Source organism: Mirounga angustirostris, unplaced genomic scaffold, assembly GCF_029215605.1.
Source record: "Mirounga angustirostris isolate CCGP_5_RB_7025 unplaced genomic scaffold, mMirAng1.0.hap1 SCAF_4, whole genome shotgun sequence".
Classification (NCBI taxonomy): domain Eukaryota; kingdom Metazoa; phylum Chordata; class Mammalia; order Carnivora; family Phocidae; genus Mirounga; species Mirounga angustirostris.
The window spans coordinates 116,641,145-116,785,323 of NW_026991712.1; the positions used below are offsets into that span (position 1 = coordinate 116,641,145).

Consider the following 144,179-nt stretch of genomic DNA (forward strand, 5'->3'; position numbering starts at 1 on the left):
AGTGAAGTGAGTGAATGCTTGGGCTCCTAATGCAGGGGTGGGAAGCCACAACACTGTGACTTTTTACTTCTAAATCCACAAAATCAAGGATATTCGGAGGGTATCATGTCACCTGCAACCCAAATTACAATAGAAACACTAATTACAAAGAGCATTTGGTCAGGTTGCCCTGTTTCTTATAGGCAATTGTTTCTAGTTTTGTTTAGGAGAAAATATAGGCATTTTTGTTTAGAAATTAAAAAACAGGGGCGCCTGGGTGGCTCAGTTGGTTAAGTGTCGACTCTTGGTTTCAGCTCAGGTCATGATCTCAGGGTTGTGAGATCGAGCCCCACGTGGAGCTCAGGGCTCAGCTCGGAGCCCTCCCTTTCCCTCCCCCTCTGCCCCCCTCCCTCCGCTCATGCTCTCTCTCTCACTCTTAAATAAATAAATAAATAAAATCTTAAAGAAATTAAAAAACATCATGAACTTAGTGGACAGAATATTCGGAATAAAGCTTAGCTTTCATTTGATGTCACAGGTTCAAAAGAACAAAGGGAAGTCAGGAGCTTTTTCTAATCAAATCCTGGTCCTGCCATTTAACAGCTGTGTACTTGGGGTAAGTCTATCTATCTCTCTGAGCCTTAGATTACACACAACCTCAGCTGTTTACTTTTCCAGGTTGTTGTGAATACATGAGAGAGGAAATCAAAGCATGGATTGTACACTATTAAATGGAGCAGTGCTGTTTTAAGTTGAATTCGGGATTCAAAAGAGAAAGAGAAGTAATATAATTTTTTGGAGTGGTGGTCTTAGGTCAAGTACTTCATCTGTTTCGTCTTCTTTAATATTCATAACTATCTTGTAAGGTGGTTATTATTATTCCCATTTTATACATGAGATATTAAAGCTCAGAGAAGTTAAGTAACTTGCTCTTCATAACCATGATGAGGAAATGAGATTTAAGTGGGCCGGGCATTTTCTTCATTTTAGGAGAGGTGAATCAAAGTCCAGAATTTGTCATGATCATCAACTGGGCAAAACGAAGATTTAAACATAATCTTTTTCACTGTCAGCTCATTGGTTTTTTTTTTTTTTTAACTTTTTTGGTTTTCTGGGTTTTGTTTTGTTTTGTTTTTTTTGCATCAATAGAGGAAGTGTATGACTAGATATTTCTTGATGTTACAGAATTACTATTAATTCAAAAGTATGAGAAAGATATTATGGTTATTATTATTTTTTAAAGAGTTGTTATGGACTGAATGTTTGTGTCTCTCAAGATTCATATGTTGAAACTCCCTACCCATGTGATGCTATTAGGAGATGGGGCCTGTAGGAGATAATCAGGGTCAGATGAGGACATGAGGATGGAGCCCTCCTGGATGGGATTGATGCCGTCAGAGCAGGAGAGAGCTTATTTCCTCTCTCTGCTCTCCGCCATGTGAGGACTCAGCTGGAAGTCAGCAGTCTACAGCTTGGAGGTGGGCTCCCACCAGAACCTGACCCTGCTGGCACCCTCATCTCAGACTTCCAGCCTCTGGAACGGTGAGAAAGAAATTTCTGTTGCTTATAAGCTCCTCATTTTGTGGTATTTTGTTATAGCAGCCAAGCTGATTTTAAAAGGCCCCTTCTTTCTTTTTTTTTTTTGCATTTTTAAAACGTTTTATTGTTATGTTAATCACCATACATTACATCATTAGTTTTTGATGTAGTGTTCCATGTTTCATTGTTTGCATATAACACCCAGTGCTTTCTTTTAGATTTTATTTATTTATTAGAGAGAGAGAGAGAGGACAAGCAGGGGGAGCTGCAGAGGGAGAGGGAGAAGCAGGTTCCCCACTGAGCAGGGAGTCTGATGCGGGACGCCATCCCAGGACCCCGGGATCATGACCTGAGCTGAAGGCAGACGCTTAGCCAACTGAGCCACCCAGGTGCCCCAAGTTCTTTCTTTTAGTCCTTTCCTCTACCTTCTAGAAAATTTACCAATTAATAGTTACAATTTCTGGAATTTGTTTTAAAAATTGCTCGGAGGTGAAGGGGATTGGTGTGGGTTGGGGGTATACATGAAACAAAGCTAGTATGAGTTAATAAATTATGAAACTGGGTGATGAGATCTGATTCTAAGTCCCCTTGATTCCAAAGTCCATACACTATTTTATCAGGTGTGATCTCCAAACACCATCTATTATAATACCATATTTCTTGGGTCTCCTCTAAATGAAGTGAAGCAGTGATTTTGAAAACCACCTATTATGATGCACTCTTCTTGTCTTCTGCATTTTTGTTAACCCACTCTAAAGGAGTCAGGTCTTGGGAAAGGAAATAGAAAGTGTATGTTTTCCCTTTGGGCAATATTCTGTGATAGCTCAGGCCACTCTTTCTACTGACTGACATGGTCCAGATTCATGCAATGCTTCCTTTAGTTTGTTTGCAGAGATTTATCACCCCAGAGGAAGCGTCTGAGTTGTTGCTGATGCTGTGTGGTTTAGTTGTCGAGACTGCAAGTGATTCCCCAAATCTTCAAATAACACTATGGGGAACTACCTCCTGATGCCACCACACACATATTTTCTACTGAGCTTTCTATGGCTCCTCAAATCCAAATTGGAAATTATCTGCTCACCCAGAAGTGGGATTATCATGAAGTTATTAAGGTTTAAGCTTCAGGGCTTACCACTTGTCGGGCTGCTTCCAAGGCCCCAGCAATAGGTTAGTGTCATGAATTCAAAGAGTACCTTATTATGTCCCTGCCAAGAAAACTTGAATTGCTCTGTCATCTTAACAGTTGGTTTATGATAAAAACTTGATGTTTTCCAAGTTTGACAACAGTCCTAGAAATGACATTGGGAATGGTGAGCAGTGAACATGAAAGAAACTTTTCTAATCTATCAGTAACGAGAAAAACTTTGATCAAGTTTGTTGATCAAAGTAAGTCTGGAGCCCAGCTCTTTGGGGGGACACCTCAGATCTGTCACGTGTAACCCTGGGCAAGTTACTCAGCTTTTCGGCTCTTCAGTTTTTTTTTTCTCCATGTGTGACCTGGTGGATAATAATAGCACCTAGCTCATGAGGTTGTCGTGAGGATTAAGTGAAATAAAACTGCTTAGAACAATGCCTGGGAAATAATGGGTGCTCGATAAGTTTTGTTAGTGTCATTCTCTTTCTCATTTGTTATCTCAGATCTGCTAAGGACTAAGAAACCAGATAATCAGGCTTTTTCAAACTCTAAATAAGATAAAATTAAATGGTCTTTGGGTGAATGGCTCCCCAACTAGCCCACGAGGAAAGTGTTTGAGCATTAGCGCAGCTGTTCTGTTCAGGCAGGAAAAGCTGTAATGAGGCATCATTCTGGCAAGAGGGCTGCGCACCTGACTTGCTTCTTCTAATCAACAGAATCTTGACTCCTGTTATTGGTCTAGACAGAGAATTTTAATGTTATACGAAAGTATTCTTTATTTTTTTATTTTTTAAACTAAAAGAAATTTAAGTTTTTATTTAAATTCCAGTTAGTTAACATACGGTGTTATATCAGTTTCAGGTGTACAATATAGTGATTCAACACTTCCATACAACACCCAGCGCTCATCTCAGCAAGTGCTCTCCTTAATCCCCATCACCTGTTTCACCCATCCCCCAACCCACCTCCCCTCTGGTAACCATCAGTTTGTTCTCTATAGTTAAGAGTCTGTTTCTTGGTTGTGTGTCTCTCTCTTTTTTCCCCCTTTCTCATTTGTTTTGTTTTTAAATTCCACATATGAGTGAGATCATACAGTTTTTGTCTTTCTCTGACTCACTTATTTCACTTAGCATTATACTCTCTAGCTCCATCCATGTCATTGCAAATGGCAAGATTTCATTCTTTTTATGGCTGAGTAGTATTCCATTATTTATATATACATACACAGTATATATAAATATATATACACCACATCTTCTTTATCCATTCATCAATCCATGGACATTTGGGCTCTGTCACTAGTTTGACTATTGTAAATAATACTGCTAATAACCATAGGGGTTCATATATCCCTTTGAATTAGTGTTTTTGTGTTCTTTGGGTAAATATCCAGTAGCGCAATTGCTGGATCATAGGGTAGTTCTATTTTTAACTTTTTTTTTTTTTTTTTTGAGAGCGAGAGAGAGCACATGAGCAGGGGTGGAAGGGGGGCAGAGGCAGAGGGAGAGAGAGAATCTTAAGCAGGCTCCACGCCCCCTGAGATCAAGAGTTGGACGCTTAACTGATTGAACCACCAGGTGCCCCAATTTTTAACTTTTTGAGGAAACTCCATACTGTTTTTTGCAGGGGCAAAAGTATTCTTTAATTCAAGTCTTTTTAATGACAAAAAAATCAGACTAAAATGGCTCAGCCTGAAACATGAACATATAACTAACAAGTAGCTGTATTAAACACAATGAGGTTCAGAACAAACCTTAATGTTCTGTGTGGGTCTGACGTGGATCTCTAGTATTCTATGTCTAGCATTGTTGACACCCATAGTCAGTTGTGGATAAAGGGAAAGTGTCTGTCCCCATTTGGTTTTTTTTTTTTTTTTTTTTTGGTTGTCAAATGATCCTTTATTGAAACATTTTCTTTTGTAGTTAACTAGCTGGGCATTCCACCGCACCACTGTTGATGTCATCTATGATGTCATGAGGGTGGCGGCCATCAACATTGCAGCCCACAGACTGGGCAGTCCCCAGGATTTCTTTAATGGTTCCAGAGAGTTCTCTGGCTAAAGATCGGTGTCGCATCTGTCGGGCAATATTGACAATCTCATCAAAAGTGATATTTCCACTGTGCTTAATGTTTTTCTTGGTGGTTCCTTGAGAGCTTTGATAATCAGGGCAGAGGCAGAAGGTACCACTTCAATCTGGGCCTGTCTGTTCTGAATGGTCGGTTTCACTCTAATCCGTAGACCCTTCCAATCACCGGTTGCCTTGGCGATGTCATCACCAACCTTTTTTGGAGACAGACTCAGTGGGCGGATCTTCAGGGCCAGGGCAGATGTGGCACTGACTTCGCCACCCATGCACCTCAGGTACACGACTTTGATCTCGTTGGGGCCGAACTTAGGCGGCATTGCAGGTGGCTGGTGTCAGATGAACCCGGATTTGGGACGACCGAAGAAAGTTGCACCTTTGCCTCCCCGAGCCGAAAGCCAAAAGCCCCATTTGGTTTTGATTTCCTTCCTCCATCACCCTGGTTATCACAGTCCTCAACACTTGTTTCACTCATTCTAGCTATCCTTCTTTCTTGTTTTTCCAGAACAGACCCATGTAATGCTGAAATTTCCAGTGCATGGTCAGTCTCAGCCTAATTCTGAGACAAAGTTCTGTCCCTGAGATGAAAGTGAGTGTAGATTTGATGCCCATAATATGGGCGTTGTGATAACCTTAATAATCTCTTAATATTTATTAAATGAATGGATGATCACTCTGGCTTTCACTGAAAGTGGGGTCTAGAAAAACTCTCCCCACCTGTGCAGAAATTGTTGACCCTAAACTGTTGTGTTTCCTATGCCACACCACCAAACATCATCCTGGCTCTTCCAGCCAGGCCTGCATTGTTTAATGCATACACAAAGCCATCTATACATGAGGACATCTATACACAAACAGTGTGACACTTGTTTGGGTGGGTCAGAGGTAATTTTTGCTTCGTTCAACGGGAGGGGTCACATTGTTCACTAGCAGATTGCAGATAGGAGAGCAGCTAATGTAGTTGTGAAGCAAATTAAAATCTGTGTAGGTTGAATTTCTAATTTATTTTACTTCAAACTCTGAATTTTTATTTGCCTATGGTCCATCTTTTCACACAGAGCTTTAAGTTTATGAACATGAAATGCACTAATAGCAACGATGTTTTTTATTAAATGTTCTCTGCCAGAGATTATAATACATGTCCAAATATCTGATGAAGAAAAACAAAGGGAGGAGATAAGAAATAAGTGACCTAAAATCAGGACTAAATTCAAAACAAGCTTAGTTTTGCCGTGAGTGAAAAATTTAAAATTTAGTTGCTCCATCTAGTGGTGAACCGTTATATGACTTTAGTGGAGAGCTTTTAGTTTTTCATGCTGGTTTTATTCAAAGTTTGTTCTGGTTAAGTAGAAAAAAATACTTAATAGACTCCCTGTCTTATTGTCCCACTTAAGTTAACAGAAAATTACCCCACATAAAAAGAAAACATCACTACTTAATGAATCTCATAGACTTAAAGACATATTTGCTAACCAACTCAAATTTCAAATCATTGTTTCTTCCTCAATTGGTCTACGAACTAGCATCATTGCTGATATATATACCTATAATTATATTTTTAACCCATATATCATCCTGAAATATGAGAAAATTTAGGCCTAACCTGGATTAATAGGCAAGAAAGGCTAATGAAGAGGTTAGCTCTTCAGCAGTTAAGAGCAAGAGTTTTTGACTCAGGCCTTCATAAGGCCTGAAAAGTGCTCCGAATTGTGTGAAAAATATCAGTCCAGTCAATAGGTGAAGGGGATTAAGAGGTACATACTTCCAGGTATAAAAGAAATGAGAAAAAATATAGATTACATGTGTACCTGAATGTAATAAATTGTTCCGCTTAGCAGGGGCTCTCCGTCAGGCTACTTGGGTTTGAATTCTGACAGTAGCCTTCCTTAGCTGTGTGGTCTTTGTGTCTCAGTCTCGTCATCTGTAAAATGAAAACCATACTACCCCTCACATAGAATTGGGAGGTTAAGTTAGATACTGCATGGAAAGCACTTGGAACTATATCTGACACAGAATAAGCACTCAGTAACATTTTCCTGGTATTATTCCTGACTTTGCTTTGTGTATTCAGGGATGTCTTGATGTGGTTTTGGTGTGTCATTGAATTGTGTCAAGTAGTCAGGTATCCATTTGGCATGCCATTGGGAACCTCTCGCTTCCCTGACTCAGTGAAGTTGTTCTCACTCTGGAAGGGTCTCTTCATTGTAATATCTTAAGTGTAAGAGCAACCATATCCCATTCTGCAACATTATTTGTACAGTCAGTCTTTCACTTCCCAAATTCAGCTTTGTCTTCCAGAATTCCAGCACTCACTTGGAAAGCAGAGATGGCTTGTCTTGCTCCTAGGCATGCCCAAGGGTTGTTAATTTTCTCCTCAGAACTTCAAAAACACGGTTTTGCTTTAGTCTTTCCTGATAGCAAAGTCTGATGAGAAAAAGAGGAAGGGCTGATTCCATGAAGCTACTTGGATACCTAGTCTAGGAAAATAGCACACTGAGCTGACCATATTAGAGTTATATTTTCTTTTACTCTTAGAAAGCTGTCTGCCATGAAATACCTCTCTTCTTCCGGAATCTAATTGCAGATGCCCCTAAGAGCCTGGACTATGGAGCCTGAGGTGCCTAGTTTTAAGTTGTACCTCCACCATTTAGTAGTTGAATAACTTTAGACAAATTATTGACCTCTGTGGGCCTTTGTTTATTCATTTATACAAGGGAAAGCATAGAAGCTATGTCAGAAGTTGTTCTGCAGATTAAGCGAACTAATATGTATAAAGGTCTTAGACTAGTGCCTGGTATGTAGTAAGTGATACATGAGTTAGTTGTTACAGAGTTATTATTTGTGGATACTCATTATTCTGTGGAGCATGAAATGTATCTTTCCAGAAATTTCAAATTCAGCATAATCTAAGACTTATTCTTTCACTTTCACCTTTTGTGACATTTTCCCATACATGCTCTTCTTGATTCCAGTCTTGAATTCTGTCTCTCCCTAGTCTTTGATTTACAGCTTTTCTTTTTAGATGGTATTGTCCACTTCTCCTGTTAATACATTTTACTCTAACCCTTCTACTTCTTACCAAGGAATTTCTCAAGGACATAAACTATGTTTATACTTTATATGTTTCTGATGCTTCCCAACAGAGCTAGTAGGTGCCCAGCAAACATGTGTGAATAAAAAATACAGAAACACTAGCTTGCATTTGCACCTCAAGTCTGTGATTGCGTCATAAAAGAATACCTACAACTATAATTATTGTCATTTACTTAGTAGCTATTCAATGCTAGGCACTATCCTAAGGGTTTTATATAGCATGGCCCATTAAATGGCATCAACAGTTTTGGGGGGTAAATCCTATTAGTTTCATTTTACAAACCAGGAAGCTGAGTTTCAGAAAATATAAATTGTTTGTCCAAGGTGTCACTGTTAATGGCTAAAGCCCCTTTCTCCTGAAAAAATCCTCTCTCGGTTAATGGACATGTCCTTCATTTTTCTATTCCTTGTAGTATGTTTATGGTATATGGTTTGTATATGGTTTAGGGTGGGGCCGCAGTTCTTTGGTCTTCCATCTCCTGCAGGCAAATGCCTTTGCTGATCTCCCCCAAAACTACACATTTGAGAGGTTGCAAATTCTAATGCTACAGGAACCATACAGAGAACTGTATTTGTTGTGCAAGGGTGTGGGTCATGTCTTGGAAATCCAGCGTTTTCCCCATCCTGTCACCAGGACCTGTGAATTTTCTGTGAATGATGTCAGTCAGCTATGGCCTCTTTGTCCTCCCCTCCCCCTCCACATCACTCTGGTTCAAGTCCTTGTTACCTCATGCTACCCGGGAAGATTGCAAGAGTTGCTTAACGCCTTCCTGCAGATCTTGTGTCTTCCCCTCCCTAATCTAGTCCGTTTATCACAGCAAAACAAATTTTTGGACTTTAGCTCCTTACCAAAAAGGCTTTGTGGTTTCCCATTGTTTATTACTGCATCGAAACCTAGCTTTTCATTGTAGACCAGCCACAACATGTTCATACCTAACACTCCGTTGTTATGCCTTTACCCACATCCTCTGCTTTGGTCAGAATGGTTCCGATGGCAGTTCCTGAAAATGCCAAGCACAGACTTTCTTTTTCTTTTCTGCCATGATCTTTTCTTAGCTTCTTCCAGTTAAATAAATCTTATCCCACTTTCCTGTTCTATACTAGTTTTTTGTTGTTGTTGTTTCTGGTGAGATGAATGCTTGCCCTTGTTTCTTTCTTTCTTCTCTCTTTCCCTCAATATGAATTTCCCTGACCCCCTACCACACTTATTAAATCATGAATATGGAATGCATTCTGTATACTGTTTCATAGAAAGGCAGTAGAATATAGTAATCCAACACATAGACTCTGGAGCTAGGCAACTGACTTCAAATCCTGGTGGTACCATTCACCTTCCTGGTGACCTCAGTCAAGTCACTAAACCTTTCTGTTCTGAAGTTACTTCTACTCTACACTGAAGATAAAGTAATGCCTGTCTGATGAGACTGCAGAGAGGATTAAATGAATCATTATGTGTAAAACAATGTCTGGCACGAGATAAGCACTAAATAATAGCAGTGATGATGATGATGATGCTATTATTTGCTCTTTTGTGTGTGACATTTTTCCATAATTGATTTGTAAACTCTTTCAAGTCAGAGATTTCTATAAATCCTTGCCTTGTAGGAAGAGAGTGTGATACAAAAGTTCATAGTGGTCAGGAGACCAGGCGTATGAGATTAGGCAGGTCTTCAACTTTCAGACTCCCTTTTGCTTAGGTGTAAAATGGAAATAATTTTTTCTTATATATGTATAGTGTATTAAAAGTCTTTTTTTCATAGACAAAGTTCATTTATTATCTACCTGCTCTCTTCACATATAGGATAATTTATGCAAAGCATGTTAGAAACTGAGGCATGTGGATGTCAACTGTATTAGCAAAGTGCTCAGTCGTGCTGTTTGAAGAATGGGATCAAATGCTTGTCTTTCCTTCTCTCCCCTCCCCTCTCATCTAATAACCTCCATATAAAAAGAATTAGAAGAATTTCTTTTTGATGTTTTTAGTCAATAGTGTCTCAGTACTTCCATGGAGCACTCTCCCACCCCCTCTTCCAGAAAAGCATTATTTTTTTAGAAGGGCAGGTTGTGAATGTGAATAGGGGCAGCTAGTTCTGTGGTATACCAGTGGATGGAGGAATAGTAGGATTTGAAGAAATCTCCTAAAATAATGTTCTAACTCTTGTTTCATAGAGTTTAGGGTTTTTTTTGTCTGTGGTTTATCAGGGTGATTACTATCTCTTTTCTAAGGTAAAAGGAGATACCAGACTTAGAGGAAGGGGAGTCGAGGGAGTGAGGAATAGAAAGCAAATAATCATCATGGGAGAAAAGATCAGAAACTGGAAACTGACACAGGGCAATAAAATTAAAATTGAATAAATTTTAATTAAAATTAAAAATGAATTTTTTTCATTTTTCATGTTAAAAATGAATAAAAGATGGAACCATAGAAAGTGAATATGATTTTTTTAAGGCAAGAAATGGTGACTTGTTTAGTCTTTGAGAAGCAGAATATTATCAAAAATATAGTAAAATAATGAGTACAGAAGGGTATATGATATGGCCAGCTGTGGGAATTTCTAGGCTGGCTTCTGTGTTACTCTTTAAGTATCCCAGCTCTCATTCCATATTCAAACTAAGCATCCATAAACTTCTCTATCTAGCAGGATGAAACCTAGGAAGATATTGAAATACCAAAGTAACTATGGAAATAGGAAGAACAAAGAAGAATTCTTGAAAGTCTCTGGGTAAAGATAAAAGGAAAACAGAATAAAGAAGATCTCACAGCAGGGGCGTGTGACAGATCTCCAAATCAAGAAGTCAGGGAAGATGAAGTGGAACAAAGCCAAATCTCCACAACCAGGGAGATGGTCCATAGATTTCAACTACCCAGTTAACTTTCAGATAACTCACTCAGGAGAACAGAACTGGAAACTTATAAAACATAAGTTTAATTCTCTCAGTAAATGATGCAAAAAGAGTAGCGAGAATTTTGAAAATGGTCTTACATCGGAAGAAGATTTTATAGACTGCCTGAATGTCTTAAAAAACCTGGAGAAGAACGATCCTGGATTAGCCAAATTCTAAGTATGAACATTATTTCAAAATGTTAGGAAATCAAGATTAATATGCTTATAAATTTGATGGGTTATAAAAATATGTATATAGGTGTGTGTGTGTATAAATAATAAAAATTTTTTGAAGGAAGATTATAGATTTATGCATACCAAATAAAAGGCAAGAGATACTTTGAAATATATGTTTTTGTAAATGCCTTATTGGATCCCTGTTCTTTTACTCTAGTCTGAAATTAGCTGTGTGTTTTGGTGATGTATAGATTATGTATTTCTATGCAGCAAACACCCCCAAACTTAGAAGTTCTCACATGGTTTCTTGTCCTCTTATGTGATCTCTTGAGGCCTATGCTTGGAATTCACACAATGTCACTTCTTCCTTATTCAGTCAAACCAAATCTCAAGGCCAACCGCTATTCAAGGGCTGGGAAAATGGACTCCTCTTCGTGGGAGGAGCTAGAAAGAATTTGTGGTTATTTTTCACGTACTGCAGGTGTTTAACTCAATTATAAAGTGAGATAAGAGATAAGAGACTTAAATTGAAAACTGCTAAATTATTGCCAAGTGTTATTAGTATATAGCTGACCCACTGTTCCTTCCCTCCTTCTCCAGGGTCTTTTTTTGGGGCAGATATCCTTATGAGGAAGCTCAAGATAGGCTGCTGAAACCTTGCTGAGCCAACTAGAAGGGTGTTTGGGGTCTTGGCCACTACCCATTTATTCCTGGCTATTCAGTATCTCACGTATGAGTCTGCTACCAATTCAGTGACATACAAAGTGCACTGAATTTCAGAAAGAAAGATTTTTCTTTGTGCTGTAAATCTTGTGATAATATTTGTCATTAGCTCAAGCACTGATCCATAGTTCAAAGGAAATTTACACTTCAACTGAGTAAGACAGGTTTTTATCTTCTTAAATCATGGTACCAGAGGCTGGAAGAAAAATAGGCAAAAAAAGTAAGGTTGAATTACCTTGTTTCTTCAGCTCTCTGACATCCTCATAAGAACTCAACAGAGACAGTGGGGCTGAAGGATCCGTATTTGTAGGAGGCACCTCCTGTGGTAGATCCACATTGCAGGGTTCCCCTTCTCTAAGGAGCTGCAACGTGCACAGATATGTGCTCTCCTTCTGCCCACCCTGAAGGCCATCTCAATGTTAGGAACGAGTCTCCTGGACCATGACTTACTGGCTTAGGCCTGTCATCTGCTCTAAGGTAAGCCAATCAGTTTGTCGCTCTCGCGAACTGGAAATCTTGCCAGAGGAGCAACAGTGTTATTGGAAGTTGCTCTGGAAGGGAGACCCACCACCTCCTGCCGAAGAAATACATGGAACTGTACTAGTTCCTACCTTTTCGGAGCCTTGGTTTAATTCTTCCTTAGATTCGGTAAGGTATTCTACTAGTCTTGCACTAAATTCCCTGTTTTTGCTCAAACTACTAGAGTTGGTTTCTGTTCCTTGTTGTCAACAGAAACTTAACTAACAGAAGACAGCCACAACTGTGATTGAATGGTTAGAAGAAAATGATTTATCTGGATGCCATTTCAGCAATTCATTGAGTCATTCAATAGTCATTTATTGAGGACCTATTATATGCCAATCACAGAGATAGGTACGCAAATAAGACAGAAGGAGGTGTGGGGAGACAGTCAGACAAACATATAATCACACTAAATTGTGATAATGTTCTGGTAGAGATACTTACAAAGTGATGTGGGAGTACAGATAAGAGTATGAATGAACTCTCTGGGTAGGTTGGGGAGCTGGGGTTAATCAGCTTGGAGAAGGATATAAGCTAAGGACTAAATCAAAGCTATACAGCAAATTCAATCTCATTACATTACAGTGGCAGCAAATGAGGAATTGCTACATGGAGGCCGAAGACCAGCTCTTCTCAATATGAACTCAGCTCTGCCGAGTGGGAACTGATTTGAACAGCAGCATGAGAGACTGAGATGATATATGGAAGAATTTCCTGACAGTGAGAGTAGTTAACGTTGGGCGATTGTAGCATCTTCTCCTCTGGAGGTTTAAAAAATAACATAGCTCATCATCTGCCTGGGATAGCATTGTTGTGATGCTGTCTAAAAGTAGGGAAATGGAAGATAATTGCTCAAGGTCTTTTCTAGCTTAGAGTTTTCAAAATTCTGTCATTTTTTAGAAAAACTTCATCGAACCAATGAAAAATAAAATTACAGGCAGAAAAGTAATGCAAAAGGATAGAAAAACAATTGAATTATTAGTTCCCTCTTGGTTCAGGAATGAGGAAGAAACGAAGGGACTAAAAAGATAGAATATGTGTTATTTTAGAAATTATTCTGAAATTACGTAGTCTGTTGGTTGTTTAAGAACTCCCAGGTTGGGGCTCAACTGGTTGCTAACTAATGGTCCTGTCTTTTCCTTCCCAACCCAGAGTACTTTAGTTTCCCCTAATTCACTTTATAACTAACTTCTTCAGCTTGTAGAACAGTTTGTATATGTTTATAAATTTCTTTTTATTGTGAACTTAAGCAAATTTATAGAATAAGACAGTCAAATGAACACTAGTTCTCTACATCACTCAAAATTTACATCTCTCCTTTTTAAGGTTAGCTACCTACATTCTGCTTATAGAATTTTTGAATTCTGCTTTCTTCCACATGATGGATGTCATTTATGTATGTTGATGTATTCCTCATACTTGCCACATTTGACAGCACTTGGGCACATCACCGTGAATCCATGTACTAAGTGGGGTAGCTAGAACTGAGTGGGAGGTCAGATGCCCTGGGACCATCTGTGATGGGATGAAATCATCACTGCCTCATACCTGTCACTGGAGCCTCCTCATCAGGAAGCTAAGTCTTCCTCCCTCCTCCCTGCCTTTCTGCCTTCCTCCTTTCTTCCCTTCCTCTTTCCCTTCCTCTCTTTCTTCCAATTAAAGAAACTAGCATGAGCTTAAAATTACAACATGGGTCCAGAGAATTGTGAGTCTGGTTGGGCTACAGATAAAGTATATGATTAGAAAATAAAATTAGAAAATTAAGTTAGGCAAAATTATGTAGAATTTGCTAAGACTGCAGAGTTTGGTTTGTTGGGCAGGCATTGGGAAATGCTGTGTTCACAGCATTTGGAAGACATTGGAAGATAAGCGTGGAAATGTTGCACAGTGGAAGGCTCTAGAGAATGGTAATCAGTTTAAAGCCTCAAAGTGGGGACACATTCAAAATGAGACACACATTCACATTCTATTTTATATTAAACTCCAACTGACATTTTGATATTGGGCTAATGCCTTGTTTTGTTTTTTAAATGTGAATCCACTCAGTGTTCTAAGTTGTTTTTATTTTTGCTTTAATCTTAATCATAATTCACTGTCTATGATTTTCAGTTTTAGTTTCTTGAAACCTGCACAAAACTTTAAAGACATTTGCAAAGCAATCTTAGTGCAGTATCCCTTGAGATTGTAAGTTTTTCACCAATCTTTTTATCTCACTTACACTTAATTTGACAGCAGATTTTTTTTTTTTTAGCAACTGCCTTTATCGAGTTTTTACCAAAGCATTCAGTTTAAGTTTCATAAAAAAAATCTACCTCTCTTTTCTTGCATATACTTCATCAGTTAATTTTTAACTCAATAAAGCAATTAGAATAATGAAAACACATCACAAACTGATTTTTGATGAGCATACAACTTGACTGGTGGGAAGAGAAGGTACAAGTGTGGTAGAATATAGTCTTAACTAGGAATGTTCAGTGTACTTGGACATAAGGCTTATATCTGGGAATGGGGAAAGAGAACATGGATTAATCTGCTGTGCCAGTTAAGAGAGTTTAAGGAAAGGTGGAAAAAACCCCTAGAATTTGGTTTTGAGTCTTTCACCAGAAAACAAATTTCAGTTTTTGGTGTCCCTACATAGATTTATTATACTACCTTTAACATACTAAACTTCTACCCATATCTTTGTGTCTTCCTCATATTAATTTTTTCCTTCAATTTCCCTGAGATTCTAGAGCATGAGGGCAGGAACTGGATGGAAATATTTCAGTAGACTAGACAGTACCCTCTTCTGGGATGAAGATATCCTTGAGGAAGGGAGAAGGTCTTCTTGTTACTGAGATTGTAGAGGATTAAAAGAGGGACTGTTTTGTGTCTTTGTTTGGAATCTCCTCAGTGGATTTTGACCTATAACCCTTTTTTCCAGGATATACTTTCCATTGGGAGTATGATGGGGTGCAATTCAAAGTTTTTGCCTTTTTTTTTATGGAGCTTCTGGGATTACCAGATCACCAACATCTCCATCTGGTAGAACTGAGAGAAGGAAGAGAAGGAGGAGGTGGGGGGAGGGGAGGAGGAGGACAGAAAGAGGAAGAGGAAGAAACCTTCCTTCTAGTTCTCCCTAAGGTACACAAAGAGTAAACATATCCCTTTTCCTACCTCCTCCTTTAGGTGACTTGCAAAGTTTGGACCCTGGAAACCTTCAGAAAGTGACTTTCCTAGCTCAATTCTGTACGTGGTGCTGATTCACATGGGACTGATTCACATGGGACTGGATATCAGAGCTACCTTGATAGTTGATCTTGTGGAAACAGTACAAACTTGTTTCTTGAAACAGAAAATATAAAATTACAAATGATTTTTCCTTTAAGAATAAAATCAAGTTTAACTAAAAACCTGGAAGGACTATATTGCATCCTGTAGCGTAGCATAAAATCCTTCAACCAATTACAATGTCAAATGACAATGGGGGTATCTTTTTTTCTGATAAGGATCAGAAATCTAGTATTGTCCAAACACTCCAGAGGTGCTATTTGTTTCAAGTGGAAAGGAAGTATTTATACCAATTATTGTGATGAATGAAATGAAATGAAGACTACTTGGGATGGTTAAATGTTTACTCACATGGTCAGGCGGGTACGGCAGCCCCAGGCTCTGTGGTGGGAGCAGATTCCTGGTACGTTCTAGCCCATGTATTGAAAATACTAGACAAAACCTAAATTTTAGAAGAAAAGCTCCTGTCTCACCAGCAGTGGTATTAGTGGTGCTTTCTTTTGACACTATGTATTGAGGGTATATATTTATATAGACTCAGTATCTAGGTCACTCAACATTGCTTGAAACTAATGAAGCTTAGCCTCAGGGCCCCTCACTTACATCGGCCTTTCAAAATGCTCATATGGTCATATGCTTTTGTGAAGTTTGGAAAAGTAGGATACTTTACTGCAATTTGTTAAAATCACTAGACCATTCTACTTTGACTTCTTAGTTTTATGTGTTAACTTGACTGGACCATCGAGTGCTCAGATATTTGGTCAAATGTCATGCTGGATATCTGTGGGAGTGTTTTTGGATGAGATTAACATTTGAGTTGGTAGACTGAGTAAAGCAGATTGCCCTCTCTAATGTAGGTGGCCCTCATCCAATTGGTTGAAGGCCAATTGCCTACCCTTCCACAAGTAAGAGGGAACTCCTTTTGCTTGAGTGTTGAGCTGAGACTTCACTCAAATCTGCTGCCTTCAGACTTGAACTGAAACATGGGCTCCTCTTGGATCTTCAACCTTGGTTTTTGGACTGGAACTACACCATTACTTCTCCTGGATCTCCAGTTTGCAGACTGTGGGTCTTGAGATCACCTTCACAGTGGTATGAACCAATTCCTTAAAACAAATCTCTTTCTATATAGATATATATCCTTTTGGTTTCTCTGGAGAACCCAGACTAATATCCTCTTTCATATTTACCCTTGAGGTGGGTGATATTGGAAGTGTTTTGGGGATCTAATTTAATTGGGGAATCATTTAGTTGAGTATATTTATATAGTTTGCAGTCACTTCTGTGTACAGTAAGCTAGCCTGGTGTGGAATGGCTTCCAGCTTTATCCCCGTGCCCACTGTACCAGCTCACTTGATAATGTGACTGAAGACCTCTGCCTGGAGTTCTATCCCCGTGAGTGTTGTTTAGCACCTGGCACTGAAAGTTTGTGGTTGGTGGAGGAAAAATGATGTCAAAGAGTCACCCCATAGAAGGTTAACTCCCTTTCACTTATGGCGTTTTCATATTTGGTACCATAGCATCTGTGCCTTGATATCAATCCAGAAACCCCAGGGCAACAAGTGAGAAGTGAGCAGCACAGGCATGAGATAAGGTATAATAAGGTGTGCCTGCCTGAAGTTAATCAGTGCAGCACTAGCTCAAACAAGAGATAAGTAGGACAGAGCGCTAAGACTGAGATGCACACCAACATCATTTAATACCATGCTCCGTACATGGATTTTTCTTCCATTCTAGAACATCTGCCATTATGTCTTCAAATATTATGTCTTTCAGATTCTTGATGTTTTGAAATCCCTATTAACTGTTGGAACTTCTTATTCTATCCATGATTTCTTTTAATTCTGCTTTCATGTATTCCATTTCTTTTTTTCTCTAAGCTGTATTTTGACTGATTTTCTGTCACCATTGCCATCACTGCACCTTTGCTGCAGTCTGAGTTGGAGCCTTGAACCTGCACGGCTCCCGTGGCCCACACACTGAGCTCTCTGTTCCAGGGTGCCTTGAATGTTTCATTCAGATTGGACTAATAACTACACTCAGGGCATGGAATTCGACTTCCTGGTGACTGCTAGGGAATTAAATGACATAGCCTGGAAGTGTGGAGGAGTAAGTTTCTTATAGGATGAATATTGGCCAATGAGATTTAAGAGTAGCAAGGGATAAAGTAAATTTCCAATGCTCCTGCCTACCCCATGGGGACTACTCTGGGGTGTGCTTCCTTTGTACAGCCCTCTGCAAAGGCCTGCAGACACACCTGCTGAGCACCCTATTGTGTGTCTTCATAGATCATTACGAAGTGACAATCAGTGCTTTGGTGCAGCTCATCACATTGGTTTGTGTCCCTCCTTGCTTTGTTCCTCCTTTCCTTACCCTCATTTCCCTGGGCTTGCATCTTACAAATGAAGAATAGTGTTTGTTTGTTTTAAGATTTATTTATTTATTTTAGAGAGAGAGCACAAGCAGGAAGGGCAGAGGGAGAGGGAGAGAAAATCTCAAGCAGACTCTGGGCTGAGTGCAGAGCCCAACGCAGGGCTCAATCCCACAACCCTGAGATCATGACCTGAGCTGAAACCAAGAATTGGCTGTTTGACTGTGCCACCCAGGTGTCCCATGAAGAACAGTGTTTTAATCCTCACTTCAGGCATGTTTCCTAGAAGACTTGGGCTAAGGTACCCATTATAAAAAACATTTTCCTTAACCTCACATCTCCCTTCATCTATTCCATTTATATTTTTCTTCCTTGGAAACTTTTTGAAACAGTCTTTCTTTCTTTCTTTTCTTTCTTTCTTTTTCTTTTCTTTTTCTTTTCCTTTCCTTTTCTTTTCTTTTCTTCTTTTCTTTCCCTTTCCTCTTTCCTCTTTCCTCTTTCTTTCTTTCTTTCTTTTTTTCTTTCTTCTTTTCTTTTCTTTTCTTTTCTTTTCTTTTTTCTTTCATCTCTGTTTTCTTATCTGCCATTCATTCTTCAGTCTAACTCCTCTCTCCCATTTCTCTTAAAACTGCTTTCAACGAGATCAATAATGACCATGTTGTTAAATCCAAAGGATAATTTTCAGCCTTTATCTTACCTGATCTGTGTGCAGCACTTGACATTGACCTCACATCCTTCCAGCATTGTCTTGCCCTGAATTCTAGACAATGTACTCTTAATTTTTATCTTGCCATTATAGCTGCTACATCTCAGTCACCTTTATATATCTTGTAAATATTGGTGTTTCCCAGGGTTCTATCCTCACTTCCCTTCCCTCTCGTTTCCTCTTCTCTGGTGTAAACCATCCCTGGGCAGTCTTATTTATTTACATAGCTTCAGGTGCCATCTATATGCCAATAACTTCCAAACTATATTTTAAATCTAATTTTCTCTCAGGGTGCCTGGGTGGCTCAGTCGTTAAGTGTCTGCCTTCGGCTCAGGTCATGATCCCAGGGTCCTGGGATCGAGCCCCGCATTGGGCTCCCTGCTCAGCGGGAAGCCTGCTTCTCCCTCCTCCACTCCTGCTGCTTGTGTTCCCTCTCTCGCTGTGTCTCTCTCTGTCAAATAAATAAAATCTTTAAAAAAAAAATCTAATTTTCTCTTTTTCTTTTTTCCTTTTATTCATTTAAGACAAGGGGAATACTTTATTCATGCCCATCAGAGAAATGGACAGCTTGGGTCTGTAACAAAGCATTGTGTTTTAAAGCATAGGTCAGTAATTGTATATGAGAGTATACACAGCTATCCACAAATTAACAGAGCACAACTTTTCAATATTCAAAACAGAACAAGCTTCCCTGTAAAAGCAGCACCTCTGTGACATTTTTAACTTTAGTGTTCTTCTCCTCCTTCTTCACCCTCTCCTTCAACAGAATCTATACCAGCTTCCTCATAATCCTTCTCAAGGGCAGCCATGTCCTCATGGGCCTCAAAAAACTCTCCTTCCTCCATGCCCTCACCCACATAACAGTGAACAAAGGCACGTTTGGCATACATCAGGTCAAACTTGTGGTCCAGGTGAGCCCAGGCCTCAGCGATGGCTGTGGTGTTGCTCAGCATGCACACAGATCGCTGTACTTTGACCAGGTCTCCATCAGGTACTACAATAGGAGGCTGGTAATTGATGCCAACTTTGAAGCCAGTGGGGCACTGGTCCACAAACTGGATGGTACACTTGGTTTTGATGTTGGCAATGGCAGCACTGACATCTTTGGGAACCACATTGTCATGGTACAACAGGCAGAAGACATGTATTTACCATGGCAAGGGTCACATTTCACCATCTGGTTCGCTGGCTCAACAGCATGCATTGGTGATCTCTGCTACAGAAAGCTGTTCGTGGTAGGCTTTCTCAGCAGAGATGATGGGGGCATAGGTGGCCAGAGGGAAGTGGCTATGAGGATAGGGCACCAGGTTGGTCTGGAATTCTGTCAGATCAACATTTACAGCTCCCTCAAATCTGAGAGAAGCAGTGATGGAGGACACCATCTGACCTATCAACCTATTTAGGTTAGTGTAGGTTGGCATTCAATACAAAGGTTTCTACGACAGATGTCATAGATGGCCTCATTGTCTACTGCGAAGGCACAATCAGAGTGCCCCAAGGTGGTATGCGTAGTGAGGGTGGAATTTTAGGGCTCGATTACAGCTGTGGAAACTTGGAGGCCTGGGTAAATGGAGAACTCCAGCTTAGACTTCTTGCCATAATTGACAGAGAGATGTTCCATCAGCAGGGAGGTGAACCCAGAACCAGTTCCTGCTCCAAAGCTGTGGAAAACCAAGAAGCCCTGAAGACCTATGCACTGGTCAGCCAGTTTCCAAATTCAGTTCAAGACAAGGTCAGTGATCCCCTTGCCAGGTGGTGTAGTGCTCTCTGGCATAGTTGTTGGCAGCATCTTCCTTCCCTGTGATGACCTGCTCAGGGTGGAAGAGCTGGGGGTAGGGGCCAGTGCGAACTTCATCAATGACCGTGGGTTCCAGGTCTACAAACCTGGCCCTGGGCACATGCTTCCCAGCACCTGTCTCACTGAAGAAGAGGTTGAAGGAGTCATCTCCTTCCCTAATGGTCTTGTCACTTGGCATCTGGCCATTGGGCTGAATGCTATGTTCCAGGCAATAGAGCTCCCAGCAGGCATTGCCAATCTGGACACCAGCCTGGTCAGCATGGATGGAAATGCATTCATACATGGTTGCTGCTTTGTGGCAGCCAAGCAGATGGCGGAGAGGAAGAGGAGAGTTCATTGCTTCTTACAGCATGACTCTTAGGGGATCATTGTAAGAGAAACTGTCAAGTACCAGATTCTTAAAAGGACCTAATTGTCTGCTAGACATTTCTTCTTTGGTATTCTATAAACCCCTGAAGCTGGACATGTCCAAAAATAAAACTCAACATTTTCTTCCCACCTGAATCTGTTTCTTTTCTTGCCTTGCCAATCTCAGTGACTGGAGATACCAGTGGCACCAAAAATTAGGTGCCACACTCACTCACCTACAGCTTCAACCCCATTAGGGTGACAAATTCATTCCCATTTTCCCAGGGCTTTCTTGGTGTTAGTATGAAAAATTCCATATCCATAGGACTCCCACAGGTCTGTAAAAACTGGAATGGCTTGCCTGGAACATTCTTAATTTTGAAACTCAAAGTCTCATGTCTTGGGAACCTCTTTAGTCCTGGGCAAACCATAAGGTTGATAATCCTTTTGCCTACATCCAATCAATCATCAAGACCTACTGATTCTAACTTTTTAATGTGTCTAGATTGTCCAGTTCTCCTCATCTTCACTGTTACTCTAACCATCATAGGTCATTAACATATCTTGCCTCGATTGCTGCAAGGCTTTGCAACTCTCCTTTGTCTCTACCATTGCTTCCTCCAACCCATTTTCTGAATTGCTGCTAGAGTCATCTTTTTTTTTCTTCTTCTTCTTTTTTTTATTCTTATGTTAATCCCCATACATTACATCATTAGTTTTAGATGTAGTGTTCCATGATTCATTGTTTGTGCATATCACCCAGTGCTCCATGCAGAATGTGCCCTCCTCAATACCCACCATCAGGCTAACCCATCCTCCCACTCCCCTCTAGAACCCTCAGTTTGTTTTTCAGAGTCCATCGTCTCTCATGGTTCATCTACCCCTCCGATTTCCCCCGCTTCATTCTTCCTCTCCCGCTACCTTCTTCTTCTTCTTCCTTTTTTTTTTCTTAACATATATTGCATTATTTGTTTCAGAGGTACAGATCTGAGATTCAACAGTCTTGCACAATTCACAGCGCTTACCAGAGCACATACCCTCCCCAGTGTCTATCACCCAGTCATCCCATCCCTCCCACCCCACCCCCCACTCCAGCAACCCTCAGTTTGTTTCCTGCGATTAAGAATTCCTCATATCAGTGAGATCATATGATACATGTCTTTTTCTGTTTGACTTATTTCGCTCAACATAATACCCTCCAGTTCCATCCACGTCGTTGCAAATGGCAAGATCTCATTCCTTTTGATGGCTGCATAATATTCCATTGTATATATATACCACATCATCTTTATCCATTCATCTGTCGATGGACATCTTGGCTCTTTCCACAGTTTGGCTATTGTGGACATTGCTGCTATAAACATCGGGGTGCACGTACCCTTTCGGATCCCTACTTTTCTATCTTTGGGGTAAATACCCAGTAGTGCAATTGCTGGGTCATAGGGTAGTTCTATTTTCAACTTTTTGAGGAACCCCCATACTGTTTTCCAGAGTGGCTGCACCAGCTTGCATTCCCACCGACAGTGTAGGAGGGTTCCCCTTTCTCCGCATCCCCGCCAACATCTGTTGTTTCCTGACTTGTTAATTTTAGCCATTCTGACTGGTGTGAGGTGCTATCTCATTGAGGTTTTGATTTGGATTTCCCTGATGCCGAGCGATATTGAGCACTCTTTCATGTGTCTGTTGGCCATTTGGATGTCTTCTTTGGAAAAATGTCTGTTCATGTCTTCTGCCCATTTCTTGATTGGATTCTTTGTTCTTGGGTGTTGAGTTTGATGAGTTCTTTATAGATTTTGGATACTAGCCCTTTATCTGATATGTCATTTGCAAATATCTTCTCCCATTCTGTTGGTTGTCTTTTGGTTTTGTTGACTGTTTCCTTTGCTTTGCAAAAGCTTTTATCTTGATGAAGTCCCAATAGTTCATTTTTGCCCTTGCTTCCCTTGCCTTTGGCGATGTTTCTAGGAAGAAGTTGCTTCAGCTGAGGTCAAAAAGGTTGCTGCCTGTGTTCTCCTTTAGGATGTTGATGGACTCCTGTCTCACATTGAGGTCTTTCAACCATTTGGAGTCTATTTTTGTGTGTGGTGTAAGGAAATGGTCCAGTTTCATTCTTCCGCATGTGGCTGTCCAATTTTCCCAACACCATTTGTTGAAGAGATTGTCTTTTTTCCATTGGACATTCTTTCCTGCTTTGTCAAAGATGAGTTGACCATAGAGTTGAGGGTCCATTTCTGGGCTCTCTATTCTGTTCCATTGATCTATGTGTCTGTTTTTGTGCCAGTACCATGCTGTCTTGATGATGACAGCTTTGTAATAGAGCTTGAAGTCCGGAATTGTGATGCCACCAGCTTTGCTTTTCTTTTTCAACATTCCTCTGGCTATGCGGCGTCTTTTCTGTTTCCATACAAATTTTAGGATTATTTGTTCCATTTCTTTGAAAAAAGTGGATGGTATTTTGATGGGGATTGCATTGAATGTGTAGATTGCTCTAGGTAGCATTGACATCTTCACAATATTTGTTCTTCCAATCCATGAGCATGGAACGTTTTTCCATTTCTTTGTGTCTTCCTCAATTTCTTTCATGAGTATTTTATAGTTTTCTGAGTACAGATCCTTTGTCTCTTTGGTTAGATTTATTCCTAGGTATCTTATGGTTTTGGATGCAATTGTAAATGGGATCGACTCCTTAATTTCTCTTTCTTCTGTCTTGTTGGTGTATAGGAATGCCATTGATTTCTGTGCATTGATTTTATATCCTGCCACTTTACTGAATTCCTGTATGAGTTCTAGCAGTTTTGGGGTGGAGTCTTTGGGGCTTTCCACATAAAGTATCATCTCATCTGCAAAGAGTGAGAGTTTGACTTCTTCTTTGCTGATTTGGATGCCTTTTATTTCTTTTTGTTGTCTGATTGCTGTGGCTAGGACTTCCAATACTTAGAGTCATCTTTTTAAACTATAACCCTGATTGTATCATTTTTCTTCTTAAATCTTTGTAACTGTTCTTTATTTGCCCTAAGATAAGGGGCATACTTTTTTTTTTTTTTTTAAGTAGTCTCCATGCCCAGCATGGAGCCAGCACAGGGCCTGAACTCACAACCCTGAGATCAAGACCTGAGCTGAGATCAAGAGTCGGATGCTTAACCGACTGAGCCACCCTGGTGCCCCAAGGGGCATACATTTTAAAATGGCACACATGACCTGTCATGAAATCATCCTGCTGCTTCTTCCAGGCTCATCCCTTCTCACGTTCCCCTTACACTGCATATAAGCCCAGATGCCAGCTGTCTCCTCTACGAAAGCAACCCTTGTTTTTATTTTACACCCGCATGGACATAGAGCTTTTGCATATCTTCACATTCTCCATCTTGAGCCCACTTCTACAAAAGTCTTGGTAAGAAATACAGAATTCACAGAGAAGACGAAAGGGCTTTTCTAGCATGTGTGGTATAGCAACAACCCCCCAACTCACTATTTGACATTTCTTCCCCAGAGTTCCTTCTCAGCTCTAACACTCCTAGGATTTTTTTTCCCTTTGTCTCTACTTTTCCTCCAAGGTATATAGCCTTCCTGGATCTATACGCCCTCTTCTTGTGTCCCTGCACCAAGCTCTTTACACTCATCTCTTTATTATCCTGAATGATTTGGCTTTGCCCCAGCTCCTGTTTATAAATATACATTCCCAGCTCCATCCAAGGGTTCAACAAAACAAAGTGTCCTTCTATTTTGAGATTTCATTCTTGCTTAGTGCCATCATTTTTAGCTTGAATATGTCCCTTGGGGTCTTACCTCTCATTCCAAGTAGCTTGTTAAAATATTTCTTGAAAATAATGGTGTTACCCTCCTGGAGAAATTGTTCTACCAGCTGCTAAGACAGTAAAAGTTTCTTCCTTTTGTCATCTGTGTTTCAGCTATTCTGGTTTCCCTACAATTTTCATAATTTTTTTTGTTCTCTCCTAGTATGTCTTTGTATAAGGGGCTAAATCACCTGGGATACTTTACCACGATTTACCTTAAAAAAAACAAAAAAAACCCCCAAAACCAAGAAAAGTTTGACTGACTAATAAATATACCTAAAGTTATAATATTTTTATGTCCCCTTGCCAAAATTCGTCTTCAGCATCATGAAGGATGGACTGCTTTTATAAATGGAACCAGTGTTAGATGTAGTTCATAGGGCTTGATTTGAACAAAGAAATTCCTAATTATATCATGACTCATTTTAGCATTTTTAATCATCGTGGCATGATGAAATTCACTGCATTGGTCTCTAGGGGATTAGGAAGAAAACTAATTTCAGTTTTTGAAAGTCATTTTCGAGACCTCCAAAGAAGGCTTATAGAAGACATGAAAGGGGCCTAAGAATTACATAGTTCTCAGTCTGAGTCTGAGAATTAGTACAATTAATCAAAACTGCAATCCACATTTCCTTAGAAAACAACAATATGCAAAACACATGGCCGTTGTGTGCCGTCCAAGCAACCATGTACGTTTACAGGTAGGTTATATTCAATTAACCTAGTTTATTTTCTTGATAACATCATTGAATATATCTTCATTTTTACTAATGCAAAGATTGCAGTAGAATAACTTTATGTTGTATATGGAGAGTCACACTACTTGGGTTTCTCAGTGGCTTTCCTTAGTGCTAGAGCCCCTGAGCTTCAAAGACTTGAGGGATGTGGATTAACAAAACAAATACAGAGTTGGAGTTCACAAACCCAGACTTCCAAATATACAGCTATATTTTCTTAAGTCATTTTGAACTCTCTGCATTCTCTTTTTAAACAATCTTTATACCCACATTTTATTTTATTTTATTATTTTATTTATTTTTTAGAAGACTTTTATTTTTAATAATCTCCACACCAAACAAGAGCCACATGCTCTTCCGACTGAGCCAGTCAGGTGTCCCTACACTCACTTATTATTATTATTATTTTTTTTTTTGGTGCAAAAAGATGGTTTTATTAAAGCCCGGGAACACGACCTGTGGGCAGAAAGAGCTACTGCACTGGGGTGTGAGGAAGGGCTGATTTAAACTATGGGGTTGAGGGAGATAAAGATAAAGGGAGGTGTCCAAAAGGACTTTCATAAACTAAAGAAGACCCTCAGGATACTGGAGGCCTTGCGATTATCAAGCTAAAGTTGTTTTTCCCTCTGGAAAAGCATTCACATTAAGATAGTTGGAAGTTTCCTGGAGGAATGTCACACGTATCCCACCCAGGAGTGGGGAGGGGGTTTGCCAGGTGTCAGCTTGTGCTTTGTCCTCAGTTTGCCTTCTGCTCCCTCAACATTTCTCCTCTGAACAATTTTGACTCTTAATTCTTTAAGGTTGGGGAATGCAGAGGGTCTTATCTTCCGTAACCTCTTCCTGCTGAATAGGGGCGAAGAGATGTCCCTACCTATGGGTCAATATTGGTCAGTTGGGGAATATATATGGGCCTTATGAAAGGCAGAGGCAGCTGAATCCAACACGGTCAACATATATGAACTTCCTTGAGTAGATAGGATCATCTGTCGTAGTGAAGTGATTGTATTGATGGTCTTGGCACCAAGCAGAGAGACACTTCATCATTGTTTGAAGAGGAGTTTGAGATCTACAGGTTCACAGGAGTAAGAAGACACATTAGTTTGCTCATTGGTTTCCTGAGACACTGGTGGGGAAATCTGAAGTGGGCAGTGTTAAGTCCAGGGGGTGCTTTTCTTCCTCCTTGACAGCAAGGGAAGAAGCCATGGTGCCTGAGGCACCAAGGATGGTATCCTACACTTACATTTTACAAGAGAGATCTTCCCTTGTTTTCTTTCTCACTGCTGGAGGAGAGGTGGGTGGGGGGATGGGGTAATTGGGGGATGGGCATTAAGGAGGGCACGTGATGTGATGAGCACTGGATGTTAATATGCAATTGATGAATTACTGGACTCTACATCTGAAACTAAGGATGTACATGGTGGCTAATTGAATTTAAATAAAAAAAAGAAAGGTAAGATAAAGTAACAGGTGTGAAAATACTTTGAACATGAAAAAAGCTTTCCAATAGTAGATGGGCCTGTCATCTTTTAAATTTGCAAAGGGCAAGAATGAGGAGATTCACTGTACTAATCTATTCATCCTTCCCACTATTCAACCATCCATCTGTCTTACCCTCCTTCTTTCAACAAGTATTTATCAAGTACTTAATGTTTGCATATAACAGTTATGATCCCTGTGCCTCATGAAACTTACACTCTTGTGTAAATAGTATGTAGACAAATTAATTTCAGTTTGATAAAGGCTATACTTGAGAAGGGAACTTTGGGATGGTTGGATCAAGAAGGGTTGTGGTTGGGGAAGGTTTTCCACAAAAATGATGACTAGATTGAGAGCTGATCTTTTAGCTCTCATGAGAAAGTAATATGGGAAATGTTGTTAAGCATCATGGGAGGTATGGGTAATAGCAGGACAAAGAGAGGTGATAGAATGTTCCAAGTAGAAAGAACACAATGTGCAAAGGCCCTGAGGCAAGAGTGAGTGTAGTTCAACAAAAATTTCAAGGTAGCTGCTCTGCCAGGTGAGAAATCTTCATTTGAATTATTTATGAACAGTGTAGTAGCTAGTTCTGTAGAATATCTGATGTGTGAAAGGTGTGTGCTTTATCCATTTGCAGCTGTTCTTTGGCCTCAAGTCTTAGATTGAATTGTACTACCCCTGGCAGCTCTCTTTGTCTTTTTTTTTTTTTTTCCTTTCCCCAACCTCTGGAATGTAGATTGCTAAGACTCTAAAGCTTCCGGCTTTTAAGACATGACACTTAGAATCGAAACCCTGCAATTGTCAGAGGACTCAATAAAAAAAAAAAATCTTCCCATCTCTTCTCATTCTGAAGAGGAGGAAACTGGGTTGCAGAGAGGCAAGTAACCTTTCCTTAGGTTCCCCAGCTATTATGTCGCAGCTGCTAAAGCAAATACAGGCTAGGCCTGGGGTAACAGTGGTCTCCACATATTAGAATCAGGAACAACATGACCACTGCTACACATGAAGATCAAGAACAACCACACGGGCTGACTACTACCTTTAACAATACAGGATAACAAGGCTACTCAAATTCTTATCATGGACAAAGAGCATATTCTTTGTCTCATTTGATGGATCAAGTCTTCTAGTCTGAAAACATTGCCAAGATTAACTGCCATGGCTCTTTCCTAAAATCATATCATTAGAGTAGTGAGTCTTCAAAGCATGAATTGTTTCCTAGCGTTCCCTTGAAGTTGACAGCTAGTGGAGCACAAAACAGGGTGCTAGGCAATGGCTGGAAACCTGGAACTGCGAAATAAGAAAAAGGCAAATGAAGTGGAAGTTTAAGAAACCCCAATACAAACTTCCGTTTACCTGGGGCTGACAGTTCATGATTCCTAGGGAAATTGAGTAAACATAATCAGAATAATTGCTAAACATCTCCAGTCTTGACCAACGATTAAGCACAAGGATGACAAAGCACAGGAAAACAGTCCCTCTGATTATTTGAATATGTGTGTGGTTAGGTATGGTGAAGAGAAGCTGGTCTGTCCCGTGTGAAGGTAGCAGCACTATTTCTTAAGTCTAAGAGAGGTATATCACACCAAGAAACATTAATGATTCCAATCTCTTCACACACACTTCCCCTAGAAAATATACATCAGGCAGCAGCAAAACGTCTGTTGTAATTGTTTTCCTGCCACAGGAAACTTTGCAGATGATGTCCTAACCCTTGAGTGAAATCAAAAGGGAACTCTCTCTCTCTTTTTTTTTTTTTTTTTTAAGATTTTATTTATTTATTTGACAGAGAGAGACACAGCGAGACAGGGAACACAAGCAGGGGGAGTGGGAGAGGGAGAAGCAGGCTTCCCGCGGAGCAGGGAGCCCGATGTGGGGCTCGATCCCAGGACCCTGGGATCATGACCTGAGCCGAAGGCAGATGCTTAATGACTGAGCCACACAGGCGCCCCAGGGAACCCTCTCTTATCAGAACTTTTTCTACCATAAACCTTTCTGTATCTTTTAGGAAACTTTCAGTTGCAAGGGAACAGAATACCTAACCCAAATTTGTGTAAACTTCACCTTGATTGGTTTATATATTTAAAGGGCCAGAGGTAGGACTTGTCATAGACACAGTTTGATCTGGGGTATCAAATGATGGTTTTCTTATCACCTCTCAACTTTTTATTCCTTTGTGTGCCAGCTTCATCTTTGGGCTGCTTCTTTACCAAGACGAGATGGTGGCAGCATTCCTGAGCTGCATATTTTCAGCTACAAAATCCAGTGAACAGTGAAAGCTTATCTTTCTCAGAGATAATCACCATGGCCAGGGAGCTGGGGTTGTGAGATTTCACTTAAGTTAATCAAAGTCCTCCATGCAGGTGACGAGTGGGATCATTCCCACCCGATGGAGCTGGCAGAGAATTGGGAATGGGAGGATTTCCCCAAAGAGAGTTCTGCTACAAGATGCTAAAGAACAAAGAAAAGATTTTTGCTCCCTGGGAGTTTTTTCTTCTTTTTTGGCATTCCACCTGAAAGGACTCTCAGTAAAATTTAGCTTCTGTATTTGTTAGAATATAGCCTTAGGTGTGTGAAATAGGGACTCAAAATAACAGTATATTAAAGAAGAATGAAGGTTACTTCCACTCTCATTTAAAGTCTGAGATGCTGTGGTGTCTCTGCACTGTAAAACTCTAAAGGACCAGGCTCCTGACTTGCTTTGTCATCTCCAGCATGTGGCTTCCATCCCTATGGTCCAACGTGGATCACTATTATTATGTCCCAGTGCCAACCTGACAGGGGTAAAGAAGGGGAGGATATGTCTCTTCCCTTTAATTCAGAGTTTCTCAACGTTGGCACTATTGACATTTTGGGCAAGATTATTCTTTGTTGGAAGGGAGGATGTCCTGTGCGTTGTAGGATGTTTAGCAACATCCCTGGCCTCTACCCACTAGATGCCAGTAGCATCTTCCCCCCCCACCCCCAGCTGTGACAACCAAAATAACTCTAGATTTGCCAAATATTCCCTGGGGGTGCATATTTTACTTCTGCTCACATTCTTTGGCTAGAATTGAGTTATATGGTCATTCATAACTGCAAGGGAGACAGGGAAGTGTGGTCCTTTTCTTTCTTCCTTGATGGCTATGTGCCATCAAAAATGGGACCACTGACATTTCCTGTCAGTGTTCAAGTGTAAATATGCCATTTTCTGTTAACATCAATCGAGGGGCACAATATGATAATGGAGAATAATTATTGAACTTTTGACTTTATCCACTTCTAGGAATCCACAAAAATTCCCTGAAATATTTCTGAAACTCCTTAGGATGCATTTCTTAATTGTGAACATTCTTTCAGACTGTGACAATGGGAACTTGAAATGCATGAAATTATATGCAGCTGTCTGCATATAATATTTTCACTGATGTCCATTTTGACGGCACTGAGGTCTGTGTCATATGCAATTTCTAGTAACTCTCAAAGCTTTCTCTGCAAAGCTATTGGTGCACCCTTATGCCTGCCATCACTGTTGAATCCATTGGCATCAACTAAAGAGAGCTACCAGCCATCCTACTGCATCACAAATCTCTTCCCACCTCCAGTCTTTGGTCTTGATGATGTACTGATGAGGGCTTCCAACGTGTTATAGACATTTCAGTAAATCTGACTTTTTGACTTGGCTTCTTCTCTTCTTAGGACTCACAGAAAGACTGTGAGCGTTGGAATGGAAGACGATTCTGAGTAACACAAATCTTGATGTTCTCAAAATCATTCTTCCATTCTGATGACTGAAACATTGTTATTAAATCAAGCTTATATGTTTAACACTTAGCAAAACTATTTCTCAGTTTCATATGTAAAGGGGTTTCATATATAATGTCCCCTAAGTTTTCCTGACCAGCCCAAACATGTGAAGATCCAGTTTGGGCTCAAACTGGAACCCTTTGCTATTTATTGATTCAGTCACACATTTCAATCATTCATTATTTTCATTTAGTTATTCAATCAATACATTTCTTGAATGTCTGCTACCTAAAGGTATGTTCTGGGTCTTAGAGTTACACTGTGAGCACCTCTGACATGTCCCTTACTTACATGATCTAACAGGTACTATGGTGACAACTCCCTCCTCCTCCACATTATCAATTTGTGAATTGTATACTTTGTGTGTTCTTTCGTCGGAAGTTCTTTTTTTTTTTTTTTAAAGATTTTATTTATTTATTTGAGACAGAATGAGAGAGAGCACATGAGAGGGAGGAGGGTCAGAGGGCGAAGCAGACTCCCTGCCGAGCAGGGAGCCCGATGCGGGACTCGATCCCGGGACTCCAGGATCATGACCTGAGCCGAAGGCAGTTGCTTAACCAACTGAGCCACCCAGGCGCCCTCGTCGGAAGTTCTTAAGTTAGATCAGAGTCTTTCTGCTACCAGGTGCTGCCAGTGGTGTGTACTCAGGCAACTCAATATTTGTGTAGGTCAGTCTTAGTGGTGAAGATTTTTCTGAGATGAAATGTAGAAGTTCTTCAGTCACACACTCTCAAGTTAAGCAGGATGCTTGAGTTGTCAGGAATCTTGGATTGTCTAGTATTCACTGAATCTAGTTCTTTTTCTGCACAAGCTTTAGTCAGACTGAGGGGTAACTACATTGTAATGTGTGATTCGCTCTGCAAGTGTTCATCATCTGAAATGCTTTTTATTTTTTAGAATTGTTTAAAAAGTTTTATTGTGATAAAATATGCATAAGATTTATCATTTTAACCATTTTTAAGTGTACATTGATTACATTCACACTGTTGCTCGGTCGTCACCACCATCCATCGCCAGAGTTTTGCATCTCCGTAACGGAAACTCTGTACCCATTGAACAATAACTACCCATCACTCTTTCAATCCAGCCCTTGGCGACCACCATTTTACTTTCTGTCTTTATGAATCTAGGGACCTCCTACGTGTGGAATCATATGGGCCTTTTATGACTGGCTTATTTCCCTCAGCATAATGTCTTCAAGGCTCACCCACATTGTAGCATGTGTCAGGATGTCCTTCCTTTTTAAGGGAATAATATTCTATTGTATGTATAGCCTACATTTTGTTTAGCCATTCATTCATTGATGGACTGAAATGCTTTTCTTCTGCTTTTTAGGTGGAATCTCATCTTGAATTCTAAATTCTGTGCGCCCTCTAAATCTTGCACTGGTAAATGTAAACACTTTAGGGCATTTAATTCTGTGGCATTAATGAACAAGCTATAAAATCTGCAATTGTCATTCAAAAGGAAAATGTAATTTTACAAGAAATCAAGTTACTGCCACCTTTTTATTAGCAGTAGAAGCCCCAAGACGAGATTATGAAATTACTGTTTTATGAAAAAAATTAGTTTAGAAATTTAGCAGTCTTAATGCCATTAAGTGTATTTAAAAATAATGAAAAGTCTTTCTCCGATGTGTCTGCACTGACCAGTATGAGAGCCACCAGCCAAATGCAGGCTTTAAAATTTAAATTAATTAAAATTAAATGGGATAAAAATTCAGTTCCTCAGTCACACTAGCCACCTTTCAAACGCTCCACCGCCATTGTTAGGGGCTACTGTATTGAACAGTACGGACATAGAATGTTTCTGTCATCCCAGAAAATTCTATTCTACAATGCTGATTGTGGTAGCTGGGATTTTCTCCCCCAAAGTCACTAGAGATCATTTAAACTTCATAAAATTCATTGCTGCCTTACAGAGTGCAATATTCTGAATGCTTCTTGGTTTTGCCAGCCTGCAGTCTGTAGTGGAAGGACAGGACTTAATCCTCTATGAAGCGTAAGAATGCATCGATATAGTCTGGGTGGTTGCTAGTCACTCAGTCACATGGGCACATAGAACCCAGAATGCACAGAGGAAAGGGGAAAGGTAAAGCTCCAGTAAGGGTGAAAGAGGCAGGAAATGAAGGAGTAATTTCTTTGTAACACAGTAGCATTTTAAGTTTTTATGGTTTTGGAAATTTAGTTTGTAGCCTCTCAACCTCCAAGTAGTAAAAATGCACATAGATGGAAACCTTTAATAAATAATACATTTGGACCTAATGCCTCTTAATTCTTAGGCTAGGATACCTGGAAATCTATTGTAGAGAGAATTCTCATGGGGATAGTAAATAGGCCCTGATTATGACAAAGGCAGACTGCTTTAGACTTTGCCTCTTCTTCAGAGAGGGGATTTTCAACCTCTCTTTGCAACTGAGATATCCTGGTAGTAATGGTTTATTTATAATTATTTTGTTATTCTCTTGGTATGACATCATGTGCTCTTAAAACGGAGCAAATAAGTTTCATTTTCAGGGTCTTGATATCCCTTTAACTCATTAGACAGAGGCTTTTTTTTTTTTTTTTTTTTTGGTAACTAGCTGTATACCCAGAGTGTAGCATAATCCTTGCATATAGTTGGTGCTCAACAATTGTTGAATGAATGAATGAATATGAACATCTAGAAGTTCTGGAAGGCTGGGGTTGGGAATCATCCCTTTAGGAAAATTGATTTTCCCTGAAAGAGACTATTGAACCTATTCATCAACAGGCTTGTGGGGTCCTTCTTCAATTAACAAGGAAGGGACAGAGGATAGTGGGGAATCTGTTAGCCATAATATAAGATGGCTTGGGTTCCGGGTCTACCTCAGCCTCTCATTAGCCATGTGAACTTGACCATATTAACCTCTCAAAGCTGTTTCCACATTGGAGCACGATAATAACTATATGGTAGGATTTCTGTGAGAATCAAATCAGATACACAAACTATTTAGCAAAGTGCTTGACACATATTTAGCTCTCAGGACATGTTAACTTAAAAAGAGGACACTTTAAGCATGGGAGAATCTAGCCTTGGGCTAAAAGTAGGAGAAGGAAAGAGAGAGTGTGTTATGGGAATCTAGAAGAAAGAGAGGGAGCTGGTGACATGCTCCACAGAATCTAGAATAAAGGAGATGAGAGGCGGTACAGCTTTGGCTGCTGGAAATATCACTGCTGCAGAGGAACTCGTGTTCTGGATACCTACTGGGTACTTGACGGGCCGAACACATGCCAGCCTCTAGGCCTTTGTGTTTCTTGGTCTCTGTTTGAAAGTGCCTTCCTCCAGATATCTGCAATTTCACTCCCTCAGTTCATTCAGGACTTTGCTCAGATGATGCTCCTCTCTGCTGAGCCATTGAAGAGCTTCCACCTAACCTCCTAATGGCCTATCTTCAATTATAATGATAATTACACACTCTACTTCTCCTTATGAACACTTTCACTATTGACACTATTTTTTATATCTTTTTCACCCACTATATTCTAATTACATGTGTGTAGGGACTGTCTTTTTGTTGTTTCTGCTCACTGTATTTTGAATAGTGCTTGTTCATAATAGACTCACAATGAATTGTTTTTTGTTGAATTCACATTTTTATCATTTGACCCTCACAAGAACACTTCATGGTAAGTGGCTCTAACCTCAGGCTGTGGAGGAAAACATGGAGTTCAGAGAGGTTAAATGACTTGCTAAAGATCACACAGCTAATGAGTCATGAAACCAATGTTTGTGATTCAAAAACAAACGGTCTTTCTACTATATCACATAAATTAGTTTATGCTGTTTTTTCAAAAGGACTGACAGGTTGAATTGGGGCGGGGGGAGTACTCATTATGCAAAATAAGGCAAATAGGGATAAAAGAGAACAGAGATCTTGTATATAAAGTTAAGGAAATAGGTACTCTCTGACATCTGAGTTGAGCAAAATGTTGCCACAGTTCTTTTTTTATCAGCACAATGGTAGAAACAAACAGGTTCCCATTGACCTTGGCACTCAATCTCTTATCCCAAGTATTTGAGTCCTAACCCCAGAAGGCTAAATCTTCAAGTAAGTCTGTTTTCTTTATTACATTTATTACAAAGTCTTTCCAAATAGGAACTATATCTTAATATCTGACTCCCTTATATCCTTTAGCATGATGCCTTGCCAGATGGTCAGTGTCTGTAGAATGACAGGCATCTGTGCTCCCATGCATTGTAAGGGAAGTTAGGCTAAATGCTTTCTACCATTCTGCCTACCTCTAAGGGTCGACAGATTTTTTGAAAAGTATTGGAAGTGTTGATATGTGCTTACTGAAATAGTCGTATATGTCGAACCGCAGCATACGAGAAATTGAAAGGGAATAGCAGTGGCAATTTACGTGGGACATATATTCTCATTTCAGTAGGTGGCTAACCCATCTGAGCATGAACGCTGAGTAGTAGGAGTGCCTGGAGGTGGAGCCTTCTTTGTGTTCTGGAAAAGAGCTTTGATACGATGGGCTGATGAATCCTTAAAGCTCTCTGTACTGTGGAAGAGATAACTGTAAGCAGATATAATTTTGAGTAAATGTACAACTTGAGTACTCTTTCATCAAGCAGGGATTACCTTTGGCTATGTATAATAAAAAAACCCCAAGCATTAGTGGCTTAAGTCAGACAGGGGTTTATTTTTCTTTCATAGAACAAAAGATCTGGAGGAAGGTAGGGTTGGTACAGAGGCTCAAGGACATCAGGTCTCTAAGATTCTTGCATTTCCTCTTAGCCTTTCCTTTGTGGTCAAATGCAGGTGGCTGCTGTGGTACTTGCCATCAGGACTGCACTTCAGGGTGCATGAAGGAGAAACTAAGGAGAGCACAAAGGGCAGAGACGGCATGCCAGCTGAGTCTGTCCCCTCTTCTTTAATGGTCTTTTTTCCTGCCTTCAAACACCTGCTTACCTCTCCTTGGCCAGAAACCCTGACATACGGATACCTCTGTCCATGTATCTGCAATGGAGGCCGGGGAATTTAGTTTTCATTAGCTGGGCACGTTGCCCTCATTGTCCAACAAAATAAATGGTCCGTCAGTAAGGAACAATGGGAGAATTCATGGATGTTGAATAAACATCTAGCAGTCTTGCCATACTATCCATTAAAGAACCTCAGAATGGGCCATGGAACCTCTTACTTTAAAGAATACTGCATTTTGATGGGTCTCCTGATGAGTTAGTTGCATGGTAAGATTCTGAAGTAGATTTATGAGTTTATTTATTTTTATTTATTTTATTTTTTAAAGATTTTATTTATTTATTTGACAGAGAGAGATACAGCAAGAGAGAGAGAGAGCACAAGCAGGGGGAGTGGGAGAGGGAGAAGCAGACTCCCCTCTGAGCAGGGAGCCGATGTGGGGCTCGATCCCAGGACCCTGGGATCATGACCTGAGCCGAAGGCAGACGCTTAACGACTGAGCCACCCAGGCGCCCCTATGAGTTTATTTTTTGATAGGAATATTTAAGAGTAGTTCTTCTCTGAAGTGCGGGGTATTACATAGAAGGAGCCCTGGAATTGGTTCAAATTTTGGCATCACCACAATTCGCTGTGAGCTACTTTGAGGTTCAACTCAATTACATGTAAAAGGAGATACGGCAAACTGAGTTTAAAATTTATATGCAAGAGCAGATGATTACGAATAAACAAGACATTCCTAATGAAGAAGAACAGGATGGAAAAACTTCCTTATCAGAAATTAGAAACTTATTATAAAGCTCTATTTCTTCAGATGGCCTGGGATTAGGTGCAGAGCTACGCAGGCTGGCCAATGAAAGAGCAAAGAGAGCCCAAAAACAGACCAATACAAAAATGGAAGTTTTATTTATGACTGAGATGACACTGCAAATTGCTTAGAAAAATAAACCTTTCAATATATGGTACTGGAACAATTGGTTATCCAAATGTGAAAAGATGAAATTGGAATCCTATCTTGCACCACATTTAAAAAAATCAAATCTACGTGGGTTAAGACTTACATGTACAAGGCAAAATGTATAATGTTGAGTGGAAATAGTAAGTTTCCAGTATGTTTCCACTTGAATAAAGTACAAAACCATGCAAAACTACATAATATATTTCTTAATAAAACAAACATGGTTAAGTATAAATAAAAATAAGGCAAAGATAAAGAGAAAATTCAGGATTGCATTTCCTCTTAGGGGAAGTGAAAGGGGACAGAGAAGACCTAAATATTCTTCTTAAATTGGGTGGTGTCTACAAAGAAGCTTTTACGTCATTATGCCTTTTGCCTTATATATTTTTATAAGGTTTCTTTTGTACCTACATATGACTTTTAAAAGATTTAAAATGCAGTTATGGAAGACAATAGCCTCATTGGATTATTATGAATATCAAAAATAAAAGTTTTTTTTTTTTAAAGATTTTATTTATTTATTCATGAGAGACAGAGAGAAACAGAGGGAGAAGCAGGCTCCCAAGGAGCGGGAAGCCCGATGCGGGACTCGATCCCAGGACCCTGGGATCATGACCTGAGCCGAAGGCAGACGCTTAACCATCTGAGCCACCCAGGCGCCCAAAAATAAAAATTTTTGAAGAAGCATTTGATAAATGCAAGTTATTTCTATTCACTACACTGTGTACTTCTTGAAGGCAGAATTAATTCTTATTCATCTTTGTATCCTTAGCCCAGTGTCTGAAATACAGTATGAACATAATAAGCATTTTTTTGAATGAATGAATGAACGAATGAATGAATGAGAAAGCCATTTTAATGTTAGCGTATATTTATACAGATTTTTAATTTTGGTATTATTAGAACTAAGCTGCTCCTTCAAAATTTATTAACAAACATCACTCTATGCACTCATTTACTCATTTATTACTTTATTCATTCTTCAAATATCTAATAAGGCTGCAATGTTTCAGATGCCATGCTAGTTATTGGGGGAACTGAGATGAGCCCCTCATATTTCCTGTTCCCAACAAGCTCACAGTCCAGTGGAAGAGACACGTAAGTAGCTAGGCAATAATAATTGCTTCTGCAAACCATTACTTAGTAGTGATAAGACTAGCACTCACTATGTATAATAAGATAGGATGCTTATCTTCCTGGTCGACTTTTTCTTTTCTTCAGATAATGAGAACATTTTCAACCTGTGCCTTGATGAGTGGTAGCTCAACTTACTTAGCTCTACTTCATAGGCATTCCAGAGAAATGAGATTTTATTATCTCACATGAACTAGATGCTGGGGAGTAGGCATGTTTTTGCTTTTAAATTGAGTTTAGTTTAGACTGGAAATCAGGTATCAATAGGAAAGGGATCTACTTAATCAGCACCTGCAAGGAGCCAAGTGACAGTCGGAGAGAAGTGTTTTAAGTACAGAGAGTTTGCATTTGACAGACTTCAGCACCTGGCTGGCAACATAATGGCCAATGCCAATATGGGACGTGATAGCTGTGAGGAATACAAATGCAGCCAAGATGAAGTCCACAATAAGGAGTGAAGAAGATTGAAACTTCAGCTGGGTTGACGCTAGGGTGATTACATTAAACAAGACAGACAAGTGTTGAGGACAGGATTTCCCAAATTGTATTCCTTGGAATGTCATTGCTTCAAAGATGCTTTATGAAAAAAAGGAATTGAAATACATTTAGGAAATACTGATCCTCTCTTTGGATTCACAATGCAGAGTACCATTTTAAAGGCCTCCATGAAACCAGTTCAACTTTGTTTAGAAAGATGACAAAATGATGGGAAGAAACTCTTCAATTTTTGATGTATCTGTCGTTTCCATTTTAAATTATGTATTATTTTCCCAACAATAAATTCTCGAGTGCCTACTGTAAGGCAATGGAGTACTTACTGTAAGTGAATTTAATTGACTATTACGTTAATAGTGATTTGGAAGAAGGTAAAAGAAATTTTAAATGAAAGAAAAAATACGGAACTGGGATATTTTCTCCGGGGTCATATCACAGCAGTATGTATGTAGAGCAACCTTAAATTAAAATGTCCTGAGGACACCTGGCTGGCTCATTTGGTAGAGCATGCAACTCTTGATCTTGGGGTTGTAGGTTTGAGCCCCACATTGGGTGTAGAGATTACTTTAAAAAAAAAAAAATCTTAAAAATTCTTGAATAGCTGCTAGAGAAACAGTGTACCACCTAGTGCTGGTTCCTGCAAGTGCAGGCACATCCCATAGATGGTTTTCCATCCCTTCCCTGAATGGAGATAGTGAGCCTCCTCACACAAATGGAGATCCTTAAAAAGTAATTGGGTGGGCTATGAATTAAAAAAATTGTATTGCAAGATTAACACACGTTGATTATAGAAAATATAAAAGATACAATGACAAAAGAAAAAACGAAAAGAAACCAGGTATATATATGTATATATATATGTGTGTGTGTGTATGCATATATACACACACCATATACATGCTCGCATTTTCTTTGTATTCATACATACTATAAATGTTTTATACTGTAAATTGTACTATAATTGATGTTTATAATAAGTGTTCTTTTATTACCATATTTCACATAATAATACTTCATGGATATCTCTTTATGTCAATGAATATAAATCTAGATATTTAAAGTTTATTGCATAATATTCTATTATATGGTACATTGTAATAATTTAATCTTCTCCTATTGATGAGCATTTAGGTTGTTTAAAAATTCTCATGATTATAAATAACACTGCAATGAACATCTTTTGTATTCTTGACGTTTATTTCTTCAAAATAAAATCTTAGGAAATGGAAATGCTGGGCCACAGGATATGCACAATTAAATTTTAAAATCTTCTCTCGGAAAAGTTTTTACCAATTTGCATGCTGACCTGTAGTTGTTGTGAATGCCTTTCTCGCCATATCTTCACATACTGAACAGTACACATGAAACACTGAATTTTATACGTAAAGCTAATGTGCCAATATGAAGACAAAAATGTCTCGTTGTTTTAAGTTTCATTTCTTTGATTAACTACTGAGTTAGAATGTCTTTTCTCTGTCTTTAATGCTGGCTGTTTGTTTCCTATTCTTTGCCCACAGTGCTTCTTTCCTCTCCTGGAGCTTTGGCTGCCTTCTTATTGGTATGCCATCAGATGGCTTTGCAAGTGTTTTTGTGTGTTGGTTTTGGACTTACAAGTTTATAATAATAGTACATAGAATTCCCATATACCCCTTACCAGCTCCTTCCAAACCATAGTACAATCTACAAAGTTAGGACGTTAACGTTGGCACAACACTACTAACTAAACTACAGACTTCATTTAAAGTTTACCAAGTTTACCAAGTTTTCCACTAATTTTCTTTTTTCTGTTCCAGCATGCAATCCAGGATCCCACATTGCATTTAAGCTGTTATTTCTTCTTGATCTTCTCCAATCTATAACTGTTCTATAATCTGCCCTTTAAGAAGAACCCATCAGTTATTTCATAGAATGCCCTTCAATTTCGGTTTGTCTCATGTTTTCTAAGAATGGAATGAGGTTATGCATTTTGGGCAAAAATACCACAAAAGTGATATTCTGCCATTCTCAGCACATCATATCAAAGGGCTCATGATGTTGATATATTATTGCTGGTGATGTTATCACTTGGTTAAGGTGGTGTTTGCTGGATTTCAATAAAGTTTCTATACTTCCCTTTGTAATTAATATTTTTCTCAGGCGAGATACTTTGAGGCCAGGCAAATCTAGTTTCTCCTTAACTAATTAAGTTCTTGCTTCAAATTGAAATTGAAAATTGTATAAAATAAATTATAGATGGTGTTGTTATAAGACAGATTTGTAGGATGATAATCACTGGGCCCATTCTCAAACAAAAGTCTTTAGTTCTACATTTTAATATATTGGTGACTAAATATTTTATATCATGTTTTATATAAAACATGTAAAACATTTATATGTTTTAACAAAATAAAATATTTAAGGTATTTATTATCTTTTAATGATTTCATACTTTCACTGATTTCTTCAATTAACAACTTAACACTGGCCCTGATTATGTTTGATAAGAAGGCTCCTACTATATAAGAAATTCTATGCAATATTGCTTGGTTGAAACCTTAAATCTATAGCAGATAATTTGAGGAAATATTAAAACCTGAAAGAACTGTGGTCTTCTGTTTCTTTATAATAGATCACATAAAACCTTATGAGTGTTGGCATTGCAAAATTCTCTTCTTGCATATCTCCTATCCCTGAAGAGATGCAATAACTTCAGAGAAATAGTTCAGTTGTCCTGGAAAAAACTGACTGTGTTTGAATTCTAAGATTGCCTCTTACTAGCCACATGATCTTGGACAAATCAAGTCACCTCTCGAGATCAGACGAGATCGGGCGCACTCAGGGTGGGATGGCTGTAGACTCAAGTCACCTCTCTAAGTCTTAGACGCCTTACCTGTCTCACAGGGCCATTGTAAAGATTAACTCACAGAACACTGGCCAAAGAGGTCTGTAAACTATAAAGCAATAAACACACGCAAGGGATTATTAATGCTGTTATTTTTTATTAGTTCTTAAGACCATTTTCAGAGGTTTAAGTGTTGGTTACTATGATGTCAATTTTGTTTGTAGGGAATAAGGGATTATTACAAAGTATATGGCATGTGCTACAATATATTTTATTTTTCTAATATACAATATTGCATTTGATTCATTTCTATATTATTTTCGTGGTACAACTTCCTACCACACTTTGACAAACAAGGAATGAGCTGCTTATCTATAAAGATTTATAGAGTAAGGATTCTATAGTCTTCGGAAGATGTCATTGGTGGTGCAAATAGCAAGGTTATCATGGTTGTTTACGAAATAAATACAAACTTCTGTTACTATTTCATCTTGGGAAAACCAGTTTAAGCACTTTTTAGATAACCTCTTATAATTGAAGTCCTTTTATATTGAGTTTTGTCAAATTCAAGGTCAGGCAGAAATTCTAACATTAATCGGTTCAAAATTGTGGCCATTGTCTTCTCATGAAATATGCCAGCTGCTGCTTGCCTTTCTATCATCTTCCCTTTTCTTCTTATATCTCATGTATAGTTTTTTTTTTTAAATAATTTCATTAAGTTGAATTAGTCACAGTGGAACAGAAGTTCTTGCCTTTTGGTTTAGTGAATACCTTCTGACTTATTACACCCACAGTCAAAAACAGTTCATTCTGATTTGATAAATGCATTGAAAGCATCTGAAATTGTTTCATCCCTTTTTTTTTCTTGCCTTTTCATCTTTTGGTGCAATCAAATGAAATATCCTCTAGGTTTCCCAACCGAAGCTGTCTGCTCTGCCCTGGTGTTAAAAATGTGTGTTTCAGTAAGTATTCCTGTGTGACAGTAAGTGCCCCAGTCTTAAAAGTATGTTATGCTAAAGTTTTGAAACAGAAAGCCCTAAATCAATTTCCAATATGTTTTCAAGTTGTGCATTTATTATTCAATCAGTATGTATATGCTACACATGTATGTAAATACATTATACATATTATTATGTATAATTCTATAGTTGAGTGAGAGAGAGAAATATTATTTGTCAGTTGTTTTGTTAAGTAGGGCACAGACCACCCATGGTAACTTCTATGCTTGCATTTTTCCCATCCATGATTTTAGTGCTAGTACACATTCATGGAACTATGGTCTAAAACAGCATTTAACTTTTAAGATGTTTCACAGTCTATCCGAAGAGCCATGAGAGCAAGAAATTGACCTTGCTTGCTTACTAGATCACTTGTTAATAATTGATTTGAAGGACACACACATTTAGGGTTAATTTTAATATAGGATTTTTTTTCCTCTGTAGAACTGTCCTGCCTGAAGTCATCTTCAATATGCCATGCTTTCATTGTCATAATTACTTTTCGTTTTGTTCTCAAGAAAGTTTGTATTCCCTTCTGCGGTGATTTTTCTGTTGTTCCTTAAAATAAAAACTCCTTTAATCATAATGTCATACCGATACCTTCTGTGATACTTTTTTATATTATGCAGTCACTAAAAAGGAGAATTACACTTTGCTGAAATATGTATAGCAGTACAAAATGCCACTTGGGCCCCCAAGTAACCTGCTGAGAATGTGATGACAGGACAATGATTGAAATCAGGTAGCTGTTGTTTCCATACCTTAACAAGAATGAGAAAGTGCCGGTTTAAAGGTGTTGCGGCACTTTCAGGAGACACGCACCTGTCATCTGACAGTGGAGTGATGGACAGGCTGGTGAGGAGCTGAAATATCATCCAGGTTTTCTAGGCCTCCACTAGCATAACTTGATGCTGAATGTTTGCCAGGAGTTCTTTACTGAAATCTCTGCTAAGGAATCAACAGGCTGGATTATCTTGGCTTAGATTCATTTCAAGAGATTGATTTCAGGAGAAAGCATTATCTATTTTGTGTATCTGTTACTACTCATACACAAAAGCAAGAGTTAACCACAAATTATTGCATGGAGGTTTTTTTTTTTTTTAATTGTAAATTTAGCTTAAGTTTAAAAAGTGTTCCATAGATTCTTTAAATTTTGGAGTTGATGAAATATTCCTGCCATGTTCAATCACTGTTATTATTTCAATGTATGAATTAATACAGATGACTACTATTAAAGCTTTGATTTAATTGATTCATTAAATGTAGCATCTACTATGTGTCACGTACTGTGCTAAGTGCTGGTGATACAGAGATGGGTAAGACCTGGTTTTTGTGTGATTCTTGTCCTTAAGAAATATAGCATATAGAGGGGGTGGGATGGAATTCTGCTTTTATGTAAATGTGATGGAACATCTCCACATCTGTATAATGTACATTCTTTGTTCCTTGGCATTTAAACTACTAGAGTATAGACAATGGGCTCTTCTATTAAGCACTTAAAGCCTGTGGTTGCAAAACTATAACATGGTCAAAGTGGTGTGTGGCGGTGATATTCTAAAACCCAGGAAGATGGGGACATTTCCTGTGTTTCCAAAGGAAATGGTGACTCATATCATTTTGCACATGGGGCCTAAGACCGAAGAATACTCTGTCACTAGTTTTATGAGGCCCCTTAAGCCTAAGTGTTCAGTATTTTGAAATATACTGTGAAGGGGTAAGAAAGAAACACCAAGGAAGATATTCATCTCCTCCACTCATCTTGAAATTCTATTATGTCTAATTCTCTTGTCTCTGCTGTATATGTTTCCATCTTGCTAATCTCATCCATTCTTTGGATCAGTTTAGATACCATAGCCTCAAGGAAACAAACCCAGGTATCTCAGGTTATGTTATGGCCTTCTGTTGCATGTGCATACAATTTGACTTTTTTTTTTTTAGATCACTTATCACAATTGTTATTCAAATGATTATTTGTGTCATTATTTGTTTAATGTCTGCTTTTACCATTAGCTCTAGTAGATTGGTACTATTGACAAATGGAGTTTTAGGCATTTGTAGTTGTTTCCCAGTAGAAAGATTTAGAGGCTGAATGAAATAAAAGGCTTTGGTTTTATATATATATATATATATATATATATATATTTTAAAGATTTTATTCATTTATTTGACAGAGAGATACACAGTGAGAGAGGGAACACAAGCAGGGGGAATGGGAGAAGGAGAAGCAGGCTTCCCGCGGAGCAGGGAGCCCGACGTGGGGCTCGATCCCAGGACCCTGAGATCATGACCTGAGCCGAAGGCAGACGCTTAACGACTGAGCCACCCAGGCGCCCCTGGTTTTATATTTTTATGAAAGAAGAAAGGTATGAAAATGTAGCAATGATGTTGATTTCATAGAATGGGAAAATATGTTTATAAAGTAATGAAAAATGTGTTTAAATAAAGAGCTACAAAAACAAAGTTTAGGTATTTACATGTTCTAGATGACTTTTTAATTTTAACTTTAGTTTTGTAAAGATAACTAGAAAGGTTAAATTCTTGAATTGTGGATTGACCCATTAGGGGTAGCTAAGTGAGTTTTGATTTTCAAGACTCTCCTTAAGTGCCATAATATAAAAAGATTTTCTTGTTAAAGGGAGTATATCAAGGAAAGATGGCCACTCTAACTACAGCTGTTCCAAGTCAGATTCCCTGGGAAGAAAATTCTGAGATTAGCATGCAGAAAGTTTACTGGGGAGCATTCTTGGGTTAACACCTGTAGGGGAGTGAAGAATGCAGGATGGGGAAGAGGGAAAATGAAAGCTCTGATGTCAAAACCAGACCTCAGCTGACCCTACAAGGAATTCTGGATCTAAAATGACTGTGAGCCAAGGGGCTTGAGCTTTTATACCTTCTTTGACCAGTCACTGAATGCAAGTTGAAGTCCATTCCTTGTGCCACTCAGGTCCATTTGCCTTGTAGAAGTTCTAGAGATAGCTCTTTCAGGGTTTTGGTGGGCCTCTTTTCATGGGTAGAAACTTTCAAGAGGAAGGTTAGTAGAGTGAACCACAGCTCCCACTGTTGCAGCTGGACAGAGTCCAGCTCATGGTGGACCGTCCTGACAGTGTGGTTACTATTGTCCTATGGTCAGGCATTCCATTTCTACCAAGGCCCTGTAGCACACTAAGAGCTGTGTTTTTTGTTTTTTGAAGGGTGTCTAATTGTCCACTGCGAGTGGTGTGGCTTTCCTTCAGAATCCTAGGATTCTTCACTGTGATCCTCATATTGGAGTCGGTTGTAAACTCCATATAGCATCTCCTCCTGCCCCTTCACCGGATACCTGTAAAACCACAAGTTCTGCAGTGTCCTCTGGCCCAAGTGGTAAGACTCCTTGTACCATGACCTGGACCTGCCACACACGCTTTGGCAGCTCTGGGATGCACTGAAAGCTGGCAACCTTTCATGATTCCCGGTATATGGGTCAGAACAACAGTGCAAGTGTGGAATATGCTTTTTCCAGGCCTTCAAAAATGCCTTCCAGACATTTTGCTCTCTTCTTTGTGGTGGGAGGTAGGAGATGCAATTATTTCTTCTTTATTTTGAGAGGATGTCCTGGCATTCTTCCAGACTACTGGGCCTTCAACATTTTACTGACCGTTGCAGATCTCTTAGTCTCTGTAGGGTTTATCTTTACCCACCTAAGGGTTATGTTTATTACTAAAGCTTCCAACATACTGCTGCTTCTCAATATTCCAGCCCAATTTACTTATCATTGATATGACAGGCCAAATGTGATATTCTGCTGCATGCCCAGATGATCCAGGTCCCTTCGGATCACTTTATGATATAGGGCAAGAGAGTTAGCATAGCCCCCAGGGCAAGACTGTGAATGTTCACTGTTGTGAGAACTGCCTCTCACAGAGATGGGAAAGAATGCATAAGCCAGGTCAGTGGCTGCATACCATATGCCTGAGGCTGTGCTAATCTGTTCTAGCAAAGATATATACTTGGTACAGTAACTACAATTGAGACTGCTTGGTTGAGTTTGTGGTGGTCTATTGTTAAGCCTCCAGGATCCATCTGATTTTGCAGGAACCAGGCTTGCAAATTAAATAGAGAAATGGTTGGGACCACCCTCCTTAAGTCCTGTAGGTCTTTAAACATGGTACCAACTTCTGCCAGTTCTCTCAGGATGTAACGTTTTTTTGGTTTACTATTTTGGCTGGCCAAGAAACCAGTTTGGGGTTGCACCAACCACCACGAAAATTTCTTTCATTTAGAGGACCTATTGATAGGTCTATGAACCCAGTAGACCTTCTGTGAGTTGAACTTTTTTTTCTTTTTTTAAATTACTTGGTCTTCAGACACCCCCACTCTAATAGGTGGTTGTGAATGATGCCTTGGGTCCTTGGTATAAATGTCAACCTGGAGCCTGGATCCAAAAATCTTCAAAATATTTGATAATACCCTGTACCTGGCTTAGGTTCAGAAATTGGGCAAGGGATTGGGACTTTTTAAAAAAAATTTTATTGTTATGTTAATCACCATACATTACATCATTAATTTTTGAAGTAGTGTTCCATGATTCATTGTTTGTGTATAACACCCAGTGCTCCATGCAGAGCGTGCCCTCTTTAATACCCACCACCAGGCTAACCCATCCTCCCATCCCCCTCCCCTCAAGAACCCTCAGTTTGTTTTTCAGAGTCCATCATCTCTCATGGCTGGGATTGAGACTTTTTACATGCCATCAGCCTCCCAATCACCTGTCTGATTTTTTGTTTGTTTTTTTGATTGTACAGATTGAGTAGTACCTTTCTTGGTGGCTCATTTATCTTGCCCCTAGCAATATTGTGTTCTAATAATCATGTCTATTGTGAGTCTGTGGGTCATCAAACCCTCCAGGCTGCCATTCCAATCTTGCTGCTGTGTCCACCTTACTTTTGATGATTATCTTCCACCATCTGGCCTTTATTATTTTGGTGTCTTATCATCCCATCTGCTATTAAGGTGTCTGGTTTTATAATGGAATCTCTTACTGTCAGCCCTGGTCAACAAAGGGCAGCCCCTATTGAGGCACTCAACATCAAGTTGTCTATTGCTATTATTCTTAGCAATGGGGTCAATGAGTGCATCAGTCTTGGGAGTGGTGTGGGGAGGACTGTGGCATCTCCGTTGCACACCATGGTCTTCACTACAACAGCCTTTCATTTACCATGTGGTGTCCTTCTCTGCCCTCCACCTCTTACAGTCTGAGTGCAAACTTGAACCAGATGATTAAAAAGTTGTTATCCTGCTGATTTCTTTCTGAAAATTATCCTGAAATGTTAAAAATATACCAATCTAAGTTGTATCCTTATAACGTAAATACCCTAAGTGCTTAAGGACAATTGGACCTGCCAAGTGATTTTTTTTTTAAGATTTTATTTATTTATTTGAGAGAGTGAGAACAAGTGAGAGAGAGAGCACAGGCAGGGGAGAGGGCTGAGGGATGGGGAGAAGCAGGCTTCCCCCTGAGCAGGGAGCCTGACACAGGGCTCAATCCCAGAACCCTGGGATCATGACCTGAACTAAGGGCAGATGCTTAACTGTGTTAACCAGGCGCCCCACTGCCAAGTGATTTTATATGCTTGGCAAACATGAGGCACCAAAGAATTGTTTGTTGTGTAAGTAGGTGAACAAATGATTAAGTGCCTGCTGTTTACCTGTGGTCTCTCACACCTTTAACCACCATGATTGATGAAGAGCTGAAATTCAATTCAGAAATCATCCAAATAGAGTTATTTGATTTTCAGCTCTTCCCCAACTTAGAATAGAAACATGGAAAGAGAACTGAATTTGGACTCAGTAGGCTTGGATACATACTTTGATTATATTACTCACAAGCTGTGGGAACTGGGGCAAATGACTTCCATGAGTTTTGGTCCCTTTATCCATATATTCAGTATAATAATCCTGTCTTCCTCACAGCTTTCTTATGAGAGTTAAGCTGAAATATTAGTAGCTAAAACATTGACAACTATAAAACATTATGCAGACATGGGGTATTTATTATTATTTCTTCTTCTTCTTGTTACCACCAGTATTAGTAGTTCCTTTGCCAGTCATCAGAAGAAGCAAGAGTGTGTCAGGGAACACTAAAATAGGTAAAACTGGAAGAAGAAAATGAGCAGGGAGTTTGCACAAGTTAAGGACAAACTGTGAATCATAAAATATCAGCATGCAAATGTATATTCCTGGCAAATGGTTTTGGGGCCATTTGTTACGTCTTAGGCACTGTACTAGTAATAAAATAAAAGAATGACCAAATTCCTGATTAGTTGGTTAAACACATGGTTATAATATTTATTTCTGTGTTAAATTGAAATCTTTCACAGCATTTTTATATCTTTATTATTTGCAACTCGGTTTCTCTCAAGCATCATATGATGAGGCCTATTGTCAAAAGGGTGTTTATCTGGTGTTGATTTTTATCAATCTCATTTAATTGTTCAGAGCTGAGTGTCCCATGCCTATGTTATGGTGCATTATTTCTTTAAACCACATGATTAAGGTTATGGATTTGGGTATCACTGAATGTAAAATACCTTCATCGGGGAGGAACTGTTTTTTTTTTTTTTTTTAAGATTTTATTTATTTATTTGAGACAGAGAGAATGAGAGAGAGAGAGCACATGAGAGGGGGAGGGCCAGAGGGAGAAGCAGACTCCCTGCTGAGCAGGGAGCCCGATGCGGGACTCGATCTTGGGACTCCAGGATCATGACCTGAGCCGAAGGCAGTCGCTTAACCAACTGAGCCACCCAGGCACCCCGTGGGGAGGAACTGTTTTATATGCTCACACAAAGACCTTATGCCATGCAATAGCAAGTAACAATAAAAATCATTGTTCCAAAAATACGTTTTTGACCCTACAGCATAGATGGCCACTGAATGGTCAGTATTCCAAATGTTTTCTTATTATCTTGTGAGTGTTCAAATCCAACTCATTTAAACTGTTAGTTATGTGATGGAGCTATAAAGAAAACCTTCTAGTGTGTGTGTGTGTGTGTGTGTGTGTATAAATCATTCATTGCCATGTGTCTGGATTACTAAAAGAGAATTTCTAGAGTCACCTTTTCTGTCCTTGCCCATGTTCCCCCGTTTTGCTCTGAGACGCAGAAATCAGGTAGGGGGACAGACCTATTCGGATCGAGTTACATGATGGCAAGCTCACATCAGCCACAGAAATACATCAGCAACATATCTATTTTCTCAATTTAAATTCCTTTAACCTAAAATGCTCACTGATGGGGCTTGAACTCACAATCCCTAGATCAAGAGTTGTGTGCTATACTGACTGAGTCAGCCAGTTGCCCCCCTTTTTTCTTGCTTCTGGTAGGGGGAAATAAAATCTATACACACACAAAAATAAATAAATAAAAAAAAATAAAATGCTCACTGCAAAAGGAATGTGTTCAGCGGAATTCAGGTTCATCACCTACCATGAACACACACACCAGGAGAGACTCTCAAAAACCGGAAATAAATGTTCCTAACCTCAGGACCTTAAAAACCTAGTAAATGACTGATAAATAACGGCAAAGGATGGCAGGGTGATGAGTGCCTCAGAGGGAGTTTCAACTAGCTGTTAGGTTTAAGCAGGAAGGAGATATTAATTTAAACTGTGTGTGGTGGGGTTGGGGTGATGGGGGAAAATTTCTCAGAGGAGGTAGAGTTTGGGAGAAACCCAGAGAGGCATCCTTAACCTTTTCTTGTGCTTATGGACCCATTCTCAGAATAATGTTTTGAAATCTATTAAATAAGACACAAAAGATTATAATGGAAACCAATTTTATTGAAAACACATTTGTTGAAATATCAAAAAAAATTGTGAAATCATAATAAGCACACTTCTTTCTAAAGGTATTAAATAAAAATTTCCAGTTGTAGATCTAATAACCATTGTAATTTTGAAGTAGTGATGAGCATAAGTGATAATTCAAGATATTTGCAGTGACTGTAATGTGATATGGATATATCTGACTTCTATTTGTGACAAAGCCACATGGACTTCTAGTGTTTCTGTAGTTTGTTCCCTAAATTCATAATAGAAAGAAATGCTACATTTCAGTTTGGAGTTAGTGAAATTCAAGATGTAGTTTTTCTTTAATCTAAGTCCATAAATCCCCATAATTTGATCTCTGGCCCCTTTGAGGATCCAGAGTACAAGTTAACAAATGTTGGCTTAGAAATATGAGTAAGACTGGGCGTCTGGGTGGCTCAATCAGTTAAGCATCTGACTCTTGATTTCATTGACTCAGGTCATGATCTCTTGGTCCTGGGATCAAGCCCCAGGTGGGGACCTGAGCTCAGCTGCTTATCTCCCTCTCCCTCTGCCCCTCCCCCTGCTCATGCACTCATGTGCGCTCTCTCTCAAATAAATAAATAAATCTTAAAAAAAAATATGAGTAAGATATTGACAGGGACATGGAGAAAGAGGAAAGAAGTGAGAGACAGAGGACTTTCCAGGTAGAACAACCTGAGCAAAGACCTGGGGGACAGGACACAGAGGGGGTTTGAAGCGTGTGTGTGGTGCGCGCCCAATGTGGGGAAGGATGAGACAATGATGGATGGACAGGAAGAGGAGAGACTGCTGGGGGCTTGGGGTACCAGTCATAGGTTGTATCAGTGCGGAGCCATCAGTGATGTTTTAAGCAGAGAACTGATGAGAGTCTATGTTTTAGGGAAGTAATTTGCAGCATAATGGGAGTTGGGTTAAAAACACTGCAAACAGGAAAACTTCTAGTAGTTTATCGCATTGGTTAGGAGAAATATATTGAGAGCTTGAAGTAATTCAGTAGAAGTGGCAAAGAGAAGACCCAAGCAAGAGAGAGAGAGAGAGAGAGGATGGGCGGATTGAAAGGACTTGGCGACTGAATGAAGAGGGTAGATAATAGAGTGGAGAGAAAAGCTGACTCTCAGTGTTTACCTTGTCATACAGGGGAAATGAACCCAAGTAGAGGGCACAGCAAGATGGGTCAATTTGTGGCAAAGGAACAAAAGTTCTTTTTGGGTATACTGAAACTCGAGGTATTCATGGGCTACTTATGTGGAAATAAATGTTCAGCTGGCTGTTGGAGATGTGAGTCTAGAACTTGGAGAAAAGTTCAGGGCTGGAGATGTAGATGTGGTAATCATCAGAAAAACAGCTGAAATCAGAGGATGGAAAGAAATTGCCAAAGGAGACTAAGGGTGCTGAAGACCGACTCTCATGTGACTTCTCAGGCTGTGCAGAGCAAGTTCCAAGAATTGCTTAGCAGTTTTGCATATTTAGTTCTTGCTTCTTCAATTCCACAATGTGAAAAATGTACCTGTTAGGTCTCAGATATTCTACTTCCTCCAAGATCAATAAGTCATTGGCCTGCTTTCAGGGAATTAATATTTCTGGTAGAGAAGTTGACATATGGACAAACAAATACGACTTAGGAGAAGAAGTGCAATAACCACACTATGTACATAATACAGGGATGACAGAGAGATGAGTGATTAACTACCACTGGGGTGAAGGATAAGGACAGCTCCTTAAAGAAGGTGATGTCTGATCTGGGTTTTGAGGGATGAATAGTAGTTTGCCAGGTGGGAAAGGCATTTTAAGTAGTGGGAATGGAATGTGCAGGAGCTTGACGTGCTCAAGGAACTGCCTTCCTCCCATTGTTTCTTGTGATCAATCTTCTCCTGTGTCCTACAACAAGACTTGAATATTTACAAGATTTGAAGTCTCTGTGACTAGCTGCTCTCTTTCTCTTAAACTTTAAGAAGAACCCTCAAATTCAGTCATGAAACTTTGCTTTATGCTTAATCGAAGTCTTTCAGTTGAAATTTAGCTCCACTTTTTTTTTTCTTTTAAATATGGAAATAAGTCAGCAATCTTCCTTTGTTTAAAAAAAAAAAATTGGTCTGTAAAGTATCCAGTGAGGGCAAAATTAAAAATAAGGCCATGTTTCATGGAACATAATTTTATCCAAAGTTTTCTGTGCCCCAGCTTTTTTTTTTTTTTGTCCTTTCATAGAAATTAAGGCCATGTCAGAATGTGTTTAACTGAAGCACGTCAGCACTGCTCATGATATGTCCCAGCTGGGTAAGCTGAGTTTCAAGGTAGAGCCACCGAGTGGTATTTGTTTCATAGACGTTTAATTTTAAAATATGAGAAATCCCATCAAAAAATCATAAAACATTGTATTATTTTTACTACTTTATATCTTTATACTATTATATCAAGACAAGTTTTTTCCTCCAACTCTTTCTTGGGCTCCATACCTTCTGGAGCCCTGGCACATATCTACTGATGATGACAAAAGATATTCTTTGGAAAAATAAACAAATCAGAAAGACTCTATATGCATAACAAGGGAGTTCTGTTTTAATGTGCAATCAAATACAAGAGAGATTTGTCTTTTACATATTTAATTCTGAGCTTGGACGAGGAATGATTATTTTCCTTCATCTTCTCAATTATCCTGGAACTGCAAGAGCCATACCCAGCTCTGGTAGAGAGAATACTGGATGGAACCACACTTGACTGAAAACCCACGTCCAAGGTTAAGAGGAAAAAGCCAGGACACTGTACTGAAGGGTCAGGCATAAATGGAAGGTGAAGACAGAGGGACACCAGTGAGGAGGGACTCAATTATAGACTGAGAGGAGGAAAATGAGTTTTGCAACAAAACTTCTAGACTTGATGTACACACCTGTCTATCTTAAAAGATATATAAATTGTACATATTACCATATGTCAGGCATTTACTTGTTTAGGAGAGACCAGTTCACACAAATGCCAATACTTAGAAGGTATACAGGAGTGGAGTAAATAGCTAATATTTAAGAACAAGGGTTCCCTTGCTTTTGTACTGTCTCACACATATTACAGGGCTTGGGGAGGATGAAATAGACTTCTCCTGGGGACTCTCTTTCCAGAGATGCAGGGATGACCTAGAAACGGATCTTACTGAGTCCCCTTGTCTGAAATGCTTAATGAGTGGTTCCCACTTTACTAGATCCAGCCAAAGTCTGGTCGAGCTTATAACTGTCTCGAGTCTTGAACTGATTGATTAAATAATCAAACATTTAGTGGAGTTATGCAACATTCTCCATGTCCCATGTCCAGTATAGGGGGTGGGGGAACAAGGGTGGGAATAAACAGAACCTTTCCTTGAGGAGTTGAGGGGTATTCAACATGTAAGTGATATCCACGACCCTTCTACCCACTGCAAACATGAAAAAAAAAAAAAGTCATAAAGTCCTTAGGAGGTAACGTTTAGCAGTGATTGGCTTTTTACTAGTGGGATATGTATTAAAAAGCCTCAGATAAGTTTAAAAATCCCAGTATGAATCTTCCTAAGGCCTAGACTTGGCTCATATCTGTTCTCTGGTCCCTAAGTTCTATTAAACAGCCTTTTCTTTGCCTATTGGATTTCCTCCGGCTATTAGGAATCTGATCTTTCTGGGAGACAGTGACAGCTACAAATTTAGTTTGAATCATTTATTTCCCCCTCTCTACACCAATACCACCGGAAGGAACTGTATTCATCCCCCACTTGTTGGCAGGGATAGCAGTGAACATACGTACTTTTTTGACCTTCATTTCCAGGCCCAGGATGGGGCTTCCTACATCCAGTTAGTCCTTGCTCTAATCTGCCTTACCCACTGCCAAGGTTTTCTTTAAAGTTAGATCCAATTAGGCTATTCACAGGTTCTCCTATGGGGAATGATCTAAAGTCCTTAGCATGGCCTCTGTGCTTTCTACAGTCTATCTTTCCAGCCTCATCTCCTTGTCCAGTGGCCACTCTGGGATCCTTGTGGTTTTCTGAGTGCTTTTATGATCTTTATGTTTGGTCTTTCTGTCTCCTCCCCTCCACCCCCCCAACTGGAACAGGCTTCCCCTCTTAGGCTATTAAATATATCAGGATGTTAAAATCCGACTCATCTTTTAGGACTGGATTTAAATATCACAAATATTTGGGAAGAGCTTTCATTACTTCTTTTCTTGGTATGAATAGGTTTTTTCTCTGGGCTTTCATAGCATTTTATTTATATCTTCCGTAACATTCAGGTTGTACGCATTAAACCAAATAGTATAAAGCACAGTGTTTGCCACAATGAAAGTATTCAGTAAATATTAGCAATTAGTTTTACTTATCACATAATGTCTAAGAGAAACATTTCTGTATATGTGTAAGTAGTATATAAGTCCTCCACTTGTCCATAAGCTCTTTAAGAATAAAAAAAGACAGTAACTTACTCATTTTAGTGCTAAGAATCTTAGATCTGTGCCTTGTTACCTAGGAGAAATGCAAAAGTATTTGTAGAATGCTTACTGAATGAATATTGCCAGAATCTAGAAGAAAAGTATAGAGTGGAATAGCTTTTGACCCTGCTATGTGTCAAGTCATTCTGTTGGGCTTTATATACTTTACCTTATTCAATCCTTAAAACCACCCTGTGAAACATACTGATCTCTCTTTACACAGGAAGAAATTGAAACTCAGGGGATTTAAATAATATACCCTAAGTCAACAGCCAGCAAGAAGAGAAGCTAGAATTTGAGGCCATTGTATTTCTGACTCCAGCTCCCAGATTCTTGCTCCCATGTTACTCTGGCACTCAATGATATCACATTGTCCCTAAGGGGGCTAATCCGTGGATGCCAAAATCGCTTTTAGCAAAGATTACTAATCCAGTGCTTAGAAAGATTAAAGGCAATTAAAAAAGAAATTCATCATCCCAACCCAAAGTTAAGTTTCTAGATTTTTTTTTCAGAGATGTCTCCACTCCCTTCGAAACATGTCTTTGGAATGGACCATAAAATAGTATTTAAATTGTAAATTCCCATGGGAACAAATCGACCATTTATTTATTTATTTTTTAAAGATTTTATTTATTTGAGAGAGAGAGAGAGCACATGAGAGGGGGTAGGGTCAGAGGGTGAAGCAGACTCCCTGCCGAGCAGGGAGCCCGATGCAGGACTCGATCCAGGGACTTCAGGATCATGACCTGAGCCGAAGGCAGTCACTTAACCAGCTGAGACACCCAGGCGCCTAAATCGACCATTTAGATAGTAACATGAATGAGTGTGTTGTCAGAGGACTCTAGATGTGTATAAATCCTTTAATTACCATTTCCAATGCTAATGTATATACTTTAATTAGAGGTATGTAGTAGGCTTCTTTGTTAAAACAAAACAAAACAAAAAAACCCCAAAAAACCTAGAACCATATGGATGTTGCCTCATTTTCTTTTTTTTTTTTTAAAGATTTTATTTACTTATTTGACAGATACAGAGACAACGAGAGCAGGAACACAAGCAGGGGGAGTGGGCGAGGGAGAAGCAGGCTTCCCGCTGAGCAGGGAGCCCGATGTGGGACTCAATCCCAGGACTCTGGGATCATGACCTGAGCCAAAGACAGCCACTTAACGACTGAGCCACCCAGGCGCCCCATGTTGCCTCATTTTCATCTGAGCCCTTCCAGGGACTATAAACCTTAAAATGATGGTGGAGCCCAGCACTTTTCCATCTGCCCAGAAAGGTGAGAACAATAAGTCTTTATGGAAAAGCTGAATATACATAAGAGAAGTGTAACCCTAAATTGCTCTTTGCTTCCACATGCCTTTGCCCCACTTTGCTTTGACTAATTACATAATCTGCAAAGTAGGAAAGCAAGTGATTGTTACCTATCTTAGGGATGACATGGTTTGTAGTAGGGATGCTTTGTTAGGAAGCAGCTTCCAATTTGCCTTGAATGTGGAACTAAAAGCAATGGGAGCTTCCTGAGAGAGAACTGTTGAGAAGCCCAGGGGGAAGGGAGAGTGGAAAGGATTCAATTATGGTGATGGATTAGGCTCTGGGTTTGAATTTTGGTCTGCCATTTAACAGCTCTGTAGTTGGCCTGCAGCAAGGTTTGAGCCTCTCCAAAGCTCGGTTTTCTCATCTCTAAAATGGGAATAATAACGCCTTCTTTGCCAGGTGGATGTGAGATTTAGAGATAATGTGTGTCAAGTGCCCGGTACCTAGGAGGCATGTGAGAAATATCTGACACCGTTATGATGGATTTTATTTTGTATGGAAAGAGCTTGTCTTCCAGCAGGGTGAGAGGTCCAGAAAAGAATCAGAATGCAGGACAAATCTGATTCATGCGGATGATAAGTCTCTTGGTGCCTTTTTCTTGTTTCTTTGCCCTCCTCATGGCCCTCTGCAGGTTACATTAATGTTCCAAACTCACCCTTATCCGTTCCTCTCTTTTGTCTTTTCCTTCTCATTCTTTTAGACAAAAGAAACTGGCAGAGCTAGTCAGACCAAGTAGTTACAGGCGGGCTTTGTTTGGAAGTCAAAAATTGCTTCTCTTTCTTTTGCCCTACCCGACTTTCCTCCTTTGGTCTTTTGCTCTGTGCATGTCAGTAATAAAATGTATTGTGAGACAGATCAGCAAATGCATCACCTTGACACTTCGGTGGGTGAAGCATAGATTTGAATAATGGACTTAGCTGAAATGTCTTTCTGGGGGTGTCTCGTTCTGTTTTTCACAAAACAATTGCTGTATCAGAGAACAACTGGTAGACACCTCCCCCAAATTGAGTATAATTCTCATAGATGTGGACTAAGGAAGCTATTTTCCCGAGGGATTCATTAGATTTTGATTAGCCTCCAATACATTTGTTCTGAACAACATGGAGGATTTCCCCCAGGCCAGGCTGGGGTTGCCGGCTGTGACAGAGATGGACATTTAATTTGTTTGTGATTGGCTTGTCAGGGCTGGACATTCGTCATTTGAGATTTCTTCTTTACTCCTTTCCCCCAAATCTGCTCCTAACAAGGGAAATCTTAAAACCAAGGCAGATTAAAAATTGATGATATGGAGGGTGTTCTGGGTTGTTTTCAATTTTATTTTACTTAGTGAAAATCATAATTTTGGGGCCAGCGATTAAAATCCCCGACTATGCTACAGGCAAAGCTCACATTGCTCACAAAACACCCCAGCAATCTCATCCCATTTTTTAGGGAAGATTTAATAGCAGGCCTGTTCAGTGAGGCACATACAAGTTCATTACCTTTATAAAACACTCTACAGGAATTTTACTGGTGTCCAAGGCAGTGCAGCTAGTGGTTTCCAGCTATACATTTCTACAAAAGAATAAAAGACAACCTGTGATTCATCAGTCTTACACAATTCACAGCACTCACCATAGCACATACCCTCCCCAATGTCCATCACCCAGCCACCCCATCCCTCCCACCCCCACCACTCCAGCAACCCTCAGTTTGTTTCCTGAGATTAAGAATTCCTCATATCAGTGAGATCATATGATACATGTCTTTCTCTGATTGACTTATTTCACTCAGCATAATACCCTCTAGTTCCATCCACGTCATTGCAAATGGCAAGATTTCGTTAAAAAAAAAAAAAATTAAAAAAGACAACCTGTCCTGGGTTCGCCTGGCTTTTTGGTTCTTTTTTGCTTCCTTGATGATTTCCTAAATTCAATTATAGGTAGACGCTGATTCTTGTAATCATTTGTATTAGTTAGCAACCTGCTCCTACTGTGGTATTCCACTGTCCTCGTGGTGAGAGTTGTTTTAAGAATGTTATTGTCTAAACCGGAATCTAATCCCATAAGCTTGGTTCATGCAACATTTCAGCTGAGATACAGACATCGGTTCTGACTTTCATGTTGTTGTACAGAAGGTCAACTGAGGTTGGTGTTACTCAAACTTAATTTCTCCAAGACAGACTGGCAGGAGCAAAGCTGGATGTTTGTTTTAATGTTCTCTCTGGCCTTCAGCTTGAGTCTTTGGTAATCGCGTGTCAGATATTTATTTGATGAAGTATTGCAGTTTTGATATCCATATCCTTTTTATTTTATTTTTTAAGAATATTATTATTATTGTTATTTAGCAAACTCTATGCCTAATGTGGGGCTTAAACTCACGACCCCAAGATCAAGAGTCGCATGTGCTACTGATTGGGCCAGCCAGGTGCCTTCAATATCCATAGTCTTAACCTCCAATCTCCATCGTCCAACACCTGTGATTCAGTTTGGAGCTCTTTTTGTGGATGTGGCTTGATGGAGGTTCACCTAATGTACTCTGGGCCTGGAAACTTGAAATGGCCACTCTCTCCCCCTGCCTGCTGTCCCAGCATCTGTGCCCCTTGGTTCTGAGCTCTGTGTGGAAATGTTCTGAGTTGTAATACTTCTCTTAATTTCAGCTTTCATATTACATTGGTCCAGTTAGGACACAGGTACCATATTAAATAAATAAAGTTTTAATCTTGCTTGTTTGGAGAAGTTGGCTCTGTGTGGCTATCCATATAGAACATCAGTGGCCAATATTTGGCTCCATCACCAACCATGTGAGTGCTCGCAGGGCCTGTGGATTTGTATTACATACTCCAAGGTCTGAAGAAGCCAATTTGGTTCCAGCCTCAGTCTTCAAGAGAAGGGTTTGGCCAAGTTAACAGAATGTGTGATACATTGTAAGCACGCATCACAAAGAACACCCACTGACACACTGAAATGAATGCACAAGGATGTTATGGTGAGCCCATGTGTGTTTTTGCTTCATAAGCAGTTGCCATCATGGTGTAGTGGAAGGAACATTTTGCCTACAGAAGGAAGTTTCTAGGCATGGTTTTTCCACTAACGAGGTGTGACCTTGCGTAAGTCATTTAATCTTTCTTAAACGTTGGTAAGATGTCTGTCAAGGAGCAAGTCTCACTCGATTTCAAAGGTTCCTTCTAGCTCCAAAAATTCCTATGATTCTCGTAAAGGGATGTTTTATTTGATTGTGACATTTCATTTGGCACCTAATTCTGTACAGATGTCTTCACTCAGAGTATTTTGGTTCTTGTAGATTGAATCCATGGGATTTATCATTCTATTAATGTACCTTGTAGTAAAGTGCAGGCTTGTGTATCTACCTGCTCTCACTTTTATAATATATATTACATCTTTTTAATGGACATCAGGAGAAATGCCAGTGGGTCTAAATGAAATATTACTATTGTTGCATTCATTCTTACCAACTCTGTCAGGCTAGATGAATTAAATAAGGAACAGTGTATGCTACTAAAACCACATTTACCATATACTCAAGTGTCTGCATACAGCATAAATACAGATATTGAATATACTTAGGGTTTTCTTTACCAAGAACCAGAAAAGTTCCTACGTTGAAAATAAATTGAAAATCAAATGGATGATTTGATTGTTAAACATGAGGCTGAGCTATTGTTACAGCACCCATTGTCTGGGGCAGACAGCATAGCTGGAGACTTCTCAGTTCCTTTTGTCCTCTACCTGGTGATTGAGCAGGTGAGAGGGGGCGAGGTAGATGTGAGAGATACAGGTTATAAGATTATGAATAGTGGTAAGAAGGGTGAACTGAGGATCAAGAAGCCTGGGGGGACTCCTGAGGACAGAAAAACCAGGGATCTTTGATCTGCAGCTCTGTATATCCTTCAGAACATTTGATTTTTTTCCCCTTCTCTCTTTGTCCACCCCCCCAACCCCCCAGCCAGTTGTCCAGACAACTTCTCATCTTATTTCTTCTCTATAAAGACAGTATAGTCGTTTTTGGAAATCTCACTTTAGCATGCATGCTTCCAGATTTGAATAGAAAATTCACCCCAGGGAGAATTCACCAGGGAGAATTCTACCTTGACATCTTTCCTACAGGAAGAAGATGAAAGGGCTCAGGAGCCAAGGGCCAGAGAGGAGAGCACAGCGTGGATCTCCAATTTGGGCGAGTGACACTTAAAGTTTGCAGTTGCAGCTCTTGTCCTAGATTGCCACTTGAAAAATGATGTAGTGATGTCAGAATGTTCTGTTTTGCTTTGCTTTTTAACTTTTTAAAGAAGTTGCAAAATAGTTTATAGAGAATAAAGTATTCAGCTCTTAAGTGCGCAGCTCTGTGATTACACACACACACACACACACTCCTTGTAATGATTATTAGATAAAGATTTAGAATATCATCAGCACCCAGAGGCTACCATGTGACTCTTCCCAGCATATACATTCACTGAGGTGTATTTCTCAATCTCTTGCAAACACCGTTCAAAGGAGGCTTATATTTGCTTGACAGATATTGCTAAGAAAAATATACCCCCATAGCTTCCTTTGAAGAATCAAAATTCAAGCCCTAGAAAACTTATTTGGCTAGCATTGTAAGTGTGGGTATTAGCTGCTCCCTATTTCCGGATAGTTCCAAGGGCAACTATTGGCATGATCTACAGGTATCTTTTTACTGAGGGTCATTGCAAGCCACAGTAGGATTCCAGCAGGCTCATTTACAATCATACTCATCTTCAGTAGTGATCTCTGTGGCTTCCTGTGTAATGAGGTGATTTATCATGGTATGTCAGCCATAGAGAGTTCAGTATAAATGAATTTGGTCTCTTAAAAAAAAGGTATTTATATCTAAACACGTCTACAATAATCTGACATTGCCCTTTAAAGGTATGCACATATTATGTGATTTGCATATGAAGAAACCAGGCATTACTCTTACTTGAGTGACTGTCAGCTTCAACAGCTGCACCTGGTAGTCCCCAGGTCTGTCATTGTTTCCATGATAGAGCTCATTTTTCAAGGGTTAATAACATAGACCTTAACATTCACTTTGGGTTGAAACTTGGCAACCACTACGAGTGTACAGCCGAAGGAGCTGATTTTAAACAAAAATGGCTTAAATTGATTTACCCTTTTCAAATTAGAGTATGTCACAATAATGGTACTTTGCATCAGTTCTAATGGTTTACATTTATTTAATGTTAAAATTTGTAAGCTATTATTCCCAGGTAGTGATTTGGGGGATGCCAGCCATAGGACAAGTTAAGTAGAGATTGGTTTCCATTTCCATTGAGAACTCCAAAAGAACTTTGCAAATTTTGACTATTTTTCTTTTGTAATATCATTGCTGTTTTAAAAGAAGAAATGTTATTGCCCTTACCTTTAATAGAGGAGAGCAGTTGTGGGAGTAAGTGCAATTTGAAAAGAAAGGTGGAAATAAAACGTTGGAAATCACATTTAGTGGTATAGCACCCTGATCTCATAATAGATTCCTCTCAGCTCAGCACCTCTGAGTGGTGTTTGAACTGGGCTAAGCTGGGGTGTGTGCAGTTGCTCATGGTGTTTAGTTTTTCAGTTTAAAAAACTTCACATAGATACAAAAAAAAAGAAAGGAATATTTGTATTCCCACAGTCATACAAATTTTTGCTACTCTGTTCAAATGTGCATGTCTTTTTACATACATTTGTTAAAAGTATGAACTCTTCCATCCTCCTTACTGAGCCAACAGAAGTTAAAACTCCACATTCATTTCTCTCTTTTTAAAATTACTTAGATGTCAGCATACTTGTATATTTAATGTATAGTCACATTCTAAAGAAAAATGCTGCTGGGCTATTTCTATACTAAAGCCATCTTTTCAATGAGAGAAGTGGACTAATGAGGAGATTGTACTGTCCATTTTGAACTTTGATCAATTTTTGACTAAGCGTGATACAGGCAGAAATTTGGAGATGAGGGTCTCACATATATTAGACAGTGAGACTGAGTTATCAGGTGTCAAAAGAAGCAACTTCATTCTTGTATTGTACAAAGGCATGGCTAGGGAATAAGAAAAGCTTTAAAGTGGTTAGTATTACAGAATGGTCTGTAATAAATTAAAGACACGAGGCTGGAGGAATATAGTCTAGATATAGCAAAGTTCAGAGGGAATGGCATTTGCCATGGAGCCAGGCATTTTTGGCTTCGAATTGTTTGACCATTTGCTCGGTCATTTGTGCAACCTCGAGCATGCTAACCATCCCTGCTGATACTCAGCAAAGTTTTAACAGTGGCTGTCTTCCAGCATTTTGGTGAGAATTAAAAATAATGTATGTAAAGTATTTGTCACAAAGTAGTTGCTCAACAAATGGTGTTCTTATGATGGTATAATTGTAAGGATTTAAAAAATGAACTTACAAGTCATGGAGAGCTTCTGCCAGTCATATCACCTTATTCTGCGAGGTCCCAGGGTACACATATCTACAACCTTCTTGGTGGCAACTGCTTCAGAAATCGTCCTAATTTCTCTATGTGACTCTCACACCCAGGAAAAGATACTTTACACCTATAAAATGGTCAAGGGGGACAATGCTGCCCAAAGAAGTATCTAGGGTATCTAGACAGATGGCACTTAGCCAAGCAATCTGATCTTTTCTATGAGAAGTTTAAATTCTAGTACTAGGTAATAAGGCAAGAAAGTGGTAAAAGCAGAAAGACATACAGAAGAGAAGGCAATAAGCACTTACGGGCTAGAAAGAAGAGAAGAGAGCAACCACAATACGGTGAGAGTAAGTAAGTTGCTGCAAAAGCAGTAAAACAAAAAGCTGGGTCACTGTAATGGAGGAACACTTGAGCCATGAGCCATAGACAAATCTTCTGGAGGAGAAACTCTATGAGCAGCAGTAGAGTGTTCCTATGAATAATCCTCCTAGAGTTGCTATTGTACTTAAAATGATATTTCCGTCCTCCCACAAGCCTGGTTCTATGTTGCCTTTATAGGACTTCCTGTCAGTTATGTTACACCAAAACCCCTTTAACTGAGGTAATTTGAGTGTATCATCCATAAAGCCCAATAAATACATTGTTTGATCTATAGATCAAAGTCCACTTAGAGAAAGGACCCAGGTATTTTCCCTAGAGTCCAAGTAAAGTCATGGATGTGTGAAGCAGTGTGGTATTTGGAGAAATTGTGAAAGATTTAGTGTTCCTAGACCATAAAATGTGAGTCAGGGAGAGGGGAGAGATGAAGCTGGGGAGGTCAGCAGGGGCAAGCTCTTTGAGGCAAAGTAAGAAATGTGAAGGAGCCTGCAAAATATCTTATAGCTGAGGGAGCCATTAAGGGATTTCTGAGAAGGGAAATGATATGATTAGATTTATTTATTTTTTTTTAGGCAGAAAAAAAAGGTTGTTTTGTGGAAGATCATTTGAAGGTGACAAGGCTAACTAAAGGGAGACAGATGGAGAAACTACTAAGTAGACTAGCTTCTGATTACCAGGGCTTTAAATAAGGAAGCGGCAGTGGGAATGGGGAGGAGGATATGGTATTCAATAAAGTTTTCATTAAGTCAGAAATACTTGGTTAATGTAGAGAATGAAGTGGGGAGTCAAGGATGACTCCTAAGTTTCTAGTTTGGGCACCTCAGGGGATTGTGGTGATATCAGTGTAGAAAGAGACTACAGGAGGAAGAGATGGATTTGGGAGAAGATGGTACCCGCCATTTTGGACGTGCTGTTTACGATGTCTACATGACATCTCGGTGGAGTTGTTTAGGAGGCAGTTATATGTATAATATGAAATTCAGGGGAGAAATCAGTGCTGGGGACAGAGAACACATCCCTTTTATGTGGTAGTTGGAATCACAAAGGTGGAAGAGATTAAGGAAGGGTAGAGGAGGAATAGCATTCAGAAGGGGATGCAACACCATTGAAAGGGTAGGCAGAGGAGGGATAGTCATGTCAAAAGGAGAGAAGGAATAGTCAGAGTGGAATAAAGAAAGTCAGGAGATGATGGTAGAATTGCTGTTAAGAGAGGGTAGAGCTCACTAAAGAGGCAGTAATTATCAACATAATTCAGTGTTTGGGTGAACACAGAAAGGTGACTCCTGAAACAAGGGCAGTTCAGTAGGAAGGAGGGGTTGGAAGACACTGCAATGGAGCTCTCACTGGAAATAAATGGATACTGCTGTTTTGACAAGTTTAGCTGGAGATATGGTGGGGAGAAGAGAGAGGCTGGGGCCGTAGCTAAGGGAGATCCGGGGACAAGGGAGAAATGGGATCGAAGTAGATGTTTTTTGTTTTTTTTGTTTCAAATAATGGGAGAAACTTGAAGATGTTTATAGGCAAAAGAGGAGACAGTAGGGAGAGAGGAGCTTAACTTGAGATATAAGTGAGGGAGAGTTCAACTGATTAAATGAGGTCCCAGAGGAGGGAGATGAGTCTTAAAGGCAGACTCAAAGGCAGACTCATCTCATTCTCTGAGACTGAAGAAAAGTGGTGGCTGCAGTGGGGTGGAGAGCTGGAGGGTGAGATCATGCCTATGGATTCCATTTTCCCAGTGAGGAGGGAGGCAGTGTCCACTGCTGTGAGTGAGAGGTGCAGGGCTGAGCCTCTAAGGAGCCTGGAGAAGGTCTGGAATTAGCAGTTACTTTCAGGAGTAGGAGAAGGAGCTGATGATAAGGTGATAAAATGCTTATCAGAGCCTGAAGGCAGAGAAATTCAGAGACCATGAATGTATAGTGATACCCTTCTGTAAGGTTATAGGAGGTTTTTCAGGCAGTGCTCAGCTGCTTATAATTAAGGTTATATCTTAAAACCACATTTAGGTTTTTCATGCGTGTTCATTCGAGTATGCATGGTCCTCTTTGGGTTTATTCTGAATGCACTGAAATGAGAATCGGCAGGGCTTCACACTGAACTGGTGGCGTTTGGGCTGGACACTGTGGAGTGATTCTTAACCCTATCTCATATTTTGCTTGGTTTTCCAGTTCATGCCATATTCTCTTGGAATGAGAGCACATGTCTTTGTTTTTTTACGTAAAGCACATTTAAATTTGGGGGGGGATATGTAAAAGAACTATCACTTCTTGGGCACCACGGGTTACCCAAGACCCGAAATCATGGCTGCGGCTGTTTCTGCTTGCTTCCAGACAGAAAATATATTCAAGCATTAGCTCAGGCACACATGCCCAAAACACGTGGATTTACAGTGTTTAACACTGTGGCCCAACTGGTCGCGGGCTGCGTCATCCTCATTATCTGTGTTAACTCCTAAAGACAGAGAAGTAGTTTTGTATAAAATAAAGGCTTATCTGAAGCTTTGCTCCCAGCTCCAACTGAATGCCAAATTTCTTTGAGTATGAAAATGCTAGCAGAAATCTTTTCTTGTAAAGATGTATCGCTTTTATTCTCTTTTTGCTCCTCCGACTTCTGGCTGGACATGTGAAAAACCGTCAAAACAGCCGAAGCCGAGCTGCATCGGAGGCAGTAATGGCTCTTTTAACAGCAGGGAAGAGAAAGATCTCAAAAGTGAAGCCTATTGTCAGGAGACTTGCGCCCGCCCTGGCCAACTTCCAAGTGAGACTTAGTTTGGATTAGACTTGGGTTGGGTAACATTTAATTTCTAAAGTGGAGATTTAAGTCGAATTGGTAACATCTCCAAGTTTAACCACCCACAGGTGATGATGGCACTTAAAAAAAAATTACATAAAAATGCCCAATTCTGGGTAATAATTATAATAACACAACATGCATTCATCTCAAGTTTCCTATCTCTGAGCCTTGGCCTTCAAACGCTATGCAAATTTTGCATGTGTGGCTATTTGGAAATAGAGTTCTTTTTTGGTGTGATTGTGTAGTGAAGTAATTACATACATAACTCTTGGATATTCAGTTAGTTTGATTTGAAAACATTTACCAAATAATTTGCCTCCAGATTTCAATTAGCAGAAGACTTACCTACATTAGCCTTGTACATGGAGTGGCCAAACCGTATTGATCATCAGACTGTAAGGGATTCTCTACGGCACAGAGGCCAAACCAAAACAGATAAGTGGCTCGTCATACACACATTTATGAGCCAATGGAATGACAGTCCTCATTTGAAAGCAAACAGTATAAATTTGGCCCATACCACAGTGGGTGTGAAAATTGCAAGGTAAAATAAAACAGATGAGACCATTTAAGTTTGAAATGGAAGAACAGATCACTGGCAACAGCTATTTACTTTCACAGCCACTAAAATAGGGTGTTTTGTTGTGAAAACTATCAATACAGAGTGATGGATACCCTGCTTAAAGTGCCAATATGATGCCATTCTGAACTGCAAAACGATTTCATTACAAGTGTATGGGGAACCTTTAAACATGACATTACGATGAGACTATAATGCAAGATAACAATGGAAAAAACAATTTCAGAGGAAGTGTAAGGAGACTATAACCATGCAGTTAGAAGGCCACTGGAATGTGAGATTATAATAGCTCAACATTAAGATGGTGAGAAGGATATGGTCAATTGCTTTTTTTTTAAAACTGGGAATAACCTAGACAACATTTATACTCAGGAATAGTACAATCATGGGATGTATTTTAGGGAGGAGGAATACTCGACGCCAGTACAACCAGTTCTCATCCCCATTCAAAAGTGTATCCCCATCTTTTTTCCCTCACCTGAGGTTAAGCTGGAGACAGTTTTTGTCTGACCCTATCATTCTCCTTCAACCATTCCACTCTGAGGCTCTGTTGCAAGTTCATAAACATTTTCTTTCTTACTCATGTGTAGTCCCGTGACTTGGCTGCATTAGCCATCCGGGTATGATTTGTGTTCGACTAGGATCATTTTTTACTGTCTACCTTCCCTCTCTGGCCTCTGGTCATCACTCGACCTCAGCTGAAATCTCACCACTGGAAATGCAATTCCCTTGGGTCTAAAAGGAATTTTCATTATCAAGAGTGTCTAATGAATGAAAGTTGAAAAAACACAGAGGAATGTGTAAAATTAAAGTACCTATTTGAAGGTACTTACCTTTGACGTTACCTTCAAACAGGTACTTAAATTTTATAAACTATAAAATTTGTAAAAAATTGTAAACATGAACAATCTAAGAAGCATAGACTTTGTCATCAGCTAGGCCTGAGTTCATATCACAGCTCTTACATTGAGTTGTGTGTGGACCTGAAGACTTTCTAAGCCTAGATTTCCTCATTTGTAAAATGGAGCTAACAATGGCATTTAATTCCTAGAGTAATTATGGAATGAAATAGATATTGTATATGAAACATCTTGCATAGTACCTGGCCTATATGAGGGATTTTTTTTAAAAAAAGATTTTATCTATTTATTTTAGAGAGAGAGAGAGAGTGTGTGTGTGAGTGCGTGCAAGCAAACAGGGGAGGTGGAGGGGCAGAAAGAGAGGGAGAGAGAGAGAATTTCAAGCAGACTCTGCTGAGTACAGAGCCTGACACAGGGCTCAATCTCACAACCCTGAGATCATGACCTGAGCCGAAATCAGGAGTCCAACACTTAACCAACTGAGCCACCCAGGCACCCCAATATGAGGGATTCTGTGAATATTCTCTCCACACAGATATAGAGCAGGATAAAAGAACGGGTTGAAATCCTGAAGAGTGAAGCCAAGAAGAGAGAATGGGGCTTAGTGACAGTGTGAGGGAGAGGATTCCTCCCTAATTTCATTTACAATTGATCTTTGAGCCCCTCTAGTTCAGTTCTAATGGGACAGTCTCTTAGTCTTGATTATCTAAGGCATGTTTGTGTTTTCATATCTTTTCCTGCTGTACTGGAAAATTCTGTCCTTGCGCGATGACTGTGGCCACTGACTGAGCTGTCTGTCACTGGGACTCTTTCCTCTAAGCTTCTACCTTACCTGGCACTACCTTAAATAAAGTTACCTCATCTTGGATCACAACCTGGGGCTGCCATTTCTTAGCTGCTGAAGTTATACGGAAGTATGTAAACAAGAATTTTGTTATGCCCTTGAACCAGTTTTAAATCTGTTCATCAATATCCTACCTAAAGGACCAATTCACTAATAAGATCAAACATGATTTGGTGAACATAGAATAAAACCTTTTCTCCTCAGAGTTTTCTTCTGTTAAGAATCCTGATTTTTAATTGTGGTATTATTTTTGTCTAAAACCCTCATAATGTTAACAAAACATTCTCATGAAGGAGTTACCTGGCTCTAAAAATATGTCCTTGGATTACTCAGGTTTAATGGCTTCATTTAGTGTACCATTGGCTTATTTCCTTAAAAGTCCTTCTATAGGGATGAGTCATCAAAGGAACAACTCACTAATCTTGAACTCCTTGAGAACAGGGCTCATGATGAACATGCAGTTACGGTCCTAGGCCCTAGTAGTGCCAGACATTGAAGGTGATTAATAAATGATTCTTGGAATAAATTTTATGTAGACTGTAAACCAAACAAAATTATTCAAAGCAATATAATCTGGGGTGATCTGGAAATCAGTACAACTGCTTTGTACTCTGCCCATACTGAGCACCGACTATATGAAGGACATGAAGGTAAGCATTAAGGACATAACATAGAAGTGGGGAAGAAACATATTTCTTATTTGTCTAAGGTATGCGAGACCTTCACATGCCTTATTACTTAGTTCATTTCATTTTTAACACAGCCCTTAGATGTAAGCATTGCCATCCATATTTTATGAAGAACACAGGCTAAGAGAGGCTGAGAAACTTGTCTGAAGTGCTGGGATTTGAACATAACTGTTCCACTACAAATCCTTTGCTATTTCTGCTCTGTCCCATTGCTGCTCCTGTGTGAATTTAATTACAATCCAACAGAGGAGAAGAGACAAGAACATAAATGACAAATGGCAAGGTAGCCTGTGATAAGTATCATCTGAGCAGAATGAAACATACCAGAGGGTTTGAATGAGGAGATCACTTCCACCTGAGGTTCTGTCCTCATCATGCATTTTTTTCTCTTTTCTTCTTCCATCTGTTTTTTTGGGGATGATGTTTTCCCCAAATGGCATGCCCTCTCTTTCTACAAGCAATGGTCAACACTGACTTTACAACCTGCTTGAGCCAGTAATTGTTGCATACTAAAAAACCCAAGTTCCTAGGCCACATGCTTTCTTCTAGGTCCTTTTTCATCTTCCCCCACCCTGGATGACCTTCCTTCTCTCTCCACTGAGGGTTGAAGATACCCTCTTTCAGATCCAAATCACATTCACTTTCTGGGAACTCTTCCCCCATGACAATTAGTACTACCTTCTCTCTTTTTCTGCTAGCACATTGGTCATATATGTATTTGGTACTTGTTCCCCACTGTCTAGCACAGTGGAGTATCTTGATGGCAGGTCAAGCTGTGTTTTCCTTTGGGATTTGGATGACTCTGGGCATGTCTGCCATATTAGCAAGGTGGACCTGTTAGTAGTCCACTTAACTGAGGGATGGAGAATTCTCTTTGGGTGTCAGGGATAAGTTTGGGGAAAACAGAGAATCAGAAACACATGCTTTGTCCCAAACATATCACCTTTATAGTAGGAGGATGGGTTTCCTTTATGATTCCAGCCTTCCTTGTGCCCCCATCCAGTTGTGTCTGAGTCAGAAGGTGGTGGGACAAGCAAGAGGCTATAACAAAAACATCTGAAACTGTTTTCATCACAAACTGTCTGTGAGATGTCAGGGCAAGAAAGTAGCTTTGCTAGAGACTGACATACAGAGTAACACTGTGTGCATCTGGTATTAGTTTTAGGGCAACACACAGCAGGAGATCACTGTGGAGATCACTGTGGAGATCACAGTCTGGCTGTGATCAGTTCATCACAGGCCTCAGCAGAGAATCTTTGCTCCTGAAGTCTGTAGATTTCTGGGGGAAGGGTTAAGCTCTGTGGCAGGAGGACCACAATTCCATGTGCATGTGATGTATTCTGGATGAGCAAACTAGTATGTCTCCCAAACGGATGCTGTACTTCCTTTCAAATGTATGTAGAAACTATTATGATGACTAAATACAACTTTATTGAAAAAATTACTAATAACTTGCATCAAAACATATTTTTTCAGTTTTTTATTTTATTTTTTTAAAATTTTTTGGAAAGAGAGTGCAGGTTTGCGGGGGAGGGGCAGAAGGAGAGGGACAAAATCTTAAGTAGACTCCATGCTGCGTGTGGAGCCTGACGCAGGGCTCCATCTCACCACCCTGAGGTCATGATCTGAGTTGAAATCAAGAGTCAGAGGCTTAACCAACTGAGCCACCAAGGTGCCCCTATTTTTTCAATTAAGATATAAAATATACCTATTTTTGAATAAATATGAGTGAACATGAAGCTTTCAGTATTAGAAAGATGTTCTCGTACTCACCGATGCTGTGAGTGGTGAGGGGTGGAGTTAGTGACACCTGGTGGTGGCAGTTCCTGTTAGTAATGAATTAGCTCCGTGAAGACCGGTACTGGCTCTTCTTACCATTAAACACGTAAACGCTGGTGCCTGGCAGTTAGTAAGTCAAACCTGACTGAATGAATAAGTGAATGAATGCATAAAGTTTGAGCTGACAAATGTCTACCTTTCAACCACTGGATTCTGACATGTTACATAGAACTCCAGCTATAGGTTCCCTGAAAAAATTTAAAAAAAAGTCTGCCAGTTCTCAGTCAGTTGGTACATAAATACTGTGCTAATTAATGGGATGCAGTCATGTGATACTTGTGATACCTGTGAAAATTAATGGGTCAGCCCACATACCAGTGTATGAACTTGTTCCCATCCAAGGACTCAGTTGAGATGGGAATAATAATTTCATATAGTGCACTTCACTTGTGACTGTCACAATAAAACCTGAGTTATAAGAAAAAGACCCATGTCATTTGAATTTTCTTTTACTAACTTGAAATATGATTTATGGGGCAACTGCGTGGCTCAGTCGGTTAAGCATCCGACTCTTGATTTCAGCTCAGGTCATGATCTCATGGTCATGAGATCAAACCCCGCATCAGGCTCCATGCTCAGTGCAGAGTCTGCTTGTCCCTCTTTCTTTCTCTCTGCTGCACCCCCTGCCCCCCCGCCCCACTCACATACTCTCTTTCTGTCAAATAAATAAATAATTAAATATCTTAAAAAAATAAAATATGATTTATAAAGACTTTTGACTAAAAATGGAAAAACTCTTTATTCAATTCTTCAAAGGGAGTAAAACATGTACTCAGGATTTAATTAAAGCATTTTCCATGAAGAGATGTCAGCTTTGGTTGTAACCTCCTAATGGACTCTCATACATGGGCCAGAGATTATACTCCAAACTCTATGAGTAAGACCAGTATAGGCAGTTCTGATATTTCTCTTTTCCCTCACCCTGGGACTGTCAACTCTTAGAAAATCCGAGTAGGTCCTAATTTATAAACATTGAATTTATGCTCATGCCATTGAAGCATCATGGGAGAGATAATAAGAGGAAGTGGAATCAGGAAATTCAGAGACCCCCAAATTGTTCAAGTGGAAAGGAAGTTTAGAGATCATCATAGTCCAGCCTGTCCATTTTACTGATATGGCCCCAAATATGAAGTGACTGGTACAAGATCACATATCCAATTAGTTCTAGAGTTAGACCACTAAGATTTTTCTTGCCTCAAAACCTCTACTTGGCAGTGGTCTCCATTAAAAAAAACAAAACAACCCCCCCCCCAATGTATCCAGGGTTTAACTCCAATGTTACCTCTTCCAACATTGGTTGACCCAATGACTCTCGATAGACGTGTTTTCCATTTGCCCCTCTAGCACTGCTTTCCACCTGTCCCAGTGAGATGACCTTTAAAGTCAATATCAGTAGGTTCCATTGCCCTCTGGCTTCTGGCTGGGTATGGCCAATGGGATACTTGGCAGGGTGTTGGCAGCGAGGAGGAAATTGAGGTCAGTGCATTTATTAGCATGGTGGTCTGGCAATATGACTGTAAGCCATTGGTGGCTGTCTTCACTACTAAAAGCCACAGTTCCTAGTGGGAGACCCAATAGGAGAGGTATAGCTTTCTCTTGGGTTCTGGTCACTGCTCCTTTCCTTTGTCCATCCAGGCCTAGGGGGAGGACTGGCTCCCCACTTTTTATTAGTCCCAAGATACTTCACTGTTCCTTGCTGACTTACCCTCGTACTGCCCACACTATTTGTTTATTTAAAAAAAAATTTTTAAAGGCTTTATTTATTTACTTGAGAGAGGGAGAGGGACATGCAGACTCAGTGTTGAGCATGGAGCCTGACGCGGGGCTTGATCCCATGACCCTAAGATCATGACCTGAGTCGAAATCAGGAATCAGACACTTAATCGAATGAGACACCCAGGCACCCCTACCCACACCATTTAAAAAGTACTTTTATTAAACTCAGTTACTCCATTGAGTATAAAATCGATTTCCTGCTTGAACCCGGATTACTATACCGCTCCTCTGTTGCCTTATTTTCTTCCCTCATAGCACAAATGGCAAACTATCTTCAACTTGGGTTTTTTGTTTGTGTTTTTTTTTTTTTTTTAATTTTGTTTGTTTGTTTTTTACTTACTTATAATCTGGCTTTCCCGACCAGAATGTGTTTCCATGGCTTGGCACAGTGCCTGACACATGGTAGGTACTTGATAAATGTTTGTTGAATGAATAGGTCCAGGCATCAAACTTCTAGCTCAAAATTCTTTCTACACATTATAATGAGAATAACCCCCTAGAACTTTTAGGCATGAATCTATGTAAAGGGGAATTTTAATTCATTTCGATGACAATATAAATTGCGTAGGCTTCTGTGGCTGGTAGCTACTATTTAATGTATGGTTTCTATAGTAAAATGTACGTTTCATTAATCCATTATTTTTCATTAGATTGTAGTTTCATGAAGGTAGGGACCAGGTGGACCTTGCCCATGGTTTATGTCTGAGGCTTTGGACACTGCCTGATACAACCTAAGTTTTACTTCGTGTGAAATACCACGCTGAACACTGGTGACCTGGAGATATATAAGGCAGAGACTCTATCCTGAGGGGCCCACAGTCTTACTGAAGAGACTAAGATGAACAAAATCACAGGTGATGTAATGGGAAAGTGTTTCAGGATCACAGAGAAAGAAAAAAGGCCAGTGAACTCTTTAGATAATCTGGTGGAGGGAGAAGGGAGCCTTCTAGGATTTTCCTTTTCTGAAACTACTTATTCAGCAGCATTATTTCAAAACTACGAATTCTAAAGTGAACTTTTGCAACCCGATCCAATTAGAAGCTGAGGATTTCATGTAAATACAAAGCCTTTCTGCTTTGTGCTGCTGGTTTTATATTTTCCTTCTTTTATCCTTTTATTCTCTTCAGAAAAAAAAAGTGAAGGAAGTAAAGATCATTTTTGAATCTGGATTTTCTGAGTGTTGGCCATGTTCAAAAGATGATAAAATCTTGTTTTTCAAGAGTGCTGTTTTGGAGCATCATGAAACTTATTTGACCTTGACTGCAGGGAAAAAAAAATTACCAAAAAAAAAAAAAAAAGCAGAGAAAGAAAAACTTGTTATATTCCCCACCAGAGGGAGACAATTTTTTTCCTTTTGCCTTTCAAAACCTAAATTCTGATTAACATAGATTTGAAGAGTACAATACAAGGTTTACTAGAGCTGATTAATACCCAGGGGAAAAAAACAAACTTACAATCTAATTTGTTTACTTTTGTCTTTTAATATCAAATTATTTTCGAGATCTAGGTTCTGTTCTGCCAGCGCAGTAAATGCTACTTAACATGCATGAAACTTTAAGAGCTACTTGTTATTTCAGTGTCGACTTTCTCTCTAATTATGTTAGTATGGATTCAGATAGGACACTGATAATATAACAACATGGAATAATTTAGCATAATTATTTCCTGTAGTAAGTCATTTACAAATCAACCTTAAACTTTAGAGACAGGGGCATGGTGGTGGAGGAAGAGGCCAAACTGGTAACAATGTCTTCTTCTGTTGGCAAGACTGTAGATGAGGAAAATGTCGAAAAAAGCTGAAACTGAGTCAGTCAGTTTTCAATCTACTGCAACTCTTGAAAACTTTTTCAAAAGAAATCTACTTACAGTAGTTGCTAATTTAGGAAAAAACAATGCATGAGCAGTAACTCCTATCTATGGCATATCTGTGCTTAGGATAATTAAACATTTTATCAAAAATGTAGAAAATTGTACAAGACCTCCTGTACTTTTAAGAAGTCCAATTACATGCCCAATTTAATAGAGAGAGTGTGAGATCTACATGTCCAGTGTAATTACTTGGATGTTTCATTCTTCTCTATGGTTCTTTTCGGAAACCCATTCAGAGCTGACCTGTGTAAATGTTTTTTAAATGACTCTGAAACATTTTACAAATCCAATTAGTGCACAGTCAGATCTTCTCAGCTCACCTCATTTGACACAGGGTACTGACAAAGTAGACTTACTGCTTATCGTGACTCTTTTTTTTTTTTTTTTTTAAGATTTTATTTATTGAGAGAGAGAATGAGATAGAGAGAGCATGAGGGGGGGAGGGTCAGAGGGAGAAGCAGACTCCCTGCTGAGCAGGGAGCCCGATGTGGGACTCGATCCCGGGACTCCAGGATCATGACCTGAGCCGAAGGCAGCTGCCCAACCAACTGAGCCACCCAGGCACCCTATCGTGACTCTTATTTACTTACTTTCTTTGTCATTTTTAGAAGACGTGCAGCGGGGCTGTGGAACAGCTCTCAGAAGCTCACATTTAAATATGGGATGATGTGGAGGCATCAGGTAAAATATTTGTCTGGTTCGGAGCCTGAGTTTCTCATCATAATTCAGTGAAGGTAAGTGGATGCTTTGGAAAAGCACAGAGTGTCACTTACGTTTCACTTGCCTCAGGTATCATTTAATCAGCGAGCACGGTTAATAATTCTGCTTTTCCATTTGTCAAGATCTCAATATTTTTTCAATATGAGGTCTGCTCCAGTGTACTTTACATGACACTTTATAATTAGTGGTACTTGAGAATTTGGCAGTTTTAAAAATTCATACAACATTCTTAGTTACAATTTATAAATGATTTTAAAGTATAATTAACATTCATCTTTACAAGTTATATGCAAACAAATATGCAAATTCAGAAATAAATATGCAAACATATAAAATGTTTTTGAATTAAGTAGTCCTTAACATTTTTAATGAAATCAATATTTTATTCATATTTTGCACACAATTTTGAGTACTTACTGATTTGAGGGGGTCCATGGCATATAGGCTTTTGCATATTGCAACCTCTAACTACCAGCAACAGGAGGAAATGAGAATGAGTTCATTTTTTTTGTGAAAACAGAAAGGATGATTTTGCAGACAAATCTAATAGGTGCTGTTGAGTGGGTTACTGATGTAATTAAAATGGTCTTTTTGCTCCTTGAACTTCTTCTTTTTTTTTTTTTAAGTAGGCCCCACACCCAGCATGGAACCCAGTGTGAGGCTTGAACTCATGACCTTGAGATCAAGACCCTGAGATCAAAACCTGAGTAGGAAATCAAGAGTCGGATGCTTAACCAACTGAGTCACCCAGGCACCCTGCTCCTTGAACTCTTAACCTTACAAGGAACCTTCCTTAGGAAACATAAAACCTGTTTGGATCTCAGGATGATAAAGTTGAGGACATTAACAAAGTGCCCATTTAGCTTCTTGAGTTGGTGGTTAATAAAGGCTATAAACTGAATTTTTTTTTTTAAAGATTTTATTTATTTATTTGAGAGAGAGAATGAGATAGAGAGAGAGCATGAGAGGGGGGAGGGTCAGAGAGAGAAGCAGACTCCCTGCTGAGCCGGGAGCCCGATGTGGGACTCAATCCCGGGACTCCAGGATCATGACCTGAGCCGAAGGCAGTCGCTTAACCAACTGAGCCACCCAGGCGCCCCTAAACTGAATTTTTAACCATGGATTCTTGAGGTATTAAAGTCTGAAAGGAGGAGAATACAGGGGTCAGTATGAGATGAACACAGGATTATTGGAAAATGCACCTTCAGTGGAAAAGTCACTAAGCAAGAGTAGAGATTCAATAAGTTTACTTATGATTTTAAAGAAAATCTATTCAAAAGGTTAACTGACTCAAAATCTTTGTTTGCTCGTTCAACAAACACTCATCTTTCAGGGCTTGGCTTCAGTTCTTGCTTTTCAGGGCAGATTTCTCACTACCAGGGTCTTCCTTCTCTGAATTCCTACTGCATTAATAAGTCCATCAGGCGAAGGTTTTTATACCCTCATTCCGGGCAAGGACTACATTCAGTGCTATTGGGGGTACAAAGAAGTAGAAGACTGAATCAATTAGCACCACACAGTTTAGCTCTAAAATGTTCTTCAGTTTTTACCGGTATCCATGCTGTACTATTATTTTTTAAACGGCACATTTCTTGAGGGAAAAGAACTTCATTTATATAAGAGATGGTGAGAAGAATTCATTTTGAGTGGTGGCTCTGCGGAATTAGTAGTTGCTCACTGGAATGCTGTGTAAAGCGGGATTCTGAGGTCGTGTCATTAGAACCAATACCACTATGTTTTTGTCATCCTTGCTCAACTCAGAATCTTATTTTTAGTAGTAGCATTTCTTTTATTAGAGAATGAGAGCTTTATGATCCACTTAATTTCCCTTTTTTAACTGCTGGTAACTCAGGGGAAAGTTTTAATATAATTTTCTTTGTCTCTTTATTACTTGATTTTTTTTCTTTTATTTTGTGGACTATGTTATTGTACTGTAAATTTGTTTTAAACAGCCAGTTGCTTTAAATATTTTTGAAAGAAATAGATAATTACATATTCTTCTTTCTATAAACTTTATGGTGCCTAGCATAGGTCCAGAGCCCCAAGGAAGCATAGAATATATGCACTTTGATTGCACGGAGAACACTGAACCTAATTCTATTGGGGTCTCATATGGTAAATGCACAATGAAGCATGAATGAGTGAACGAATGAACGAATGAGTTCAGAAGGAATTCAAACCATGAGAAAGATCGTGATGGGATGTGATTTGCCAAGTAAAGCATCAGACTGGAGATGAATCTTGGCTAATGCCTTTAAAAAAGGCATAGACTAAAGATTGGAATAGTAGGAAATAGCTTGGTGGGGAAAAAAGGTTTAGCAAGAATTGAAAATGACAAGAGCCATAATGCAATAATATTTGACTCTTCTACATGGGCCTATTTGCTTGGGTGGAATGTAAGATCGCAGAGATCAACACTTAAAAAAAGTTTCATCCAGGACACATTCGTGTAGTCATCCAGACGGTATTTCCAGGGTGTTTTCAAGTTGTTTGTTGATGAAGGTGATCCTGCTACCTACATTTATTTCAAATTCAAAAACAAAAGATACAAGATGTGATGATTTGAACTTGCTGATTTAGGGTAAAATAATTCATTTACATGCATCCCAAATTAATCCCTCCGTAGAATCAGAATAAGAAATTGAAATTCTGATTTGCTGCAAACTGCTCCAGAATGTCTGTGGGGACTGGCTTTGTTTAGTTGTTGCCGCACAAGAGTCTTAGGTAAACAACATATAGCTCTATCCACGTGCATCTGGGTAGGCTTCAACATATTTATTATGCAACTTAAACATGAAAAAGCCAGATCTGCTGCACTTAGCAAAAGAACTAAATCTCATTCAGTGTCAAACAAACCCCTACCACCTTCTTGTCAAGTAACCTTGGTCTTTAAAGACTATCCCTACACAATCAGTCACTTCCATATGCCTTTCATTCTTCCCTTATTCTAGGTTTTTTTCCTCAACGTTTTGTTTCTCTGGGCTGAATTTCATCTCAGTTGATTGCCCAATTCACTTTTCATTCAGTCATAATTGTTTTTTGAATTGTCTTAAATTCTCAAATGGATTATGACAATTTGAAAATTAACAATGGTGCCATAATTGCATGGGGCTGTGTGATCCACAAAACCCTGTTGGCTGATGTTTTTCCCCCCTACCTGTAATTTTTTTTTTTTTAACCAAATGTGAAAAGGTAGAAGTACACACACAAGCAGAAAATACATACGGTTGTGATTTACAATAATGCTTAGTTTTCCAATATTTGGAAATCAACCACAGATACCTGTAAAACTATTTTAATACAGAAATGAATAAAAAAAGAATTCAATCAGGCTTTCTTTCTTTCAGACTGTTTCTTTCTCTTGTGGAAGTGGGAACATACACAAGCAGGATAACACTTTCTGTATGTGTATGGAAATTAAAATTCAGAAAAATATCATTATTCTTTAATTATCTGACTTCAGCTGGGCTCTCAGTGCAACTTGGCAATCCTTTTACTTCTCCCTGGTTGGCTTCCTCACATTCCTCATGAGGCAGCTGCTCCCAACCTTTCAACTTGTGCCATTCTTCTCATTCTCAGCCTTTACCCTTGCTTCATAATTTACAGAGAATATAGTGGTTTCTGAGCAGTATCCTTGGAATTTCTTTACTTCTTCTACCTGCAGACTCACCTGCAGAAGCACGCAGATTTTAACCTGTCTCTCCCTCAGTCTTGAAGGAAGAGGGTTTTACCTTCATTCCAATGTTAGCCTTTGGGGTGCATTGGCTTCCATCTCCTCTGGCCTTGCCTCTCCATGTCAGGCTCCTTCTTGCCCTCTCCCCTGGCTCCCTCTCTTCAGCCTACAGACATGATCACATCTACTGCTACCTTAACCTCCCCCCACCTCCCTTCTTGTCTTAGCCACACTTGACCCTAGGTGTCCAGCCAACTCTCTTTTCCACCTGCAACACCCCTCCCCATTCACTGGTCATTGGGGCTGAGGAAGAAAGACCACATCAATCTCAGGTAATCACCTGGGAGCTCTTGCCCACTCATTCTCCTCTCCTAGCTTATCATCCCTGTTCTCTATTTCCTTGTTTTTAGCCCCACTTTAGGGAGCTGTTTCTGGGTCCTCAATTTTTAGTCTTGTATGTTTCCCTGGTTGTAGCTTCCATGTACCTTCTCATTTATCCTGGATCCTAGTCATACCTGGTGGGCTAAAGTTTGGCTTTTTCTACCAAAAAAGGGGGTCTCAGACATTCTCCTGAACTCTGAAGCACTTTGAAAACTGTTTCTACTTCCTCAGCTCCTACTCTGTTCTCATCCCATTGATCCACCTGGTCTTGCTAAGATTACTGATGGCTTCCCTATTGCTAGATCCAATGCCCTATTTCCAATTTTCAACATTTTCTCAGCTTTTTTCTTTCTTTCTTTCTTTCTTTCTTTCTTTCTTTCTTTCTTTCTTTCTTTCTTTCTTTCTTTCTTTCTTTCTTTCCTTCCTTCCTCCTTCCTCCCTCCCTCCCTCCTTCCTTCCTTCCTTCCTTCCTTCCTTTTTCTTTCTCTTCTTTCTTTCTTTCTCTTTCTTTCTTTCTTTCTTTCTTTCTTTCTTTCTTCCTTTCTTTCTTTCTTTCTTCCTTTCTTCCTTTCTTCCTTTCTTCCTTTCTTCCTTTCTTCCTTTCTTCCTTTCTTCCTTCCTTCCTTCCTTCCTTCCTTCCTTCCTTCCTTCCTTCCTTCCTTTCTTTCTTTCTTTCTTTCTTTCTTTCTTTCTTTCTTTCTTTCTTTCTTTCTTTCTTTTCTTTTCTTTTCTTTTCTTTCTTTCTTACTCTCTACACCCAATATGGAGCTTGAATTCATGAACCTAAGATCAAAAGTTGCTTGTTCTTCTGACTGAGCCAGTGAGGCGCCCCAACATTTTCTCAGCTTTTAACACTGTTGACTCTCTTGACTTCTGGACGCTTCTTCCATTGGCTTCCAGAACACCAATCAGTATACATACCTTTATGGAAGGCCTACTATTCTGATTTTTGAGATACAAAGGGGAGTAATACATGGTCTCTGCTCCCAAAGATATTATAATGTAGAGGAGAAGAAAGACAGGTAAATAGGCAAGTACAAATCAGGAAATAAAGTCTGCATGGGAAGAGTAACTCATTCCTGGGCCTGAAGGGCCAAAGAGGACTTCACTTATTTCTGAACTGAGGTTTGAGGCATGACTAGGAGCTACCTAGGTAGGGTGGGGCCAGGATAAGAGTGTCAAGGTCCAAAGGAGAGAAAACGTGAATGTTCAGATAACTTCAATACGATTGGCATGATTGGAATGGAAAGTTTGGTTAGTGTGCTGTAAGAAATAGAGCTGGACAGGGCAGGGGTCAGATCATAGAATTCCATGTGAGCCATTTTAAAGAGTTTGGAAATTATGCAAAGACAATGAGAGCCTATTGTAAAATAGTACATGGAAGAGTGACATGATCTGAGTCACATTTTAGAAGGATCACTCTGGCTGCTGAGTAGATAATGAGTTGAGCAGTACAGGAGGGATGACAGCAGGCAGGGTAACAGGCTGTGGTGGAAATCTAGCCCAGATTCTCCTGGCCTGATACAGGTAAGCAGTCACGTGGACAGCAAAAGAAGAAAGATGTGATGGATTTTAACTGTATTAAGGAGAAATAATGAAAAGGGCTTGGCAGTTGATTAAGTTATCCTTTGTAATCGTCTTCAGTTCCTTGCTATCTCACCATGGTGTTTTTACCTATGGAAACTATAGCATTTCTCACTTTTAATTTTATTTTTCTATTACTTACCAGATCTTTGACTAGGACTCTGATTAATCTCAATCCCCATTCCACAGCATGATGCCTTGTGGCTAGAAGGTAAAAAACAAATGCCGTTTGACCAAGTGACTCCACTTCTCTGGGTAATGTTCACTGTTAATTTTAACGTACACCTCTGCCGGATTATCATCCTACCCCTGTCACCCTCCCACACATTATACAATCAACAGACTGCTTCATCTATTTTAAGTTTCAAAAGTTGCAAATCAAACTTTCTCTTCCATTGAAACTCTTTAAAAATGTTTATTTTTAATAATGTGAATTTTTAATAATATTGTCCTTTTACTTGCTTTCTATTGCTGATGTAAAAATTGCCACAAACACAGAGACATAAAACCGCACACATTTATTATCTCTGTACATTAGAAGTCCAGGTAGGCTTGACTGGGTTTTACGCTCAGGGTATTACAAAACTGAAATCAAGATGTCAGCTGAGCCAGGCTTCTATGTGGACTCTCTGGAAAGAATTCACTTCCAAGTTCTTTGGATTGATGGCCAACTTCAGTTCCTTGCAGTTGTAGGACTAAGGTCCTGGGTTCTTTGCTGGCTGTCTGCCAGGGGCTACTATGGCTGCTGAAGGCCACCTCCTTCCCTTTTCATATGGCCCTTCCATCTTCAAACCAGCAATGCCAGCAATGGTGAATCAGGTCCTTCTTTTTTTTTTTTCTCCCCAGCTGTATTGAGGAATAGTTGACAAATAAAATGGTAAGGTATTTACAATATGATGATTTTATATACATATAAATATATGTTGATATATTTTTAAATATTTTGAATATATTTCAATATATTTTTAATCTCTATATTTTTATTTTTAATATGTTTTATATTTTTGTATATTTTATGTCTATATACTTTTATATTTGTATACATTATATATAAATAAATATATGTATGTTGTGAAGGGATTCTTCCCATTGAGTTAATGAACACATCCATCACATCGCTTTTTTTTTTTTTTGGTGTGAGCATTTAAGTTCTATTCTCTTAGCAAATTTCAGTTATACAATACAGTGTTATCGGCTATAGTCACCATGTTATACTTTAGATCCTCAGACCTTTTCATTTTCTGAGAGTTTAGAGCCTTTCACCAGCTTCTCCCTATTTTCTTATTTAAAAAAATTATTTAAAAATTTATTTAAAAAATTTTAAATAAATTATTTAAATTTATTTAAAAATTTATTTATTTATCTCCCTATTTATTTATTTGCCCCATTACTGGCCCCGCCTCCAGCCCCCGACAAGTACTTTTCTTACTCTAGGTTTCTAGGAGTTAGCCTTTATTTATTTATTTTATTATTTTTTTTAAGATTCCACGTATAAGTGATACCATGCAGTACTTGTCTTCCTCTGTCTGGCTTATTTCACATAGCATAATAATGCCCTCCAGGTTCATCCATGTTGTCACAAATGAAAAGATTTCTGTCTTTTTTTTAATAATCCACTGTATATTTGCACCACATTTTCTTTACCTATCTACCTGTTGATGGACCCTTAGGTTCTTTTCCTACCTAGTTAAGTCCTTTTCAGGCTTTCAATTTCTCTGACTTACCCTTCTTACCCTGATCTCAGCTTCTTAGGACTCTTCTGATTATACTGGGCCCGCCTGGATGATCCAGGATAATCTCCCTATTTTAAGTACATCTGCTTAGTAACCTGAATTACATCTGCAGAGTCCCCTTCGCCATGTACTGTAACATATTCATGGCTATGGTGTTTCATTATATTCACAGTCCAGGGACTAAAAGTGAGGCTTCTTTGGATGGTCATTTTAGAAATTCTGTCTACTGCATTCTTATTTTAAATTGGAAAAAATTATAAGTAGAAGCTGCTATAATTTCATATGTAAACTAATCGGTAGTGTTTGGCATGTTTTTTTCTGGATAAGTGTCCCATAATTTGTTACCTACTGAAATTTTAGATCTACTTGTTTAGTCTTTTCATACTTCTATCTGAAACTACTGTGTTAAAAGGGGAAGGATCAGATCTTCGGTAGCCAAGATGCCTGGATAGGAATGTCCTAATCATGAAGAAAATCTGATTTTGTGACCTGAAACATTTAGAGAAGATTTTTAGCTATGGGGAAGGGGAGGGGAGGCAGACAGTGTGAGTTTGCTGTAGTCATACCAATTGCATGATTTTGTTTTCTCTTTTTCTAAGATTTTATTTATTTGAGAGACAGAGGAATAGAGAGAGAGAGAGAGAGAGAGAGAAGCATGCACACGAGCAGAGGGAGAGGGAGAAGCAGGCTCCCAGCTGAGCAGGGAGCCTGACACGGGGCTGGATCCCAGGACCCTGGGATCATGACCTGAGCCGAAGGCAGACGCTCAACCGACTGAGCCACCCAGGCGCCCTTGCATGATTTTGTCTTCCTGAGGGATGAAGAATCATGACTTTTTGGGTAATCGAAATTCCCTGACAACCCTTGTATTCAGATATGACTTTCATTTATTCAGAATATTTAATGAGCATCTACCAGGTTCTCAGGCACTATTCTATGCACCGGGAATAGAGTGGTATACAAGGCATGCCAAATTCCTGTCTTCTCAGAACTTCTTCTTGTTGCCCTGTACTTTGGTGAACCGAGGAGTAAAATGGCAAAAAAAAGGAGAGATAGGGTGTGGTCATTTCTTCTCATATGGATCAATGTGCTTAGAGAGCTTCCCACACCAATCTTCCTTTCTTCTTGAAAAGCAGCCTCGGATTCTGGAGATCTCAAGTAGGGATTGCAAAAAAGAGTTAGCCTTTACCAGTTTGACTCATCGAGGAGATAGGCTGACAGAGGTAGTTAGGGTTGGGAAATTATTCTGATTAAACACTAGTGACTTTTCATTTTTCAAAAGGTTTGGCATAAAGAGAGGGAGAAATCACAAACAACAGCCTCAGGAGAGAGTTTCAGGGATGACTAAGTATTCAGCTGGCAAAGATCCAGTTTGTTGTATGGCATATTGGGAACGTAGCTGGTGACACAACGGACAGTTAATAGTTCTTTGCTTCTGTGTTATCACCCGGTTTGGTGTAACTGAGGCCCCTGATGAGCTCCCAAACAATATCAAGGTGTGAATACAAATTACCAATCTTGAAAAATCAGTTTGACGGTCAAAGAAAGCAAATTCCTGACTTTGTCTTTCTTTGATACAGAGCAAGGAACGCCAATGCCATTGAGCTTGTTTGAGAATAAAGATGAGGAAATTGTCAGTCATTAGGTGCAGCACTAGCAAATGAAAACAATGCTTGAGAGGCCATTTATTACCAATTCAATTCAACCTTATTTGTGGATATAAACATGTAGTGAGTGTTTCTCCATTTCTTCTTCTTCTCCATTTTTTTAGAAAAACAAAAGCAAGAACAAAGGAATCCACAACACCTACTGTTATCGGGAGCAGAAAACATTGTAGCCATGAAGATACTGAGAAAAGGCAGCAGAAAATTTATATTTGTGAAACCAGGAATCTTTCTGATGACTGTAGGAAAGGGCAGACATAGAAGTAAAGCATGGCATGCTTCTCCATGAGGATTTAACCCTGAGTCCATATTACCTCTGGATCTGATAAGCACAAACCTGGTCCAATTTTCTTTCTTTTTTTTTTTCCCCCAAAGATTTTATTTATTTGTCAGAGAGAGAGAGAGAGGGAGGCAGGGGGGAGCAGCAGGCAGAGGGAGAAGCAGGCTCCCCACTGAGCAAGGAGCCCGATGTGGGGCTCGATCCCAGGACCCTGGGATCATGACCTGAGCCAAAGACAGACACTCAACCGACTGAGCCACCCAGGTGTCCCATGGAGTCCAGTTTTCATGCAAGAAGAACACCCTGCCACTTCTGCCTTGAGTCATTTGCTGTATGAACTTGGGCAAGTTTCTTACGCCTTTTGAACCCTTAATTTAAAAAAAAAGATATTTACAACTAAAATAATAAAACCCATTTCCTAGAATTGTTACACATAAGAAATCATGTGTCAAATACCTAGTACATTATTTGGCCCATGGTCTGTGCTTCATAAACGGAAGCTATCATTGCTGTTATTATTGCTTTTGTATAGAATCGCATTTCTCTATACTTCTCAAACTCTCCCCCCAAAAGCTTGAAACGCCTGATACATATATTATTAGCTTCGAAGCACAGATTGAGAAATCCGCAAAAATCTGCAGAACATTGTTCCTAAACCACAGAGGTAAGAAAATGCCAGGTGTTGTCTCCTTAATCTGTACTTGCTGTGCCCTGGAAAGTTCTGAGATGGTCTTACTGCTACATCTTGGACTCATGTCCAACATTCTGTTGATGTCATTGGGGATTTTACTCATGTAAAAGGCCCTGGATCAGGCTCCCAGACAGAAAGCAATGTAAAGGTGCCCAAGAATCAAGAGGTGTCAAATGAGTGCCCTCACAGGAAAGCAAACGTGTCTGGGTACCCATTAGCTGCAATAAACAGAGTGCATTTGGCAGTGTGAGTTCAACACGGATGTATAAAATAGATGGTCAAACTACTTTTTTTCCCGTATAAAATGTCAGTGAAAGAGTAAAGAGGGGGCTGGTAGTCCCAGTGTTGGATCATTGTGTAATATTGTAGAATGAGGACGGGCCATCTGATAGTCAAGGTATGTCTGCTGCATGGAGGCGGCACTTTGGCAGGGAAATCGACACTTCTTTGACCAACCTCCCGAACGTTGGCTTAAACAAAGCCAGTCCTGCGACTTACGGCCTCATTGTGGAGTAAATAGCCATTGTAGACCGCCATGTATATCGGTATAAGCATTTCTGAGGGAAATTTAATTTAGCAAACTATAAAAAAACACTCTCCTGGGAATATATCTTGTAAACCAGGGCATTAAGACTGTCTAAAACTTATTAATTCAATATCTCTTGATTGGTTGTTAAAAAAAAAACTGTTTAAAATCAATGTCCTTTTATTTTTATCTTAGCATTTAATTTCATTTGCATATGACTATGTCTGTTTCTTTTTGGTTAATTTACTTCACTAGACTTCGGTCCCCAACACAGAAAGAATGGCATTCCCTGAGATACGGCTGCCGACTCTGGCAAGCAGCATTGCAAGTGAATTTGATCTTTGTACTTTTCAAACTTCTCAGATGTGATCACTGACATTTGGCCTGATGAAGGAAACCCTGGGGACTGGAAAAACCCTGAGCTCGCTACTGTACTGACATGCAAAATGTCTTATAATCTGTCTTTATCTTTCATGGCTGCAGTGGTCTGGATAAATTAGACCAAATTGGGCTAAATACTGTCCTTGGCTACACTCACGTAGCTGTTTTCAAAAGCTAATAGGAGCTGTGTGTGCACATCCAAGGACAGAATTTGGCCCCTTTTGTCTTTGCACAAACAGTTGCTTTAGTTGAGATGATTATTCCTGAGTGACTGTTTTATAAGCGGTGTTTTTGCCCAGTTTAAATCTCTTTTCACTTTATTCTTCATAGTCAAGACATTTATGAATATGAAAACATGTAACTCAAAATCTCCCGTTTCCAGAAAAATAAAAATCTCCCCAATAAAACCTGTGAGTATTTGCGAATGAATTGGGACAGAGGTAAAGCAACCATAGGAGTAACACTGGGGAGGAGTGCTAACGCTCATTAATGATAGCAATCTGATTAAAATGTTTATAGCACATTGATCCTTGGTCTCTCAAAAGGGTACTCTGTCATTAAATAACATTTTCAAGGAAAATATAGACCATCAAATATATTTATTTATTCAGATGCAAAAAAAGCCCCCAAATTAACCCTCAATACAGCTCTTCCTTTCTCCCTCAAAAATATATTACATAAATCTCGCTTTTTTCCAAAGGCCAAACCTTTCGAAAAAGGAGAGAACCAGTCTGATAGAAAAGTTTTTATTACCACAAATTGCAACCTTGGGTCATCTTTGAATTTCCTCCTAGAAAATCACACATAGAACCAGGCAGGATTTAGAGGGGACTTCTTACATAAATCAATACAAGATATAAATACTATGAGAATTTTTTGACTCTTTGAGGCACTTGCAAGGGTTTGCTCATTCTTTTGTGCTTTGGGAAAATCTCTTTATTTACGGTTTTTCTTTGCCCTTTCTCTGAAGTTGATCAATTTAAGAATATATTTAGTTGTACATTAGAACAGGACTTTCAAAACTCATAATTATATACACTGTTTATGCATTTACAATGGCATGTTAAATATTTTCACTTTATGCAGGGTTAATAATTTACACAAAAATAATCCCACTGATTTCATCGAGTGTTTGATAATTTGTATAAAATAGTGGATTTTTTTTTTTTTACTACCTGCCAATGTGAACAGATTCCAGGTCTTTGAGACCCATCTTATCTCTGCTTGAAACATTTTGAATACCAACTCCAAAAACTCGACATTAATAAAACATTAAAGTTCCAACTTAAGCCCATAAAAGTCAAGAAATCCAGAGTTAAGGTCGACCCAGCTCTCTTAACTCTGTTCTCCTGCATGTATGCATGGGTGATGGGACAGCAGGGCAGGCTGTTGCTTAAATCAGTCTTCCTGCATAATCTGAAAATGTAATTGAATTAGTGTATAAAGTATTTACATACCCTGCAGTGGAGAGCCCCCCACACTATATTATCTACATTCCCTCTCAGCATCCTCGTTTTAACTCCTCAGTGCAGCATTCCTGCAAGGCTTCCTCAAACATTCAGAAATTGGACTTGCAAATACAATTTCCCTTCTTTTACGAGGCTTCAAGATGAATGATGCACACTCAGCTTCCCTAGTTGCCTTTCAGCTTCTGGCCAGACAGAGTTTAGGTAACATTCTTCCTTTTGGTTAACATCCTCAGGGATTGCTAGGTATTAGACGATGCCATTCTGCGGTTAAGGATTATTTTATACTCTAATTCAACCGAAAGCAAAACAGCTGCCATATTAATATGAAAATGAGAAACATTAGATGGAGTTTAGGAACATCTAGTTGTAGAGCAGGGTTTTGGTTGGGGGGTTAAGGTCTTTCGTTTCAGATAAACCCATGTTCCAACAGAGACCTTGTTTTGCCACTTAACTGTTACTTAAACTTTCCAAACCTCTTTTTACTCTTCCGTGAAATGGGGGGAAACCATAGTCTTAATTTCTAGGATTCAATGAGATTGTGAGAATTTGAAGAGATGATGTGTATAACGTGCGTGAGGTGTAGTAAGCACTTAACAAATGGTGGCTATTATTATTATTATTTTAAAAAGATTTATTTATTTATTTGAGAGAGAGAAAGAGAGAACAGGGGGAAGGGCAGAGGGAGAGGGAGCGAGAGAATTCCAAGCAGACTCCCTGCTGAGCCCAAGTCTTGATCTTGAGACTCTGACATCATGACCTGAGCTGAAACCAAGAGTTAGACGCTGAACTGACTGAGTCACCGAGGCCCCCCGGTGGCTGTTATTATTATCCCTCATTTTGGTAGGAAATCGTAACATACTGCTTCAGTTCATGCCTTTTCCTTCATCTCTCACTGAATGTGAGACCGGGAGGGGGAAGGGCGGGGGGGTGGGGCTCCCGGGGGAATTTGAATGTTCAGAAATGTTAAAAATAAAATTTAACAATAGTCTAAAAAGATACTTATCCTCAGCCCTGATTCAAAAAAGTACAATGATGCCATTTTTCATCATTCAGATTGGCAAAGATGAAAACAAATGGTAATATCCTGTGTTGAGTATGAGGAAACAGGCTTTCTTATACACTGCTACTGTTATAAACTGGTTTACCATTCTGACAGACAGTCTGGTAATGTATATAAAACATTTAAAACATGCGTCTTGTTTGACTCAGCAATTCTGCTGAAATTTATCTTCAGGAAATAATCAGATGAATTTTCAAGAATATTCATAAAAGTCTTATTGAAAAATTGGAGAGAACCTAAATGTTAATATGGGACTGTTAAAATAAATTATGGTGCAATCGTACAATAGGATACTATGTAATCATTAAAAATGAATGAATTTTACATGTGTAATGGGTTTGATTGAGTAGTCATAAATTGCAGGGCAGATATTTGAAATGGTTTCTATTTTTTTTTTTTTCCCAAAGCTGTTACCGCTGCTCTCTGTGGAAACTCCCTTTCTTTCTTTCTTTTTTAAATTTATATTACAGGTTGCAGGCAATTCTCTCTCTCTCTAAATCTTTTTTTTTTTTTTAAGATTTTATTTATTTATTTGATAGAGAGAGACACAGCAAGAGAGGAACACAAGCAGGGGAAATGGGAGAAGGAGAAGCAGGCTCCCCACTGAGCAGGGAGCCCAATATGGGGCTCGATCCCAGGACCCTGGGATCATGATCTGAGCCGAAGGCAGACATTTAACAACTGAGCCACCCAGGCGTCCCACTCCCCTTCTTTCTGAGCAGCAGCTTTGCTTAGCCACATCTCAGGCTTTTTGCAGAGATTTTCAATCACTTTTGGTCATTTAAATAGTCTCATTCTGTTTATTGAGACCCAAAGCCAGCTTCCTGGGCCTGTGACCCATGTAGTTGTACATGTCTGGCTCTCAGAAGGTCCTGAACTTGGTTTAATACGTGGCTGTTGCTGTCTTGGCAATTTTTTTTTTTTTTTAAGATTTTATTTATTTGAGAGAGAGAGAGGGAGAGCACAGAGGGAGAAGCAGACTCCCCGCTGAGCAGGGAGCCCAGTGCAGGACTCAATCCCAGGACTTTGGGATCATGACCTGAACCGAAGGCAGATGCTTAACTGACTGAGCCACCCAGGCACTGCCTGTCTTGGCATTCTTAAGAATTTTATTTTTGAATTTGTGTTTTGTAAGTGAAATTTGATAAGACAATGGAGCCTGTGCACGAGCAGAAAAGATAAATGCAGTAAATGTGCCTGGCCTTCTTTCCCATCCCATTGGCACACAGCATTCTCAATGCCCCTGAGCACAGAATTCCAGTTAACCCACCAGTGTGGGAGTTTAGCGAGACTCAAGCGAGTACAAGGTAAGGGAATTCCATCTCCTGCTGAGCAGGTGGGGCCCTGACAGCTCCAAGAGGCCACGTGTTCCATGCAAACCCAAACTTGCTTTGAATGCAGAAAGATGTGATGGCATTTTAAGACACGTGAACGACCGAGAAACCCTATCATATGCTTTCATACTTGTCTTACATCTGTGTATTTGACCACCTCTTGTGCTGAAAATGATAGCATAGAAGGAAAGGGAGAAGAGAGGAACACATAATTACATTTCCTTTAAGTCTTCCCTAACTCACCGGTAAGCTGCAGGGAGACAGTGTGCTTGAAGGTGCGCCTATCAAGGAGAGAGATGAAGACAGCTGAAGTAGTTCCCATGGTTCTGCCTAAGAATGAAATACATGTATAGGTATGAGCTGCAAAATACAAGTTGTATAATTCTGGTAATCCATACATGAGTTAAAAGCTTTATATTTGCATGTGAATCTGATACAGAAAATATGAGTGGTCATGCTAATACTTTGAATTTTTAATTTCTTTTTACTTAGAACATCATCGCACAGTAAAAAAAACAAAACAAAAAAATCCCCCACTATGATTAGTTGATGGGAAGACTGCAGAAGAACGGAAACAGCTTTATATTTTTGTACCATTAATGCCACTTTTTTTTTTTTTACTGCTTTTTGAACACAGATCTCCTCATGTTCATTGTGAACTGAACCCCACAAATCATGTAGCTTGTCCTGATGCCGATGGTGAAAGAAGCAAATGTTTCGGGGACATTTGTTGCTTTTGTTTATCAGCATTGTTGACAGCACTCTTCTGTCAACAGTGTATGATTTTCTGGAAGCATCCACCCTAGTCACACATGTGACTAGGAAGGAGTTGATTTCACAACTGGCTCCAGGGGTTCATGTGAGACTCAAGCTTGGTCAATCAGAGTATTTCATTTTCCTGGGTATATTGATTGGTTTGGAGATGATCATTTGAGCCATGTTGATCCATACAGATCTTAAGACTTGCGTAAGAAATAGTAGGAATAGATTCTCCGCTTTTTGTTGCTAGAATTTAACCTGAGGATAGGTGAGCCTGGAGCAGCTGGTGGATGCCATTTGGACCCCAAGAATAATCCCAACATGGAGAACGGCAAAGGCAGGAGATAGATAGAAAGTGAGTCCTGGTAATATCATTTTAGTCCCTGGATCAAGGTTTGCCTGAAACTAGCTGGAGTTTTTAAGTTATGTGAGATGTTTTGTGCTCAAGATAGTTTGCATTAGATTTTGTCCCTTGGAGCAGAATTCTGGCATAGCATGTACAGTATACATTCATTAATGATTGTGTATAACAGATACCTCTCAAAATATATACCAAACTGGTAACAGTAGACATCCCAGTCAGGGAAGATTATGAAGAGGACTTTCATTTACAACTTTGTCCTGTTCTCTGGTGTTAGAATTTTGTAAAGCAGGTATTTATTACTTTACAACCAGCAAAAGCAATAAAGATGTTTCCATTTTGGGGAAAAAAAAGCCAATGATACTTAATCTTAATGTAATAATTTCCCATATGGACACAAGAGCAGATGTCTTAGAGTAGACCTCACATGGAATATTCAGCAACAGGAGCTGGTATGCCCATGCCAACTTCTCTGCAGAATAACACGGGCATGCGAGGCAGCCACAGAGTTGTAACACAAACCTTTTATCAGCATTTTCACTGGTTGGTGCCAAACAGAAAACAGCAAATAGGAGATTAATGAGTTTGGTCTTACTAACTGCCTAGAGGTGAAAAATTTAATCCTTGAACAGGCAAATTTTTGTCTTACTGTGTTCTAAGGCATGCATGTGTGACTAGAAGGAGAAGATCTGGGTTTGAAGCAGTATCAAAAGAAGACTTTGAAGGGCAGAAAGAAGTCAAGTCAAGCAGCTAAGGAAGGTTAGAGCAATCTCATGGAGAGCCTTGAAAGAACCCTGCAGAAATATGCTTGCTAGCCCAGGGGTCTGCTAGGTGGAATTGCTGTATACCACGTTGAAGGCATCCAGTGGTAGCATTTCATGCATATTGTTGTGCTCAGGGCCTGCGCAGATACCAGCAGCATGTGGAGGGACTGGGAGCAAGGGCCCCGTTTTCCCAGCATTCTGCACAGAGGTTTGCTTGGGCAGGCCCGGCTGCGTGCCCTGGGGGCCATCCTCCAGCACAGGGTCCCATCTTCTGCTCGTCATCCCAGCCCTCCTCTTCCCTGCCTAGATATTCCTCTTCCCTCCAAACCAGAACACACACGGGCATCTTCCCCAACCGATTGCAGAAGCTAGGAAAATTCATTTCCAACGTTCTCAAATGATGAAGATTTGCGTGGTTTCTTCCAGCCTGATGTTGCTTTATAATGTACATGTAGGAAAGCACAACTGTTATCCTTCATTTGTACTCAGGAAAGCAGGTGGCTTCTTGGACACTTGCTTTGCCAGGGTGAGAGTCTGAGGACACTGGCTGAGGTTGAAAGGAAAGGAAGTGAGGAGCTGGGCCTTTGGGAGGCAGCCGTGGTTACTGGGCCATTTTGCTTGTGCTACCTTTGGGATCAATGGGGCTCGTCACGGCGCTGGGAGGGGCAAACGCTATTTAGCTAGCGCTAGATTTGTTTTTAAAGTAATTTGAACATCAGGTAAAATGTTCAAAGGGAACAAGAGAGAACCCAGTGAAAAGTCGTTCTTCCTGTCACCCCACACCTCCTTTTCCGTCCCCAGAGGCCAGCACTGCTATAGCATGTGCACTCTCCTGGACAGCCTGTGCCCATTGATGCATGCCTGCCTCCATTTTCACCTTGGCTTTACCTTGGCTTTGACCCGTTAAGTAAGGTCCTCAACTGCAATCTGAAGATGACACTCAGCTCCGCACTTTAGCATTCTTTCCTTAGGCAAAACAACGAATAAAGAAACACATGCAAGCACTTGAAAGCCCTCACTCTGGGTACGTGATTAACTCCTGTACCTGTTTTTCACATCTTGCGTTGCGTAAAGTCGAGCAGGTGACTGGTACATTCTCTATTTCTGCAGCACGCGATATTTCCAATTCACAGCAAAACAAAGTTCAAGCTGCTAAAAAAGCTAGTTTTTAATTACCTTGAAATGCAAGTTGCAAGGAGGCAGCCTGACAGCTCTCATCAATGAGATCAGTAAGCTGTGAAGACATGTGGCCAGCTCTGTCTTGTCATTAATATATACAGTGTGACCAGATGCCATCATAATCATTATTATTACAGGATCATGAAGATTTGGAGTAACAGAAAAAGCAAGTATCTTTGTTTGAAAGGTCAGCCCAAGAAACAGACTGAGCTCATCAATAAAACAGGGGTACAAAGAGAGATGAGTCTTTAGAGGGAATTCTTATCAAAATCAAGTAAGCAAAAACTTTTACAATGTTGTGAGCAAATGAGGTCGTAGTGGATTACTTTGTACTGAACTAAATTTTGAAATAAATAATAGCAATGATTTTCCAATGCCTGTCATCACCCCTGGCTAGGAGTATAATTTGGCTTTCTCAGATAACTCTGTGTATTTGAGTAAATTTTCATGACTGAGGTTTTATAAATTTAAGCAACAGGATACATGTAATTATAGTTACTGAAGAAACAAGTTTCCTATATCAAGCAATAACAATGCATTTTTTCCCTTTAAAAGAGTGCTTGCTCGTGTGCCCGCGCGCCTGTGTGCATTCTGCACGCTTTGCCCACAGATCATCACAGAGGGCTTTCAAGAGTATCTTTTTCTTGCTGTAGTGTCAGATCTTAAAATGAGATTTAAGGGCTGGAAAGTCTGATTGAGTGAGACTGAGACGTGATTTCCAGTAGCACCACTCACCAGAGCATGGAGAACAGAAAATGCTATTTCTATATGTTGGAGGTTAGACGTTTTGGGACATGTTTTAATTCAGCCTTTTCTTTTGAAACCAAATATATGCTGTAGCTATCTTGAGATGTGTAGTTGCTTATTATAGTTAGTGGATTGTTCATCCTCTTTGTCCTTGGGATCATCCTCAGTAGGTGCATAAAACTGAGATCATGTCGCCCATAAAAACCGATCAGCCTGGAGTTGGTCCACAAGATGTTGAACATCCACGAGAGCAGATGGGAAAGATAATGTTTAATAAAGAGTTAGAGGATCAGGTGGTACAAAACAAGCTAAGAGAAAGGGATAATTTTATTTCAGGTGAACCTCTGTGACACTTCTTGGACCCAAAGATGGATTAAAATGATCCCAGGGCCACGAATTTGGGCTACTCCCCCCCCCTGCATACATTATCAGCTTTCCACTCCGGCGGCACCGTTGCCTGCATCCGTGAAGAACTCAACAGATAGTTTCTCAGGTTTATGAAGATGTATGAAGTGAGTCATTCGCAAATGAATATACATACGAGGAAATGACAGAATTCTGCTAAATATGTTTATATTTGAACAACTGATACATCTGAGCTTGATTTAGAAAGGATGTGCAAAAGTTTATATAAATGACAGTTAAAGGGATAACTATCACAATGTTTACTGATGAGGCTTCTATTTATCTGAACGTTTAGAAGTTAAGTGAGACACAGATTGTGGATGATAGCCTGAGCGGTTTTGAGCCTGAATTTACTTTCACGACTTGCGGCAAATGGACATAGCGGGAAGGTAGGACCAACCAGTCAGAATTTCCTCTGCAGAGGTCAGGGCGTGAGGCCTTTGACCCCTTAAGTACAACCTCATTTATTTTTCGCCTTGTTTACGGAAACAATTAAATCTAGGCTGGAGAGGTGGCTCGAAGTGCCGTTTGTGACCTGCCCTCCGGGTTCTGGCGTTCATTCAGAAGGGCCGCCGTGGGCCTCAGAAAGCGCTTTGGTTTGTGACCCTGCTGAGGAGTGGGATCGTTCAGGTGGCTCAGGGCCACCCCTGCCCTGTCCTTTGTTCTAGGCCCTGGGCTATGCCCTTTGCTCTTCTGCTTCGTTGACTGCGAATGTCAAGGAGCACTTCTCTCTTTGCCCCTCTTGTGGTCTCAACTCGAACAGCCTGGAGGAAGCTGCCAAACAGGTGTAACCTCTCCTGCTGGCCCAGCTCCCCCACCTGGGTTCGCAGCAGGGCTGGCCATTTGGCAGTGCCCTTCCACACCGTCGACACGTGCTTTGGGATGTGTTAAATGGGGCTGGGGAATATTTCAAACCATTCCTTAAATAAGAGAATTGCAATGTGGTGCTGCCTAAGTAGCCTGGGATAGAAAGTTTGGAGTGAAAAGTTAGATCCTGATTTTTCTTGAAGATGAAACGGAGCCCTGGAGTAGGTGGTTTTCAGGCTTTTGTTAATTTTGGAAATGGACTTTTCACAGTTTTACTTCCCTTTTGTGTTAAGCCTTTGGTTTTGCTTCTACATGCAACTCTGGATAGGAAATTTGGGATTGTTCTTTTTACCTGGATTCTAGTCAGTGGGCCTGTGAGGTGAAGCAACAATAGATACAGCCATTAAGAACCATGAACCAGCCATTAGCTTTGAAGTATAATCAGAGCCCCTGACACAGGGTCAGGCATCAAAGAGGAGGAGCCGGCAAAGGACCCTGCTCTGTCAGGTGCTCACAAACCCTGGATCTCAATCACGAGGCCTGGAAAGAGAAAGATCTAGCCTGCCTTCTTTCCTTCCTCCCTTCTTCTCTCCCCTTCCTCCCTTCCCTCCTTCCCTCCCTCCCTCCTTCCTTTTTCCTTCCTTCCCTCCCTCTCTCCCTCTTTCCAATTTCCTTCCTTCCTCCTGCTTTTCCTTCCTTCCTTCCCTCCCTCCTTCCTTTCTCTTTTTCTTTTCTTCTTGTATCCTAAGTGGATTTTTTTTTTTTTTTTTTTACAGAGCAAAGAAATATAACTTTTAGAGAAGGACAGGTACACAAATTCCCTGAAAGGGCAATTTAGATCTATTCAAATCTAACTTTAAGGTCTCAGAGATTTTGTTTTAATTAAGTAGGCAAATATCTCACAAAAAGACCTCATAGTTGTGATCTTTGAATAGAGACACACAAAGAAGGCCAAGCTTTAGGATTCGCAGGCCCAGATAAAATATAAATAACCTTAACTAATCTTATAGCAATAAATATTTTTGCTGTTACAGAGCAATGTTTATCCAATATAGGACATTCCTGTACCATCTTCACGGTGTCTGCCATGACCCAGGACCAGCGGTGCTATTATTAGTATTTTTCTTATGGGCGATTAATCACGAGGTGTCCAGATATTAGGAGGACAGCCCCTAATGAAGACATGGGTGCACCTTTCATTCTGGTCTGGGGTCAACTCCACTTGATTTACTTCATTCAAGTAGGCATAGGGAAGTTACTGTCTTAGGGGGACATGAATCCGTATCTGGAAATTGTTACATAAGCTATTACATCTGAAGCAATGACACTTTTGTAAGTTCACTGGCAAAAATTCCTTTTATGCACTTGACCAGCTATGGAGTAGCTGTTCTAATTCAGACTTCCATGGTGGAGCCAAGGACTATGGGAGAAGTTTCTGTCATGGTGCATGAAGACTGGACTGTACGTCTCTACATACCAATACCTGATGCCACACAGTTCGTGGAGTCCTCATTATAGCCTGAGGTGATTTTTAAGTCATCATCTTCCCTCTTGTTTTTTGTGACTGAACCAAGTGCTATTGCCCGGTCAAATTTCCTAGCCTTAGTGTGACAGGCTTTGCAAACAGGCCCTGGGTATTAGGACTTTAGCCTTTTCATCCTCTGATGATCACCTCTCAAATGGAAAGCAATTTTTTTCTCACATAGTTTACCTGCCAATGGCCCAGTGTAGGAATTTCTTCTAGAGCATCCTGACCATCCTGTGTAGCCCCTGGTTGGACACTCGGTGATGGGGCATTTGCCAGTTCTTCAGCTAGTCCTTTCTGTTTCCGCAACTTTCATTAGTAGAAAGTTTTTCTGTAGAAAACTCAAATCTGCCTCCTTATCCCTTCAACATTTTGCCTCGGTTCTGCTCTCTGGAGCTACAGAATATAGATTGATTCTCTCTTAAGTTAGAATTTCAAAATATTAAACAGAGTTTTCTTGTTCTCCCTAGATCTTCACCTTCCCAGGCAAAACTTGTATCACTCATTCTTTCCAAAAACGTTAATTGTGTAGTTACAAATGCTGGGTTAGACGGAGTGGGTGACTGAAGAGTGATTCAGATGACTCTCATGGACTTTGCTTACGAAACTGGCAATGCACTGACCAACTTCTTCTAGATGAACGTTACTGTCCTTCGTTTCTAGATTAAGAGCTCCTTGAGGGTAGAGACCATGGCTTTTTATGAATATCCCCAGAGCCTCCTCTTAGACACATAAATTGGCGTACAAAAAGTGCTTTCTGACTTTCCTCCTTTGCTCTAACATCGAGGCCCCTGTACTTGATCACAGTGTTATTCCCTTGGTTTGACCAATATTGAGCACAGCAGAGACATGGCACTGCTTGACCTGTGGGCTCGTAAGACCTTGGTCCATATAGACTGCTCTAAGATTTGCTCTCACATGTCATCTCTTTTAAACGGCCTAACAATCCTGAGAGGTAGACACTGTTATACCCAGTTTTAACATGAGAAAACAGATGGAGATAAGGGCGTTAAACTGACTTAAACCACGGGTGTTCTCTAATTCCGTATTCAGGACTTTTTCTTTTTCTTTTCTTTTTTTTTTAAAAGATTTTATTTATTCATTTGAGAGAGAGTGAGAGAGAGAAAGAGCACAAGAGGGGGGAGCGGGAGAGGGAGAAGCAGACTCCCTGCTGAGCAGGTAGCCTGATGCGGGACTCCATCCTGGGACTCCAGGATCATGACCTGAGCCGAAGGCAGTCGCTTAACCAACTGAGCCACCCAGGCGCCCTCCGTTTTTAGGACCTTTTCTAATATAGACCCTAGCTCCTAGTTTTCCACCATTTTCTGAATTTGCACCTGAGTATTTTTATGCCAGTGTAGAACTGTATCTTACTGAATTATCCTTACTTGTTAGGATATCTTATATCTTGTTAGTTCTGGCCTATACTTCCTGAGTCCTTCTGGAGTCTTAATATGTTTATTTTACCATCTTTGCTATTCCTTTCATTTTGTGTACTTGTTACCAATGTGCTGGGCTTATTCTTTTATATAACTTATTGATTAGGAATGTTCTTGGTTCAAAGGCAAAGAGAAACCTTGCGCCAGGATGACATTGAGCCATCAGTGCTGTTTTGGGTACACTCCTTCAACACTTCTATCACATAGTCCACGGTTTTCCATCTTTGTAAGCTTTATCATGTGTTTCTCTCATGATATTTTCCCTTTCCTCTCTGCTGCCACACACCTTTATGTACTATATGTTTTACAATACAGGGGAGAAGGTGTGTTTAAGAGAAAATGAAAGCCTTGATGCAAACTAATACATTTTCCCAAAAGAAACACTCATTTCAGTGTATACATGCAAAACTTTAAAACCTGATTAAAAAATGTATGAAGAAACCCTATCATGTGGAGGATGTTACTTAGGAGCTGAATTACAGGATTTGCTTGTCTTTCTTTTTCTCTTGCCTTGGGCAATCTAGTCTAATTACAAAACTTGCCGTTCATTCTGTTTAGTGTTTTTTTTTTTCAGCTATGCATGAGAAAAGTTAATCAAAAAATAAAATGAAAAACTGTGATGGCTAATCGAAGTCCCATACATAGATTTCTCTGCTGTTGCCTACCCCGTCCGTGGGGATGAACTCCAAAATGTTACCTTTAAAGCATCATCAGATGTACTGTGCCTACTGGTCTCTGCTTCTCTTAAAGAAAGAGAAAAGATTCCTTTAATTTCAGAAGTTTGCAAAATTAGAAATAGAAAGAAAATCATGGCTTTTTCTGTCCTCATTTATCTCTTACCTGTAATTGTTGGAAGGTTTTATAATCATAGAAGACACTAGACCAACAATCCCAGCGATGGGTAATCTCTTTAGAGCAGATAGAAAAAAGCAATTTATCAGCCCATCTTATCCTCTAGTATGCTCTTGTAGGGGAGGAAAATAACTCTCTTGCCTTCTACCCATCTTAGATTCATTGGCTGGGGCCTTGCAAATTAGACTGACAAAAGATAGATTAATAAGAAAAAAACCAAACGCGTTTATTAACAAGTGCATCTTATGTACACATGGGAATACTCAGTAATGAGTAAGGAGTGGTTGAAGAAAGTTGAAGGAGTGGTTAGAACCTGGGCATATATAACATCTTAACAAAAGAACAATACATTTTTTGAGAAGGCACAAGACTAAGGAAAAGCACTTTGGATTTCTAGGATGGCAAATTATGGTAAGGTTAACATGGGGGAACTAATGGCAGATAAGGTCTAGTGAGTGGAGTTTGTTATATAGAATCCTCTGGTGCCCTCTCTGGGCTAATAAGGGTCTAGAGTTGTCTTTAGTTATGTCTGTCCTTCCTGGTAAGAGGTGAACCCCTTTACAAATCCGTATCTTGCCTTTATAGGGGGGAGGTCAGAGAAGTTTTCTTATATCTGTTTCTTCTCAGTTGCCTTCAGCTCAAAGTAATCCTATGCAAAAGAAGCATATTTTGGGGTGGCATATTCTGCTCCCCATTACTGTGGAAGGACATTGGATTAAAAGGATTGTTGATGCTTGGCCCATCCTCTTTCTGGCTTCCTTGTCTAGAAGATAGCCCCAAATGTCAACCACTAGAACCAATCCCGGCTGTGGTTTGGTGTGGGTTTTTGTCAAGGGCTGAGATAGCATCTTAGGTTATTTTAAATCCTCTCTGTGACAACATCACTGCAACCAAATACAACGTGACCAAGTTAGTGCCTTTAATTAAGTTAACTAGCCCTGATAAAATCACAGAACTGTTTCTTTATTCTTTGGGAGATGAAAGAAAAGGTATAGGAAAAGGGTAGGAGGTTGGTGAAGATTTTTGAAAGTTCGGCTATTGTTTTGGAAAGGGTGGTGGCAGCTGTAGTGGATTGATGGTGAACAAAAATAGCATGTTATCAATGCAAGTCTGTGGCATTTTGTCAGACAAAAGGAGATTTCTGGATGGTGTGTGTCCATTGCTCCTGTGGCCTAAACAACCCTGTGTTTCTCAGTTGTTTGAAGTGAGTGGTGTTGAGAAGCAACATATGCTTCTTCCCCACCATGCAGAGCAATGAAATTTGGAAGTATGTGCTAAAAGAGAAAACATAGCTTCCTATGGCAATTTATCTCCAAGAAAGGACAACTTCCTGGGATAGTGCTAATGGTTGCTAAAACCTCACTGAGAAAAATAATTCAATTGCCCAGATTTGGCCTTAGCTCATGCTGCAGCTGGCTCAGTAGAGTGGCAAGGGACCATCAGTCTGCTTTGGAGTGAGGTGTGCTTGGGAATTGTGTGGATGGAGCCTCCCTTTGCTGATACTGGGTAAGATAAAAGAGGCCTGGGGACTTTCAGAGTAAAATATACCATTCATATAACACAGCATTGTGTAAGTCTTATGAAGTTTTTTTTTTAATGCTCTTTAAACTTGCTTTCATAACAAGCATTACAGCTTAAATAAAATGAAAAATATGTTAGAGTCCATTGAACAAATCTGTGAATGCTTTATCAATAACAGCAACGTGACCAAAGTCCTGTGCACTTGGTTTTTTGGTAAACCTTGAAGACCAGGGACCTCAAGGTCTTAAACATATAACCTCCTATTTTAACTTCCTGGCTGACACAAGTTTGGTATTCAAAATTTTAGCCAGCAGCTGACTCAACAATTGGGAAGGTAATTGACCAAGAGTTCTACTTTTGACTGCTTTAAGGTCATATATAGGACAGACAAAATAGTTAGAAATGTTCCAGAGAAACACCAACAACATGGAGTGAGAGGTAGAATCTGGGGCTCTTTTGCACACCAAAAAGAGACATTTTTCTTAATTGAGGTATAATTGACATACAACATTGTATTTGTCTCAGATGTATGACAATATTTGTAAAATTTGCAAAATGATCACCACACTAAGTCTAGTTAACATCCATTACCATACATAGTTATAGAATTTTTTCTTGTGATGAGAACTTCTAAAATGTATTTTCTTAGCAACTTTCAAATATGCAATACAATATTATTAGCCATGGTCACCATGCTGTACGTTATTTCCCAAGATTTATTTATTTTACAACTGGAAGTTTGTACCTTTTGACTCCTTTCACCCATTTTGCCCACCTTCTACACTCCATCCCTGCCTCTGGTAACCACCAATCTGTTCTCTGTATATGTAAGAGCGGTTTTGGGATTTTTTGTTATTGTTGTTCTTTTAGATTCCACATATAAGGGAGATCCTATAGCATTTGTCTTTCTTTGACTTATTTCACTTAGCATACTGCCCTCAAGGTCCATCTGGTTTGCAAATGGCAAGATTTCATTCTTTTTTTGTGGCTGAATAATATTCCATGTAGACAGTTGACCTTTGAGCAATGCGGAGGTTAGGGGCACTAACCCCTCTCCCCCCCACCTCCTGCAGTTAAAAATCCATGTATAGCTTTTGATTCCCTAAAAACTGAACTACTAATAGCCTACTATTGACTGGAAGCCTTACTAATAACATAAGCAGTCAATTAACACATATTTTTGTATGTTAAATTATTATATACTGTATTCTTACAATAAAGTGAGAAAAAGAAAAGAAAAAAGTTATTGAGAATCATAAGGAAGAGAAAATATATTTACAGTACTGTACTATTGTATTTATTGAAAAAAACCTGTGTATAAGTGGACCCAATCATTTCAAACCTGTGTTGTTCAAGGGTCAACTATATATACACTGCATTTTTCTTTACCCGTTCATCCATCGATGGACACTCAGATTGTTTCTATGTCTTGGCTATTATAAATAATGCTGCAGTGAACATGAGGGTGCATGTATCTTTCTTGGTTAGTGTTTTGATTTTCTTTGGATAAATACGCAGAAGTGGAATTGCTGGACCGTATGGTGGTTCTATTTTTAATTTTTTGAGGAACTTCCATGCTGTTTTAAAGAGGCATAATTTATAACTGAGATCCAGTGAGCTGTCCAGGACTCCACTGAGGTCTCTTGCTTTATTACCGTGGAAGTTTTGGCCACATGACTATAGGATAATGCTAAATTGCAAAATCAGCAATGTGGTGTTATGAAAAGATCACTGACTCTGGAAACAGGAGACCTGAATCTTCGTGCCATGCGATAATCATTAATCATAATCTTCATTTGTGAGCATTACTGTATCACTATATGCAGGCATCTTTGAATATACTTTCTCTAGCCTGTGCAATCCTGCAGCCAGGAAGATATTATTATCCCATGTTCAAGTTGAAGAAACAGTTTTGGAGAGATTAAGTGACCCTCCCAAGGTCCCTAAGCAAGTAAATAGCAGAGTTAAAATTCAAGCTCAAGACTGTCTCCTGAGGCTCTGTCTCTGCTGAACGCTCCATGTTCTGTCCTGTAGCTTTGCCTTTCCTTCTGCCATTCCTCCTTCTTGGAATACTTTCTTGCTCACTTCAGTCTGTATGACTTTTGGTCATTCTTTAAGCCTGACTCCAGTCTAGCATTTTTAGGAACACTTCTAGGAATCCCATCCACTGGTCTCTCCCCATTGTAACCTCACAGCCCTTCTTAGTGCTGCTCCCTTGTTGACACTTGCTTGTATCTCTGGTATGTTCTCTTCAGCCTTTGTCACTTCCTATTTATTGTGAATGTGTTCTCAGTGTGACACCTTTCCTTCTCTCTTCTCTCTCATTTATAAATTTGGAAGATAGCTGGGAAAAATCATTAAAATATAGAAAAATACCATATATTCTACTACCCCAAACTAACAAAATTTACCATTTAAAATTCCTGGCTTAGAATATTTTTCTTTAAATAAAGAAATAGCATCTTACTAATCAAGTTGAGGTTCACATTACACATTTTCCAATCCCATTCACCTCCTCTTTCTCCAGAGGTAACCACTAATCTGAATTTGGTACCTAACCTCTCAATCTCTGTTTTTTATTTTTTGTTACACACTGTATATTTGTAAGCAATACATAATGTCATTTTGTAACCTGTTTGTTAAAGAACATAATGTGATTATTGCATATATCTTTTGAAAATTTGCTTTTTCACTCAATGTATTTTAAAAACTAGCCATATTGATGTATTTAAATCTAATAATTTAAATTGTAGTATTCCATTTCATGAACATAAATGTCTTATTTATCTAATCCTCTGTTTATGGACCCTGAGGTTCTTATAGGAAGCTATTTCAGTGTATTGGTTTCTCCTTTACTATTAGACACTACATTCTCTGATTGAGGGACTGTGGATTATGCCTCTTTGTGCTCAGCGCTGTCACTGCAATTCAATAAATGTATGCTGAATGAGTTGATGAAAATATCTGAGCAAGTGAAGGCCTTCAACTTTGAGAAGATCAACATGATTGAAAGCAGGTAGAGGATGACATCAAAGAAGTTAGTTGAAATAACATTTTTTTCTTGTGTTTATGGAGATGGAAAAGTAGGGTAATAAAAAGCTACTTGAAATAATACTGAGGGGCATGTAGGTGGCTCAGTCGGTTAAGCCTCTGACTCTTGGTTTCCGCTTGGGCCGTGATCTCACGGGTCATGAGATAGAGCCCCATGTCAGGCTCTGCTCTTGGTGTGGGGGGGTGTCTGCTTGAGGATTCACTCCCTCTGCCCTTCTCCCCACTCATGGGTGCTCTCTCTCTCAAATTAAAAAAAAAAAAGAAAGAAAGAATACTGAGATGAGGAGAGGTAAGTTAGTAAATTTTTTGTGATCCTAATGAAATTTGTAAAAGACTAATAACAGAAAATATGTAAAATAATTGATGAAGCTACAAGCAAAAATGTTTAGAAATGTGCTTTAGTATGTCAGTGCTGATTTATGGCTGGAAAGTGAAAGTTCTGTATCTACTTCTAACTAGGCCATCTCCATGATTCACCTTGGAGAAATCTAATTACCCTTGAATATTTGACCTTCAATGTGTCAACATAAACATTTTCTCAACCTGGTTTCACGGAGATATGGCAGCTGTGCTTAACAGATAACATTTTTCTTTAGAAGTATTAAAGGCCATGGTCTATTTCTTTAGCTTTGTATCTTCCCTTCTGACCCATTGCACTTTTGTTACTTTGTGATTGTTGTCCAGATGGATCACATCCAATAATGGGGAGAGAGGTGTGAAGTCAGGAGGTAGGGATTATTGCAAGGAAGAAATAAGTTTATACTTGTGAAACCTTAAGATAATGTCTGTCACAGGCTTAGATCTCAATACCTGTTAATTACTACTCCTCTCTTTTATATTTCTTACAGTAGATATAAAGTAGTTATTTTATAGGCTCTATTCTAAGTCTGCCAGGATGAATACAGAACTCTTCATGTTTCTTTAGCCCAAGGTTATAATTTGTTCTGAGAATTCTGATGGGCGAAGAGCAAGGGTCTCCACAGTGAGAAGTGAACTCCAAACACTGTCCATCCATCAGGGTTATCAAATGATAAAGTAGGGACAGCAGGATTGGGCTTTGATTGGATAATTAAGATGAAGCTGTATTAAGCTTATTATTTCATATATAGCTTCTCGTGATGTTGGCTATAATCTGATAATTATAGGACCACTCTTCTCTACTCGCCCATCCCTCAGTGATCTATTGATTAAACATTTATTTGATGAATATAAAACACTTACGAGGTGCCTGAGACAATTCCAGGTACTTGAGTTGATGAAAATATCTGAACAAGTGAAGGCCTTCAACTTTGAGAAGGTTAACATGATTGGAAGCAGGTAGAGGGTGACATCAAAGAAGTTAGTTGAAATAACATTTTTTCTTGTATTTATGGAGATGGAAAAGTAGGGAAAAGTGTCCATGTACATGGATGAACAACCAGGAAAGGATCCCTGTCCTCCCATGGCTTACATTCTAGCTTGGGAGGACAGAAAATGAACAAAAAATATGATACGTAAATTGTATAGGCATGGGAAGGTGGGAAGTGCTATGGAAAAAGAAAAGGTAGATCCAGATAAGGGAGATTAGGAGTGCCTGCTAGAGTAGGATGGTCAAGGTTCATTGAGAAGGTGAGAAGGGAGCAAAGACTTGAAGGAGGTGAGAAAATTGGTTGTGCAGATGTGTGTAAGCAGAAGAGCAAGAACCAAGGCTACTCCTGTCGTGTGTGATGTGAGAAGGGCTGCTTGACTGTAGTGGAGTGAGCAAGGGGAGGAAGCAATAGGAGGTGAAATCAGAGGGGCTATGGAGGGCCAGAGGAGGTAGGGCTTGTAGGCCATTGTGAAGACGTTGCTGAGCCAATGGAGGGTTTGAATTAGTGTTTCAAAAGACCATTCTGACATCTGTGTTGAGAACAGGTTCTAAGGGATAAGCCTAGAAGGAGGCCTGTTAAGTAGCTATTGCAGCTCCAGGAGGGAGATGGCAGTAGAGGTAAGAAGTAATTTAATTCTGACACATTTTTAAACTAGAGTCAGTATCCCAATGGATTAGATGTAGGGTATGAGAGAAATAAAGGGACTAAAATGCCCCAAAGACTTTTTTGACAGAGCATCTGAAAAGATGGAGCTTCCATCAACTGGACTGTCAGGATGAGGTTTGGGCAAGAACATCAGGAATACTTCTTTTTAGAAGTCTATTAGCCATCTGCATATACCAATCTGGAGTTCAGGAAAGAGGTCTTGGTTACAGATTTGGGGTTTTTGGCATATAGATAGAGTTTAAAACCAAGGGATTAGATAAGATCACCAAGGGAGTGAGTGCACACGGAAAAGAAGACCAACACCTCAGTGCTGGGAGCACTCCAACATTAGGGGCTTGGAGTGCAGAAGAGAAATCAGCAAAGAAAAATGAGGAGTGACCCATGCAGTAGGGAGAGAGGTGGGTGAGTCATAGATGTCCAATAGAGAAAGTGTTTTAAGGAGGGAGTCATCAAATATGTCAAATGATGACGATGAGTCAAGTCGGATGAGGAGTAACAGTCGACTCATGGATCTAACCCTGTGAAAGTCATTTGGTAACACTGATGAGAGCAGTCATGGGATGTGTGGAAGTGAAGGGTTAAGGGAGAATGGCAGGAGATGAATTGCAGATAGCAAGTAGACTAATAGTCAAGACTAGTCTCCTAAATGGAATTTGAACACTCTGTCCTCAAGTACTCTTTCCTCAGCTCATTAACATACCCCAAATACCAAAGTCAGAATTTCCTTACTTCCTTTTAGGAAAGCCCTTGTATTCAACCACTGAAAAATGTAAATATCTTGAAATTGGTATCTCAAAGTTACTAATATCATGGTATGGATTTATCTGTTTGCACTAATACTGGGGTGACAATGATATAGTAGAATTTCAAAGCTGTAAGTGATTTTAGATATGACATAGCCCAGCCCCTATTAACAGAGGTGTATATAGGGGAAGTGACTTGCTCAAGGTCACATACTTGATGGATGACAGAGCTGACAGAAGGATCCAGGATTTCTGTTCTAGTGCCTTTTCAATCACGTAATATTTTTTTTTATGGCTCAATCACATACTATTTTATCTTGAATTTGATCCAACATGTATGTAGGACAAGTGAAGACAGGAGGAGATGTTATGGAAATGTCTGTTATGTGAAAGAATGAATGAATGAATGAACAGAAGAGCAAAGACGAGGCAAAGTTTTAAATTCATGGGAAAGCCAGTTGTGGGTTCATCAGGCTGATGGTAGGAGAATTGCTTCAAGGTACAAAAAAAAAAAAAAAAAAAACCCAGGGTGAGAAATTATAATAGCTAAGGGAGCAAGAAGTGAGAGCTGCACACTGCAGCATAAGTGCTTTTTACCTTGAAAGCATCAGAATGTTTAAAATTATTTTAAAAGTAAGTGCAAACTGTTAATGAGGGTTAATGGAAGGGACTGAAGATAGAGCAGCTCTTTTACTAACAAGAATTGGGATGATGGCATTTTTTTAAATCCTTGCTGACAACGTAAGAAAACTACTGGCTTGGAGGCAGCAAGTTTACAACTGCCTGAAAATAACCAGATACAAGAGGTTTCAACTTGCTGGAACTCTTATTATATGCTTGAATGACTCCTGGAACAAAAGAAAGCTGTGCACGATTGTTTAGGAAAGTGTAAGATAAACAAAGCGTATGTTTTCTAACATCTACCGACTGTAATCTGATAGCCGTGTTATATTGGTCTCTGCTCATTTTAAGGTTATGTGATGAAGATGACTTTAGTGGTTCTTAAGTTCAGTACATAAATAAATGATGTGAAGACTCCACATTAACTTATGTCCCTCAATTTTTCATACGTATTTGCTGCTTTTCTTTCCGAAAGGGAAATGTACATTACTTGTTCTCCTGGAAACATTCCATCCTTTTTATGCTTTTCCTTTCTCTTTTGAAAGATCCCCCTCACACTGCATAAATAGAAATGTCCCTGAGATTCATTTGATTTCATGGATGGCAGAGTACTCATTTCAAATATCTTTGGGAGAACCAGATAAAATAGCTACACTATCCTGCATTACCTGATTTAGTGCTGGGGACCGTTAGAGGACTAGATGGCTATGGGAAATTGTAATGGGAAACTCAAGTTGGTTTTCACTTTAAGTTCAGCGCTTTGAATCCGGTGGAGCTGAGGGTGGTCAAAAATTATTGCTATCTGATTTGACTGTTCTCTGTTCCAAGTGAAATAAGCCAGGGGTGCCTCTGTTTGGCGGGTAGGAAGGAAAACGCTCCTATCACCGTGGTGCTGAATGGCAGTTCTTGAGCAGTGTCAGCAGAGAACTGGCTGGGAAAGGTGACTTGTTCTTTCTTTCTCGCAGCCATTACTTTGTCAGGGTGAAGGCATCCTGGTGTAGCAGTTGGGGAAATCTTACACTTCTGTTTATCAGGCTGTATCTATTCTTAGGAGAAGCAGAAGCCATCCATTTGCAAAGCTGTCCATCTGGTACCCCCAGCCACCACTAAAAGCCACTTCAGTTTATTTCTTCAGTTCTTTATACTTTGCGGAGAGTTTATTGTAAAGCTGTATTAACCAGTAAGATGCCTTTAAGATAAATTGTGCTCAACTTTGGAAGGAGATAGCAACTTGTGCAAAGGTGCCCATGGTAGTTTAAGTAGGAGAGCGGAGGTAGTAGTGCCTGATGCTGCTGGAAGCATCACTATGTCTATCTCAGCTTTCTGTTCCCTTTCTAGTAGCATGTGGTTTTCATCCCTTATTCCCTCTCCTCATTGGCTCCCTTCCCTTCATATTTAACATTGTTTCTGCTCATTCACTCTTGCATTTATTTATTTACTTATTTGTTATATTAGGTTAGTTAGTTAGTTCCTGCTCCCCTGATTTTTGCCACCTACAAGGAGGAAGTAGACATTCATATAATAATATTGGACCTTTCCCTCTGTATTTGGTCATAGCCAGAGCAGGCTAGCATTCCCGGAGGAGGGACATAACCCTTGATCTTACTAGCTAGGGTTAGGTGATTTCCCTTGGCTTCAAGCTGTTTACATAGAGTTCCAAGGGGAACCGAGGAGGGCCCGTTTCCCTTGGCGGCCAACCCTAGGCTTGAGTCAGAGAGGAAGATGACGTTTAGTTCCTTTTTTTCTCAGACAGAGAATCATTCATGTGAAGTCTTATTATATAAGTTTAAATGAGCCTTCAACAGTATTCTAGGCACTGACAGTATTCGGAGGCCTGACTAAGCCTGTCTCCAGCCTAGAGAATTACGAGTGTGGGACATTCAGGGATGGGGATCCCTGGGAAGGTATGACCGGTCCTTAAGAGCTCTGGATAATGTAGTCGATAAGCAATTTCTCTTTTTGCCAGGTGGAACAATGTAAAATTAGAAAAAAAAAATTCCTGTGTGCTTTGGCAAACAATTTTGAGTCTCCTGCTTTAAAAATGATGGATAAATTAAAAGATGAGAGAAATACATCCAAGTGACTTTAACAGTCAAGTGCTGAACACTAATTGCTCATCCATTCTGGAATCACCAAACTGAAATATAGGCTTGTCTCTTCTTTTTATGTGTAGTCTGAGGTTTGTTTGAAATTCTAAAGCATTTTGTAAATTATTGGGAAATGACTACATGTGAAAAAGCAGAGGAAAACTTAAAATGGGTCTATTTTAGATTTTTCTTTATTTAGACTTTCTGTAGGTTCTTAAGGAACTTCTTTTTTTTAAAAAGATTCTATATTTATTTGTCAGAGAGAGAGAGAGAGATCACAAGCAGGGTGAGTGGCAGGCAGAGGGAGAAGCAGGCTTCCCACTGAGCAAGGAGCCCAATGCGAGACTTGATCCCAGGACCCTGGGATCATGACCTGAGCCGAAGGCAGACATTTAACTGACTGAACCACCCAGGCGTCCCTCTTAGGGAACTTCGGAAGCATTTTGTTTCTATTATTATTTCTTCCTATGTCACTATATATGCTTACTAAGTTTAGAAAATGTCCAAGGGCTACATGACATGGTCATGACATTGAAGTCCTTTACTACTTTATCTCATAAGACTCTAAAACATCATCTGGTAGACATTAGTTTCTTTAATGCTCCTTGAGCAAGTCTCAACCCTAGGATGCTATCCCCTTAGCAGAGCTCCTTTTCCTACCCTTGCTTCACCAATTGACATCTTCCGATTCTTTAGTCTTCCATTCAATACTTGCTTTCTCCAGAGAATACTTAATGAATGCGTGAATAAACTGGGTACCATTTTGTAAATAAATCTTAGCCCAGGATTATGACTAGGTGCCAAAATGCCTCTTTCTCTCCTAAATTTCTCCTATTTTTTCCCCTTAGGTTTGGCTCTTTTTTCTTTTCTCCTTTCCTTTTTTCAATTCGTGATATTAATTTTTGCAATTGGAGTGAGAATGCAAAGCACATGGGAATAACAGTATTCAACATCTTTTATTCATTAATGCAATGTTTTCTGCTTTGTATTCTAAAAGCTTCAGTGGATAAATGTAAAGTCTGTCTAAAAGACAATCAACAAATCAAAGACCATTTAAGTGAGGCTGCCATGATTTAGCAATGAAAAAAATACCCAGTTTTAGTTAGCGGTGAGGAAGAAGAAAAGGAAAATTTCAGAAAAGTCCCTTGGTTTGGTGGAAAGAATGTGAGCTTTAGAAGGTAGTGGGAAAAGGTGAATCACATCTGAGTATCTAAAATATTCAAGGCGCTATATTAGGTAGTGCCTCTACCTGATATCAACCCTCTGATGGAGGTAAAATTAATCCGATTTTATAGAAACAGAATTGAGTCTCATAGGCTCAGTACTTTGCCTAGGGTTGCACAGCCAATAAAGAGTAGGACTGAGATTTATTTTTTTAAAGATTTTATTTATTTATTTTATGAGAGAGAGAGAGAGAGAGAGAGAGAGAGACTTCGAGCCGGGGGGAGGGGCAGAGGGAGAGAGAGAATCTGAAGCAGACTCTCCGCTCAGCATGGAGCCCAACACAGGGCTCGATCTCACAACCATAAGATCATGACCTGAGCTGAAACCAAGAGTCTGATGCTTAACTGACTGAGCCACCCAGGCGCCCCACAGTAGGACTGAGATTTAAACATAAGTATGATCCCCAAGCCCATGTTCATTGTAGTGTATCATAGTCATAACTATATCAAAATATCTATAGGAGTCAGGTGGACACAGGTTTGACTCCAACCTTCAAACTTAGTAACTTATACCTGTTTCACCTGATAGATTTATCGATACTAAGTGAAGAATAGTTTTAATGTTATGTATTTAATATTATGTATATTTTACCAGAGTGAACTCCAGCATATGCCACAATTAGAAAATTGAAGAAATTAGATATTAGAGTAATTCCCAATAGTCTCAACAACAGCTAAAGACAGAAAATATCATATAAAATTCTACCTTCTATGGTGACTCTGCCTGGAGCTGGGTTTTTGCTATAGAGAAAGCCTCTAGTCTTTACCACCCAAAGTTGTAATGTGTTATGTAAGTGACAAGCAGACATATCTGTAACCTCTCTTAGAGAAGAATCTTTTTCTCATGAATGGCTGTGGACTCAAATGAGGTCATCATCAATGAATATACATAGAAACCACATTTTATTAAGGTTATGAAACAGTATAAATTAAACATGATACAAACTTTGGAGAAATAAAATTGAGGTTACAACACTACATTGGGGGCACTACATCATCTCTGCTTGGACTTGGCTAACATTTGGTCACTTCCTGACTTCATATTTCGTCTGAGAAATCCTTGAGGGGATTTCGTAGCCAGGGGCCCCATTCTATGAAGTTTAACAAAGTCTTCAAAAATATTGCCACTTGTGTGGTTCTGGACACTTCAGCCACCTGGTCGAAATCTTCATTTAGTCAAAACGTCAGTCTGTTTGTGGGGGGTCCATATTTTGGTTTGGGATTTTAATCGGTTTTGTGCAAAAACATATGGGCTGTCATGGGCTTGGTTCTGAGATGTCTTGGAGGGGTGATGAAGAAGATATTCTTTTCTGTTTTCATGTTCGTCTTCAGTTTCATTGTCTGCAAATTGAGGGATTTAGCCTACATAAATGGTTCTTGACCTTTTTGGAACCAGAGCCTCCTTTTAGAAGCTGATGGAATCTATGGATACTCTTCTCAAAAAAATGTCCATAGCTACAATTTTAAGGAGTTGACATATTACTTAAGGACTACATACTACTTAAAGGACTCCCAGGAACCCAAGAACCCCTGACTGGAGAATCTGTGGGCTATATTATCTCTTGGATCCCTTCTGGTTCAGATATTATATTATTCATATTTTCTCTGATGATTTGGATGCTTGTTACGATGCTAGTAAAAATGGGATATGAACTATTTAGGTAGATTTAACTTTCATAGCTATAAAGGACAAAATGTCATCTGATAATTTCCTTTTTTTTTTTCCAACAGAATTTCTGAACCATATCTGCTCTTTAGAATCACCTGGGGGAGCTTTTAAAAATTCCAATGCCTGGCCACACCCTAAATCACTTAAATCAGAGTCTCTGGAGGTGGGTTCCAGATATCAGTTTATTAAAGCTCCTCAGTTAGCTTCATTGTGCAGCCAGGTTGAGAGTCAGTGCTCTGGCAGGATTAAAACATCTTCAAAAGTTCCGGATAATAAGAACATCAACCACCAGCTGAAGATGAAAGGATATTCCATTCTTTTCCTGCTCTCAAATGTCTGGTATTGAATACTATATTTCCAGCTCAAAATAAGGGCTTGAAAACTCTTGTGTGTCATCATGCCTCCCAGTGTGTTATGATCTTGTCTAAGCTGGGCAAGTGTTACAAATACTGAATGGCCTTCCTGGTCCTGAATATAGATGTGGGAAGGACATGCTCTGCTTTGCCACAAGCATACATCAGTAGAGATTTGTTTTCAGCATAAGAACAATTACCATTGTCATATTCTGGACTGTGTGCAAATTGTTTTATTATAAACTCACTGTTGGTCCCTATTTAACTGGGAAATAATTTGTTCTAAATTTATCTATTCTCTCTGCATGGCATTGACATTTGCCGACACTGCCAGACTTGCTTCACTTATAAGAAAAAAGGTTCCATGGAGAACAGGCAGTGTGCTCTCATCTAACTGATTAATAATCTCTAGAGGATCTTTGGAACTGGCATGTGAACTCTTCCTGCTCTCCTGCTAATTTTGACTTTCACTGGACTCAGAAACACAAACAATGGTTTCCATGAAATGGAGCTGTAAAAGTTTTCTTCATCCAACCAGCTCTCTAAAGAAAGAATGCTCACTGCCAAAGCTTAAAGATGAGAAATGAGATATGTAATGAAAAGTTGTTTGTTTTCAAGAGTTTACAAGTCAATTTGGGTTACTTCATCCGCCAAATTTTTATCTCTGTACTAGGCAACAATTACATGTTTTCAGCTTGAAAAAAAAAAAAAAAGTCCACTTTGCTTACCATGGCATCTGTAGTATGTTGAAACCATTCTGCAATTTAATGCAGACAAAGACTTTCTAAAGTCACATGGTCTGTTTGAGTAAGAGGAGTCCATTAAGAATGAACCAAGACATCATGTATTATCGTGATTTCTCCCTTTGTGGGTTTTACAATTTTCCTACAAGCTCTGGTGTTTTAAGATAACATTTTGCACATTGGATTTAACTACCTGAAAGCCTATGATGCGGAATTGCCAGCAGCCAGTTGGTAGCCTGGAAGGACCTTATTTAGTCATGACTATCTTCTTCATACTTCTTTGTAGTATAAAGACAAACTCCTTCAGGGGGATGTACTGATTTACAGACATCCTTTTGTTATTTTCTTAGAAGTGCTATTCAAATCTAGAACTAAGGGAAAAGTCGGATATGAAACTTCAGAGTCATTAAGTGGCACAATCTGAGTATAAATTTTATGGCACCAGTGAGGGCTCCAGATCTTGATAGTGACTGTTGCTAATCCAAATATTGCCACCGAGGAAAGGACACCCATTAATAATTACTATTCTAAACACATGGAAGCAGCAGGAAAACCTTTGCTTTAACTATGGTATGCATAGTTAAACAAACTGCGAACAACAATGGCATACGTATGTTCATGTAATTATTTCCTACACGTGTTTCATTTGGAAACTGGCTAAAACTTATGTTGCCCACTCTTGATAAAAATGAAAAGAAGTAAACAATGAAAACAAAAGGCAAACTGGTTTAACACTGACTTGCCAAAAGGCTCACTTTTGAATTGGTATCTTCACCAGAAAACAAAACGCTGGCTATTATTTGGGCTTTGGTTATAGCTCCACACGTAGTAGGCTGTCAATAATAAACATAGACAGAATAAAATGAATGAATGGAAGTATCTATAATGTATATTTCAACAATAAGAACCGCATTTTGAATAGAAGATCACATGTGCTTTCTTTCTTTAAAAATCTATAAAATTTGTATCAAACCTCACAATTTTTATTATAAGTTTTCATGATTAAATTATTGCCCCATCTACTCAGACTGCTTTTAATATTGCCTTTGTTCATGTAACCATGGCAACATCTTTGGTATCTATACTTCAGGTTCTGATCTCTCATTCCACAATGGGTCACTTTGCTCTGCATCATTCATAACAGAAATCATCTGAGGGCACAGGCAGTCTTGGAATGGGATTATATTTTTCATGTCCTCTCTGTTAAGGGCTGGGTTGTGTCTCCCAAAATCCCTATGCTGAAATCCTAACTCCTAGGACTTTAGTATGTGACCGTATTTGGAGATAGGGTCATTAAAGAGGTAATTATATTAAAATGAGGTCATTAGGATGGGCCCTAATCCAATATGACTAGTATCCTTATAAGAAGAGGGAATTCAGACGCATATACGCACAGATGAAGACCATGGAAAGACACAGGGATGAAGATGGCCTGTGTTAAGGAGAGAGGCCACAGAAGAAACCAACTCTGCAACATCTTGATTTCAGACTTAAGCTTTTAGAGCTGTGAGAAAATAAATTTCCATTCTTTAAGCCACCCAATCTGTTTTACTTTGTTACATGGCAACCTTAGCAAACTAATACAACTACCTTGATTTTCTAAATTTTTGGTCTTCTTCCCAAATATCACTAGCCCTTGAAAGTTTTGAAATATATTCTGAGCTTCATGTTTATGCAAACTTTCAGGTTTGTTTGCTTTCTCTGCATCTCCTAGACCACCAATAAATCTGACCATATGATTTTTCCCAGATTTTCTCCTTCTCTGACATTAACAGTTGCATATTTCCTAGTTTTTGCAACATATCAAATAGGAGATCTTTTAGGAAGTTCCTATAAACCAGAAAGGGTTTGTTTATCATAGTTTTAGCTAAGTCATCTGAAGAGGAAGATTTTCTATCTATGATATGTAGCTGTATCATTTAAAATGGAACTTGGGGAGAAAATACCAATAGATCCAGATTCATTTAGACTATGAATATACATAGGTTGCACATTATTATTTTTCTGTCTTGTAAGCTTGCCCATTCTAAGTCTATAGCAATGAAAAAATACAAAGACACTGAAACAGATTATTAAAACTTGGTATTTGGCATGGGATCCCATGTCCACTGGGATTCAGGTTTGGGATGGGGAGAACCAAGGTCAGCCTGGTAGAGCAGGCAGCCATCCAAATGCTGTGAAGAGCTAAGGAAGCCCGGGGAGGGCCTTGTTTTTCAAATCTTTCCTCAACTCACAAGCCAGGATTAGACAGGCTATTGTTAGAGAATTTATGTTTCGGGTCAGGAAAACTTTCGGTCATTAAAAATTTCTTCCAAAATCCAAAACAGGATCAGAGGAGCTGAGCAGCATTTGGCCCTATGGTGGTAATGCAATGAAAGCGACTTTATTTAGGGTTATCATTAGTCTGACAAATTGGAAAAACAAATGAAACAATCCTTTCCTTTGGATGATGTTGGGGACTACTTGAGAGCATTCCTAATTAGGGATTAAAAGCAGTAGCTCTCTGGGGGTTTAGATGTTAAGCCTGGACTTAATGTGCCACAGAGCTTAAAGGGCAAGTATGATGATGGGCATATCATGCTCTGCACATTGAGTAATTACTAAAGGCTTCCTGTGAGGGCAATGTGCAAACAGCTCTGTACAATCATGCTTAATGAGAAATCATATTTTAATGTATAATCATGAAATGGTTACTTAGATAGTCTTGGAAGTCTGAAATTTGTCATGTTACCATAGAAAGCAGGCACACGTGCAGATATGTTCCTTGTCATTCCATTAACCATAAATCTCTGTTAATAGGCACTTCTGATATATTGATAATGAAAGGATGACTAATGTTTCTAATGATGACCCTGAGGCATGACAAAATTCTTAAATGCTTTTTGAATCTTCAAAGAGAATAAATTATATTTTTCATGACCCAAATTCATTTTTATCATATTCTAATTCCCTGGAAAGTAGTAATTTGTATATAGTATGACACACATATCCCACATGGTAAATGCAAAAGTAGGGGCTTTGGAATCAAACAACTTGATGTATATCATGGCTCTTCATTTGCTAGCCCAGTGATTTCAGAAGAGTTCTGTAACATCACTCACCCTTGGTCTTTGCATCTGAAAAATGGGCATAACAATAGCTACCTTGCAGGACATCGTGAGAACTAAATGATATAAAATCCAATTGAACATGCTTGCCACATATAGGTGTCAGAAAAGGTTTAATTCCTGTCTTCCTTGTCCAACACATTAGTCAAAACACCCCATTTGCTGACCACATCAGATAAAGAATTTGCTTTGCATCTAAACAGAGTAGGGGCATGGAAAAAAGATTGTAATAAGAATAGTAGGAGTATGTGTCCCTTGGAGGTGGGGCTGCCTTTTACCTAGGCTTGTTTTCAGGGTGCTGGCTGCTGTGGCTTTAATTTGCAGGCTTATTTTCTTTAGGATAATGAATTTTTATTTAAATTTGGTGAATTTCCTTTGAGCTCCTTTTAAGTCATCTGAACATAGGAAACACTTTTTCATGCTTTTAGAGTTTTTCTGATTGACTTTGTTCTCCAAAAAGGGCTGATTTTAATATTCTAAGTGATAAAAAGTGCCTTTGACACGATTGAAGCAATTTAATTAGTAAATCCGGAAATTATAAAGGATTGGAAATCACACCCTCCATGCTTTTAATAAAACAGAGTAGTGAAACTTCTGATAGGTGAATACCACGTGTTGAAAGAATTCTGTACCACACACCAATGAAAGAAATGAAGAAATTGAGAGAACTTTGTGAGCGACCTACTAAGGGAATTACATGAGTAGGCAATTATGTGATCGGTATATATCATGGATCAAAACTTCTGTGGTTTCATAATTTAGACAAAGTACTTGTTTAGCATTTAATAGTGCAAAATCGTTCAAGCCACACATTGAGATTCAACATATTAGGTAGGAAAAGGGAGCTAGCATAATCGTGAGGCAGTCTAATTTTTAAATTAGTTGACCTCAGAATATCTTAATCCTGGAGTAAGTAATATGCAAAGGATCATTTAATGTTGTAGCTAATAGGACTTTTAGTGTCAGGCTGTCCATCTCATGATGATGGCGCATGAATTATTTCTAGTCAGTTTACTATGAGTACTCTCCTATAGTATGTCATCACTAAACAGGGAACATGGCTATAACTGCTAGGCATAAACATAATAACATGTTCAACTGTAAAACTATCTACAGTATATAAATACAGATGCTGTACTCAAAAGCACCATCATTTTTTATTGCCTTGGTAATGGAGTGTTCCAGAGAGACATGTATATGGATGATTAGTGATTGGTGGATTTTACTCCGGTATTTTCAAATATTAAAGAGCAACCTTGATCACTAGCGGTTATAAGAATCAAAGAGTAGCTGATTCCTCCTAAGAAAACAAATTAGAGGGTCAAACTCCGGTAATGTTTCATCCTAAATTGTAGGTAATGATAAGGAATATCAACAAGTACACTTCAAATATGGTAGGTAAAAACATAGGCTGATAGTAATAATACTAATAATATTAGGGCATTACATGAAGAATTACAATGTAGTTTTTACTCATAATAGCAGTTTATAAATAATGGGGATAATTGGGTAATTGGATCTATTTCAATGTTAATTCAAGATGATAGGGTACTATAATTGATAATAAGGTTTTTGAAATGTAAGATTAGTCAATGGCAGGGTAAGTTTAAGAGATGCATGGAGATTTGGAGAGCTAAAAGTTCAACCAGAGGAAATGAAGCATGTGCATGGGTAGAGAATCAGAAGAGAATCATACTAATGAGACTAAGACATAGTAGGTTTTGACCTAATTCTTGTTCACAATGATGTTTCCATGTTTTTGTTTTCGCACTGAACCAATTTTTGCAAAGTGTGAGTATCTGGGGATGGAGAACCTTTCAGAGAAACTCTGAAATGCGTGGACCTGTTCTAAGAGTTGTGCAAGGCTTATGAGTCATAATCCAACTCCCTAAAACTTGGTGAGGTCAAGTTGACCTTTGTGACATGCCTGCTGTATATCTCCTTTATCTCTGTTATACACTGATAAAAACTGGTACATGATTTGTTCATTTCAACGGTCATTTTTGGTATTATCTGAGCAGAAAATTCCTTTGGATCTTCATTTTTGTTCAGAGATGCCACATTCTCTAACCAATTTATCATAACATATATGGAAATTGTGACCCCTGATAGATTATTACTAGTATTAGAAGAAGATAGCTTTTGACATACTACCAATGTTTCAAGCTTTGGTACCTTTGTGGTAATTGCTAAAAATCTCAGTTGTAGTCAAGGTATATATATGCCAACTACTTTGAATGTTCTTTGTAGATAATTAAGTTTTCTAATACTGGCAAAATAAAATGTATCATTTCCCCAAATTTCAAAGAGTACACTGAGTTTTGGGCACTGTCGAGAATAATGTAGAGGTCTTTCACACCTGTGAATATAGGTCACTGTAGAAACTGCCTTTAATCACTGTACAATTTTTCGATACCTCACCTTGAGAATAGTTACAATCTATGCATATCACTACTGGCATCTTTGCCATAGGAACTAAATTCCCTTTAACATATAGTTACACTTCCATTAATAAAGAATTGGGATGGCACATATGGCTTGCCTAGAGCTGGTTATTTCATTACTTCCTTTCTTTCTTTCTTTCTTTTTTTTTTTTTTTGATGAGCCTTAAAGCCCTAATTTGCCTCAGCTGCTGTAAATTGGTTTCTAGTAATTTTCACATCTTTATCTTGCATTGACATCCATAAATATAAGGGCACATATTAAATCCTTAGTTATATTTGTGGGAACCCATGATCTCCTAGGACTAAAGTCTGTGTTAAGAATATCTCTAGGCATATTTCTCCTGGCATTATGCAACAGAAATCAAGAAGGTCTACATATGAATAAACATTGTCCAACTGGGAAGAGATTAGTTTCAAAGAAATAATTAGACTCCATCTTATGCACTACAATGTGATTATGAAACATATGATGCTCCATGAAATTTCCTTATGTTATTTTCTAGAGTCCTGAGGGCACTAAAATGACACGAAGGTAAAGAGAAGAGAGTAACTTCTTTGTTACTAGGGGGCAGAGTTGATTGTCAGTAAACCTGTGAATTAAGGTAGTATTTATTTTTTGGCACCCTCTTACTTCTTCTTTTAGTGTCCCATTTCTCTTTCAAAGTGTTCTTTGCTTACAGCTACAATCAATTAAGTTCCACCAAGAGTAGCTGAAAATGGTTTATATTGCCTTTTTTGAAGGGCTTTTTTTTGCAATTTGGTGAGAGTGTTTTGATGACAAAAAAGGTTCAAAATAGAAAAAAGAATGAATTTCTAATGGTGGAATTTCAAACTTCACGCTTGACACTTAGGTAGAGAGAGAGAGATACCTGTTGGATGAAATCACTCTGATTACTACCTACGCCAAATGGGTTCTGCTTGGGCAAAGCTGCCCCCGGGGAGTGCAGCACACACGCTTTGGAATAGGCATGCCTATAGAGGGGACTGAAGTGTTTGTTTGTTCTATGCTGATCGTGGCAGGTCTTAGGTAGGGCCATCGGGTAACTTGTGCAATTAATGAAAGCCTGGCTGTCTTGGCCCACCTCGAGGTGGCTTTGAGGGGCATTGTAGACCCAGAGTCTTTTTGCATCTGCTGAGGTTGGTTGGGCCTGCATGACAACATGACAACTTGACTTCTCCCTCTGCCTATTTGTGCTATCCATCTCTCTTCTCCAGGTGTTGCTACTGAGGGAACTCTGTAATCAACATTCCACATGCGAAACTAGCCCAGAATGGGCTTCCTGGAGAACTCAACTACTACGGACAAGAAACTGATCTGCCTCCTCAGAAATCCTGTAGAGTTTTCCTGGCGGTGGTGGTGGCCGACAAAAGGGACACTCAGCGTGGTGCAAGGGAGGTGTTCAGGGCAGACTTCCAACGGCTCAGGAAGAGCCCTAAGGAGAAAGAAGTGGGGATGATATGTAGCCCCTCTAGAAAATGCCCATGCCCTGGAAACACAGTGCCTAGGTTTAAAAAACTGGCTCTATCACTTACTAGTCTGGTTACTGGGCAAGTTACTTAACCTCTAAGTGCCTCAATTTCCTTATTAGTACATGGAGATAATTAATAAAAATGACAATGATATGAGACTTAGATGACTTAATATATATAAAAGCCTTATAATGGTTCCTCATACATAGTAAGGGATAAGTAAAAGTGTCAATAAGTAAACTTATTTTTCTGTAAGTGTTTGCACTGGGAAGAGTTCCACAGGAAACAATTTCTATTTTTTTTTAATTTTTATATATTTTTAAGAAGATTTTATTTATTTATGAGAGCACACATGAGCGGGGGGAGGGAGAATCAGACTCCCCATTGAGCAGGGAGCTCTATGCAGGGCTGGATGCCGGGATCCTAGGATCATGACCTGAGCTGAAGGTAGATGCTTAACTGACCGAGCCACCCAGGTATCCCAGGAAAGCAATTTCTAAGGGGTAGTTGAGACCCCTGAGCTTTTTTTTTTTTTTTTTTGCTTTTCCGAATCACTTACAAATGTTACTATTGTTATTTAAATCAGTAAACTTTTAAAACCCCTTATGAAGATACAGTGTTGATAGCTTCAATGTTTTCCTCAAATGCTATCTCTCAATTATTTGTAGTGATTTTATGTTGAGTTAGCCAGTCACCTGTGCTAGAAAAAGGAAAAATCAATGAATGAAAATAGTATATTTTATTCCTGGTTCACTTAGCTCATTTCAAAGGATTTAAGAGACTTGTGAATGTATATTGTTTTCTTTTTTCAAGCTAAAACCTATATTTTAATAAGACTTCCTTAGTTTTTACCCAATGTCCTTTTCGTGTTCTAGGATCCCATCCAGGATACCATATTCCATTTAGTCATGTCTCAGGCTCTTCTTGGCCGTGACAGTTTCTCAGACTTATCTTGTTTTTGATGACTTTGACAGTTTTGAGGAGTGCTAGTCAGGTATTTTGTAGACCATCTCTCAATTGAGATTTGTCTCATCTTTTTTCATAATTCGACTGGGGCTATGGGTTTTTGGAAAGAAGATTATAAAGGTAAAGTACCATTCTCAACACATCATCTCTCAGAGCATTATCTCAAAGATGTATACTATTAACATGAATCATCACTATTGATGTTGACCTTGATCACCTGGCTGAGGCGTTGTTTGTCAGCCCTTCCACTGACACGTTATTCTTTTGCCCACTTTCCACACTCTACTCTTTGGCAGGAAGTTACTCTGTATAACCCACATGCAAGAAGTGCAGAGTTATGCTTCATCTTCTTGTGGGTAGAATATCTACATAAATTATTTGGAAATTTTCTGCATAGGAGATTTGTCTCTTCTCCCTCATTTATTTAACCATTTATTTATATCAATATGGATTCATGGGTATCTATTTTACATTTTGGATTATAATCCAAATGTACTTCATTTATTTTGTAGCCCAAATTTTTCTTTATTTTTTAAAGATTTATTTATTTATTTATTTATTTATTTATTTATTTATTTATTTATTTATTTATTTATAGAGTGTATGAGGTGGGGAGGAGCAGAGGGAGAGGGAGAGAGAGAAACTTCAGCAGCCTCAGCACTCAGTGCGGAGCCTGACCCAAGTCTCCATCCCATGACCCTGAGATCTCGACCTGAGCCGAAAGCAAGAGTCCAACACTTAACTGACTGAACTACCCAGGTGCCCTTATTTATTTATTTGAGAGCGTGAGAGAGAGCTCGCACAAGCAGGGGGAAGGGCAGGGGGAGAGAGAGAGAGAATCCCAAGCAGACTCCCCGCTGACTGAGCAGAGCCCCTCGATCCCACAACCATGAGATCATAACCTGAGCCAAAATCAAGAGTCCGACTTGTAACTGACTGAGACACCAGGTGCCCCTGTTTTCTTTTTTAATTTTAAGACAAAGATGTTTAAGTGGAACCGAGATGATTTATTTTCTCTGTGGCTTGTGAGTCTCAAAGAACCTAGATAGAGAAGGTAATGCATGCCAGCAAGTTTTCATTTAATTTCTAGACAACTTGCATTTTTTAAGTAAAGAAGATAGCTTCTTTTAATTGGTAATATTTCTTACTGAATTAGAATTACTTACTGAATTATTTGTTTTTTCTCTTGTACAAGGTGTTGCCTATTTGACCTGAATTGTATTTGAAAGTAGCTTTCTTGGTGTGCGACATTTTTATTGTTTGGAAGAATTCAGTAGCTTAGGCCTCAGTAAATATTAGGGTAATAATTATGAAGTAGTATGATTGAGGTTGGTTATCACCCAGGGGTGACTTAAAGTTCAGTGTTAAGAGGGATGCTTATGCATTTGAATATACTTAGTACAATTAACCGTTTTAAGCAGCTACTTTAGAAAGTGTATTATGAACACTTCATTCTAGTCACGGTGGTGAAACAATTCTGACACAGTCTATATGCTTGAACATTTGCGTATTCATAATGCAGAAAATACGCGTATTTATAAGTGACCCAGGTAGTCACATTGCCACTTTATCAATATCAATTTTTACTGTACATCTACAAGATTTGTAGAGCACCTTTCAATGTGGTTTTTATTAAAATATTTTGAACATGGCAGACAAATATTCAAGGATATTCACAATGAAAGACGTATTCATGGATATTTATTTTTTAAAAGATTTTATTTATTCATTTGACAGAGAGAGAGACAGCAAGAGAGGGAACACAAGTCGGGGGAGTGGGAGAGAGAGAAGCAGGCTTCCTGCTGGGCAGGGAGCCGGATGCTGGGGCTCGATACGGGGGCTCGATTCCAGCATCCTGGGATCATGACCTGAGCTGAAGGCAGACGCTTACCAACTGAGCCACCCACGTGCCCCTATTCATGGGTATTTAACATTTAATATGAATGTCTGCTTCTATGAGGAGATCAAGCAAAACTCAGTTTGGGCACTTTAGATAAACACAGCTCACTGGCATTATTTGAAAATTATCTGTAATTCTGAGTGGTGAACCTCTTTTGGCTTTGCAGATATTGCGTTAGTTAAAGGATTTCTGCGCCCCCAAACATTGATGATAATGCTAATAGCATTTACATTTCTTGAATGTCTAAGATGTGTTAGGCACTCCTGGGGGATTTTGCAAATAAAATCTCTATGATAATTCTGCCAAATTGGCATTATTGCTATTTCCTTCTCACAACTGAAGACAGTTGTCACTCAGAGAGCAAGTGCCTGGCCTTATTTCTTTTCTGTCAACACACCAAACTGGTTTCAACTCAGGACCCCTGTGCTGTTCCCTTTGCTTTGAATAATCTGCTCCATTCCAGCTTTTGCATGCCTGGCCCTCTGTGTCATTCAGATCTCACCTGGGGCATCGTCTGCTCCTTGAGGCCTTCCCTAACTACCTAAACGTGCTATCCCACTGCAGCCTCCCTCCACTCACTCTGTACAGATTTAATGTTATTTGAAATTATTTTCTTCCTTTATTTGATTATTTTCTTCTCCCCACCAGAGGGAATTTAACCTAGAGGACTTTGCCTTCACAAAATGGGGACTTTAGTTTTGTTACCCTCACTGTATCTGCAGGCCAGAGTAGCTGTATAATACATATTTGTTGACTGAATTAACAGATAAATCCTATAGACCTAGTGAAGGCTAGAGCTGGGATTTGAATCCAAGTCTGTTTGGCTTCAGGGTCTATGCACTTTCCGCTCTATCACTGTTTTCCAGCTGGGTCTAGTGTTTAATATCTGAATAAATATCAAATATCTAGGCTTGATCCATGATATTTGATCAAAAACACATTTAAGTTTTGGCAAATAATAGATTCTACTAAAAATAAAAGCTGATTGCTTCAAAGATTCCATAATATTATGCCTCTCTTTGCCGGTGAAGAAGTGACCCTAGTTAACAGGAAATTGTCATGATAATGCTAAATATTTGTTATATTTTTATAGACTTACTGTACATTTTGCAGAGTCTGAGCACTTCAAAAAGTGATTCTTTTTTATATTAATTTGAATTGTTATAGAGATATAATGGTGGAAAAAAGCTACTTTGTATTAAAAAAAAAATCTTTCACAATCCAGAGTTTTCACAAATTTGGGTTATCCTTCCCAGCAGTTAGATGGAATTACTGAGCTTTCACTGAATTTCTAAACTCTTTTTCTCACCAACAGATGTGTACAAATGTCTCTTTTTGGGGGGGTATGTAAACCATCACGATTTCAGGAAATGAGGCCAGGGTTGCGACATTTGAAGGAAAACAAAGTGTTGAAGAACAGCTGACTGCATAACTAAGAAATCAATCATTGCCCAGGATGCTTTATTGGCATAATTGGCAATGATTTATAGAATGATGGCAGGAGTCCAACTGGGCATGAGTATCCTTAATACCATTATAGCACTCTGGCATGGATCTTCGTCAACACGACATAACCGGACTGGGGAAGAAGTTTTAGAGACACCTATTTAAATTACCTAATAACCAATAAGAAAATATTTCCCAGGAACTTATTTTGTCAAAGAGTGTGAACATTTTAATGGAATCTTGAAACAAAATTGTGCTTAAAGCAAATAAATCAGAAAATATCTCTCAAGTGCTTGTGTAACATCTAGAGTTTTGCATGTATCTAGTGTGATATTGCTTTATTAACCAATATTGTCATATGAAAACGAGTTCTGTACAGAAAGTGATTATGTCCGTTGAGTGCTAAGGACATGGGAAGGGACTTAGAGGCTGTGAGTGTGCCGTTGGCCAACTGATAGATTTGGTTCATTTAAAAGGAGTAATGTAAGGTTTATCTACTGTGCTGCATCTTGTAACTTACTTGTTAAATTTATTCAGGAAAGATGGCTTTAGTGATTTTTCTGGAAACCAACTAGTGGGTTGTGAGAGATAATTAACAAAACTTCCTGTTTCTTCTCTTGGAACAGATGGATATTTTTGAAATGCAGCAGAACACTGAGCTCAGTTTGAGGGCATGCATAGTTGAGTTGCTTCTATTTGTATAATGAGGTGCTACTTGCCTGTATTCCAGAGGTCTACAGCCTTTTATCTGCAGAGTCATACAACTGGTTTCCACGGAACTAAGCAGCTAAATGTAGCAGCCAATACTGGCGTCAGAACCAGACTTTTAAGGACACTGCCCCAAAGCAGTGTTCTTTTTTTTATCTCTTGTTTTTTCTACCTGATAAAACACATCTCGTCTACCTTATTATCCTAGCTATATGGGTGCCAGCATTTGAAAATGGCCTAGCTCTCTGGGTGGAACTTATTGAAAGGGCAGATATGAAGCAAAGGTTCATTGCTAAAGTGTCAGGGTTTGGAATCTAGAATCAGTAAAATCGTTAAAAGACAGGGGAAAGAGAGAGAGAGAAGGAGAGAGAAAGGACAGCCCACGCACAAAAATTTCCCTGTTGATTGAATATTCAGATGAGAACTGCTCCTAGTGGTTTTGGCAAATGTGGATGATTATAGCAGAAAGCAGGGGATTTTAATGGAGTTTCCATGTTTCTGATATATTTCTTAGACCCAAGTGGCCAATGTAGGTGTAAATTCTATTGATAACTCTTGAAAGTACATTGCATGTTTATATATTTGCTCTTTATGAGAGGAGAATTTACCATGAAGTGAATAAAGCTTGGCCTTTTATTTGTAAGGACCCCTTCCAAGTTGTTGCAACAAGAAAAGGTAGGAATCTGTATGTAATTTTGTACTCAGTTTTTTTTTAAAGAGTCCCTTCCCTCCCCCGAATGAATAAAGTTCACATCCACATAACCTAGATCAGCTCCTGTTTGGAAGAAGGAGGTAGAAAGGGCTTTCTGGTTTTTAGAAGATGAATGATGTCTCAGTAGTTTCTGTGGGAGAAGGAATGTGGGTTGACTTAACCCACTGTCTTTAACTTAACTTGATTACTAAATGAAAAGCCCAGACAAAAGGATGGAGAAATGTAGAGGGAGCCATGGGACTACCATGAAATTTGATAGCTATTCAATTTTTACTGTCACTGAGCAATAGAGATAAACTTGATGGGGGCTTACGAAAGCTGCTTTTGGTTGTAACTTTGGACAGTGAGCTCCTTGAGGGCAAGTTGAAATAAATGTTCAATTTGCATTCGGAGAGGTTGCTGAGCAGTGGTCTCCAACATCAATATTTAAAACAAGCCATATTGGCTCATTTAGATAACCTGGGTCTTTAATTAACTAAAAGAGAATTAGAGATTAAATTGCTTCAAGTCAAGTGATATAGTTCCTGACTTGTGCACTATAATAAAGCTTAGGAATACACATTTTGGGTAAAATGCACATATAATTCCTTTTCTTCCTTATTCAAAAAAACATGGATAGCATATTTATTATTTAAAGTCCAAATCCTTACTGTGATATTAAGCTGTAATATAACTTTTCAGTTTTATCTTCTACCACCCAGCACTCCTCCTATCCATGTTCTTTTCTCACCAGAAGACAGAGCATCTCCAAATGTTCTGCTCTGTTTTCACACTGATTCCTGAGGTTGAATGCTTTCACTTCCTACCTGTAAAATATAGTATCTTACACACAGTAAACCTGTAATGAAGGTCTGTTACATTATTACTTCATCTATGAAAAAACAAAACAAAACAAAACAGAACTTGCTCCACGCGAGTGTGGAAGGATTTGCTCCAGGTGAGTGTGGAAGGATTTGCATAATTTTTTATGCTTGTTTCAGGAAGAAGTCCATATTCTTTGATATGGAATACTGGAAATGGTTTTGAAGCTTCCTTCTCCAGTTTCATCTCTTACCATCTTTGTTAGTTGTTCATGACTGGTCCACCTCCTGGCCTTCACACATATTGCTCCGAACACCTGGAATGTTTCTTTTACCCCATCTATCGGTATCTCAACTTCCTTCCCTTGGCTAATTTGTTCTGGTCTCTTGAGGATTACTCAGCTCAGGAGTCACCTCCTCGGGAAGCTGTCTCTCAACTAGACTCCCCCGCTGCCTCCATGGGGTTCACTGTTCCTCTTATATGCTTTTATGGCCTCTTATGGTTACTCTACAGTAGCAATGATTACATTTTTTGGGGGGAAATTTGCTGTTTATTTAATTGTATTTCCTCATTAGACATAATAGCCCCTGAAGACCATGATGTCTTATTTACTGTGGTATCCCTGGACAAAATATAGTGCTCAGCCCAAATATTTATTGAATAAATATATTTCAGTTATCTATAAACAACTAGTTATGAGAGTTATAGATATAGAAGAAGGTGTTTTGCTTACATAGCCTTGAGTTCATTAGAAGAAGCCTGCTAAAGTGGAGAAGTGTTACTATATACCACTTATACTGCCAAAAGTATAAGTTAGATGTCGAGAAAATTCTCATACAAAGAGTAGGCACATATCCCTTCTATCTCTCCTGGGGAAGAAAAAAGCTGTCTCCTGCTGTTACAACTCTTATAGTAATACGTTAATATCACAGTGGGTAACATGTCTTAAAAGAATCAGAAATTGGTCCAAGGACACAGGGAAAATTGCTACTGAAAATCATTTAAGTTTTTGTATAGAGAAGCTTTTATGATATCACCTAAATGAAGAAAAAAATGTTTTTAAAGCTATATATCAAGAGCTATCTTCTACATGAAAATGAAAAATAACAACAGAAGAAGAAGAATAGCACTCTGTTCATTTTATTTTTTTTTTAAAGAAAAGAAAACCTGGGTGTATTTTGCCCTTTGTATCCTGTTTTCTTGTAATAAAATACTTAAATACTTAAACTTGTGTTTTGGTGTTACTCAAGTTGCACAACATATTCTTATATTTAAAAATAGCACTGCTGAGAATTGGTGCAGGGGTTGTGTTTCAACCGTGTCACCCAAGGTAAACTTCAAGCATTCTAGCAAGATGGCAGACTGAACACAAAGGCCTGGAAATAAAATAAAATATGGGAAATACAAAGGAATCAACCAGAAGAAAAGGAGGGATGCCATTGATAGATGAGTTATTCTGACAAATTTCTGAAAGATGGAAGAAGAATAGAAGACTGTTGATGACTGTTGATAGAGAAAATGCTAACCCTGGACATTGGAGCAGGGACAGTGACAATGGAAAGAACTGACCTGCCAGGAAAAACTCTAAAGGAACTTCAGTTCAGAGTTAGCAAATACAGTGCATCCATCCAGATATTTCACCCTCAATAATGGGTGTGCTTGAAAGACAGAACAGAGGGAAGGAAATGATAAAAACAACAGAAGAAAAATATCCAGAGCTGAATAGAAAGACATGAGTCTTTGTTCTTGAAAAATCCCACCCAATGTTGAGATGAATGTTTGCAAAAAGACCTACACATCTAAACAGTGTCATGACACTTAAGATATCAGGATTAACCAGAATGTCTAAGAAGCTTCCAGAGAGAAAATATAGGTCAAAAAGAAAGGAACAAGAATCAGGCTGATAGGTGGCAATCCCAAATGTATGGGATCTTGAAGACAATAGAGCAATACAAAGACTGCAAAATTCTGGGAAATAAAACTAGAACTGATCAAAATATGAAGGGAAAAACAGACTTTTTCAAACATATAAGGACTTGGAACATTTACTTGCAGGCAGTCTTGCTTAGAAAATTATGGTGTACTCTGGAAAAATGAGGGTAAACATCCACAAAAGAGAAAAACCGTCATAAAAGAAACTGTGGAGCTAAACCAAGAGTCCAGGGAAAAGACATTGCAGCATGACAATTGGGTTGAAAGCTTCTGATTCCCCCTGGAAGCATGACTCCAGGAGGAAAGGGATAGATTTTAAAGATTAGATGAATGGGTTAAAAGCTGATATCATGAATGACAGGGTGAAGCAGGCATGTTTCTTCTTTTTTAAGAAAACTGAAAAGAGAATTAGAAAAGGGGAAACAAAAAACTCTGTACAGGAAAGTCACAATCCAAATAAGCAAACTAAAATGTAGCATGAGTTTCATCTCTGTAGAAATACAAAAAAATAATGCATGTGACTTGCATGTTAGGAATATTTTCCTTTGAGTTGCCTAGGGATATAATATTGGATCCTGTATCACATAGGGTTTGGTTACAAGTAATAGATACCTCCGAATATTAGAGGCTTAAGGAAGCTAGATTTATTTTTCTCTTGCATGAAAGAAGGAACTTTAGAACCGATATGATGGCTTCAAGATCATTGAGGAACCCAGGATCTTTCCATCTTGTTGCTCTGCCAACCTCTACCTATGGCTTCCAAATAAAGGTAATTGTTGGAAAAACCCACATAATAAACTATTAAAAGAGGATGCTTCTGGAAGTAGAGCTAGGATGGAGCAGGTCAGAGCAGCAATTGTTTTTTGTTATACACTGTTCAGTATATATATTTTTTACCATGTACAAGTATTATTTTAATTAAAAATAATACAAAAAATAAAAGAATTAGTAAAGGAAAAGATTCATTTCATATTCCTTTAGTTCTAATGCCACCTTCTCAAAGAAACCATGATGATTGCCTTTCTGAAATGCCACAATCTCTCTTTTCATCCCTCAAGAAACTCTCTAGTTCATTATCTTGTTTTTACTTTTCTTCATTAGCAGTTGTCAGTATCTGCAATCTTGAAATTTTGTTTATGTGTAAATTGACACCTCCTCTAACTAGAATGTAAGTTCTATACAGAAAGGGGCATTTAAAAAATTGTTCATTTCTGTGTCTCCAAACCCCACAATAGTCCTTGGACTACAGTAGGCACTTCATACATATTCATTGAATAAATAGACACCCAAACAAATATTTAGAAGTTACTAGAATCAGAGGGAGAGAAATAAGAAGCTTGGACTGGAGCTTTTTTTTTTTTTTTTAAGATTTTATTTATTTATTTGAGAGAGAGAGAGAAAACACAAGTTGGGGGGAGGCACAGAAGGAGAAGCAGACTCCCCACTGAGCAGGGAGCCAATGCGGGATTCAATCCCAGGGATCATGACCTGGGCTAAAAGGCAGACGCTTAACTGACTGAGCCACCCAGGTACCCCTGGACAGGAGTTGTATCAGTAAGAAACCTATAGTTCATAGTGGTATTAAAAAAATATATTATAAGAAATGCCTTAGATCCAAGTTTCACAAGATAGCATTCTAGTTTACTGAGGTATTTTTGCAAAATGGTCTCCATGATTGAAACAACTTTGGGAAATGATACATGCTATATATACCCTAGAAGATTTATAATGTATATTGGTATATAAAAAGTTCTGATGAAAATTACAATAAATAAATAAATGTGCTTAACTCAGCATTGACACGAAACTCTTTTATGTCATAAGAGTTTTATTAGCATCTTGTCGAGCTAGACCTCCATGGAGCATATTTTCAGAAATGCTGCTAAATGTGTTACTTAAAGATCACAGAGAGCTCACTGTATATAAATTTTGAGGAATTCGGAGAAATAGGAACAATATAAATTCAAATGTGGTGGGACAGTGATCATGGGGTTCTTGTCATGACATGTGAAAAAAAATAGGAAGTGTGAACTTGTCCTCATATTTCTCTGTCTGGACAAATGGTTGTGCTTGGAGAGAAGAATGTTGGGATGGAACCACATGGCTGGGTGTAGAAAATGGCTTGTCTTTTTCGTACACCCAGAGGGCCATGCTGTTAGCTACTTACTAAACTCGAAAGAGAAGTTCAAGGTAGTGTACTTGCACAGTTATATCCTTTCATTGTTAAATCTCTCTGCTTGAAACACACGAAGTACAATCGAGGCTTTATAAAAAGACATGAGAAATCCTCAAGCAATCAGAAATACTTAACCATTCTGATATCCTTTGTACTCCTCCAAAGCACTCACAAAGGTATCCCAATCCTATGTTTATTTCCAAAGATTATGAAATGAAGTTAATGTGTTTTTAGGTTATACGTCTCTTTGATTTTAATTTTCTTAGCATATGGTGGGGGTTTTTTGGTAACAATTAAAATAGGTAGTTACCTTCTGAACTCTGCCGCAGCCTTATTATTATGTTATACTAGTCATAATTCCCAATTATTTTGGTCCTGTTTTTTGTGCATATCTATTTTGTGGATCATAATTATAGTATTAAGTACGTATTAAGTACTGCTTAAGGATTCTTTTCATTACTTCTAACTTCTGGGGTAATCAAGATTAGTTTGTCCACTTCGCTGTTTAGGAAACAATCTTTTTTTTTTTTTTTAAGATTTTATTTATTTTTTTGACAGAGAGAGACACAGCGAGAGCAGGAACACAAGCAGGGGGAGTGGGAGAGGGAGAAGCAGGCTTCCCACCGAGCAGGGAGCCCGATGCGGGGCTCGATCCCAGGACCCTGGGATCATGACCTGAGCCGAAGGCAGACGCTTAACGACTGAGCCACCCAGGCGCCCATAGGAAACAATCTTTAACCATTCCAGTTAAATTTGGTCTATTAAAAAATCCACAAAGGCTTTTTCCAATAACATCACACCTATTCTTTTTTTTTTTTTAATCACACCTATTCTTAAAGACTGTCGTATTTAAATTTTATTGACTAATTTGCACAACGGCTAGAAAACTGCCCAGATAAACAAGGGTTTCTTATTTTTTTCCTACAGTTGGGCCCCCACATATAGAACTCAAGTGGTTGACTCACTTAAGAGTCAGTGATACTACTTTCCTGGGCTTTTACATAAAAACATTATGTACATGGAAAAGCCATTTGAATCTTCAGTTAGGGCTCATTCTGGACTGGCCTTAAATCAAATCCCTGACTTGGGCTTTGCCAGGAAATTTCTCAATCTGACCAGTGGATACATACCGAGCCATTTGAAATTCCCATTTTTTTATTGGCCCAAACTGGTTGACTCTCAGCAATTTAATATGTTCAACCTAATAGAGGTAGAGCCCAAGAACCATCTTAGCACTCTCTGTCCCTAGGACAAACTAATCTCACATGTCCATCAGCTCTAGCTGCTCTCCAGTCAGGTAGCATATTTAACCTATTCAGCAAGAAAGAAGTGGTAGAACTTTTTCTGGTGTAAAGTGATAGTTAATTTTTCAAGTTTGGTCAAAACTAAGAAAACACTGTATTCTTTTGGTGGATGAATAAAAATGGAAACCAAATGGCATGACCAACTATCAGATGCTTCAATTGATGAATATCACTTTTGCCTGCTGTGCCAAAAAATCCCAGGTCAAACAACTTAAAGAACTTTAAAGAAAAAAGTTTCCACGGCCTATCTTGTCTTTCTCTGGGCTAAAAAATATTTTAAAATCTGACTTGATTGACGAGTTACATTGTGTTTGAACGTCTAGAGTATGGCAGAAATACTGCTGTGTGAATTCTTCCAAATTCACCTGGGTTGCTGATATGTCTGCATATGGGCTTGACACCAGTTGACATGAAATATGAATGTCCTGTCATGCTATTTTAGCTAACCTCAAGGAGAAAAGCATCTGAAACATCAATATTTTTGGTCAGCCTTTCCTAAGTTTTGGTCACAGAAATGAATGTTTCAAGGTTCCTCAATAAGTTATTATATATACCTTTGACTCCATGAAGACTTGCGCTCCACAGAACAAATCCAGTTGTGTGGAGTGAAGATTGGAGAACAATGTCCCTTGTTGAACAAGAGAATGGCATGATCAGATCTCTATGGGAGCAGTGAGAATAATAGATGGAGCAGTGTGGCAGATTGTATTTTACAAAGATGGCAGCAACATTATGTTCCCACCCAAACTTCTACAACCATGCCATGCCCCCATCAAGAGGTAAAGTACACATTCCCCTTCCCTAGTTCCCCATCCCCAGCCTTTGAAACTGGGTGGGTCTTTGCGACTGCCTGGACCAATAGAGTTTGGTGAAAATGACACTGTGTGACTTATAAGGAGAGGATACAAAAATGTCATGCCCTTCCCCCATAGGATTCTTGCTCTTGGAATCCAGATATCATGGCGTGAGGGAGTCCAAGAAACCCATGGGGAGGCCCACAAAGGAGAAGAACTGAGGATCATTGCACAGGGTCCTGGTCTAGCTCTAGCCAATAGCCAGCACCAACTGGCCTCGTGTGTGAGTGGACCATTATGAAAGTGGATCTTCCAGCCCCAGGTGAGCTATTACAGCTGATGGCACACAGAGCCACAAGGAGCCGTCTTCACTGGAGTCCTGACCAAATGCAAGATTCAGAAGCAAAATAAGGAATTGTTATTGCTTGAAACATTACGTTAGAGTGGTTTGTTACATAGCAATAACCCAAACAGCTAATTGTAGTCAGCCTTAATTGAGGCACAGACAGTAAACAAGGACCAAACTGTGCCTCCTCCTCGATGTATTTCCCCCCTCGGCTTTCTTTCACTGGTCTCAATCATCCCAGTTCCCTCTGCCTTTCCCTATATTACCTACTTCTTTTTCATTGTTTTGATTACTCTTCCCTAAATCCCCTCTCAGGTTTTAAGACCCCAAGCTAGACACATTATGTTAATAAAGGCTTGATTAAAGCTGAGAGTAATTAGAGGATTAAGTGTAATTCCTACATTCTATTATCTTATTTATAGAACTTGATGGCAGGCTCTAAATTTTAACATCAAGTGCTGAATTTAGGACTTAACCTGACACCAAGTTCCAACTTCAACAGACTTTTAACATTTTTTGTTTAAATTAAATAATGCCAGCACCCAGAAAGTTATACAGGAGACTGACTACAACAAATGCCCAAGCAATATCAACTTTTAACCCTCTACCATTTTTGCTATAGATTAAAAAGGTAATGATAAATTGCAGATACAATTGATTAGCCCTCTCTGATACTGTTCCTTCCCCCAGAAAAAACTATTGTCCTCAACGGGTTGTTCATCATTCCCATGCCTGTTTCATACAATTATTATACATGTATATATCCACAAATAGTATATAATATTGCTTTGTTTTAAACATTATAAATGAAATTTTTACATATCCTTCTGCATCTTATTTTTTTGGATATGTCCATTTTAGATCCTATATGATATTTTATCATGTGAGTATAACCATAATTAATCAGATCCACTGTTGATGAACATGTAGGTATTATCAGATTTTTGCTGTCACAGGTCACGCTGTAATGCACATTCTTTTTTTATTTATTTTTTAAGATTTTATTTATTTATTTGACACAGAGAGAGACAGCAAGAGAGGGAATACAAGCAGGGGGAGTGGGAGAGGGAGAAGCTGGCATCCCACCAAGCAGGGAGCCCGATGCAAGGCTCGATCCCAGGACCCTGGGATCATGACCTGAGCCGAAGGCAGACACTTAATGACTGAGCCACCCAGGCGCCCCTGTAATGCACATTCTTATGCATGTCTTCTTACGTATATGTGAAAAAGTTTCCCCAGGGCTATACCTAGAGGATGAATTGCAGAGTATTAAGGATACACACAACTTTGGCTTTAGTAGATACTGACAAATTGCTTTTTTTGAATGTGTGTCTGCCAATTCACTTTCCATCAGAATTGTTGAAAGTTCTTGTTCCTTCAAATTCTTACCAAAATGTGAGATTATCAGACTTTCTGGTTTTTGGCAAATGAGTATGAAATGCAATTTAATGAGTTTTACATTTCTTTGTTTACTAATGCTGCAGAGTATCCTTTGTACATTCATATTATTTTTCTATTTCTCTAATCAATTTTTGTCCTTTTCCTATTCATTTGTAAGATTTACACACAAATCTTGCATATTAACTTTTTGTTAACTATGTGTGTTGCAGATACTTTCTCCCAGCTTCATAGATTGCATTTTAATTTTGTTCAGTGTCTTTTATTGAACTGAAATTTTAAAAATTTAATGTCAAATTTATTTATCTTTTCCTTTATGGTTTGCACTTTTTTCTGTCCTTACTAAGTGGATCTGTTCCTTCCTGGAAATCATTAAGTATTGCCTCTATTTTTTTCCCAAATGTTTTAACCATTTACTTTTTACATTTGGATCTTTCATTTTTTTTCCCCAATTTATTTTTGATATGATGTGAAGTAGGAATCGATGTTTTTTTCTTCCTGGACAACTCATTGGTCTTGACCATGTTTTCTGAATAGTTCATCTTAACTGATTTGTAACATCATTTCAGACATAAACAACATTTCTATGTAAGTGTTTGTTGATTCTGGTGTTTTTTTTCTGCTCTCCTGTTCTGTCTAGACTTGTATCAAAATCACTGATAGAATAAGTCTTTCCACCTTATTTTTCAAAATTGTTAGTGATTCTTGTTTTTTTTTTTTTTTTTTTTTCTTTTTCTCTGTGAATTTTAGCATCAGCTTGTCATGTTCTTCAAAAATACTCTTTGGGATTTTGATGGAATTAATTTGTGATAAAATTAACATCTTTATAATTTGGAGTCTCTCCACTCATGATTGTACTGTATTCTATCTCCATTTATTTAGGTCTTTTTTTTGTCCCCTTATAAGGTTTTATAATTTTATCCATAAACAGAGTTGATCCTCATTATTCATGAATTTCTTATTTGTGTATTTGTGTACTTCCTAAAATTTATTTGTGACCCCTATATCAATACTCACCATGCTTTCATGGTCGTTCACAAACACGTGCAGAGTAGCAGAAATTTGAGTTGACCAAGATACACCCATGTTCCCAGCTGAGTTCCAGCAAAGTGACATTTTGTTTTCTTGTTTTAGTTCTCATATTGTAAACATGAGTATCCTTTCTGCAGTTTCATACTTTTGTGCCCTTTTTTGGTGATTTTACTGGTTAAAATGCCCCCCAAACATAGTCCTGAAGCGTTATCTAGTGTTCCTAAGTGCAAGAAGGCTGAGGTATGTCTTTCGGAGAAAATAAATGTGGTATATAACTTTGTTCAGGCATGAGTTATAGTTCTGTTGCCTGTGAGTTTAGTGTTAATGAATCAACAATATATATTAAGTGAGGTCTTTTAAAACAGAAACGCACGTGAAACAAGGTTATATATTGATCAGTCAGTGAAAATGTGACCAGAAACTTGCAGGAACCCTACCCTGTATTTCCCCTAGGAGCAATGGTTCAGTATTTGCTACTTGAGTGTTTGTGGCAACTTTATAGAACATAATTACAACAAATAATGAGAATCGACTGTATCCTAAACATTTTTTATTATATTTATTTCAAGGTACCTTGTATTTTATGTAATTGTAAATAGTATCTGTTTTTGTGTTATATTTTCTAACTTGTTTTCACTGGTATTGAATATATTGATTTTGATATGCTAATCTTATGTCCCAGCTTTGTCATTTTACTAACTGTGTGAGTCTTGGCAAGACTATTAGTTTGCTGGGGCTGCCCTAACAAAGTACCACAAGCTGTGTGGTTCAGAACAACAGAAATTTATTGTCTCACAGTTCTGGAGGTTAAAAGTCTGAAATCAAACTCTTGGCAGGTTCGTGTTCCCCTGAAAACTGTAGGGGACTCCTTCCTTTCCTCTTCCTAGCTCCTGTTGGTTGCCGGGAATTTTTGGCATTGCTTGGTTTGTAGCTGCATGACTCCAAGCTCCGACTTTGTTGCCACATGTTGTTCTTTCTGTGCTTGTCTGTGTCCAAATTCACCTCTTTTTAAAAGGGCATCAATCATCTTGGATTAGGGCCCACCCTAATGATGTCATCTTAAATTGATTATATCTGCAAAGATCTGATTTTCAGTAAGGTCATATTTATAGGTACTAGGGGTTAGGGGTTCACCATGTCTTTTGGGGAACACAATTCAACCTATAACAGTAAGTTATCTTTCTGTACATCAGTTTTCCTTGGAAATAGTAATTGTATTCTTCTCAATCTAATTGTGTTAGATTAGTTAATACTATTAGTTAATAGTATATGGAAAGTACCTAGAACTGTGCCTAGCCTACAGTAAGAATACAGTATGTGTTAGCTAATTAGGGGCACCTGGGCAGCTCAGTCAGTTAAGTGTCTGCCTTTGGCTCAGGTCATAATCTCAGGGTCCTGGGATCGAGCCCCACATCAGGCTTCCTGCTCAGCGGGGAGTCTGCTTCTCTCCTTCCCCCTCTCCCTTCCTCTTCCTTTCTCTCTTCCCCTCCCTACCCCCCCTCCCTCCCCCTGCTCATGCACTCTCTCTCTCAAATAAATAAATAAAATAAAATAAAAATTAAAAAAAAATATGTGTCAGCTAGTTAAATTACTTTTATCTAACCACTTTTGTGACCTCTATTCCTGGTTTCAATAGTTTGTCTGTAGATTATTTTGAATATACTCTATAGATAATCATGTTGTATGGAAATGGCAATTTTGTCTTTTCTAATTTTTGTACATTTTATTTTACTTTCTTGCCTTATTATTGTAAGACCCCCATGATAATATTGCACAAAAGCAGTAATAATAGGATAGTGAGCATTTTGTTTTGTTTGTGATTTAAATGGGAGTTATTCCATAATTTTATCATTAAATACGATGATTCCTATAGGTTTACAATGATGTCATTTTTCAGGTTAAGGAAGTTTCTTTCCAGCCATAATTTTTAAAGAGTTTTTGTTTTTAAAGATTTTATGTATTTATTTGAGAGAGAGAGAGCGCAAGCACAAGCGGGGGGTGGGGTGAGGAGGAGCAGTGGGAGAGGGAGAAGCAGATTCCCCACTGAGCATGGAGCCCAATGTGGGGCTCATCCCAGGACCCCGGGATCATGACCTGAGCTGAAGGCAGATGCTTAATGGACTGTGCCACCCAGGAGCCCCTAAAGAGTTTTAAAAATAAATTTTAAATGAGTATTATATACTTTTAAAATGCATTTCTTAAGTCAATTATGGTTTTTTTCCCCCTTCAATATCAAGTCCTAAAGGATAGGAATCAGCAGCAAATGAAAGTTTGGGCTATGGGTTAGGAGGTGAGTGGAAACTAGTTGGAATCAGACTAGGTTGAGAACAAAGGAAGAAACACAAATTACATTTGAATGACTGTTTGTCTTGTTTTGCAGGTGCAAAGTATTTGGATGTGGAGGACTAGCTTAGAGTTGGCAGTAATAATTAATAATAATAATAATAATAGCAACATGATAAGTAATAGCTAACATTAACTTTCCTCACCAAATCCTTCCAACACAGTAGAAATAAAAGGACATACATTTCCTTTTGTAGTTTGCAAAGTGCAGTTATTTTGTGAGCTCTACTGAAGCACGAGCATAAAAAAAAAATCTGAAATAATGAAGGAAACAATGTTTACAACACTTTGACCCAGGAGACAGTATAATTCCAATTTCATGCTTAGTCACAAAATCATCCTAAATAACTTGTTGAAATTCAATCTATAGTGTGGTATAAATTCTATGGTGGGCCAACTCATCCCCAGTTGCTGAGGGTCTCTGTGAGTCAGTGGGAGGCTGATCATTCCCTGCCCCTCCCCCCTCCCCAGTTCTTTCCCCTAATCAAATAATTTTTATTGTTATTTGAAAGTTCGTTGCACTAGGATAGATCATCTTTTTGGGATATGGACAAGGTAAAAACCTGGCTCAGGTCCATATAAGACATTCTGAAACCTGTTTGTGATGAGTGTTTGGACAGGCTTGGTAGCTGATGTATCTCCTTAGATGACAACTGGGTCCTGGCCTGAACCTCTGCACTCATCTTCTGTTTATACCATCAGTGAGTAATCTGTTGTTTACACCTTAGGGGTTGCCTCTTGACTTCAAATCCTCAGAGGGAAAAAAGCAGAGGGGAAGCAAGGAGCTCCTCGTATCCGGAGTCATTTCAGAGTTTCTGTGAAGTGAGAAAAACTCAGCGTTGTTTACTTCTGAGCTATTAGTCCTAGTTGTTAGCAGCAGAGTTACCCATGATGGTAGGCTGTAAGTGCAAAAATCAAAAGGCAATTCAGGCATGTTTCTGGTTGGGTTTGGGACCTGCTTCAATAAGTTCCAGTGGAAAAAAGGAATATTTCTATCTGCTTAACAACTTGTTTTTCGGGTTCCTAAAATGACCTACAAAAAAGTAAATGCTCTGTAAAAGCTATACATTATACTGAAACTGTCTTCTCCTTTTCTCCCTTACCCCTTCCTTCTTTCCTTCTTTCACCTTTCCTCTTTCCCACCCACCTCATAGGTGTCCATCCTATATTTCAGAGATGGATGGTACGTACAAAGTACCTAGCACAGTTTCTAGTTTATAACAAGTACCCAGTAAGTGATTACTATCCCTAATGAGAGCATGGCAAATTTTGGTACGATTTGTTATCACATGCAGTGAGCACCTTACCAAAGAGAGATTTCCTTGTGATGCCTTTTTCTGGTCAGAAGTTGATGTTTGTGATAGCACCGTTCATTGGTTAGAAAAATGACAAGGACGAAATTATGCAAAATCCAATTTCTAGTGATGTTTCTATAGGGAGGGTGAAACAAAATCTCTCTGAAAGCCTTGATTCAAACATTGGGCTAATGAGGACAGGTGGCCATAGATGACTGAAGACTGTAAAAGGTTAATGGGTGACTATTTAATATACGTAAAGACTTTTTTTTTTTTTTTTCAGTTTGGAGGACTGCTTTTTCTAAGTTCGCACACAAATTTCTTTTTAGAGTGGGTAGGCTGCCTTTCTCAGCTGCACACTGTCATTCCTAAACAATCTTAGAGCTAAAAATTTTAAGTGCTGTCACCCCAAATTGCTAGACGGCACTTACTCTTTAATTTGTCTGTCACTCTGTCTTTCACTCCCCTTGCACTTTGTGGCCAGGTATTGGTTCCACTGTCGTATCTTGAGTTCCTTTCCAGTAAAACAAGAGAGCCTGTTTTCCTCCTGAGATGACCAGAGTGGTCACCGACAGCTGCCCAGGGCTATTTTGACCTTCAAATTTGGGAGGGGGGGAGTCCTGCTGACAAAGTGCAAGTAACAAATCTTTATTCTTTTTACAAGAATGATCCTCACCTCAAAACTGTCCATTAGTAGTAAAGACTCAAAAATTGAGAAGCAATGACGGGGATAGATTTAAAAACTGGTCACCCCAACCTTTAATTATGACTGTACTTTAAGCAAATGACTGGCCGTAGTGCTGAGCTCAGCAATGTTTCACAGAGGCAGGTAAGAAGTGCATTGGGTTTCCCTAACGGAAGGCATAAGGAACTTGCACAGATCAATGGGTGGGAAAGACCATTAAAGAGCTAATCACTCTTCTTGACTTTCACCTACTTGGTGTATCTAACCTGGGGGAAAACACTTGGAGGGGAATAATTTACTCTGTTTGCCTGCCTTTTTCTCACTCTCTGAGCATAGAATTTCTGGAGGCAGAAACTGCTAAAGGGTGCTACAGGTTCCAGGGGAAAGAGAGACTGTGTCACAGTCAAGGCTGAGTGATAGGGTCTCAAGAAGAGTAAAAAAGTAAACTTGGGGGGGTGCCTGGGTGGCTGAGATGGTTAAGCGTCTGCTTTTGGCTCGGGTCATGATCCCAGGGAACTGGGATCGAGTCCCGCATCGGGCTCCCTGCTTGGCGGGGTGCCTGCTCTACCTCTCCCTCTCCTCCCAACTCCTGCTCTCTCTCACTATCTCTGTCTCTCTCTCAAATAAAAAAAAAAGTAAACTTGGGTTTAATCTCTACCTCCTGACCCAAATCCTTTCTGATTATTGCAGGAAGTCTTTGGGTGAGCATCAGGTAAAGAAAGAGCATCTCTTGCACTCCAGTGTCATAATATTATCTCTTCCTGCTCTCAAATGGGGATCCTTGGCCCCTATCAATGTGGAGACACACATTCCTCTCCCCTGTGTCCGCCCTGGTACTAGGCCACAAAGCATATTCAGTGTGTGTGTGGTTTCTTACAATGACCATAATAATGCAGGGCTTTGCTCTGTATACACTTTGTATATAGGGTTCTTCTATCTGTGATTTTGGCTTTGGACCCAGGGGGAAGGGATGGGGCACAGGTTAAGGACAATCCTGGTGGTCTTCACTGTGTTGTTCTAAAACCACACTCTTCTCTAGCCCCTGCCCTAAGGCTGGCACTTAGCTTGATCTCTGTGCCTCCTTGACCCTCCGTCCACACTGTCCTGTTCTCCACTGAGATCACATTCTACATCCTGGGGGATGAGGGGGTGATGAGGCTGATCTTTAATCCCACTTCCCATCAGACAGAGCCCTAGATGGGTTTGATTTTGCAGTGAATGCATGTCTTGGACCTTCATTCTGGGACCTCTGCAAAAGTAATGACTGCCATCTTTTTTTTAGTGTTTTAAATGAACAACTTGATTTTTAAAGCAAAATTATTCAAGGAAAGATTATTAGGAGAGTTTGGAGGACATAAAGCATTTTAAATACTCCATCTACTGATGATTTCATTTTTTTAAAATAACTTATGTCAAGTTTTAGAAGTATGAACAGGGTAACTTTTTCTGGGTATTTAATGGAAGGGTCAATAGTTAGAGAATACATACCTGCCTCTGCAAAAGTTATTTTTTGGGCAACTCTCTAGGAGTTGGCACTATTAATTTTATGTTGGTATTCTTGCGTAGAGTGTTCTAAAATAACAGATGACTCCCACAGCTCAGTTTACATTTGTCCCCTGATCTTCCACCCCTCCTCCTATGTGAGGAGCTAATATTTTTCTGACTGGCTTCCTTTCTCTCCTTCTCTTTGAATTTCAGTTGAAGTTCATTTTGGGAACTTGTGCCTATAGTTTAAAAAACTTTATTGATGAGAGGCTTTGCTCTGATATATAATTAATGAGTCAGAATTCTATGTCCAAGATGCTTTTTAAGTGCCAACAAAGTGTTTTAATTTACATACTAAAGTCTTCATTTTGTTCTTAAACCTTTTGGATTTGCTTGATACATTTATCAAGTATGATTCCAAAAGTTCTTACGTGGGCAATGTGCAGTGTGTGCTTAATAGATAACGTTAATAAACTCACACTCAATCACAACACTAAAAGCTACTTCCATCTGGATTTACTGGCAATAAAAAGAGACATTACAGAACTTTGGGAATTTGATCAAGGCGCCAAATACTAGTCTTAGATTACAAAATTGTAGAATCTAACTACTTGGGAAAACAAAGCAATCAAGGACAGACTTTTGGTAAAAGCTTTGCACTGTAGATTAATAATTAATGTGTTAAATGTACTTTGTAATAAATTCTATCATCATGGATTACTTTTGATAGTTAAATTGGCAATGATACTCCAGCGTGGCTTCATTGACTCAGGCTTTCAATTTTACTTGCTAGATTTATCAGGTTAAATGACAATGAACCTATTATAGGCCTATTTTAACTTGTTTAGAAATCATAATTAATTAAAAAGTATTGATGGAGACTGCAAAAATTATACAAAAATTGCCAAAGTTACAAATAACAGGAGGTCTTAAAAAAGAAAGTGGCATAATCTACTTTTAAGGTAAATAAGTAGCATTCAGTAGGGAAAAGCATTTCAAAGGAACTAATTAATGTTTTTCATTCAAGAGAATGGTGAAGGTAGTGCTATCTGACTATTATATGTGGATAATAAAGATGAAATATTCAGTAAGTTAGTCTAAAAATATTCAAATGTTTCAGAAACAAGTAAATCATATCTTATAATTTGTATATAATTTATATATACATATATATAAAAATTATGTTACATCAACTCTGAGGTCAGAAATTAGAAGTAGCCGTAAGAATTAAATGTCTAGAAGACTGAGAAAAATATCTTTTGTGATGTGTTTAAGTCCAGAACTCTCAGCATTTTTTCTTCAGAAATTGAATATAAATCCCACCAGAATCCTTTAGAACACACGGAGAATGGCAAACCAAATAGACCATCTCTTAGAAAAGTGAATTTCATTTCCTCAATCTTTGCCTTAACCTTAAGGAAATTGCATTTATTTCTATTTTCATAGGGTACTCCATTTTCAGAAGAGTCATATTCAAGGGTCATGCTGGAGTTAAGGTACAGGGTTACTGCAAAAATCTGTAATTCATCACTTGTTTTGAGAGTCCCTTATTCCCTACCATAAGAACAATAATCTCACACACACTTAGAACTTTACTTGTTGCAAAGGTTTTTTTTTTTTTTTTTCAATTGCATGATGCTGTTCATTATTTAAAAACTCACACAAAACAATACTATATTTATTATGGGTATATGTAAATAGATTATGTGAAAAAAATTCTGCCACCAACAGCGGTGGTGACTTCTGTAGAAGGAATAGAGATTGAAGTCTTTATTTGAAGAACAAAGGGGACTGCGCTCACAAAGCACTCTTACACACACTATTTCTTTTAGTCTTGAAAGACTTGTAAAGTCCAGTTTGTATAGGAAGCTCCCCTATGTTCATCTCACTAATAGTTGAGAACCTACTATATTTCAGCTGCTTGGGATACATCAGTGAACAAAGTCTTGAGGTACAGAACTGACACCCTCGTGGGGAGTACAGACAAAAAATAAGAGACATAAAAAAAAAAAAGTAGCTTAAATAGGATGTTAGAGGATAATAATTAGTATAGAGAAAGAAAAAGAAAAGTTTGGAAGGAGGTGAGGGATTACCCATGGGGATATTTGGGTGAAGAGCATTCCAAGATGAGAGACCAATCAGGGCCAGATCCTCGGGGAGAGGAGGGAGGTGTGCCTGTCCCTTCAAGGAAATGCAAGTTGGCTCATGTGGTGAGAGCAGAGTGAAGAAGAGATGAAGTAAGTCAGACAGACAATATAGACCACTGTAAAGTCTTTGGTTCTTCCTTGAAGGGAAATGTGAATCTATGACAGGAGCTTGAGCAGAGGAGTGACACAATCTCACTTGAGTTTGACAAATTCCCCCCAGCTGTTGTGTTGAGGTAGAGTGTAGAGGACCAGGTTATCAGGAAGGCTAGTCAGGAGGCTCAGGCACTAGTCTAGGAGAGAACTGAGGTGGCTCAGACCCAGGAAAGTGCAGTGGAAATAGTGAGAAATGAAAACAATTTGAACATATTTTGAATGACAGGATTTCCGGAGACTGGATGAGGATAGAAGAGAGGGACATGTGAAGAAGCGTTCCAAGGTTCTTTGGCCTGAACACCTGGAAGGAGGGAGTTGTCACTAATGGAAATAGAGGGAAGGCTGTGCGGAGAGCAGGTTTTGGGGGGAAGGCTGGAATTCAGAAGTGGATGTGTGAAGTTTGATATTGTCTTTTTTTTTTTAAAGATTTTTATTTATTTTATTTGAGAGAGAGAGTGAGAGAGAGAGAGCATGAGTGGGAGGAGTGGCAGAGGGAGAGGGAGAAGCAGACTCCCCGCTGAGCAGGGATCCTGACATGGGGCTCGATCCCGGGACTCTGGTATCATGATCGAGGCTGAAGGCAGATGCTTAACTGACTGAGCCACCCAGGCATCCCCTGATATTGTCTTTAAGTATATCTAGGTCAATGGCCAAGTAGGAAATGAGGTGTGAGAATCTGGAGTTTGGGAGATGAGTCTGGACTAGAAATATGTGTCTGCATTTGGGAATCATCAACGGGATGATGGTGTTTAAAACCCCAAGGTGGATGAGACTGCCAAAGCAGTGAGGGCGGAGAGAGACGAGAGGATCAGGGACCCTGTCTCTCTTCATGCTGTAGGCATGAAACATACTTAGTGAGCTAACTCCGTAATTGCAATAATGAGCAAGTGCTATGAAGGAAACCTCACAGGGCTCTGGGATGTAAGATGGTCAGGGTGAGCCTCCCTTTGAACGTGGCCCTTTCAAGGAGACCGGAAGGGGAAGTAGGAAGGAGTCAGCCTGAAAAGGGAAAAGAGGTTGAGTGAAGAGAACCAGGGCAGAGCAGTTGCGTGAGCAAGCAACCTGGGGCCGCCCGGCCCGCTGCACGCTGAACAGAGCACGGGTGGGCAAGTGTGGCAAGAACCTGGTGTGCCAGGGGGAGGGTGACATGAAATGCCGTTGAAGGGGAAGGGTAGGGGCCAGACTGAGCAAGAGGCTGCAGGCCACGTGAGGACTTTGAACTTCTGAGCGATGGGAAACAATTCAAAATGCTAAGAAGGAAAAGACTATAAAACAATGAATTAAAATCCTTTAGCTGAAAAGAGGTGAATAATGAAGAGGGCAGTATAATGAAAGTTTCTGCTTAAAATGTGTATTAAGCACGCAGGAGAAAGGATGAATGAATGGCAAAGTTGCAAAACAGGCTCTTGAGGTACAACCACTGAAACCAAAAGAAGGTGGGATTGTGAGTAATATTTAATTTTACGGTCATTTTATTAAAAAAACCCTGAAAACCTCACAAAAGCTAGAGAGGAATAATAGAAAGCAGGTATGGTGTGGCTGGTGATGTGACCCCCAGATTGAGAGTTGTAAAAGCCTTTTTTAAATTTGGAAAGCAGAACGGCACTGGGCGTGTAAAATAATGAATGATACGGAAGTGACCAGGTGGCTGGCCCCGTTCGTCCTTTGTTGTAATGTTAGAACAGGTCATGTTTAATGAGTGGTGACCAGCTGTTTTCCATCTACCCTGAGAATCCAAAAAGAGCCTCTACTAAGGATTGAAGAGAACAAGAAT

General features: G+C 39.2%; 1 long non-coding RNA gene and 2 pseudogenes across 2 annotated transcripts; 1 reads left to right on the forward strand and 2 right to left on the reverse strand.

Annotated features, from left to right (window-relative positions):
* The first annotated feature begins 1,378 nt into the window (after positions 1 to 1,378).
* Positions 1,379 to 116,091, forward strand: LOC123859427 (uncharacterized). Its single transcript, XR_006794468.3, has 8 exons — positions 1,379 to 1,521; positions 41,686 to 41,738; positions 43,946 to 44,137; positions 44,966 to 45,134; positions 74,010 to 74,135; positions 79,905 to 79,970; positions 102,119 to 102,272; positions 110,728 to 116,091. It is a non-coding gene; the product is annotated as an uncharacterized LOC123859427 (long non-coding RNA).
* Positions 4,510 to 5,072, reverse strand: LOC123859426 (large ribosomal subunit protein uL11-like; annotated as a pseudogene). The gene has a single exon (XR_006794467.3). The product of XR_006794467.3 is annotated as a large ribosomal subunit protein uL11-like (transcript).
* On the reverse strand, positions 19,210 to 20,774 carry LOC123859425 (tubulin alpha-1A chain-like; annotated as a pseudogene).
* Positions 116,092 to 144,179: the final 28,088 nt, after the last annotated feature.